The 144,179-nt window shown below is 43.3% G+C and overlaps 3 protein-coding genes across 3 annotated transcripts; 1 reads left to right on the forward strand and 2 right to left on the reverse strand.

The window, feature by feature from the left end:
* Nucleotides 1–25,547: 25,547 nt before the first annotated feature.
* Nucleotides 25,548–27,481, reverse strand: LOC136481790 (cytochrome P450 84A1-like). Its single transcript, XM_066479082.1, has 2 exons — nt 26,584–27,481; nt 25,548–26,479 (listed from the first exon to the last, which is right to left on the reverse strand). Exons 1-2 carry the CDS (start codon nt 27,469–27,471, stop codon nt 25,841–25,843), a joined length of 1,527 nt encoding a protein of 508 aa, XP_066335179.1. The 5' UTR covers nt 27,472–27,481; the 3' UTR covers nt 25,548–25,840.
* Nucleotides 27,482–63,573: 36,092 nt separating this feature from the next.
* On the reverse strand, nt 63,574–96,994 carry LOC136479698 (uncharacterized). Its single transcript, XM_066477471.1, has 13 exons — nt 96,729–96,994; nt 96,404–96,460; nt 88,283–88,285; nt 77,997–78,113; nt 70,274–70,469; nt 69,953–70,111; nt 66,480–66,811; nt 65,248–65,310; nt 64,878–64,994; nt 64,446–64,629; nt 64,115–64,273; nt 63,868–64,019; nt 63,574–63,652 (listed from the first exon to the last, which is right to left on the reverse strand). Exons 1-13 carry the CDS (start codon nt 96,992–96,994, stop codon nt 63,574–63,576), a joined length of 1,884 nt encoding a protein of 627 aa, XP_066333568.1.
* A 6,064-nt stretch (nt 96,995–103,058) lies between these two features.
* On the forward strand, nt 103,059–103,454 carry LOC136479699 (uncharacterized). The gene has a single exon (XM_066477472.1). It carries the CDS (start codon nt 103,059–103,061, stop codon nt 103,452–103,454), a length of 396 nt encoding a protein of 131 aa, XP_066333569.1.
* Nucleotides 103,455–144,179: the final 40,725 nt, after the last annotated feature.

The raw sequence follows: 144,179 nt of genomic DNA on the forward strand, positions 1-144,179 counted from the left end.
GGCAAAGCCTATGGTGGTGAGGATCACTTGCTTATGTGCTTGGGTAGCCAAAGAGCATCTCTCTACAAAGAGGGATTGGGCTATACCCCCAAGAAAGACAAGGCAACCTTAGCTCCTCACAAGACTAGTTTGTGAAGAACAATAGGTCGGTTTTGCACTAGTTGCAAGCAAGTTGGTCATAAAGAGCTTGATTGCAAGAACAAGAACAAGAATACTATTATATCCTCAATCAAGTTTTATTCTTGTTATTTGCTCACTAAGGGTGCCAATGGTGCGAAGGCTAAGTTTGTTGGTACATCCATGTTGGGTCCAAAGAAGAAGACCATTTGGGTACCAAAGAGCTTAGTGACTAACCTTCAAGGACCCAAGCAAGTTTGGGTACCTAAAAAGAATTAATCTTCTTTTGTAGGTCAATTACATAGCCGGAGGAAGGCATTGGGTTCTTGATAGTGGGTGCACTCAACACATGACCGGTGATGCAAGAATGTTCAACTCAATCAATACCAATGGCAATGATGGTTATGATAGTATCCCATTTGGTGACAATGGCAAAGGCAAGGTCAAAGGGCTTGGTAAGATTGTAATATCCAATGACTTGAACATATCCAATGTGTTGCTAGTTGAGAGCTTGAACTTCAATTTTCTATCAGTGGCTCAATTGTGTGATCTTGGATTTAAGTGCATATTTGGAGTAGATGATGTAGAGATCATAAGTGTAGATGGCTCTAATTTGATCTTCAAAGGTTTTAGATATGAGAATCTATACTTGGTTGATTTCAATGCTAGTGAGACTCAATTGTCAACTTGCTTGTTCACTAAGTCTAACATGGATTGGTTATGGCATAGAAGGAAGAATGAAACAATTGAATAGATTGATTAATCTTTGTAGCTCTTGTCAAGCCAGAAAACAAGTTGGAAACACCGATCCTAAGAAAAGCATGATGAGTACTAGCAAGGAATTTGAGTTGTTGCATATGGATTTATTTGGGCCAACAAAATACACTAGCATCGGTGGAAACAAATATGGCTTTGTGATAGTGGATGACTATACTAGATACTCATGGGCATTCTTTTCAGTGGACAAGAGTGATGTGTTTACAACTTTCAAATCATTTGTCAAGGGCATTCTCAATGAGTTTGAAACAACCATCAAGAGAGTTAGAAGTGACAATGGTAGTGAGTTCAAGAACACTAGAATTGATGAATTTGTGTGATGATTTTGGAATTAGACATCAATTCTCGGCCAAGTACAATCCATAATCAAATGGCCTTGTTGAGAGGAAGAATAGAACACTTATTGACATGGTCAAGGTCTATGCTTAATGAGTACAATGTGAGTCAATCATTTTGGGCCGAAGCAATCAACATGACTTGCTATTGTAGCAACCGACTCTATTGTCACCCCTTGAAAGAGAAGACACCATATGAGCTCTTAAATGATAGAAGGCCCAACATTGCATACTTTTGGGTCTTTGGTTGCAAATGCTATATCTTGAGGAAAAGGCACTAGGTTGGGAAAGTTTGATAAGAAATGTGATGAAGGATTTTTGCTTGGATACTCAACCACTAGCAAAGCTTATAGAGTTTGGAATTGGCAAGTGGTACTCTTGAGGAAGTTTATGATGTTGAATTTGATGAAACCAAGGGTTCCCAAAATGAGAATGATAATCTTGATGATGTTAGAGGCATTCAACTTTCAAATGTCATGAAGAACATGGATGTTGGTGAATCAAGGCCTAGGCAAGTGATGGATGAAGAAGATGATCAAGTGCAAGTGCTCTCTAACTCAAATATGCAAGATGACACTAATCAAGCAAGTACAAGTGGCTCTCATGACAATGTGCAAGATCAAGTGGCTAGTACATTATCTCAATCGAATGATCAAGCAAATGCAAGCAATCAACTTCCAATACTCCAACCAACCAACATTGCAAGAGATCATTCATTGGACACTATAATTGGAGATATTTCTAGAGGTGTACGAACAAGATCAAGATTGGTATTATTTTGTGAGCACTTCTCATTTGTGTCATCCATTGAACCAAAGAAGATAGAAGAAGCATTGAAAGATGTTGATTGGGTGAATGCTATGCATGAAGAATTGAACAACATTAGAAATCAAGTATGAGAATTAGTTGGGCCAAAGGGACACAATGTGATTGAAACCAAATGGGTCTTTAGAAACAAGCAAGATCAAGATGGGATAGTTGTAAGGAACAAAGCAGGATTGGTAGCACAAGGTTACACTCAAGTTGAAGGTCTTAACTTTGGAGAAACATATGCCTCGGTTGCTAGATTGGAAGCGATTAGAATCTTGCTAGTCTATGATTATGCCCACAACATCAAGCTCTATCAAATGGATGTCAAGAATGCATTTCTCAATGGCTACATCAATGAAGAAGTATATGTTGATCAACCATCCTAGTTTTGAAGATGACAAGAAGCCCAACCATGTGTACAACCCAACCATGTGTACAAGTTGAAGACGGCTTTGTATGGCTTGAAACAAGCACCTAGAGCATGTTATGAGAGGTTGAGGGACTTTCAACTCTCAAAGGGATTCATTATGGGCAAGGTTGACACCACTCTTTTCATAAAGAAGATTGGAAAGGACTTGTTTATGTTGCAAATCTATGTTGATGACATCATATTTGGATAAACCAATTAAGACTTTTTTGAAGAGTTTGGAAGAATGATGGCCAATGAGTTTGAGATGTCCATGAGTGAAGAGTTGAGTTACTTCCTTGGTCTTCAAATCAAGCAATTAAAGAATGGTATATTTGTGAGTCAAGAAAAGTACATCAAAGACATGCTCAAGAAGTTTGGCATGAATGAGAAACTAGCATAGGCTAAATTTGTCAAGAAAAATGATGGACAATTGAAGATTGGAAAGGACATTTGTGGTGTATGCTAGTTGCAAGGATTGATTGATGAAATAAAAAAACTAGCATACATAGGATGATAGTTAGATGTGCCTTGTATTTGTTTTCACAAGTGGTACTAGAACCTTGCTTATAATGTTGACCTTACGAGGTATCTAGTGTTTGTGTTTTGCAAGTGGTATCTAACTAGCAATGGTGCTAAGGACGATATATTGGTCCACTCCGATTGGTATCACTGCTTCAAAGATCCATCTCTTATACCTTAACATTATTTGGTTGACATTACTCTCACACAACACTAATCAATGCATATGTGCAAGCTTCTATCCAAACTCTTAGCACATATGTAGGGGGAGCTAATGCTACAAATTCGGATTCATGAAACTTGTCCAAAATCCTTTACACAAGGTAAAAATGCTTGGGCAAGCAACATGTATTCAAATGAATTTCATTTCATATCTTTATGAAAGGGTTGTCATCAATTACCAAAAAGGGGGAGATTGAAAGCTCTAGTTTGGTATTGGTAAATTGATGAAACCCTATGTGCTAACCTTAGCTCTAAGTGATCATGAGATAGGTTAGTGCACATTCCAAGTAGAGGAGCAAATAGATGAAGATCATGATGGTGGTGATGGCCATGGTGATGATCAAGTGCTCAGGCTTGGAAAAGAAGAAAGAGAAAAGCAAAAAGCTCAAGGCAAAGGTATATTTGATAGGAGCTCTTTGTTTTGGTGATCAAGAAACCTTGCGAGTATGATCACATTTATGATAGATAGATGTACTATTAAGAGGGGTGAAACTTGTCGTGAAATACGGTTATCAAAGTGCCTCTAGATATTCTAATTCATTGCATATGCATTTAGATTCTAGTGAGTGCTAACACCCTTGGAATTTGGCTTAGAATGTTGCTAACTCATGTACACAAGTGTTGGAATACTTGGAGTTGGAACACATGCACAAGGGTGAAGTGTTCGTGCTTGAAAAGAAGTGTTTCAGGGGCGTCGGACCTGGCTAGGGACATTTTGATGGCTAACCCTAGCTGGGGTGCCGTGGCAGCCTATGATCAATTCATGGGAGAGCGTCGGACCTGTCTTGGTCTGACGGCTAGGGTTCAGAATCGGTCCGATGGCACTGGATCCTCTTGATGTAGTGGCATCGGACCCTGTTGAAAGGAGGCGTTGGATAGGTCAAGAACACTATTCCTCAGTGCAGGGTTTGGCGAGACGCGTGGCAATGTCGGAACGGGGGCTGCGTCCGACGGAGGGTGTCGGACTTGGGTCCGACGGTTTTTATAGTCTCTGTACCTCTCTGGACAGCATCGGACCCTCCCTATGTGGAGTCCGACGGTGCGTCCGAGGGCCGGGTCTGACGGCTCATTCAACGCATGGCAGTGAACCGTTGGCTGCAACGATCAATTTGATTTGAACATGGTTACGTGGCAACACATGGTTGGCTATGACCGGCGTCGGACCTAGGTGTTGGACTGGTCCGACGCCCCATGTCTGCGGGTCTGACGGTCACTTAAGTGGCGTAACGATCACTAGCTTTTGGTGTGTCTATTTAAGTGAAAGGGCCATCCTTGGGCGCCCTCTCTTGGCATTTGACATACTTTTCATCCGTTAGAGCTGAGTTACTCCTCTCCATCAACTCCAACTTGATTGTTCATTATTTGGTTAGATTGGAGAGCATCCAAGTGCATTGCTTTGAGTGATTGCATCTAGAGACACTTGGTGATTGTATTTCGCTGTGGATTTTGCATTGTTACTCTTGGTGGTTGCCGCCACCTAGACAACTTGGTGTAGTGAGGATTGTCGAGCGGAGGATGGTGATTGTCTCCGTCTCTAATCATGGTGATTATGAGGGGTTCTTGACTTTTCCCCAAGAGCCAAAAGATACTCTAGTGGATTGCTCGTGGCTTGTGGATCCTCATCTTGTGTTGGTTGTGCGACACCCCATTGCGGGTTAGGCATGTGATGCCTATTAGCACGTGGACCTCCAAGTGAGTGAATCGCCATAACGGGGACTACCTTGCCGGCAAGCAAGTGAACCTCAATGAAAAATCATTATGTCATCTTGTCTCCGAGGATTTCATTGGTATTCATTGTAATTGATTGATCATCTCTTGCCATAGTGGTATAACTCACTACCTCTCTTGTGTATTTACTTTCCTAGTGTAGCTAAGCTCTTTAGTGTAATTAGTTTTGAGAGCTAGCTTGTGTCCTGTCTAGTGGCTAGTGAGGCTCTTTAGTTAGTCTTTGAGAGCTCAGTAACTTAGAGAGTAGTGACTTAGCCTCTTGTTGGAATTAGGGATCATAGTATCTAGAATTGTGGATAGGAGGCTTGTATTTTTAGTAGGCTAGCGCAACACTCGCTTCGTCGTTTAATTGTCTAACCACTTGGCTTAAGTGTTGTTGTAGATTTTTAATAGGCTATTTACCCCCTCTCTAGCCATTTGAACCTTTCACTCAGTCGCCCTCCTCTCTCTACCTCCAACACCCACCTCTCTCTCTCTCTCTCTCCCTCTGATGCCCACCTCTCTCTCCCTCTCTCGGTGGCATGCGGGGCAGCCCCCACCGTTGGCGGTGGCACGTGGGCTGGCCCCACCACGGCTGGCGTGCCTCCTCTCCCTCTTTCCTCTCTCGGTGGTGCATGGGGCAGCCCCCACCAGCGGTGGTGGTAGCAGCACATGGGGTAGACTCACCCATGGTGGCACGCCTCTCCTTCCTCCCACGTCACACGACCGACAGATCTGCTGGTGGTGCTCACGTGGCCAGTGGCGGCACAGGCACAAATGCTGCTGTGGGTGGCCTGATCTGGTGGCTGGATCCAGCGGCATGTGGCTAGATCCTGGCGGTGGGCTGCTCCCCCTCCCCGTCCACCATGTGGCGGATGTGGCGGTGGGCAGCCCAATCTAGTGGCGGGAGGTCGGTCCCGGCGGTGCGCACGGTCCGCGGCTCCCGACGGCTAGTGTAACACCTCTAGTGTTACGAGCTCGCTAAGCACTGAGATTATGGCCTGAGAAATAGATCTATAAATATAGTGAGTTAGTTAATTAAATGCGATAATGAAAATCCTAACAAGAAAATAGGAAAAGTAGTTTTAATTGTTTGGCATGAAAGGCAATTTCTATAAACAAGAATAAAATATAACGTGTATTTAGTACTTAAATAAAAATTGAAGTACAAGTTTAGTAGGAGGGAAATGCAACATTAACTTTTGGGAAATAGATGATTGTTAACTAGTGTTTTGGGAGCTCATAGATCAAATAGGAAATTAAGATAAGCCTTTTTTTTGTTAAGACGGCAACACTTGAATTTATGTTTAAAATACCATTTTGGCGAATTATATTGAGCGAATTAGTTAAATGGTGCTTATATATTTTGCTCCTACGGGTTCGTATAAGGTATGGAGTATGGCATGAAGTATTTGTTGGTTGAGGTTAGCAAGGTTTAGATCTATTAAAAATTGCGACAAAAGTGCTAATGGCTGTCAGTTACAACCTAACCCAAGAATTTCCTAAGTCCGGAATGGTGATGTCAATGTCATTTTGGCAATTAAATTCTGAAAAATGTAACTAAACACTAGTGGCATATTTTTGCTCAGTGATTTGCATCTTAATGAGTGCTTTGTGATGTTATAGGGGTTGGTTTGGTTAGTGCTTGTTTTGATCACTAGTTAAATGTCGTTAAATAGCTAGAACGTGTTGTTGGTCCGCTAGTTCTTGACCTTGGGCACTGGTTGGCAGTCCCAAGTTGGCACGTCTCTATCTTCCTCTCTAGTTTATCTTTGTCTGAGTTTGTTGCTACTACTAGTAGCCATATATACCTTCTTGAGCCTTGTCGAGATGGTTTAGTCTTAACCGAGATGGTTCGGTTTTGGTCGGAGCTTTAAAATTCATGCACATCATTGATAGCAGCCGCTTGGTCAGTGTTCATGGTCACCATGTGCACGCGCATGGCAGGTGCTAGGCTTGGCTATTGCCGGCCACGGTTTCTCCCTACGGGCTAGTGCATGTGCTGCTGCCGTGTGCCCACTAACGCCGCGACTGCGCCCCTCAGCCTCTCTGCGCCCTCATGCTATCCTAGGCCACGCCGTGCCGCTGCGCCGCGTGTAGGGCTAGGCCAATGCCTTGGTGGCTATCGTCGGATTGACTGTGGTGCTTGCTCCGCCCCTCATTCTACCTACCACACCCATCTATGCCTTGGAGCCCTACCACCGTGTCACAACGATGGCCGACCGCAGAAGCGATGGTGACGTTTCCCTACCCGCCTTGATTCAGCTAGTGGATGTTGGAGTGCCACTCAGGGTCTGGCTGCTTCAAGTCATGCACTCCATGTCAAGCCTGCCCATCGCATCGTCCTGGGTGCACGTGTTGGGCAGCTAGTGGCCGAGGCCGTCATCTTAACCCTCTTGTGTTGTTCGCCTGCTCTTTCGTGCAACCACCGCTGGCCAGAGCTCCGTGCCACCACCGGTAGGCTCTGCTAGCTCATGGCTCCTTGGCCCGATTGCCTACACTAGTACACACCCTACCTTCCCCATTCCCGGCCGAGTACCTACCTACCGTCAATTTGATGAATTGCTCAGCGCCGACCATCTTATCTCTAGAACAGAGCACTGCTTAGGGGTAAGTCCCCAACCTAGAGGTAAGGGTTCGATTGGGGGTGTTTCTAGGCTCGCCTTGACCACCTTTAGCTAGTGCTTGCATTATCTTGGCCAAGACCCTCGTCGGTGATGCGGTGACGTGATGGGACCACCACGGAGTGTCGCCACCGTGCTCGGGCTCACGTGGCCGAGTCACCTCAACCCTCCCCAGCTTCAACCGCCACCATAGTGCGGACTGCGATAACCTCCGGGTGCTTCTCCGCCACCGCTACTCCCCTGTTAGCGCATAGGCCTACCGGTCCCGTCGCACCGCCATGCGGATTCCCCGTCGACGTGGGTAGGTGAAATTAGTGCACAATTGGACGTGCTACCGATTTCTACTGCCACGTGTAGGTCCGGATGTCTCAGTCGGCTTCACAGGCATGAAGATGGGGGTCTCTATAAGCCGGCATGGCCGAGCGGTGCTGGCTAGAGTCGCGCTGACGCGCGTGGGCGCAATGGTGACCCAGTCGTTGCGAAGACAGTGTTTTCTGGGGTGTTTTGTGCAAAAGTCGAGACTGATGGAATAGTGTAGCATGGCGTAGTTGAAATCGTGAGGGTATGATCCCTCTTTTGCAAATGTGTTGGGCGTGCATGGGCTTCCCCTGCCTTGGGCCATATTGGGCCGCCGCGGCTCGCGCCCCACGCTGGGCCGGCAGGCCAGATGGGTTAAGGTCGGCCCTTTTCTTTTTCCAAGTATTTGCTAATTTAGTTTCTAAGCCAAACTTGTGAATTCAATACCAATTTGTGTAGCTAACCAAAAATTGTGAAACTTATTTTGTTAGGTTCCTAAAATCATGATCTATCTTCTAGTGTATTTTATTCATATAGTTTCATAGAATTTGCAATAGTAATCTAATTAATTTGAGATGCATAATATTGTTAAAACATAAACTTGTAGGAATTGTTGTGATGAATTGGTAGTAGTGTTGGCTCTGAAATTTTTACAGTAGATTCCTAGCATTATTATGTGCTCACTATAAATTCTGTAGACCATAGGAATTAATTTGTTAACGTAACTAAATGAGCCTTAGTATGAAAATATATTTAATCAATCAAATGTAAAAAAAATTGGGGGGTTTGCTGAGCGAGAACAATTTTCCAGAAACGAAGCCTCACTTGTCCCCCTGGATACGTAGAACTGCATTAGTCATTAGGAGCTAGCTCATTAGTTGGAGAGGCAAGATCGTACTATAGGCACTGCAATTACCGACTGGTTATTTACGTTCTTGCATTGTATCTACGAATACCATTGAAAGGTCCTAATATGGCTAGAGGGGGGTGAATAGCCTATTTAAAAATCTACAAATGAACTAGAGCAATTTGATTAGTATGACAAATAGTGAAGTGCAAACTTGCTCTAGCTCTACAAGGGTTGTAAGCCACCTATCCAACAATTCTAGTTGCAATGATAGCTAGACACACAACTTGCTATGATACTACTCACTAAGAGCTCTCAAACTTTCTACTCTAAAGAGCTCCACTAAGCAAACTTACATAGCAAAGCAAGCTCTCAAATCTAATTACACTAAAGAGCTTGCTACAACCAGTTTGCAAGAATACAAATGAGTGAGTAGGATGGTTATACCGCCATGTAGAGAAATGAACCAATCACAAGATGTATATGAAACCAATCATCGGGAGAATATCAAATGGCAAGAGACAACCGATTTTTCTCCCGAGGTTCACGTGCTTGCCAACACGCTAGTCCCCGTTGTGTCGACCAACACTTGGTGGTTCGGCGGCTAAGAGGTGTTTCACAAACCTCGTCTACATGATTGGACACCGCAAGAACCTACCCACAAGTGAGGTAACTCAATGATACGGGCAATTTACTAGAGTTACCTTTTGGCACTCCGCCGAGGAAGGTACAACTCCCCTCACAATCACCGAAGGCGGCCACGAACAATCACCAACTCGTGCCGATCCTCCACCGCTGCACCAAGCCGTCTAGGTGGTGGCAACCACCAAGAGTAACGAGCGAAATCCATAGCGCAACACGAATACCAAGTGCCTCTAGATGCAATCACTCAAGAAATGCACTTGGATTCTCTCCCAATCTCACAAAGATGATGGATCAATGATGGAGATGAGTGGGAGGGCTTTTGTTAAGCTCACAAGGTTGCTATGTCAATGAAAATATGCAAGAGAGTGAGCTTGAGCCGGCCATGGGGCTTAAATAGAAGCCCCCACAAAACAGAGCCGTTGGCTCAAATATTTGGCTGACTGCACATTGACCGGATGCTCCGGTCACAATGCACCGGACGCAGCACCAGATGCTCCGGTCGTGAATACCAGACGCATCCGGTCCGCCTACCGGACATGTCCGGTAGCTCCCAGACTAACACATGTCCAGTTCAAACCAGCCTAGCCGTTGCTGCCCATTTTGTCGACGACCAGACGCTCAAACATGAATGATCGGACGCTGAGCCGCTGCATCTGGTCGAGTCCAGTAAGCCTCCAGGGCTGATCGGACGCATTAGTTAAAAACTGACCAGACGCTGAGCCTCAGCGTCCGGTTAAGTACAGTAAGCACCCACGGATGACTAGACGTGTCCGGTCACACCAGACTGGACGCTGCCAGCGTCCGATCAACTGTTCCACACCGAACACCGTGTTTGCTGATTCACACCGGATGCATTTGGTGTGGCGACCAGACGCGTTCGGTCGCTGAGTTTGTCGTCGAATACCGGACGTGTCCGGTCATCATATCTCCTTTTCATCTCTATCTTCTTCACCCCTGCTCAAATGTGCCAACCCCCAAGTGTATCACCTTGTGCACATGTGTTAGCATATTTTCACAAACATTGTCAAGGGCGTTAGCACTCCACTAGATCCTAAATGCATATGCAATGAGTTAGAGCATCTAGTGGCACTTTGATAACCGCATTTTGATATGAGTTTCACCCCTCTTAATAGTACGGCTATCGATCCTAAATGTGATCACACTCGCTAAGTGTCTTGATCACCGAAACAAAATGGCTCCTACAATTTTACCTTTGTCTTGAGCCTTTTGTTTTTCTCTTTCTTCTTTTCCAAGTTTAAGCATTTGATCATCACCATGCCATCGCCATTGTCATGATCTTCGCCATTTCTTCATCACTTGGAGTAGTGCTACCTATCTCATAATCACTTTGATAAACTAGGTTAGCACTTAGGGTTTCATCAATTAACCAAAACCAAACTAGAGCTTTCATTCTCCCTCTTTTTGGTAATTGATGACAACCCTTTCACAAAGATATGAATTGAGATTTAATTGAATTCATGTTGTTTGCCCAAGCATATCTACCATGTGTAAAAGAGTATGGACAAGTTTCATGAACTCCAAATGGTAGTAATTGCTCCCCCTACATATGTGCTAAGAGTTTGGATTGTAGCTTGCACATATGCTTAGATAGGAAATATAGGAGTCAATTTCTACCAAATGATGTTAAGGTATAAGAGATGGACCTTTTGAAGCGTGATACCAATTGGAGTGCACCATTATACCATCCTTAGCATCATTAGTAACTAGACATACACAAAAACTAGAATACCCGTGAGATCAACATTACATGCAAGGGTCTAGTTTCCATAGAATGAACATAAGTCTAGCTACTTAGCCTATGCATGCTAGTTTTCTATTTCATCATTCAAACCTATAACTAGCATACATCACACAAGCATGGATATTAAAATTAAGAACTTGTACCATGCAAGCAAATAAATGAAATGTTCATTCAAATGCATCATACAAGTTTATGAGCTTGCTCCCCCTACTTGTGTGATCAAAATTTTAATTGATCCCTTTCCTTTATCATATCTCTCCCTATCACTCATACCTTTGTTTCTCTCCCTCTTTGTCAACAATTAGCACAAAAGGTGAGCTCAAATTATAGATAGGTTGGGGTAAAACCATGTGAAATGAGGATCATGTTTCAATGTGGTTCAATCTAGTTTACTTGCAAAAGATATTTAACTCGGTTTGATCCAAGGACAAGCTTCTTCACACCTCCAAGTAAGGGTTATCTTGTACCATGTTGAGTTAAACACTTATAGCTCATTTTCTAAATCAAACACTAGCTTTACAAGCCCACAAACATGTCATATGCTACCACTAGATCATTTCAAACATACAAGTAATAGTGGTACCATACAAGCATCAAATTCATTTGATTTTCATGAATAAGCCTAGGACATGATAGGAATGACTAGATGCACTAAACAAGTCCTTAGCAATGGATGGATGACATGTCAATCAACTTTACCTTGCTTTGCTCGAAGGAGAGGCATGTCATATAGTGGGGGTGCATCAACACATATTGGAGAAGTCAAGTATGTTCAATTCATTCCTTAGCTTGCAAAACCTCTTCTCATCAAGTGGCTTGGTGAATATGTCAGCAAGTTGATCTTCGGTGCCCACACTCTCTATGCAAATGTCCCCTTTTTGTTGGTGATCTCTTATGAAGTGATGACGGACATCTATATGCTTTGTTCTCAAGTGTTGAACCGAGTTGTTGGTGAGCTTTATGACACTTTCATTGTCACATAGCAATGTCACTTGCTTGAACTTGATTCCAAAGTCACTCAAGATAGCCTTCATCCAAAGTAATTGAGCACAACAACTACTGGCCGAAATGTACTCCACTTTGGCGGTTGAAAGTGCTACACTATTTTGCTTCTTTGATGACCAAGACACAAGTGATCTTCCCAATAGTTAACATGTGCCCGATGTGCTCTTTCTCTCAACTTTGCATCCCGCATAATCAAAATCTGAATATCCAATCAACTCAAATCTTGCTCCTTTGGGATACCATAATCCAACATGTTGTGTATGCTTCAAGTACCTCAATATTCTCTTTGTTGCTTTCAAGTGACTTTCTCTTGGCGAGGCTTGAAATCTAGCACACATGCATACACTAAACATCACATCCGGTCTTGATGCGGTCACATAGAGTAGACTTCCAATCATAGACCGATACATCTTTTGATCCACCATGTTGCCACTAGCATCACTATCTAAGCTTCCACTTGTCCCCATTGGTGTACTAATAGCTTTACTATCATCCATTTTAAACTTCTTGAGCATGTCCTTGATATACTTGCCTTGACTCACAAATGTGCCATTCATCATTTGCTTGATTTGAAGACCAAGGAAGTAACTAAGCTCTCCAATCATAGACATCTCAAACTCACTTGCCATCATCTTGCCAAACTCCTCACAAAATTCTTGATTTGTTGATCCAAAGATGATACCATGCTCTCATACCATGCTCTAGGTGCTTGCTTCAATCCATACAAAGCCTTTCTCAACTTGTAAACATGGTTGGGTTTCTTTTCATCTTCAAAACCAGGAGGTTGCTCAACATACACAAGCTCATTGATATACCTTGAGAAATGCACTTTTCACATCCATTTGGTACAACTTGATGTTGTGGGCACAAGCATAGGCTAACAAGATCCTAATTGCTTCCAATCTTGCAACCGGGGCATATGTTTCTCCAAAGTCAAGACCTTCAACTTGAGTGTAACCTTGAGCCACTAATCTTGCTTTGTTCCTTATTACTATCCCATCTTGATCTTGCTTGTTCTGAAAGACCCACTTTGTTCTAATCACATTATGATCCTTAGGCCTCTCAACTAAATCCCATACTTGGTTTCTTGTGAAGTTGTTTAGCTCTTCATGCATAGCATTGATCCAATCAACATCCCTCAAAGCTTCATCTATCTTTTTAGGTTCAATGGATGACATAAATGAGAAATGCTCACAAAATGAAGCCAATCTTGATCTTGTTTGCACACCTCTTGAAATAACACCAATGATAGTGTCCAATGGATGATCTCTTGCAACATTGGTTGGTTGAAGCACTTGCACTTGATTGCTAGCATTTGATTGATCACTTGGTTGAGATGATGAACTAGCCATTTGTTGATCTTGCACATTGCCATCACTATTGCTTGCTTGGATTTGATCATGAGAACCACTAGCTTGCACATTTGAGTTAGAGAGCACTTGGTTCTTGTCATCTTCAACATCAATCATCTCTCTAGGCCTTATATCACCAATGTCCATGTTCTTCATTGCATTGACCAATTGAGTGCCTCTTACATCATCTAGATTCTCATCTTCCTCTTGGGAACCATTTATTTCATCAAATTCCACATCATGAACCTCCTCAAGAGTACCACTAGCCAAATTCCAAACTCTATAAGCCTTGCTAGTAGTGGAGTAACCAAGCAAGAAACCTTCATCACATTTCTTTTGAAACTTGCTCAATCTAGTGCCTTTCTTCAATATGTAGCATTTACAACCAAAAACCCGAAAGTATGCTATGTTGGGCTTTCTTCCATTCAATAGCTCATAAGGTGTTTTCTCCATCATGGGGTGACAATAGAGTTGGTTGCTATAGTAGCAAGCCATGTTGATTGCTTCGGCCCAAAATGAATGACTCATATTGTACTCACTCAACATTGATCTTGCCATATCAATCAAGGTTCTATTCTTTCTTTCAACTAGCCCATTTGATTGAGGAGTATACTTGGCCGAGAATTGATGTCTAATTCCAAATTCATCACATAACTCATCAATTCTAGTGTTCTTGAACTCACTTCCATTGTCACTTCTAACTTTCTTGATTGTTGTTTCAAACTCATTGTGAATGCCTTTGACAAATGATTTGAATGTTGCAAACACATCACTCTTGTCAACAAGAAAGAACACCCATGTGTATCTAGTGAAATCATCCACAATCACAAATCCATATTTGTTTTCACCAATACTAGTGTATGTGGTAGGTCCAAAAAAGTCCATGTGCATCAACTCAAATGCCTTAGATGTGCTCATCATGCTCTTCTTAGGTTGTGTATTACCAACTTGCTTTCTGGCTTGACATGCACTACATAGCTTATCCTTCTCAAATGTGACAACTTTCAAGCCTCTAACTAAGTCATGCTTAATCAATTTGTTCAATTGTTTCATTCCAACATGACCAAGCCTTCTATGCCATAACCAACCCATGCTAGACTTAGTGATCAAACATGTTGACAATTGAGCTTCTCTAGCATTGAAATCAACTAAGTATAGATTCTCATATCTAAATCCTTTGAATATCAAGTTAGAGCCATCTACACTTATGATCTCTACATCATCCACACCAAATATGCACTTGAAACCAAGATCACACAATTGATTTACCAATAATAGGTTGAAGTTTAAGCTCTCTACTAGTAGCACATTGGAAATGCTTAAGTCATTGGATATTGCAATCTTACCAAACCCTTTGACCTTGCCTTTTCCATTGTCACCAAATGTGATACTATCAATCCCATTGCTCTTGCTTTCATTGATTGAATTGAACATTCTTGGATCACCAGTCATGTGTTGTGTGCACCCACTATCAAGCACCCAATGCCTTTCTCCGGCTTTATAATTTACCTACAAAAGAAGATCAATTCTTTTTAGGTACCCAAACTTGCTTGGGTCCTTGTAGGTTAGTTACCAAGGTCTTTGGTACCTAAATGGCCTTTTTCTTTGGGCCCACAATTGGTATACCAATGAACTTAGCCTTCACACCATTGGCACCCTTGTAAAGCATGTAACAAGAATCAAATTTGATTGAGGATACATTAGGTAGCTTGTTCTTGTTAGTCTTGCAATTTTGCTCTATATGCCCAACTTGCTTGCATCTATTGCAAAACCGACCATTGCCCTTCACAAAGCTAACTTTGGGAGTGACAAAGGCCACCTTGCCTTTCTTGGGGGTATAGCCTAATCCCTCTTTGTTGAGAGAAAACCTTTGGCTACCCAAGCACTATAGCAAGCGGGCATCTCCACCATAGGCATTGCCTAAGGCACGAGTGAGCTCATTCACCTCCTTCTTGAGGGTCTCATTTTCCACTTTTAGTGAGTTTTCACAAGTGAGACCATCACTCAAGGGTGAAGTGGAAGTGGTAGTGCTACAGGAAGTGTTAGTGGGAGCAACAAAAATAGATTCATCAATAAGATCACATGTTAGTCCCACATAACATGATATGATCACTTGCTCCTTCTTGGCTTTCTCCACTTTGACTTGCTCAATAAGAGAGGAGTGAGCCTTTTCAAGCTTAGAGTGAGCTTTGCCAAGCTTCTCATGGGCTTCCATTAGCCTCTCATGAGTAGCATTGAGCTCATCAAAGGATTGCTCAAAAAATTTTACTTTCTTGCGCAATTCTTTGCACTCCTTTCTCTTCATCTCATTGCAAGCGTGCACTTGCTCACACATGTCCAAGAGCTCCTCCTTGGTGTACTCCTCATCCTCATCATCATCATTCCTACAAGAGTCACTTTCACATTCATCATCATCACTCTCATCATATTTTACCTTGGTAGGCTTTGCCATGAGACATGTCGATGGAGTGTCAAAGATGGAGAGCTTCTTGTTGATGGCGTTGCTTGCTAGTGCTCTCTTGATAGATTTCTTGTCATCATCACTAGAGCTATCACCATTCGAGGAACGATCACTATCCCAAGTGACTACATAGCCTCCACCGTTCTTCTTCTTTTGGAAGGTCATTCTCTTCTCCTTCTTCTCCTTCTTTTCATTCTTACCCTTCTTGTGCTTCTTCTTCTCATCCTCATCATTGTCACTATTGTAGGGGCAATTTGCTACAACATGATCGGGGCTCTTGCAATTGTAGCATCTTCTCACATACTCTTTACTCTTGGTGTGATCTCTTCTCTTTCTTGCACCATAGCCCTTATTCTTCATGAATTTTCCCATCTTGCGGACAAATAAGGCCATAGCTTCATCATCAATATCACTAAGATCATCATCATCGCTTGATTCTTTCTTGGACTTGCCCTTGTTCTTGGATGATGATGAGCTAGCCTTGAATGCTATACTCTTCTTCTTCTTGTCTTCTTCTTCCTTCTTGTCATCCTTGTCATCCCCCTCCCTTTCCACATGGTATGTCTCTTGGGTCATGACATCACCTAGTACTTGGTTAGGGGTAATCTCCTTCAATCCTCCTCTTATGATGAGCAATCTCAACATTTCAAATCTTGGAGGTAGGCACATCAAGAACCGATGAGAGACATCATCATCCTTGATCTTCTCTCCCAATGCCTTCAAATCATTGACAAATACTTGCAAACGATGGAACATCTCCGGAATGCTCTCATCTTCCTTCATCTTGAAGCTTGTCAATTTATCCTTGAGGATATACAACTTGGCACTCTTCACCGCCGGTGTGCCCTCATATGTTTCCTCCAATCTCTTCCACACCTTATTTGCTCTTTCACAATCCTTGATTTGCTCAAACACCTTGGAATCAATGGCATTGTATATGGTGTTTAGAGCCATTGTATTGCATTGCTTGTTGATCTTATCTTGGTTGGTTGGATCATCGGGATCAATGATAGCATAGTCATTCTCGATCACTTCCCATACTTGATCATTGATTGAACCAAGATACATCCTCATCTTTCTCTTCCAATAATCATAGCATGTGCCATCAAAGAAAGGTGGTTTGCCCCCCACATGGTTGAACACAACTTGAGCCATAATTTGACACTGAGGTTGTTAAGCCTTTAATCAAACGGTGACCACAGCTCTGATACCACTTGAAAGGTCCTAATATGGCTAAAGGGGGACGTGAATAGCCTATTTAAAAATCTACAAATGAACTAGAGCAATTTGATTAGTATGACAAATAGCGAAATGCAAACTTGCTCTAGCTCTACAAGGGTTGCAAGCCACCTATCCAATAATTCTAGTTGCAATGATAGCTAGACACACAACTTGCTATGATACTACTCACTAAGAGCTCTCAAACTTTCTACTCTATAGAGCTCCACTAAGCAAACTTAAATAAAAGCAAGCTCTCAAATCTAATTACACTAAAGAGCTTGCTACAACTAGTTTGCAAGAATATAAATGAGTGAGTAGGATGGTTATACCGCCGTGTAGAGGAATGAACCAATCATAAGATGGATATGAAACCAATTACCAGGAGAATATCAAATGGCAAGAGACAACTGATTTTTCTCCCGAGGTTCACGTGCTTGCTAACACGCTAGTCCCCATTGTGTCGACCAACACTTGGTGGTTCGGCGGCTAAGAGGTGTTTCACAAACCTCGCCCACACGATTGGACACCGCAAGAACCTACGCACAAGTGAGGTAACTCAATGACACGAGCAATTTACTAGAGTTACCTTTTGGCACTCCACCGGGGAAGGTACAACTCCCCTCACAATCACCAAAGGCGACCATGAACAATCACCAACTCATGCCGATCCTCCACCGCTGCACCAAGCCATTTAGGTGGTGGCAACCACCAAGAGTAAAGAGCGAAATCCGCAGCGCAACACGAATACCAAGTGCCTCTAGATGCAATCACTCAAGCAATGCACTTGGATTCTCTCCCAATCTCACAAAGATGATGGATCAATGATGGAGATGAGTGGGAGGGCTTTTGCTAAGCTCACAAGGTTGTTATGTCAATGAAAATGTGCAAGAGAGTTATCTTGAGCCAGCCATGGGGCTTAAATAGAAGCCCCCACGAAATAGAGCCGTTGGCTCAAATATTTGGCTGACTGCGCATCGACCGGATGCTCCGGTCACAATGCACCGGACGCTCCGGCCGTGAATACCGGACACGTCCGGTCCTGCCTACCGGACGTGTCCGGTAGCTCCCAGACTGCCACATGTCTAGTTCAAACCAGCTTAGCCGTTGCTGCCCATTTTGTCGACGACCGGACACTCAAACATGAATGATCGGACGCTGAGCCGCTGCGTCCGGTCGAGTCCAGTAAGCCTCCTAGGCCGATCGGATGTGTCAGTTAAAAACTGACCGGACGCTGAGCCTCAGCGTCCGGTCGAGTACAGTAAGCACCCACGGACAACCGGACGCGTCCGGTCACACCGGACCGGAATGCTGCCAGCGTCCGATCAACTGTTCCACACCAAACACCATGTTTGCTGATTCACACCGGACGCGTCTGGTGTGGCGGCCGAACGCGTCCGGTCGCTGAGTTTGTCACCGAATACCGAACATGTCCGGTCATCATACCGGACACGTCCGATCACTCTGTAACCAGCGTGACTAACTCCTTTTCATCTCTATCTTCTTCACCCTTGCTCAAATGTGCCAACCCCCAAGTGTATCACCTTGTGCACATGTGTTAGCATATTTTCACAAACATTGTCGAGGGCGTTAGCACTCCACTAGATCCTAAATGCATATGCAATGAGTTAGAGCATCTAGTGGCACTTTGATAACCGCATTTCGATACGAGTTTCACCCCTCTTAATAGTATGGCTATCGATCCTAAATATGATCACACTCGCTAAGTGTCTTGATCACCGAAATAAATGGCTCCTACAATTTTACCTTTGCCTTGAGCCTTTTATTTTTCTCTTTCTTCTTTTCCAAGTTTAAGCATTTGATCATCACCATGCCATCGCCATTGTCATGATCTTCGCCATTGCTTCATCACTTGGAGTTGTGCTACCTATCTCATAATCACTTTGATAAACTAGGTTAGCACTTAGGGTTTCATCAATTAACCAAAACCAAACTAGAGCTTCAACCATGATAGGAGCAACGGTGGATAGTGGAGTCGTCTAGGAGAAGCAGAAGCAGATGGTGACTTGCTGATCGTGCCACCATGATGAAAAGCTAACTTTTGGTTATACCTTACCCAGGCAAGCCCTGGTGCATAACCCCTATTATTCTACACTTTATTTTATGCTTGTGCATTAAGTTTAAGGAGTTGAATGAAACCCACTTGCATATATATATCCTTATCCTATGAGTTTTACTAGTATGACATGATCGTGTAGATTGCTATGCTATAGGATTTCGGTAGAAGTCGAGTGATTGCATGTCACTCGCGAGAGATAGGAAAGATATTATTGTTGTTATTATATTACTATCACATGGAATATATACGAATGATAATTAGAGAACTGGGTAGAATGGTACTTTGGATCTGAACTTGGTTTGGCATTTGAGCCAGGCTTGGATTGCACTTGTTCTAGTCCATGTCGGTTAAGGACCGACTGTTGCATTGGATTCTAGTCAGGTCACAGACTTATTATCCTGAGCACATACTTGTTTATGGGAGCAGGGAAGGCTCGTTGCTCTCTTGTCGTGGGTTCCGGCTCTTTCCGGACAGACTAATTGGAGGCAGGGATGGTGGAGGTCTAAGCACCACACCAAGTCCTAGACTCAGGTGTGGGGGCTTGGAGTCCATGTTTGGACTGGAGACCTGGACCCCTTGACAGGAGAGTGATGGGTTGGTCCTGCTTGTGCCTAGGGTACAAGCAGAACGTGTGTTTTGGGGTACTCAGCTAGGATACATTGGTTCGCGAATCACCGGGTGATACAGCACGACCATTCTACAATCTGGCACCGTAGTAAGTACTGAAAGATGAAAGATGGTAAAATGGTCCTTGATTGCTCGCCACCTGCTTAAAAGTAGCATATGTGCTTACATAGAATGGTTAGTTAATGAACTAATGATGACTGCTAATAAAATTGAATATAAGGACGCACGTTTAGTAATGCTCCTGCAGATGCAATAAATCCACAAGCCAGATAGCCTTGAATACCCTTGGAGTCTTTTCTTTGCTCCTGATGGGTAAGTCTTGCAGAGTACAATTGAGTACTCAGGGTTTGTTCTACCCTATTGCAGGTGAGAAGAACATGTGGAGATGACACTTGTGTGTGGAAACCTCCTGGTGGGCTCAGCGAGGACATAGAGTTTATTTGAAACTTCCACCCAAAATATTTTACAATGGAAAAACTTATAACCTGTTATGATGTATATAACGGATCATCATGTTAATGTTTAACTTGTCATTAAATGATTTTATTTCCGCTGAAACACTGATAACATGGTTATGTTCCGCTGTTATAAACAATAAATATTATACTCTGATGTTGTATGGAAAGTGATGTAAGAAATGACTTAAGAATGTTGTAAGCTTTATTCTCTCATTTGTGATCCTTGATGGAAAAATATGGATTTTTGGATTCTCCCTTGAGGTGTGCTCGACGGAACTGCGTAATTTAGTGTCCTCCCTTGAGTACTTAGTGTCTAATGGAAGACAAGTACTCCTGTAAGGCATTAAATAAGGCGGTTCTGCCACGGCTAGATCTGGTGGCGGCGGTAGATCCCACGAGCGGTGATGGCGGCGCGTGGATGGGCTCGATGGGCCCGTGGATGGGCTCGTTTGGTTTGTCGATGGATTTTTCTTTTTTTTTTATTTGGCCTAAGTTATGAGATAATAATAGAAAAAAGGAAAAGACGAGAAAGATGACAATAGCACTTAGGTAGAGTTGAAGACCCATAGGGAGAAAGCAATTATATATAACCAAATAAATAAACAAAATAATTGCAAAAAAGATTAAAATAAAAAATCCAAATACTACAATAAGCAAACTAGCTCCTTGCCCTATTTGTGTGGGACAACTTGCTAGTTTTTATGGTATTATAAAACATATCCCTAGGGGCCAAGATCCTCACAGGTGCTGATTATCTTTGAGCACATGTAAAGATGAAAACGGATGGAAAAACTATGGCGTGGAACCATATCTTCAAGGGTGAAATAAAAAATAGTAGTCTGATGCAATAGCTACTCATTGCTTTCTCCCTATCCACTGAAATTATGAATTTTTATTGTTTTCCAACAAGAAAACTCCTATCCATAATTATCATGACTTGACTTATGACTTCACCTTGCAAGGTAGTCCTTTGTTTGTGCAGTAGTTGGTGCACTAGTACAGATATGGGTTACAGTCCCGTTTGAGAAAACGCTCACCGGTAGACAACAGGCTTTCGGTTTTTGGCTTTAGTCTCGGCCATATTTGAACGCGGGACTAAAGAGGGCATTAGTCCCGGTTGGAGCCACCAACTGGGACTAAAGTCATATGCCCAACGGCTAGCGCTGCAGGCTTGCAGTAGGCTTTTGCAGGAGGGGACCTCTAGTCCCGGTTGGTGGCTCTCAACCAGGACTAAAGGTCATCGTCTAGTCCCGGTTGAAGCTACTAGTCATGACCAAACCTTTAATGCTGGTTGGTGGCTCCAACCGGGACTATAAAATGACCTGTAATTCGGGTTTGAACCATAAACTGGGACTACAAGTCCTGGTCTATATACTTTATCCATCTTCGTCCTCTAGCCCAAGCCATTTAGAGCTTTGCTTGCTCTCTGTTCTTGCCCGTGGAAGGAGTTCATTGTTGCGGGATTGGTTAAGACTTCATTCCTACATCCATTCTTTGGTTCTAAAGGTTAGCAACTTCACCCGCTCATGTTTTATCACTAGCATGGCAAATTTCGTGGTGTAGAAATAGAGAAACTTGTGGTTTTATATTGGGAATAATGGTGATTTTTTTTCATTTATACGCCATTTGAGCTCAAAATCACTTAATAGTTTGCATATGTAGCTGAAGGAAGCTTACAGTAGTTCATCAAAAACTAGTATGCACCTTGCTAATATATGTATATAGCTCATTTCAAGGTTTAGAAATAGAGAAATTTAGAGTAGTTGACAAAAATGAAAGGGGCTAAAGGCCCCCTTTAGTCCCAGGTCAGGGAACCAGGATTGAAAGGGGTTATGATCCTGGTTGGTAATACCAACCGGGACTAAATGGAGCTCCAGACCTTATCCCGGGGCTGGCACGTTTAGTCCTGATTAGTATTGCCAACCAACACTAAAGTTACTTTTTTTTTTCTTTTTTTCTTTTCTTTTTCTTTTATGGTTTCTTTTAAATTCTAATTCTTTTTTGTTTCAATTAGCTTTTCGTATACATATTCTACAGTACTAATATACGTCTATACATATAAGTTTCAGTTCGAGCATTATTCATACATAACAAATTAGTCCCGGTTGGTGGTTTCAACCGGGACTGCTCTATTTAGTCCTAGGACGAAATCTGGCTGAGACTAAAGCCAAAAACCGAAATTCCTGTTCTCTACTAGTAGGTGGTATACAGATCAAAGTGAGTATTCCTTTTTTATTGGAAATGGCTTTCAGATGTAAATCTGCTAGCGAATAATAGAAGCGTTTTAAAGCATGGCATAGTTGTAGGACCTCAGACTTTGGATCTGAACCATATTATAACACAAGCGAGACCTGATGAAGCCTTTTCATCCTCATCCTTTTTTTCCATTTAATATCTCCCACGAGGATCACCCATTATCGTCTTCTTTAATATTTGTGCAGTGCTGCATGATACACAAAATCCCCTTTTGGTTTGTATAGTTCGAATAACAAGTAGTGGCACATTGCCACAAAGCTTTGTTATCTGTTCATATACTTTTTGAGACAAGGCCATCCCAGCTACAAGTACAGTTCAGAGGAAAGCTAGTTTATACTAATTCCGAATAATGATTTGGATCCCAATAATACATTAATTATAAAACCAAACCGACACCACACTATGAAAAGGATCAGTACCAGCAGGACACAACAAATTGTTTTCAAAACCTGACTTCAATAGGTGGGTGAGTTTTAGCTTGGTTGCATCGATATAAAGTTGGTATAAGGCCTCGTGACTTATGTTACAAGCAAGTATTGTCCACCTAAAAAAGGCAGATGCATGTATTGTCCAACTCAAAATTTCAGTCTTACTCATTTGGAGATGCATGGAGGCATGCTATGGTGATGGCAAGGTCGGTGGGTGTCCTTGGGAGGTCGGCTGACCCCCCCCCCCCCCCCCCCCCCCCCCCCCCCCACCCACACACACACACGCTATGACAGGCGGCAGGCCACCTCCCTTCCTTGTGGGGCCTCTCCTCTTGATCTTGAGTGGGTATGAAGTGGTTTGGTGGAAGTTGGAGGGTTGGCCGACCCCCCCTCTGGTAGCCCTATGACAAGTGGGCTACACCTTCTAGGTGGGGATATATAGTGCTACCTCACTCTACACCAAAGTTGAGCTAATTTGGCCAAAATATGCACATCGGCCGATGTGTCAATTATGGCCAATCAAGCCCATCTTTTGCAGGTAGCTTCTAGAAGCATTGCCCATCATGATGATGTATTCGGATGGTCAATTGGCCATACTTGGTGGTCGGCCAACGTGTCAAGTTGGCTCCCCCAAGCTTGGTTTTTCATCCACTTTGTACCTAAATTCAAATAGAGAGCATGTACATGTGGAACCAAGTTATTTGAACAAAAATCATTCATGGTTGGCTTATGCCCTTTCATAAGTGACACTTTTGTGATGTTCTTTACCATCCAAAATATTGATGAAATCATCGTTAATAAATATCAATGCCATTGTTTAGATATGTAAGTAATTGATAGTTGGAATCAAAGGAAGCAGCCAATTCCAATTCGTGTTTGGATACACAAACTATTGAAGTGTATATATATTTTGAAGAGTTTGGGCAGTATACAATGATGTACATGCATAAAAATATATTTTCAAAACTTCTACATATATTGGAATCATTATATATCACTTTGCATGCAATACATGAAAATATAGGGGAAAACGGTTGGCAGAAACTCATAAAAGATGAAAAAAAGTATTGATGAGAAAAACTTAAAAATGTTGATCACATAGATCCATTATTGAACCAATGCTTGTTGATCAATATTCCAAATCTGATACAAGTACCACAATATATCATAACACCTAATTAGCATAAAAAGTTTGTAAGTATTTGTTGACAGCCAAAAAAAAGTACCCAAAAAGTGCATCACAGATTCCACCATTATGTTCCTCTCGTCGAAATGATCAGAAAATATATTTAGATCATCTCATTTATAGTTCAAACCAAGATAAGGTTTTGGGTACTAAACCACCAGAACTTGCATGGCAAGCAAGCACTACTACACAGATCTTATCCTTACGCGGTCAAAATTGCTTCCCAAGATGGGCACCAGGTCTGCCTGCAGGCAAAAGCCTACGTCAATCAAAATCAACGCAGGCGGGCGCGACACCCCGCCAGCATTTAATCAAAATAACAGAGATGGGCACAAAACCCACGTGTGAAAACAGCCCGTTCGTTTGACTGTGATTTATCAGTAAACGATCGTAAATTTTCAATCAGAATAGTATTTTTCTCTCATATAAACCAGCCAGCAGTACTTCTTCACGAACCAGTAACGATACGAACCAGCCAACCGAACAGGCTGATAGGTTAAAAAAGCGAAAGCCCACTGAGCCCTGTTCGGGAGCCTAGCACCGAGTCTGCTGGCCACTAGCCCACGCTGCCAGCACCGATGTTGCGCAACCGAGTGCCATGGCCTCCTCGCACCGCCAGTGAGGGAGATGGACGCGCTGCCGGAACCCGTGCGCCCGCCGCGCTGTAGCCAGATCCTGCCGCCGGATCCCGCCACCTGTGAGGGAGACGAACACACTACCACCCTAGATCTGCAGCGCCACCCTAGATCCGCTGCTTGGGGGCGCGGCCACCTGCCAGGGCGGGTGCCTTCGCCCCTGGATCCGTTGGAGCCCACTCGATCCACCGGGCCGGGCACGCGTGGCAATACAAGTTAAGATGAGGCAAGAGAGGAGCTAACAAACCGTTCCTCCAGTGCATGCTAAGCATTCCTCTCTCTCTGACCAGTTTAAGTGGGAGTTTCATATGAGTTTCATTTGCATTAAATTGACTGCCATATAAGCATTTTATATGACATGGCAGTATATTTAAGAAGATAGAGAAGAAATGAGACTCTTTTGGCACGATTATCAACTCTCTGTATAAGTCATGAAATTAAATACCTATGAAAACTATTGAATAAACTTTGTATTGACAGTGAGTGTTTGATCAAATTTCATTTCGTTCTATATGACCATAGTTTTGAAAACAACGTCCCAAAACTATCCACTTGGACTTTAATGGTCCCATTCGTTGCAGCTATCACGGCCCTTGCCACTGATGTACAGTATTTGTGTGAGAGAGAACTGCATCTGAAGCTGCTGCCGCTGCCGTAAAGAATGGGTACGTACCGAACAGGCTCATAGCTCGATGGATTGGACATTCCCTAAAGAAAAACATAAAAATGGTTTAAATTCACAACAGCAATCGAGCACCTCGATGGATCTTTTTATTCATTATTATTTGCCCAACTCAACTCGGCACATGAATCGGGCGCAACAGGCACCTTGTATGTGCTTTTCATTCAAAAAAAAAAAAGAAAAAAAAGCAACTTTGCATGTGTGTCCGTCGCTCACGATAGATGAACTCGTGACACCCACACGACTGAATAGTACAAAGCAGCTGACGCTGGTACAGTGGTACACATAGGTAAATAACGCGTGGTGACCGGTGAGCATCAGTAAGAAATAAATTGCCACATCGAGCGCACGGGAGCGCGTGCTTCGTGTCCAGTAACTCGATCAGTACAACGGGCAGGTGAGCCGGGGTGTAGGCACGGCGTATAGCCGTGTGGCGCTCGGCGCCGACAGCCCAAATACATCAGCGACGTCGATGTCCGACGGCTTCATGCCGCTGGGCAGCGCCCAGTGGAAGCCGTGCGCGAGCTGCGCGACGGCGAGCTCCAGCGCGTGCAGGCCCAGCGCCATCCCGGGGCACGACCGCCGGCCGGAGCCGAAGGGCAGGAACTCGAAGCAGCTGCCGTTGAGGTCGAGCCCGAAGGCGTTGCCATCCGGCGCGGCGAACCGTGACGGGCGGAACACGTCGGGGTCGTCCTTCCACGTGCGGCGGTCGCGGCCGATGGCCCAGACGTTGACCGTCACCTGGGATCCCCGAGGCACGGAGTAGCCACCGACGACGCAGTCCTTGGCTGTCGCGTGGTAGAGCATCGGGATCGGCGGGTGCATGCGGAGCGTCTCCTTGACGACGCACGTCAGGAAGGGGAGCTCGCTGAGGTCTGACTCCGTCACGTTCCGGTCCATGCCCACCACGTCGGCGAGCTCCTGCTGCAGACGCCGTAGGTCGTCGGGGTTCCGCAGCAGCTCTTTCATCGCCCACTCGATGGACGACGCCACCGTCTCCGTCCCACCAAACATGAGATCCTGCGTGAATGCGACGTCGTACGATCCATGCATGCATACATGACACATGAGCACGTGAAGTTTATTTCGAGAAGGGTCGGAGATGGATGCATACGCGAACGTACCAGGATGATTGCCTTGATGTTGCCGCGGGTGAGGCGGAGGGAGCCATGCCGGTCATCGACGGCGTCACCAGGGATACAGGCGAGCATTTCGTCGACTATGTCGGCTTGGGCGTCCGTGGAACTCCTGCCTCTCTGTATGTGGTCGTCGATGATCTTGTCGATGAACCTGTCTAGCCCGTCGCGTGTCTCCCGGAGGCGGCGGTTCGGGTCGATCCAGGCTAGCCACGGCATGAAGTCGCCGATGTTGAACGCGCTAATGTTCTGGGAGAACTCTTTGAGGAAGCCGGTGTACTCGCCCAGGCCCTCGCACCCGCGGGTGCCAAACGCGGCGCGGTAGATGACGTTCGTGCTCAGGCTGAAGACCAGATCGCCCAGGTTGACCGCCTCGCCGCTGCGCTGCGCGAGGGCGCGCAAGAGCGCCTCGGACTCGTCGCGCACGGCGAGCCACGTCTCAGCGCGCCGCCGGCTGAAGAGCTTCGTGACGGAGAGCTTGCGCGCCTGGCGCCAGAAGGGCCCGTAGTGCGCGAACGCCATGTCGGCGTTGCCGTAGCTGAGGTACGCGATCGCGGTGGTCGCCGGCCGGTTCGCGAAGGCGACGTCCTGCGCCTGCAGCACCTCGCGCGCGTACTCCGCTGTGGACACCACGAACACGTGCCGCCGGCCGAGCCGCAGGTGCAGCAGCCCGCCGTACCGCTCTGCCAGCGCCGCCATGCCTCGGTGTGTTAGCTGACCCATCATCATCATGTTGCCGATGATTGGGAGAGGCTGGGGGCCCGGTGGCATTGGGAGCTTGCTCCGTTGCCGCAACTGCAAGAGCACGACTGCTAGTGAAGCTAGGAACACCCAGCTCAGCAGGTCATTGGGCCACTCCATGGCGATCGTGGCCATGCCAGCAATAGGTGTGTGTGACAGTGTGAGTTTTAGCTAGCTCGCTAGGTTGCATTGATATAGAGTTAGTACAAGGGGCAATGGGGCAGATCCAGAAGAGAGAACCATCGATTTGATGTCACTAGCGTTCAGAAGAATAATTTTATTTTGTTCGCAAAAAAAAGAGAATAATTTTATTTGTCTTGCTTCTCATAGAATAAACAACACTAGCTTTGGATTCCATTTAGCCCTGCTACGAGCATGTCGAGCAGGAGCCTCAAATCAGGGCCCTACTTTTATTTGAGGGCTATCTCACATTTTAGAGCCTCATATTTTATATCTGCTCTAGCAGAAGCCCTCAAACCCATCGTAATAGTCTATGACATATGGGACCAACTTGTCATCCCTTTTTCCTCGCTCTTGTCTAACGAATCGCCCGGAGCCGAAGGGAGCGTCCACGTTGGGGAGGGAGCAACCTCGCTCCGAGTAGTTCGCACGGAGAAGTCCACACCGGGAGGGAGGAGCCTCGTACGTCGCACCGGGTGTCACGGTCCTGCGCAGGAAACCCTAGCCGCTAGCGTGCAGGAAAAAATGGCGGCGAAAGCGGGGAGGGAGCGATCACGCAGGGAGACGAAGGCGCGTAGAATAAAACCTGTACATTGGGGGCTTGGCCTATAGCCCCAGAAATAGGGGTCGGAGGAAGGATTTCGGTGCCCACCTAAATTTTAGGGCTCTAGTTGGGGGTGTTTGATTCCAGGAACTAAACTTTAGTCCCTATCATATGGGATGTTTGACACTAACTTGGAGTATTAAACATAAATTAATTACAAAACTAATTGCACAGATTGAGAGACTAATTTGCGAGACGAATCTATTAAGTCTAATTAGTCTATAATTTGACAATGTGGTGCTAGAGTAAACATGTGTTAATGTATTAATTAGGCTTAATAGATTTGTCTCGCAAATTAGTCTTCATCTATGCAATTAGTTTTATAATTAGTGCATGCTTAATCCTTCTAATTAGCATCCGAACATCGATGCTGTGAGATGGACTAAACTTTAGGTTCCTAGATCCAAACACCTTGCCCGTATAATAATTCCAATAAATCTTAAGGCCTCACTCACACATGCATGGTTCTGCTAAAAAACTCACACATGCATGGTATGACGGGGAACTATAGTCCTACATTGCTACTCTAGGAGGAGTGAAGCCAACTTAAATAGTTGAGTTATCTCCGTGTACTTGAAGCTATTGTGGAGATAAAGGAAAAAAAAACACGTGCGTGTGAATGGTATGACAAATTCTTGCTTCGCCTTTGCGGGTGCGCAACTTCCTTTTGCCACTCTAGATTTTTTGCATGCGAGGAGAAAATTACGCTGTGATTACATGGATGGTTACTTACCATATGCTGCGATGTGTGCTTACATTTTGGTCGAGACGTCCTTGAGAATATATACCTATTCATCTCCTCTTCGTGCCTCTGTATTGGCCGCTTCCGTCTTACCCATCCCCTCGCTGATGTGTCATCAGTGCCGGCAGAGCAGATCTCCGAAGCCTACGCCTCCTCGTGTCCCTGCATGGGGTAGGGCATATATCAGGATTTTGGGAAGCGTCGCCGCGACAGCTCGCTGAACGTCTGCTTTGTCTACTCTTGCACTATCTCTAGTGCCGATGACTTCACTGTAAGAATGTCTCTACTTTTTCTGCTGTTCATTCTCACATTTCTTTTGTTGCTAGCATTAGTGAGTCTGAGTTAGCCTGAGATCATAGTGCTAGAGTCTTTGGTTTACGATCCACTAGAATATGTATCTGAGATAGGTTTAATTGTGTTGAATCGCACACCTATCATACTTGTTATTGCTTTTTTCCTGAGTACCAGAATTAATTTATTCATCACTAAATTGCTATTATTTCCAACATTCCTGATAGGCATTTAGTGATGGTTGGATACTATGATGCGATGAAATAGGAAAAGTTTACTGGTGTGAATTTCAAGAGATGGTAGACAAGAGCTTAGCTGTGGCTCTTGGCTATGGGCGTGTTTTAGGTCATGAGTAGTCCTCCCGCAGCACCTCTCGGATCTAAGAAAGAGGTACAGGAGTTTACTACGGCTACGACGGTTTTTGAAGGATGCGTCCTTAGGGTTTTCTCTGACCAGCTGTGTGGTGTTTAAATGAACATCAAAAGTGCTACAGAACTGTTGGAGGCGCTTGAACACAAGTTCCTTGCCTCATATGCTGGGCGTGAGCTGTATGTGATGGAGTAGTACCATAACTTCAAAATGGTTGACAATCGATCTGTCGTGGAACAAGATCATGAGTTCCTACTCATTGTAAGGGAGCTTGAACAACTTGGACATTTCTTGCATGATAAGTTTGTGGCGGGTGGCATTATTGCCAAGTTGCCTTCATCATGTAGGAATTTTGCCACAGCTCTAAAACATAGATGATAGAAAATCTCAGTTGAAGATTTGTTAGCTGGTCTTGATGTTGAAGAGAAGGCTCGGGCAAAGGATGCTCCACCAACAGCACCCAAAGGGTAGTCCAGCGCCAACATGACACAGCAAACTAGGAAGAAGAACTAGAAGGGAAAAGGAAAGGCTGCTCAGACTACTTAATTCAAGAAGAAGAAGATGAACATCTGCTTCATTTGTGGCAAGAGTGGGCACTTTGCAAAGAAATGCAAGAACCGCAAGGGCAAGAAGAATCAACCTGGGCAAAAATCTGCCAACGTGACTATTCGCAATCCGAATGGAGGCTATAGGTACAGTAATTTACCTAGCATATTTTCTACATGTCAATCTAATGATTGGTGGATAGATACAGGAGCCAATATTCATGTTTGTATTGATATCTCCATGTTTTCATCTTACCAGGTCACGAGAGGTTCAACCATCATGATGGGCAACGACTCGTACTGTTCTTAGTGTTGGTTTGATTGATCTGAATTTCACTTCGGGAAAGATCGTGTGGCTCAAGAATGTGCAACATGCCCACTCAATAGAGAAGAACCTCGTTAGTGGATCCCTCCTGTGTTGAGATAGATTCAAGTTGGTTATTGAGTCAAATAAAGTAGTCATTTAGAGGTTTGGCCAACTTATTGGCAAAGGCTATGATAGCGGAGGCTTGTTCCTCTTTTCACTTGTTGATACTATAATAAAGTGGTGAACCATGTTTGTGATTCAAATTTTTGTGGCTGATGTATGGTATTCTCGTTTGTGTCACATTAAATTTGGTTGTATGTCACGACTATCCAGTATGAGTTTAATTCCTAATTTTTATGTTATCAAAGGTTCTATATGTCAAGCATGTTTGCAAGCAACAACCTCGTATGCCACACAAGGCTGTAGATGAGAGGCACACAACATTATAAGAACTCATATACATTATGATATTTGTGAGGTGAATGGTGTGTTGACAAAAGAGGAAAATGATACTCTCTATGTTCGATGATTGATGATGCAACTAGGTACTGCTATGTGTTTCTTCTAAAAACTAAAGATGAGGGGCTAGAAAGTTTTAAGACATAAAGCTAAGGAGGAAAATCAATTAGAAAAGAAGATAAAGCGTGTTTAGTTTGATCATGGCATGGAGTATTTTTCATAAGAGTTTGATCTCTTTTTTGTTCAGAGAATGGGAAAATTAATGAACAAACACCTTCCTATTCGCCTCAATCTAATGGGGTTGCCGAAAGAAAGAACTGAACATTAATGGACTTGGTGAATGCCATGTTAGGAACATCTGGTATGGCCAAGGCATTGTGGGGGAGGCTATGTTGACAACATGTCATGTTCTGAACAAAGTTCCCAAAAAAATAGTGACATGACCCCTATGAAGGATGGAAAGGAAGGAAACCATCACTCCATTAGTTGCATACATGGTGTTGTTTGGCCATGGTTAGTGTACCAATTAATAAGAAACGCAAGCTCGGACATCGAACATTAAATAGTTGATTGTATCCTTTTAGGATATGTGCACCATAGCACGTCTTATAAGTTCTCGATGATATAATTAGACACGCTAGATATTTTAGTTGATTCGCTTCTAGAGTAATGGGATGTCATCTTCTTTGAAAATTCATTCCATATGAAAGATGCTTATCCTTTGCCTAGCTCTTTAAATGAATTTATTCCTGAACCCATGCTCACAATCGAGCCAATTGAAAACCCACTTGAAAACAAAGAGAATGAGAGTGGTGTAGCTCCTAGAAGGAGTAAGATACAAAGTATTGCAAAATCTTTTGGTAAAGACTTCATTGTGTACCTTGTGGATGATACTCCCATGACCATTGTAGAGGCATTTGCATCACCTGATGCAGAATATTGGAAGGATGCAGTCCGTAGTGAGATGGACTCCATAACCTTGGATTTTGTTTTTCTCTTTCTTCTTTTCAAACTGAGAGTTTGCTCCATTTGGATTGATCATCCTTCATCCATCTTCAAGCCTTGCTCTCCATCTTAGTGTGGACCAAACCTAGCTTAATCAAACACTTAGCAAAAGGTTAGTCCACTAGTTGTCTCAATTACCAAGACCAAACATAGGGCTTTCAATCTCCTCCATTTTAGTAATTGATGATAACCATCACAAAGATAGGAATTAATTTGAAATTCCAAGCTAGCACTTCACACATCTGTAAATTGCTAACTTGGTTGGGACATTGTGTTGCTTATCTAGCTTGAAGACCACTTGGGAAGGATTAAGTTTCACAAGATCCAACAATGTTAGCTCCCCTTACATATGTGCTAGTGTGTTTGGGTTATAGCTTGCACATATGCTAGATAGGAATTGTAGGAGAATAAACAATACTTACTGTTAATAAGGTGTATAGGATGAACCTTTGTAGCATGTATACCACTTGAATATGTGGTTTCCATTTGAAGATCACCATTTGAACTCCATCCTTAGCATCATGGTTAGCTAGACATAAAAAACACTAGAAACCCTATGAGATCAACATTATATGAAAGTTTCTAGATACCACTTCAAAAACAAACTAAGCACTAAGGCTAGGTCTAGCTAGCACTTTGTAACACGTACACATGCTAGTTTTGAATTCATCGATCAATCCTCTAACTAGAAGTCACCACACAATCTATGAAGATACCACTTGAAAAATCTATTTCTACTCAATGCAAATGCAAGGAACCATATGTATTGCACAATACAAATGCAACAATGAAGTGTTCATGAGCTTGCTCCTTCTACTTGTGTGCTTCCAAATTTTGATCCCTCTCAATTCTTCAATGCTTCCATCTTGATCAATCTTTGTGTCGACACAAAATTTTTGTCTCTATGCCGAGGACACACGCAGCAAGTCAGAGGGTCCGCTCGATGGAGCAGATCCGCCTATCTTTAGCGCAAGGGTGGTCGATCCTGCGCAATCCTCCTGAGACGTGCCAGTCAATTTGACCCTGCCATTGACAAGGAGAGAAAGCTCATCAGTAATTAAGGGCGGAACGTGCTGGTGTTGCCAGGCAGTCCCGAATGTGCGACTCTAAGAGATGATATGAGAGGAGATCGACTAAATAGTCGATTCCAGCATGTTCATAAGAATAAATCGATTAAAGCTCATAGGGCCGTATAAGAAGAATCGGTTATCATTCAGGATAAACATTATTTAAGCAAATATTAATCAATGGCAATAAGATATCAATGATGACCGGTTTATACTGAACCAATGATTACAGATAACTGAACTCCTTTTTATATAAAGAGACAATTCAATACCACTTAACTATTTAATAAAGATAAATCTAATGAACATGTTAGATCTCATCCATCGCCATGACCAGTGGGGCATGAGGCAGAATCATGCAGGCCGTAGTAACAACAATAGACTCGACGACACTAACTCATTACTAATATCAGTGGGGCATGAGGCAGAATCATGCAGGCCGTAATACAATAATAAGATCATGGGGCTAAAATATCTTTCAACTTATCTCTACTTCAATGATCTCGTAATGTGAACTGTTCGTGAAAGCGCTCAATATCGGCTAAACAGCTGATTCAGGCATAGTGCACAGTTAAGATCATGCCTTCTCAGGTTCAGGTCTACCAACTAACGATTCCTACTACACGGTGCCAATAGTGGGGTGAGAGGCAGAATCCCATAGGCCGTGATGACGGGCCATGGAATAGTTTTCATTAACTAATAGATCTACTCAAGATCGGACATGCCTTAACCGCACGCCATGCACGATTAAGATTGACGCAAAACAGCCTATAAAAACATAACTCATCGCTTAAGATGTAGATTAGATCAATTTTAAATTAGCAAACGATGAGTTAAACAAGATATAAGGCTGATCCAGATCAATCTCAATAGGGAAGAGTGATATTGTTGTAATTAGATAAACGATGAAAGCAATAAGCAATATCGGTAACTTAATGAATCTACCAAAGACTGCCATGCTAAGGTAGAGCCGATAACTTGACCTTGATCTAATTCAAGCAGTGGGGTGTGACGCAGAATCACACAGGCCATACTTGAATTAGACAAGAGTCGATAACTAACCTATACCAGAGTCGCAGTGGGGGTCGACCGGATCGATGCAGCCATACGAATAGATGTATAAACCATGACGGTACTTACAGACAAGCAGTGGAGGTCGACCGGATCGATGCAGCCATACTCACTAAAGAACTTGCCAAGATCTACTCTACTCCTACTCCTAAGGGGTGGCCGGAGCCGAAAAAAGTAATTGACTTGTATTTGATTGATTGTTGTTTTTTTACAATAGCTAGGGTTTGATATTTATACCTGGAGTCTAAACATGAATCTTACTCAAGCATGATTTGTTACAACCTTTGGCATAAAATGAAAATATTCCTAATTTAAGATAACTTGGACTCTAATCTTTCCCTTTTTATATAGTCTAGCATGTCTCGTCCCAGCGCCAATCATAGCCTCTGTTGTTATCTGCTGGCGCTATTTGAAGAAAGCCGATTCTAGTGCTGCATCCGAATCAGCTGGTTCTGATCCGCACGCAGTCGATTCCTTGCTGACATGATTCCTCTTTCCAAATTCTGGTGTAAACACATGCCCCCCAATTTTGTGATAAAAGTAATTTTATTCCAAAATTATCCTGTCTGCATCCCTGATTGGTCCACAGTCATGGGTAGAGAACCTTGATCTGAGGTCCACCATTTATCGTCGCTTGCATCCATTCATGAGCCCGTGCCTCAAAACTTTTGCAAGAGCACCACTGATTAATGGGCATTTGGATTCATCTTCCCGAACTGGCTATAAAACACTCATCTGACCCTGGCGAGAGCAACTCGACACTTCTGCCATATTTTTCTTCCATCCATTTTTCGAGTGCTCCTAACTCCGCTGGACCCTCATTGGCCTATCTCTATGCGATAAAGATCTTGAGCGGTTAGAAGAATTCTTGTGCATAGGGTGATTGTGTCGCCCATTCTAGCACCTTGTCGAGCAAGTGGATCAGCTGCTGTGGCTAGAAAAAGTATTGTGACACGCCTGTGTCTTCTCACCATGCTCGCAGAGCTGTTCTAGTGTTTGCAAGGGCTAGAATGTGTGGACACTTTTCCCTTGTTCGTTCCATCAAATGCCTATCGGGAGAACCGCAAGCTTCTTCCTAGCGGTTTCCCCAAGTCACCAAGAAACCTGTGGGTATCTGCTAGTTAGACGGCCTTTCCCTTTCTTTGGCATAATCTTATTAATGGCCAATGTGACTTGGTTTATGATGATCCTCGGCCTTGTGGGGATCCAAACTTCCTTCAATCAAAAAGAAGCCTTGGTGGGTTGATCTTTGGTCCATGTAAATTCTTTGTATCCGTCCCACGACGCTTCATAACTTGGGGAAGTGATAAGTTCGAATCTGTTACCCTTCCGTTATTCGCCCCTGAATTCCTGTTCTGTCGATCCATTTCCTGTCTCTGATTTCAATTTCATATCTCCGGTGAAACTGATTTTGCCTTCCCGGGCTATATATACGGGTCACAGCTAAAGGTCGAGCAACAATCCGCTTCGTCTCAATCTCTTTGCATCCTCAATATAGTCCCTATAAGCTTGAGATCATGGAAATCAGCAAGAGGTCTGCTAAGTGGGCTCTCGACGGATCTATTACTTCGCACCAGCGCCTTCATCATCGAGAGGGTGCAGCCCGTGATGCACCCACTACCTCAGGTCATAGGGCCGACTCCATTCTGCCTCTGGGGCCTTCCTTGTCAACAGCTTATCGCCAGCTTCCTTGCTACCCGGGCGGCGGATCGGCAATGATGACCTGCTCGCCACCATTGACAGCCACAACCAGAGTCTTGCCAAATGTTTTTCTCTCGCAGAATCAACCCTGGCCATGGCTCGATGCCGATCGCCTCCCATGGTTGATTCAGTGGATGATAAATTGGCCAAAGCCAAGACTAGAATCATGGGTGAAATATCATAACCTTTGTTTCCTTTCAACTTCACCTTCAGGATTCTGATCATCTCCCTTTTGAACTTTTTAGATTTGTCCGCTCAATTGGAGAGCCTTCAACTAGCTGTGGAGTACGCAGCAAGATTTGTCAACGCCAAAGGTGTCGTCCCAATAGTTTGCCTGTATGACATCCTGAATCGTGTCAGGGAGGTCGCTCTTCAAGGTGTCTGTCATGGTGCTGCCACGGCGTTGGCTGCCGCACATGCTCATTCTGGCCACAATCTTCGGCTTCTTCCTCACGGTTTTCTGGATGTGGTGCACCCTGGGGATCACGAGCGTTTGACTGAGGATTTCCTTAGCGCCGCCGACTCCATGGCCTTCAACACCCTGGCCAATGATATAGTAGGCAAAGTGTCTTCCGGCCCATAACTTGTAATAGGTGGTATTTAGCAAACAATTTATTCGTCTTGAGTGATTTCTCCTTTGTTTTATATTCCACATTACACGCATCACTCTGTCGGCATAATCGATACGCATTGTATCGGCTTTCACCCCTTCGGGTTTACTTTCTCGCTAGCAATGATACCCTTCCGGTATCGGCTACTAAAACTGATGACCGAGCAAATCGGTTGTTAAGTATCAATCCAAATGCTAGGGTAATATTCCTTTAAATATTTCCCATTTGATTACTCTACCGAATTTTCTTTCTCTTCTCAGTATCTACAAGTATCACCAGGCGCATAACATTTGATCCGATAAGGTCCTTCCCAGTTGGCTAACATTCCGCTGAACCTGCTGTTCCCTGACTTGATCGGTGACTTTATTTTCCAGACTAAGTCTTCTTCAGAAAATTGCTTGATCTTGACCTTTTAATCATAATACCTTGTAATCCTTAGTTTATTGGCTTCAGTGTTTTTCAAGAGCATGCAACTGAAGGCACCTCAAGTCTTTAAAGTCATCCATCACAAAATTCTGGTAGACTTCGGCTTGATAAATCATTTTGCAATGTAACACGCCTTGATCCAGTTTGAACTTCCCAAAGAAAGACTACATTGTATTTATGCACAAGTCCATAAGGCGGTCACATTAGCTCCTCTGCTCTTGGTCATCAAGGACAACCTATTCTCAGCCTTCCCTAGAGTCTTGTCTCCCTTTTACATTTTTGAAGATCCGGTCCTGAAGGTGAAACAGGCTCATAGGAGTTTGTTTGACCGCGAAACCCCTTTGGCCAAGGGGCATTCGAACAGGCGGGAGGTTTAAAGAATCACTACAGTCGACTGATCACCTCCGCTTTGGCTAAAGAGCCGATTCTTTTGCAAATAACCGATTCTAGACTCCCAATCTCAATCCCACTTAGGTCTGAAAACACGGCTTTTGTCAAGAGAGCCCTTCGATCTCCTATCCTCAGTTATATGGCGCCATATTTCGATATTTGTGGAGTGGCGTTTCGCCTTCTATTAATTGCAGTTGCCTTTTGCGTGTCTCGAGGCGTCCGCCTATTCGCTTCATGTCTTCAAATATAAACCAAGGGCTTCAGCTCCAAACACCTCTCTATCTGTAACTATTCCTTCGCTTTCTTCCGTCTGCCAAAACCTTGCAGTGGTTCCATTCCTCTTTTCTACAGATTCAATCATTCCTCATGGCCGGCGAAGGTAATCGAGGTAAGCGCGTGGTAGAGGAGATCCCGATAGAAGACATGTCGATGAACCAGCGTCTCCAATGCATAAGGTAAGATTGTCAACTCCTGTTCATGATGATGATCTGTTCTGACTTGCCTATAAGCTCATTGTGAATGAAAACCTCCACCCTTTTCCTAGGACTGACAATCCCACTAATGCTGCATCTTCCGCACCGGCTTCATCGTCGGCTTCTTCCAACTCGTATGACGGTGATGATGCCCGACGCTTCTTCCGAGAATGGAGGGTGGCCGAGGACCGCTATTCTGAGGCGATTTGGAACAACGGCCAACTGGAGATTCATCTAGGAGTCCTCCAGGCTGCTCTTAATGCGGTGGAGGAGGAGACCAATGTCGTCCGAGCATGGCTGGCTGAGTCTGACGCCGCGGTAGCAGGTAAGATGAGCCCCATGAATGTTTCCATTCTGGTTTCCATTGCCTTCGTCTTGATATTCTTCTGCTATCGCCAGCCCAAACGGTGCAATTGGAGTCTCTTCAATTGGCGGTGAACGCGACCGCGGACGCCGTTAATGCCAGGGGTTCCCTCATTGATGCTCGTCTCCAAGACATCCCGGTCCGTGTCTAGGAGATTGCCCTTCACGGCGTTCATCACGGCGCGTCGGTGGCGCTAACTATGGCATAGGCCCAAACCGGGCATGATCTCCACACCATGGAGGTTGGCTTCTCGACCAACAATGGCCCTGAGGGACATGAAGATTTGATAGAAGATTTCACCGCAGCGGCAGAGGCCATCGTGGACATCACATCTGCTCAGGATGTGGTGAACAAGGTCTTTGACTAGTTTGTATTTAGGATAAACCGATGAATGAAGACTCCTGTTCCTCTATGATTGTGCTTTAGTGTGACATCCTTGCGTATGACTATTTTTTCTTTTTGTTTTTGCTCTATAGGCGATACATATCGTATCGGCTTTTACTGTATTTGAAGATTTTTACTTTTTGAACTAGAGGCGATACCCTCCTGGAATTGGCTATTGGAGCCGAGAACGAATCGTCTATCAATTTCAGATGTCAGGATAACATCTCTTCATGCATTTTTCATTCCAAAGATCAAACGATCGATCAATCCAAGTCAAGCATCCTATTAAGCGAAATAAAACTTCTCTTAAGAAATCCATTAACTCTGAATCACACTTACACTTTAATTCAGCATTCATATACATTGGCCTAAACCCATTTCCAAGACTCAATGTTTATTTTTCCTTAACTCAATGGCCGACGCGATGCCACGATTATTGATTAAAACAAACTTTCAGAGCCAATCGCTTGAACCGGCTGTTGGCCTTCATTGTTAATCTTGATGAAGCCTCCTTCCCATGTTTTGCCAGAAAGGCATTCGAAGTCTCCTAATTCCCAAAACACTAGATCAGCTATTGCGATGCTAACAGACTCATCAGCGCGAACCACCTCGACATCATCCCCATGCCATTAGATCAAACATTGATGCATGGTTGATGGCATGCAATAGTTTGTGTGAATCCAGTCACGACCGAGGAGTAAACTGTATGAGCCTTTTCCATCGATGACAAAGAACATGGTGAGCAGAGTTTTACTCTAGATTGTCAACTCAATGTTTATTGCCCCCCAGGTCTTAGATGTATTCCCTCCAAAGTCTCTGAAAGGATCAAGATGCCCATGAGGGGGGTGAATTGGGCTAATTCTAAATTTTCTTGCAATGATCAAATCCTATGGATAACCCAATTAACCCCTTGTGCCTACAAAAGTGTTTCTAACAAATTAACGCACAAAAGACTTGCAACCTATGTTCCAAACTTACTCTAGCATGGCAATTCTATGAATGTAAAGACAAGTATTGAATTGCTCAAAGTAAATACTTAAAGTAAATGCTCAAAGTAAATGGAGAGAGAAACACGGCGATGTTTTGCCGAGGTATTGGAGAGTCGCCACTCCCCACTAGTCCTCGTTGGAGCACCCGCGCAAGGGTGTAGCTCCCCCTTGATCCGCGCAAGGATCAAGTGCTCTCTACAGGTTGATTCTTCAACACTCCATCGTGGCGAATCACCCAAAACCACTCACAACTTGAGTTGGGTCACCCATAAGCTCCGTCAGGTGATCACCAAGCTCCCAATCACCACCAAGCCATCTAGGTGATGGCAATCACCAAGAGTAACAAGCACGAACTCTCACTTGACCACGCGAAGCCTAATGAGAAGATGGATGCACACTTGTCTACTCTTGATTCACTAATGAGGTTTCACTCTTGGATTCTCAAATCACAAACACCTCACTAGGACCTTGCTCTTCTTGGCACTCACAAACATGTTTCTCAGCTGTTGGAATGAGCAAAAGTGGCTCCACACACGAGTGGAGCTTCTATTTATAAGGCAGCCTGAAAAACAAATCGTTATGAGCTTCTACGGGGTGACCGGACGCTCCGATCGAGTTGACCGGACGCTCCGATCAGTTCAACCCGCGAACCAGTGAAACTGTGTTGACCGGACGTTGGCAAGGTCCGGTCACCACTGACCGGATACGTTCGGTCGCATGAAACCCTCATTGGATGCTTACTAGACTCGACCGGACGCTGAACCCTCAGGTTCCGATCAGTACTGACTGGACGCGTCCGGTCAAAGATTCCGTTCTCTGGAACCTTACTAGAGTCGACCGGATGCTGCCTCTCAGCGTCCGGTCACTTAACCGATCCAGCGTCCGGTCACACCGAACGCTGTCTTCTTGATCAAATGAACTGACCGGACCCTGCGGCCAGCGTCCTGTCGCACCGTAGCCAGCGTCCGGTCAGTATTTGACCCTCCATTCACTTTCAACTCTCGAACATATGTGAATGAAGTTTGCTCCAAAGGATCTTAGGCATTCATAGGAGCTACCTAGAGCTAGTTTTAACAAGTGTGCACCACACCTAACTCACTAGTCTTAACTAGGTTAAGCTACCCGTTCATACCCCCCTTAATAGTACGACCAAAGGAAAAACAAAGTCCTAAACTACTCTAAGTGTCTCTCCAACTCCAATCGACACTTAGAACTAGTCATCCTTAACCTTGTCGTCAATCCTTTGAAAACCAAAATGATTTCCATCGTAGGGGCATGACAACTTTGATTGCCCGATCGATCTCCATTACCATGACCTAACTTAATTGCATCTGCAAAACACACGTTAGTCATAGTAATCTTGTATTGTCATTAATCACTGAAACCCAACTAGGGGCCTAGATGCTTTCAATCTCCCCCTTTTTGGTGATTGATGACAATACCACCTCGAGTATGTGAAAGAGTGAGGTTTTTGACAGGCTTGGTTCATATAAGCTTTTGTCAATAAGAACAAAAGTGTTAGTCAAGCTTATATGACCCAAGCCAACACAATGTACTCAAAGGATGTGAGTTAAGCATGAGTACGATTAACAAAGCTCATTTGCATCGGAGTATAAACGCGGAAGCAAAGGCAAATGAGCATGACACAAGTGATATGACATTTAAATAATGCAAAGTAGAAAGCACACATGTCATATATCACAATCACATAGATAGCACTATCACATATATATAATAGTATGCATGAAAGTAAACACATGAATGCATAAGTAATAGTGTATCACACAAATAGAACTCCAAATGTATATAATAAGCTAATATTAGATAACTAGCACATAATAAGCTAATACTAGATAACTAGCTCCCCCTAAATATATCTCCCCCTGAGACTACATACTCAAACTCCCTCTCCTCCTTTGGCGTCAAACACCAAAACCTAGGGGTCGGTCGGCGAGGCTGCAGCGGACGAGCCAGGCGCTGAAGAACGTGGGGCAAGCTGGAACTGGGCACCATCATCATCTGACCCTGAACTCTGAACTGACTGACCCTCTATGGCAGGAAGTGTCGCTGAAGCGGTCTGGGTCTGAGCTAGGGCTAGTGCTGCCTGTGAAGCTGCTAGTATGTCTGTCGTAGGATCTGACGAGGCGACAGACGAGGGGAGCCTCTGAGTAGTCACTGCAACTGGAGCTGCTGTGGATGGACCGATAGTATGCATGTGAGGCAGAGTAGGCATGCCAGTCAACTTGCTGAAGAATGCTCCAAGACTCTTGGAGACTGATGTGTCAGGCATGAATAGCGAGGAAGACTGCTCTGGTGTGAAGCCCATCTGAAGTGGAGTGAACTGCGGGGCTACCACGGGTGAGGCTAACCACTAGGACACCTGTACAAGAGGTGAAGCAAACTGAGCTGGAGGCTGTCCCTGACTCTGGAGCCCACTGGGCTATACTGCTGGAGTCATCGAAGTGGTGGCAGGCGAAGCAAGCTGGGGCGAAGACTATGGCTGTGGGGCCCCAAGAGCTGTCACTACATGCTGCATGAAACCCATAAGCTGCTGCTGCAAGAGTATCTGCTGCTACTGCTGCATGGCCTGCTGCTGCCTTTGGAACTCATCCTGTCGAGTCTAAAACTAGGCAAAAGTAGCAGCTATCTCCTATGCCTATCTATCCTGTGTCTGCTGCATCCGCTCAAGAATAGCAATGAGAGTGGGGTCTGTCTGTGGAGCAGGTGAAGCAGAACTAGAGCTACTGGCCTCTGCATCGTGTCTACGTGGAGGCATCTAAGGAATAGGCTGGTAGTCGTCGTCAGAGCTGTCACTATACTCGCTCACCTCCTGCTGTGCCTCTAGCTCCACCTCCTCAGTGGCTGTAATCCCTCTAATAATCTCATCCTGCTGAGCTGCGGACTCTGGCACATTGGGATGATGGCTAGGCTGTCTGGGTGCCTAAGGAGTGCTGTGTCTGATCCTCTGTGATAGGTTGTAAGTTGGGAACTCTATGGTGGCACTTGTATACTCGTCCATCATACCTGGAGGCTTATCAAGCACTACTCTACGGATGAGAAACGTGATCCAGTGAGCATAGGGCAGCTGCCTGTGACCCTTGAAGCCCTCAGCTATTGTATCCTCCATCTCTAAAAGAAGGAGATCCCAGATATCAAATACTGTCTATTGCATCAGGGCATTGAGAAACCAGAGCTGTAAGCGAGTCAGGCCCTCCCTGTATCCCAACCTAGGAAGCAGTGTCCTCCTAATAATGGCCTCTAGCACTCTCGCTGTAGGAGTCAAATCACTGGGGTTCCTGCTCGACCCCTCACCAAAAGGCTCCTTGAAGGAATGTCGCACTAAATCTGTAGGGGGCACCAACCCTCCATGAGGACGCCTGGGAGGCTCCTGCTGTCCATAACAAACCTCATGCATTTTGACAGACTGATCTTGTAACCTCAGTATCTCTCTAGCCCTGCCACTCGTCACTCTGTAGTCTTTGCCTTTGAAGGCAAAGTGAATAAATCTGTGATGTGGATTGATGAAGAGTGAAGCATAAAACTGACGAACCCAAGATGGTACATATATTCCCGTCCGTCCAATCAAGTTTGTCAACCCTGGCAAATATGATAAGTAAGGCCGAATGTGCTCTCCGGCTGCTACCACAAAAGACTCTATCCGACAGACTCTCTGAGATCTAAACACTACCCCACTGTTGAGATAAGCATTATAGAAATCTTCCTGCAGTGGCGTGTAGAAACCCTTAGCTGCTCTCTCATCCCTCCTCGGAGGAAACCAAACCTCAACTATACAAATCACAGCTGCTGAACCTGTCTGGCCATGGTGGCCCTCAAGTTAAGATGCACTACTAGAGGTGGACCCTGTGGTCTAGGTGGTGGACATGATCCCCTCCGCTGTGTCAGTGGCCTCGGTGAGACTGGTACACGGGTCCGACCAGAGTGGCGAAGCTAGGGTGTCAGCTCTGTCCCCTCGGCCTCCTGGGTCTGCTGTGCCTGCTCGCCCTCCGGAGTCTGCTGAACTGGCTCCTGCACTGCTGACTGACCCTCCTCAATGGCAACCCATCGTCCTGCAAGCGTGGCAGTCCCAGCTGGACTATCGTGACGACGCTCAACCTCCTCAAGCGTAGCTCTCACTGCTGGTGAAACTGGCTGATCTGCAATGACAACTCCGCTGCGGCCACCACCTCTCTCGGCACGCTCTGCAGCCTCTGCAACAGCTGCTGCTCTCGCTATCTCTACATTGGGGTACTTCCGCTTCTTAGATGTCACCTGCTTGGTTGACTTGCCCTTCGATCCTGCAGGCTGACGAGGTGGGGGCCTCCGATCATCATCACCTGGACCACCACCAACGTTCTTGGTGCGAGCCATCTGAACTGACAAGATGATGAACTGACGCTGATGAAGATCAACAAACAAACTAACACTCTCGAGGCTTGGCCTCATTCCTTACTCGCGAGCTTGGCTCCGAGTTGACTGCCAACTGCCACGAGAACCACAACGGCACTGACTCGCTGCACGATAGAATAGATGGATATACGAATAAATACAATATGTATAATAGATGCGAAACCCTAATAGAGAAAGCAATGTAGATACGAACTTGAAACGAATGGCTTTCTACCTGATGAACAGTGATCTAAGAAAAGATGAGATGTCACATGGGGGAACCTTGGAACCGGCTAGGGTTAGGTCAAAAGCCCTGAATGCAATGGGGAATCAGTGCACTACAATTCGATCTAGGTTACAATAGATCAAGATTGAAAATGTCTAGCCTTACCAGTCAAGGAGGTAGGGTAAGGGTTGAATCAAAGGCCTTGAGAACCCCTCGGTCTTGACTCTGGCATCGTAGACACGTGAGAGACGGGTGGTGAGGCTTGACAGAGGATTCCTCAGCGGCGGCGCGGTGACCAGTGAGGCTAGCACAGGAGCAGCGGCACAGAGGTTGTGGCACCATGGCGAGCTTGGGCACGGGAGATGCGAGCTCAGGATGGAGCTGTGGTGGCGTGGCGAGGCTGGAGCACGGCGGCGTTGGCGTGGGTGAGCAGTGGCGGCGACCTGGTGGCGGCAAGGGCTAGGGCTGGATGCGGCGGCGCTGGGGGCTAACTGGATTAGGTTAAGGAGAAAAGAGCCCGAAAGGCACGGTTATATGAGGGTCCCAAATGCGACAGAGAAGGAATCAGAAAAGAGACATGAAATCGCGTGAGATCCACTGACCAGACGCTCCGGTGGTAGCGACCGGACGCTACCACCCAGCGTCTGGTCGATTCTAGAGAGGTCCAATTCCTCTAGAATAGGGACCCGACATGTCCAGTGGTCCATGACCAGACGCAGGTAGGGTCCGGTCAGTACAACTTGTTCTACCTTCGATCGACCGGATGCTAGATCCCCTCTTGACTGGACGCACAGACGCAACGTCCGGTCACTCTTTCACCAATAGTTCACCTCCGGTGAACTGACTGGACACTGGATAGCAGCGTCCGGTGCAGCATCCGGAGCACTTTTTCCAGCAAATCTTCAAACTTCCTTTGCGCTGCCTGTTCCCAATCAAGTCCCAACTTGAATAAGATCCAAATAAACACCAATTGAGACTGATGTGAGTGACCTCTCTCAAACCCTCATATTTTTCAAAATATTTTGCCTTAGGCTATAATTCTTTTTAAGAAAATAGGCAACAAGAGGGCAAATGGAACAAAACGACAAAACAACATTCATGCATATGCAATACTTGTAAGTAAATCTAGTTGCTTGTCAAGTTTGATCCAAGGTTAAGCTTCTTCACACGCTTTTCGGCGGTTATCTTAACCATGTTAGACAAGCCCTATATGCATTGCCACAAATTAAGCATGTTGTATATTACAATGAATGCAAGGGACAACACAAGCTCAATTTTTAGTGAAGTTACTAAAATCAAGTACATTGAGCTCATTCCGTAATCTACAAAAAGTAGCCTCATCTAGCGGTTTAGTGAAGATATCCGCTAATTGATCTTCGGATCTATCATCTTCTAGTGATATATCATTTTTAGCCACATAATCTTTTAGAAAGTGATGATGGATATCTATATGCTTGGTGTGAGAGTGTTGAACCAGATTATTTGCAAGTTTTACCGCACTTTCATTGTCGCGCAAAAGAGGTACCTTTTCTAGAACTACACCATAGTCTAGCAAAGTTTGTTTCATGTATAAAATTTGTGCACAACATGCACCCACGGCAATGTATTCCGCTAAGGCGGTGGACAAAGCCACACTATTTTATTTCTTGGAGGACCAAGACACAAGTGATCTACCAAGCAAATGGCACCCTCCAGATGTGCTCTTTCTATCAACTTTGCATCCGGCGTAATCCAAATCGGAATAGCCAATTAATTCAAATAAAGCTCCTTTGGGATACCAAAGGCCAATGCTTTGTGTGTGCTTAAGATACCTAAGGATTCTTTTTACGGCAATTAAATGTGTTTCCTTAGGACTAGCTTGAAATCTAGCACACATACACACACTAAACATGATGTCGGGCCTAGATGCGGTTAAATATAACAAGCTACCAATCATAGAATGGTAGAGAGTTTGATCAACCAGGTTACCTCCCTCATCTAGGTCGAGATGTCCATTTGTAGGCATTGGTGTCTTGATTGGCTTACATTCATCTATCTTGAATCTCTTGAGAAGATCTTTAGTGTATTTCTCTTGAGAGATGAAGATGCCTTCTTTCATTTGCTTAACTTGAAAACCAAGAAAGAATGTAAGCTCACCAATCATGGACATCTCAAACTCCTTTGACATCAATTCACCAAATTCTTTGCATGAGTCTTCATTTGATGATCCAAAGATGATATCATCAACATATACTTGACAAATGAAGATATGCCCATCAAGCTTCTTGGTGAATAGTGTAGTGTCGACCTTCCCAATGGTGAAGCCCTTCTCAATAAGGAAGTCCCGAAGGCGCTCATACCAAGCTCCTGGGGCTTGCTTAAGCCCATATAGTGCCTTGGATAACCTATAAACATGATTAGGATATCTAGGGTCTTCAAACCCGGGAGGTTGATCAACATAGACTAGTTCATTAATAAAGCCATTTAAGAATGCACTTTTCACATCCATTTGATATAGTTTCATTTCATGATGTGATGCATATGCAAGAAGGATACGGATGGCTTCTAATCTTGCAACAGGTGCAAAGGTCTCTCCAAAATCCAAACCTTCAACTTGAGAGAACCCCTTTGCAACTAGTCTTGCCTTGTTCCTCACAACAACACCTTGATCATCTTGCTTGTTGCGAAATACCCACTTTGTTCCAATGACTCTTACACCTTTTGGTCGCTCTTCAAGAGTCCAAACTTCATTGCGAGTGAAGTTGTTCAACTCTTCATGCATGGCATTGATCCAATCCAGATCTTTAAGTGCTTCTTCTACATTGGTAGGCTCATAGCAAGAGACAAAAGAGTGATGAGCAATAAATAAAGTAAGTTTTTGAGATCGAGTCATTACACCCTTTGATGGACTCCCTATGATGAGATCTTGTGGATGATCTTGTAGAAGAGGTGTATTTCTTCTATTGACCACTTGAGGAGGAGGTTGTGGAGCATCAACATCTTGTGCTTGTACCACCATTTGCTCATGGGAGGTATGAGTATCTTCATTTTCTACTCTCCCATCTTTTTCACCATCTTGTGGCACACTTGATGAAGAAGGTTGGTTAATGACTTGTACATCATCTTTTGGTTTGATGTCTCCTACCGGAATATTCTCCATAGCCTCCCTCAATGGTTCATCACCTACATCATCAAGATTCTCATGTGCTCCTTGGGAGCCGTTAGATTCATCAAATTCCACATCATATGTTTCTTCAACCAAGCTGGTGGCATGATTAAATACTCTATATGCTTTGGACTTCAATGAGTAACCAACAAGAAAACCTATATCACAACATCTTTGAAACTTCCCTAGGTGTTGTCGCTTCTTGTAGATGTAGCACTTGCAACCAAACACCCTAAAGAATGAGACGTCCGGCTTCTTCCCATTGAGCAACTCATAAGGTGTCTTACCAAGGAACTTTTGAAGGAATAGGCGGTTGGATGCATAACATGCGGTGTTGATTGCTTCCGCCCATAGAGCTTCGAGGGTGTTGTACTCATCTAGCATTGTCCTTGCAAGAGTGATCAAAGTTCGGTTCTTCCTCTCAACTACACCATTTTGTTGAGGAGTATAAGTTGTGGAGACTTCATGTTTGATTCCAACTTCATCACAATAAGTTTCTATGTTTGTGTTGTCAAACTCTTTGCCATTGTCACTTCTTATCTTCTTGAGCTTCACTTCAAATTCATTTTGAGCTCTCTTGGCAAACTTCTTGAAGCAAGATGCAACCTCAGATTTGTCATGAAGGAAGAACACCCATGTATATCTTGAATAGTCATCCACAATCACAAGACAATAGAGATTTCCTCCCAAACTCTTGTATGTTGTTGGTCCAAATAAGTCCATGTGTAGGAGTTCTAGCACTCTTGTGGTTGACATGAAAGCTTTGGTTGGATGAGTGTTTGTAACTTGCTTGCCGGCTTGACATGCACTACAAAGCTTGTCCTTCTCAAACTTCACATCCTTCAACCCTCTCACCAAATCATTCTTCATAAGCTTCTTGAGTGAGCTCATCCCAACATGAGCAGGTCTTCTATGCCATAGCCACCCAAGTGTTGTTTTGGTGAATAGGCAAGTCTTCAAGTTTGCATCTTCGGAGGTGAAGTCAACTAGATATAAGTTGTTGTATCTAAATCCATTGAATATCACTTGATTGTCATCTACCTTGGATACAACAACCTCCTTCTCGGTGAATAAGCATTGAAAGCCAAGATCACACAATTGTCCAACGGATAGCAAGTTGAAGCTCAATGAAGCAACATAGAGCACATTGGAGATGGAATGATCATTTGATATTGCCACTTTGCCCAATCCTTTAACCTTGCCCTTTGAATTATCTCCAAATGTTATTTTCTCTTGTCCATCTACCTCTTCATCTAGTGAGGTGAACATACGAGGATCACCAGTCATATGTTGAGTGCAACCACTATCAATAACCCAATGACTTCCACCGGTCTTGTAGTTCACCTACACACAAGAGATTCAAGCTTTAGGCATCCAAACTTGTTGAGGGCCCTTTACCTTCTCAACAAGTGACTTAGCTACCCAAATCTTCTTAGGCCTACTCTTGTTGGGGGGTCCTAAGAACATGACTTTCATCTTTCCACTAGAATTTTTTCTAAGCATGTAGTGAGCATTGAAAGCAAAGGGTCTAGCATGCTTGGGCAAGGGTTGTGGTGGTGGAGTTTGACACTCATGAGCAAAGTGGCCTTCTTGTCCACACTCAAAACATCTCTTTGGCTTTGGCTTTGGCTTTGATTGTTGGTGTTGAGCTTGGGCCTTCATCTTCTCTACATTTGCCATATATCCAATGCCACTTCTATCCATCTTCATGACGGTATTCATGAGTAGCTCACTTTGGAGATGCTTGCCTCTAGCAAACTTGCTCAATCCCACCTTGAGATGCTCTTTCTCCATCTTGAGCTTCTTGTTCTCTTCCTTGAGAATATCATTGTTATTCTCTTCCTTGAGTTTCTTGTTTTCTTCTTTGAGCTTCTCATTCTCAAGGATCAACTCTTTGTCATGATCAAGAGTTTCTAGCACAATGGTGTTGTGACTTTTCATCTCTTCAAGATCTTTCATGAGCTTCTCATTGTCACTCTTGAGCTTGACATACTCATCATAGTCATTGCACTCAACCACTTGCTTGCCTTTGCTACTAGATCCATGCTCAATGCTTTCATCAATTAAATCATCACATGAAGTAGCTATATCAATCTTGACAACATGGTTAGTAGCATCATGTGGCTCATTTGGTAAAAATTCTTGAGCAATAACAAGAGTATCATGATTAATCTTAAGAGTAGTGTATTCATCTTTTAGCTTGTTGTGTCTAGTGATGAGTTCATTGTGCACCCACTCAAGTTTATCATGTTTATCTTTAAGCTCTTTCTTGGAGGATTTGAGCTCCTTGAGTTTGGATGATATAGCATCATTAGTTTCTCAAAGCTCATCATTAGCCTTTTCCAATGTATCACACTTAGCTAAGAGTGAATCATTTTTAGCATCAAGCTTTTCATTTGTAGCTCTACTCTTTCTAATGATCTTAGTGTATTTTCTTAATATTTTGACAAGATCATCATATGTAGGTGAGTCATCATCATCGCTATCACTATCATCATCACTAGCATGTTCATCATCACTACTATCATCACTCTTAGTTACCTTGCGTTCACCTTTAGCCATAAGGCATAGGTGTGTAGAGGATGTTGGCAATGATGGCGATGAAGATGTAAGATCAATAGCAATGGCGGCCACCTTTTCATCATCACTATCATCATCGGATGATCCACTTGATGAATCAATGTCCGTGAGCCAATCACCGATAATGTAGGCCTTTCCACCTTTCTTCTTCTTGTAGAAGTCCCTCCTTTTGCCATCTCTCTTCTTGTATGGCTTGTTCTTCTTCTCATCTTCATCTTCATTTCTTGAGTCATCTTTCTTGCCCTTGTTCTTGTTCTTGAACTTGTCTTTCTTGGGCTTTGTACATTGATGAGCTAGATGGCCAAGTTTGCCACAATTGTAGCAATCCATCTCAGAGATTGGCTTTCTTCTTGAGCTAGTGAAGAACTTCTTCTTCTTGCCGTCAAACTTGATGCCACTCTTGTTTAGCTTCTTTAGCATCTTGGCGGTCTTCTTCACCATGAGAGCAAGACTTTCTTCATCATCTTCATCACTTGAGCTCTCATACTCAAGTCTTGCCTTCCCTTATCTTGGCTAGCTTTGAAGGCTAAGTCTTTCTCTTTCTTCTTTGTAGAGGATGAGCCATCTTGTGGCGTGATATGCATATACATCTCATGAGCATTGATCTTTTCCAAGATTTATGGCGGTGTAGTGGCGGAAAGATCACCTTGATGTAGCACGGTCACAATGTGCCCATATTTGTCAATGGGGAGGACACTCAAGATCTTTCTCACAACGTCGGATGGTGACATTTGAGTAAGTCCAAGCCCATTGACTTCCTCTACAAGAACATTTAAACGAGAACACATTTCATTAGCACTTTCTTTGGGAAGCATCTCAAAAGAATTTATCTTTTTAATTACAAGATGATAGTGTTCCTCACGCTCACTCTTGGTTCCCTCATGGAGCGCACAAACGTCCGACCATATTGCATGGGTGTCTTTGTGGTTCCTTACACGATTGAACACATCTTTGTAAAGACCTCTAAAGATGGTGTTGCGAGCCTTTGCATTCCATTTTTCATAGTTCACTTCATCGCCTTGAAGTTGTGTGGCATTCTTAGGGGTTGGGAACCCTTGAGAGGCGGCTCTAAGAATTCCAACGTCTAGAGCTTCTAGGTATGCCTCCATGCGAATTTTCCAATATGGAAAATCATCCCCCTCGAAGATAGGAGGAGGTCCATCCCCATGAGACATCTTACTCTAAGTGGTTAAGCTTAAAAACATGAGCATGAGGCTCTGATACCAATTGAAAGGATCAAGATGCCCAAGAGGGGGGGGGGTGAATTGAGCTAATTCTAAATTTTCTTGCAATAATCAAATCCTATGGATAACCCAATTAACCCCCTGTGCCTATAAAAGTGTTTCTAACAAATTAACGCACAAAAGACTTGCAACCTATGTTCCAAACTTACTCTAGCATGGCAATTCTATGAATGTAAAGATAAGTATTGAATTGCTCAAAGTAAATACTTAAAGTAAATGCTCAAAGTAAATGGAGAGAGGAACACGGTGATGTTTTGCTGAGGTATTGGAGAGTCGCCACTCCCCACTAGTCCTTGTTGGAGCACCCACGCAAGGGTGTAGCTCCCCTTTGATCCGCGCAAGGATCAAGTGCTCTCTACGGGTTGATTCTTTGACACTCCGTCGCGGCGAATCACCCAAAACCGCTCACAACTTGAGTTGGGTCACCCACATGCTCCGTCGGGTGAACACCAAGCTCCCAATTACCACCAAGCCATCTAGGTGATGGCGATCACCAAGAGTAACAAGCACGAACTCTTACTTGACCACGCGAAGCCTAATGAGAAGATGGATGCACACTTGTCTACTCTTGATTCACTAATGAGGTTTCACTCTTGGATTCTCAAATCACAAACACCTCACTAGGACCTTGCTCTTCTTGGCACTCACAAACGTGTTTCTCAGCTGTTGGAATGAGCAAAAGTGGCTCCACACACGAGTGGAGCTTCTATTTATAAGGCAGCCTGAAAAACGAATCATTATGAGCTTCTGCGGGGTGACCGGATGCTCCGGTCGAGTTGACCGGACGCTCCGGTCAGTTCAACCCGCGAACTAGTGAAACTATGTTGACCGGACGCTGGCAGGGTCTAGTCACCACTGACCGGATGCATCCGGTCACATGAAACCCTCACTGGATGCTTACTGGACTTGACCGGACGCTGAACCCTCAGGGTCCGGTCAGTACTGACCGGACGCGTCCAGTCGAAGATTCCCTTCTCTAGAACCTTACTGGAGTCGACCGGACGCTGCCTCTCAGCGTCCGGTCACTTAACCGATCCAGCATCCGGTCACACCGAACGCTGTCTTCTTGATCAAATGAACTGACCGGACCCTGCGGCCAGCGTCCGGTCAGTATTTGACCCTCCATTCACTTTCAACTCTCAAACATATGTGAACGAAGTTTGCTCCAAAGGATCTTAGGCATTCATAGGAGCTACCTAGAGCTAGTTTTAACAAGTGTGCACCACACCTAACTCACTAGTCTTAACTAGGTCAAGCTACCCGTTCATACCCCCCTTAATAGTACGGCCAAAGGAAAAACAAAGTCCTAAACTACTCTAAGTGTCTCTCCAACTCCAATCGATACTTAGAACTAGTCATCCTTAACCTTGTCGTCAATCCTTTAAAAACCGAAACAATTTCCATCGTAGGGGCATGACAACTTTGATTGCCCGATCGATCTCCATTACCATGACCTAACTTAATTGCATCTACAAAACACACGTTAGTCATAGTAATCTTGTATTGTCATTAATCACCGAAACCCAACTAGGGGCCTAGATGCTTTCAGTCTCTAAGCATCATGTCGGTCTCAAGCAAATCTCCTGATCCCTTGCCAAGCTTACGATTCTGGACAGTTATGTCTGGTAGGCAATTTCAAACCTTCATTCCAGCAGTATCTGAAGAAAGGACAATTCCAGTGCAATTTGGCTTGCTTCCTTTCATACCTCTCTTCTTCTAGTTGATGCTGGTATTCTTGATCCTCTAACCATCGCTGATAATCTTTTTCTTTCTACCGCTGCCACTTGTTTAACAGGATCCGAGATGTGACTCGCGGCTTTGTCGCTCCATCCTTTGACGTCTCCCCCTATTCATATAAGCTCCTCTGCTGATTACGATGTTTTCTAATCTCTCTGTATTCATCAGCCGATATTTACATTTTGGGATCAACTGTTCCAGCTTCTCTCGATTTGGCCGATATTAGGATCTTAGTTTTTCCTTTGAATAGCCCAACATCAACCATATTTTGATCTCCTGGGAAAGGATTATCATCCACCTTCATCTTCTAAGGTGCATCAAACTTGAGCCTCCCTTGCTGAATAGCCCTCTATATATGCTGCCGAAAATTCTACATTCATTGGTGGAATGAGAAGTAGCATTATAGAACTTGCAGAACTTCTTATTCTTCAACTGTTCAGGGGCAACATAACATGATTGTCTGGCAATTTGATCTGGCCCTTCTCAAGTAAGAAGTCAAAGAGCTTGTCTGATTTTATGACATCAAAGTCATAGCTCTCCTCGACTCCTCTTCCCTAAGGATTTGGCACCATTACTGTCTTCTTGCCCAATTCTATTCAGCCGCAGCAACCTCCTCTTCTTCATCTTCATAGCCATCATCTGCTGAGTATGGATCATAAGCTTCGGCTACAGTGGTACTCTTCTGGAATCGGGTATCTCTGCGCATACTCTAGAATTGGCTATTGAGCGCTGCTACTCGTTGAGCCAATTGACCCAAGTTGTCAAATTCTTGTCCTAGCAGCTTTTCTTTCCACATTGACAACATTCCTTGTACAGCTAAAGCAATTAGCTGATCATCGGCCAAGTTCAATGAGAAGCACAAGTTTCTAGTCTCCCGAAATCTCTGAAGAAACTCAATGCCCGATTCATTAGTCCTCTGTCTCATGGTTGTCAAATCGGTTATCTTCTTTTCTCCAGTCCCAGTGTAAAAATATATATGAAACTTCTTTTCTAGGTCAGCCCAATTGGCAATGGAGTTGACTGGTAGTGACGAAAACCAAGTGAAGGCTAGCCCTGATAGGGATAAGGAGAAGAAACAAACTCGATGGACATCCTCAACTAACGCTTTGCCCAACTGTGTAAGATACCGACTGACATGTTCTATTGTGCTCGTACTGTCTTGATCGGTGAACTTGGCGAACTCTGGAAGACTATAATTTATAGGAAGAGCGACCAAATCATACCATTCTGGATATGGGTGTTTGTATGAAAAGGTCAGCCCCTTTGGCTTCAAACCGAACTGATTCTTCATTATCTCGGTCACCTTCAGCAGCAACTCGTTAGCTTGCAGATTTGGGTTTCTCGGTACTTGCTAACCCATCTGTGGATTGAAATCCCACGTGCCTTGATATCCTAGATTTGGCATCATGTGGAGGGTGTTATAATCCGTGCCATAGTGATAGCCTTGTGGAATCTCAATCTATTGGGTCCTTTGCTGGCTCGCTGCTTGAAGTCTCTGATTGTAGACATTAGGATCTATATCTCTGCGGATCCTTTGAATTGATGGTGCTATTTTTTTGAGCCGACGATGATATGTGGCCTGATGTGCCAAAATTGATCACTTGATTCTGACCTTACCCCCCCGGCTGTTGCACATGTTGTATTGATGGTCCAGGATTGTACTGTATCTGATTTGTAGTAGTACCTAGAGTTTGTTCAGATGAACCTTGAAGTGCCTGGATGTCACTATTACCAGCTGGTGCTGCTTCTTGATGGCTGGTACCGACTTGATTAGTCTCTTAAGTCGACGGATCTGGAATATTGTAACAAGTCGATCCAACCTGACCAACTGGAATTCCATGAATCGCCTCTTTCATGGCGTTGTGAAATGTGCCAACGAAAGCTTCATTGCGGCTTGAATGGCATCACGAACAGATTTGTCTATGGCTTCCGTAAAGAAATGCCTGTCTTCAGCTTTGACTGTATCTGTCTGCCCATGTAGTAGAACTCTTGGTAGTGAAAATTTCTGAATAATTGTGCTGTCACATGTTTTGGTGTAGGACAACAAACACTTCTTCTGAAATTCTTCTGTAGCTTTGCTGATGGTATCCTTATCTTCATCAGGTAGGTCTTCATAATGTACCATAAGGATGTTGTCGTTGTTGTGAGCTGCCATGACGATTGTGGTGTCCCACCGGGCGTGCCAGAAACATGTGTCGACACAGAATTTTTGTCTCCGTATCGAGGACACACGCAGCAAGCCAGAAGGGTCCGCTCGATGGAGCAGATCCGCCTAGCTTCAGCGCAAGGGTGGTCGATCCTGCGCAATTCTCCCGAGACGTGCCAGTCAATTTGACCCTGCAATTGACAAGGAGAGAAAGCTCATCAGTAATTAGGGGTGGAACGTGCTGGTGTTGCCAGACAGTCTCGAATGTGCGGCTCTAAGAGCCGATATGGGAGGAGATCGACTAAATAGTTGATTCCAGCATGTTCATAAGAATAAATCAATTAAAGCTCATGGGATCGTATAAGAAGAATTGGTTATCATTCAGGATAAATATTATTTAAGCAAATATTAATAAATGGCAATAAGATATCAATGATGATCGGTTTATACTGAACCAATGATTACAAATAACTGAACTCCTTTTTATATAAAGAGACAATTCAACACCACTTAACCATTTAATAAAGATAAATCTAATGAACATGTTAGATCTCATCCATCGTCATGACCAGTGAGGCATGAGGCAGAATCATGCAAGTCGTAGTAACAACAATAGACTCGACGACCCTAACTCATTACTAATATCAGTGGGGCATGAGGCAGAATCATGCAGGCTGTAATACAATAATAAGATCATAGGGCTAACATATCTTTCAACTTATCTCTACTTCAATGATCTCATAATATGAACTGTTCATGAAAGCGATCGATATCGGCTAAACAACCGATTCAGGCATAGCACACAGTTAAGGTCATGCCTTCTCAGGAACATGTCTACCAACTAACGATCCCCACTCTACGGTGCCAACAGTGGGGTGAGAGGCAGAATCCCACAGGCCGTGATGACGGGCCATGGAATGGTTTTCATTAACTAATAGATCTACTCAAGATCGGACATGCCTTAACCGCATGCCATGCACGATTAAGATTAACGCAAAACAGCTTATAAAAACATAACTCATCGCTTAAGATATAGATTAGATCAATTTTAAATTAGCAAACGATGAGTTAAACAAGATATAAGGCCGATCCAGATCAATCTCAATCGGGCAGAGTGGTATTGTTGTAATTAGATAAACGATGAAAGCAATAAGCAATATCGGTAACTTAATGAATCTACCAAAGACTGTCATGCTAAGGTAGAGCCGATAACTTGACCTTGATCTAATTCAAGCAGTGGGGTGTGAGGCAGAATCACACAGGCCATAATTGAGTTAGACAAGAGTCGATAACTAGCCTATACCAAAGTCGCAGTGGGGGTCGACCGGATCGATGCAGCCATACGAACAGAGGTATAAACCATGACGGTACTTACAGGCAAGCAGTGGAGGTCGACCAGATCGATGCAGCCGTACTCGCTGAAGAACTCGCCGAGATCTACTCTACTCCTACTCCTAATGGGTGGCCGGAGATGGAAAAAGTAATTGACTTGTATTTGATTGATTGCTGTTTTTTACAATAGCCGGGGTTTGATATTTATACCCAGAGTCTAAATATGAATCCTACTCAAGCACGATTTGTTAAAACCTTTGGCATAAAATGAAAATATTTCTAATTTAAGATAACTTGGACTCTAATCTTTCCCTTTTTGTAGAGTCCAGCATGTCTCATCACAGTGCCAATCATAGCCTCTGTCGTTATCTGCTGGCGCTATTTGAAGAAAGTCGATTATAGTGCTGCATCCGAATCAGCTGGTTCCGATCCACACGCAATCGATTCCTTGCTGACATGATTTTTGGAGCTCTTGAGCTTCTGAGATCCTCTCTCCAAATTCTGGTGAAACACTTTGGTCGGTCCAGCTTCTCTCCCCATTCTATCTTTGTGTCCAACTTTTCCTCCTTTGTCATCAATTTTCATAAAAGGTGACACCAGTTGGGAATGGCACTTGACAAACAAATCTTGTTGCTTCGGGGTGGACATCACTTGAATCTTTGGAAGACACCACATTTGATGGAGATGATCACTTAAAGTTGAGGATCACTTGAACCGTATTAGATTGTTTTCATGAGCAACTGGAATTCAAGTGATGGAGATGATCACTTAAAGTTGAGGATCTCTTTGGTTTGAACTTGTCAACTTGCATAAACATTTAACTTAGTTTGAACCTTCTTCAAGCTTCGTCACATGTCCTTAAACGGTTATCTTGTCGAAGTTGAGTTAAAAACTTGTATTGCTCATCAACTAGATCAAACACTAGGTTTTCTTGCTCATGAACAAGCCATAGTTATATCACTGCTAGCTGGTGTAATGAACCAGCATTGTTGCTCAAATTAACACTGCCGGTTGAAGTTCAGAACCGGCAGTGATCATCACTGTCAGCTGGTGTAATGAACTGACAATGTTGCTCAAATCAACACTGCCAGTTGGGGGTACGAACCAGTAGTGAAGATTGTTATCATTACCGTTTTATCTGAACCGGTAGTGATAGGAAAGCCACATCACTGCAGCTTTCCTTCTGCTGGTTCAAATTCCGGCACTGATAGGTGGTTTGAACCGAAAGTGATGTCCGAGGTAGTGTATAGCCGATGCTTTATTACCATCGCCCTAAGATGCAATTGGTTGAAAGCTTAGTGAGGTTCTTTTGTCGTAGGTTCAGCAGCTGCTAGTTCGTTAAACTCTCATGCATAGTTAATATGGCTTTGAGTAATTAGCTTAGGTCTATTTATTAGGTAACTAGTAGAATAATATCCCACGCGTTGCTGCGAGACTTTGCAATAAAAAATATATAGAATATTAGATCAAACTATAGGAGATTGTGATATAAGCAAATAAATAGTACAACATGGGTACCTTGTATGTTGATAGACTAAAAATATTAATTGCATTTAGTGAAGATGTTATAGCAATGATTATGGGGCTGATGTGGCACTTAGTGGAGTATGCTATGTGGATGTCTTGCATGTGGAGATTAAAAGATTGTGAGGATTGCTTTTATAAAAGATATAGATATAGATCTGGCTGACTATTTCCTTTTTGGCTGTTTAGTGTGGCCAATTAGTGACTTTAATAATAGAGAGAATAAAAAATAATCGGCTGTATAATGGTACATTGGGAGTTAAATTATTTATATTATTCTATACCATGTTGAGCGGACATATATGTGGAGAACAAGCATGACCGACATTTTGTCCATCGTCCTTAGAAAAAGTATAAGGCCGATGAAGGGTGATCATCGTCCTTATACTTTTTTTTTATAGAATCGCCGTTTCCATCGTTCAACCACTGCATTGCACTGCATCCAGCTAGGCCCTGCGCTGCGACTCGACGCGTTCGGACTTCGGATAAGGCCAACAACGCAACGCGACTCGGGAGTGGATCATGAATCATGGTGCTAGCTATTACTATAAAAAATTTGAGAGGCACCACCGAACGGTCGGTAACACCAAACACAATAGCAGAGCACCGGCTGCATCCAGCCAGCGACGTGCCGGCGGACGCGACCGCGACCCTTCGCCTCGCACATCGGATAAGGCCAGACCCAATAGGATTTAATGTCACTGTTTTCAATACTCGCATGTGTTATATATAGCGTAGACAAGTTTCATCCCTATAAAAACTTATTTTATCCTATGAAACTTTTATCGTATCTCTCTTCGTTAATATTATGTCACATCAACTTATTTAATGCATAAGAGAATTTCATGAAACCTCCGTTAAGACCGGCCTAAGGCAGCCGTTGTACGACTCGTAGGCTCTGGGCCCGCATGTCGAGATTGCAGGTCTGGCGTGACCGTCGAATCGGTGGGAAACTCTGGTATAGATGGCAATAGGTTATAGGAATCGGACTAAAAGAAAATTGGTACTTCATTGGCCGTTGGCCGTGCGTTGTAATGGAAGAAAAAAAATTCAAATGTTCATAGTAAATTATGACTGTAGTCTCTGATTAAAGTTAGTAAAGTGTTTGTTGCTAACATGTCAAGGATTGATCTCTCTCTCTCTCTCTTTTTAAAAATATGTCAGGAGCATTGGCATATCATATAATAATTTAAATAGACACCCGTGGTGACTGCACATTAAACACGGATGAGACTACCCGAACAGACTCGGAACACACCTATCAAGCACAACTCACGCACACCACATGCACCATTCAACACATGCTTGGTCCACTATAGGGAAAATCTCATGCGGCTGGTTCGTCCCAAATTAAAAGTGTGGATGCGCCAAGGATTTATCTGTCCACCGATGATTATGATGGAAGACTTGTCTCGATTTTCCACGTGGTAGCCCTTGTTGGGGATTATAAAGATACATTTATTTAGATTGCATGAGACCACAAAGTTGTTCAAGATTTCAGTTAATGGTTTCATTTTTTAGTTGAACCCTAAGCTGATCTAGATTTTTATAAGAATAAGTTGTGTTTCTAATCATAATTACATTAGTAATTTAGTAGTAAAAATGATTTTTGTGTTGGTTTAGTCCACCGTAGTTGTTGAGGATGGGTCAGACAAATATAAGGTTTTTAGAGTCCACGCCGCCAACCTCGCCATTTTACGTAAAATGAGGATGGAAGCATAAAAGGGTTGCTGGAAGTTTGTGGTTCACTTAGCTTGCATAATGGTCGTAAGTTGTCTGGAGTTTGGGTTGATACAAACATCATTTCCCATGGCAGGTGCTAGTACTCTTAAATCCCTAGTAGGCATTGTTTATTAGTGTGTACCACGATACAAGGCAAACTAAGACCTGAATAGGGGGGAAATTAGATTGTGTCCCCTACAATCATGTAAATACATGATCTTGGCTTCCTTTGATGGGGATTCTTAGCTCTATTATCCAAGAACACCAGGCTCTTGCCCTTATTTGTGTTCATCCCTAATTCTGAGCTTACTCTTTTTAAATCCCTTGCCGTGTTTATTAACATGACCAAGATTCATGCTAATAGCCATTTAAATTGACACGGCTAGCACCAGGTAGAATTTATGGTTTAAACAGTACTTAAATTGGCTAAATGACCATTTAGGCAAACATTTACGACAATGCTTCCTCTTGAGTCCTACCTACTTCATTTTCCAAGACAACGTTGCCGATTAACAATGGCGAGATTGATGAATTGAGTGGAGGGTATATGGTATTTCCACACATCATGTGTTAAGTTTGTCTACCTATATATATAGACTTATATCATGCTATAAGTTATTTTATATAAAGAAATTCTTTACTTTGGTTCTTTCGAAGCATCATTATTACTCAATTGTTACAAGACTTAAGTAAAAAGCTAAAAACATAACTTAGCTCATGACTAATGAGCGAGAGAAAAAAGTATACATTATTAAGCACATAGTTATAACAAAACATGGATCCTGGAAGTAAATTGTTGTCATTTGTATGTTCTACATAACAGCTGACAAGATAACCTTGACATGATTCTTTACTTTAAGCTACAAAATGTTTGTGATGAACATTGTTTTTTATGTATTTTAATGTATGCGTCATTTTCTTTATATAGCATTTGTTAATTTATGTTTTGATGTCTATATATTACTAAGGTGGCCTCCATTTGTATTTCCACCCGGAGCCATGGAAATCTATGAACTAAACATGTGCTCCCTCACATATTCACTTTTCAAGTCGCTCATTTGCTTTGGCCCAAAGGAAGATGTAGGTCCCAACAATCACCAGAACCGTCCCGATGAGGCTGCACATTCATAAGACAGATCAACGCGGTACAATCAATTGTGACGTAATGTCACAAAAAATGACTCATTGTGCTAATTAGCTCTTAGTTTATTTTAAGACTAAAAGATTTCAGTAGATAGCATTGTTAGATAAGTACTGTATTTTTTATTACTGAAACAAGAGAACACAGCAGGATAAGGGGAAAAGGTGCAAAACATAAAAAAAGAACTAACCTTCCTGTAACACCTAAAAATTTGCATCAATTTAAAATAGCTAAAATTTATTTTTAGTGTAATTTTGTGAGCATGTCAATATAGTAAAATAAATAACTTTGTGAAACTAAAATTTATCCTAAGCTTAGGAACAGGTTGCTGCATACATGCCGATGCATATTTTATTATGTTTGACTGGTTTTTGTAGCTTTTGAAAAGAGTTTCAAATTCCTTTTGAAAAGGTTGATTCAAAATTCTGGAAAATAAAAAGAAAAGGATAAAACCTCACCTCTCTCACTCTCTTGGCTTTTGGCCCAGCAAGTAGCCAAGCCCAGCTCGCCAAGCTGAGCAGGCCTACTCCTCCTCCCTCCTTCCTGGGCTGGATGGCCGAGGCCCAGCAGCGAGGCCAGCCCGCGTGCGCAGCGTTCCATCTTTTCCTTTGCTGCCGCTGATGCACGGGACCCACCGGTCAGGGTCATTCCCTACCTTGCTGTCGTCCCCGATCGGGACTCTGCCTGGCCTGGAGTCCGCCTCCTCCCCGTTTGGCGTGTCCTCCACGTCGAGCCGCCTTAAATAGAGAGCGCGTCCATGTCCACACGCTCCTCCCTCAACCCTAGTGCAGGCCGCAACACCGCCGCCAAAACCCTAATCGTCGCCGCGCCGTCGATTTCGTCGGCCTGTCGCTCCATCTTCATCATTGGCCGGTCCTCGAGCTTCGTGTTGGTCCCGCGAAGATGCCGAGCTCATCCTACTTCTTTTTCATGCTCTAAGACGCCCGACTTACGTCGCTAAACTTTGCAGATTGCCGCCATCCGCCTCCGCGAGCTGCACGCCATCCTCGGTTCGCCTTGACCCGAGACGTTGCCCTAGGTGAGTTCGCCTCGTGATTCTCTTCCGATCCGTACCGGTCCCGTGTGATTTGGTGCATTGGTTCGCCCAAACCGTGAGCTCCGGCGAGCTCGGTCGCCGCCAGCAATGGCCGCCGCCGTTTTGGTCATCTTCCCCGGCGAGCCGGTCTCCTCTCCCTCTCTTCTATCTAATCCGATCCATCCATCCTTGATCCAACGGCCATTAGATGCCGATACCCCTTCGGGTGGCAAACTTGCTAAAGAGCCCCTGCGCTTTTCAGTAACAGAACCTGCAGTCCATAACATATTCCCGAGAATACGTATTCTCTTTTTGGAAAACGCATTTTTCATTTAGTAGATTCAAAATTAAAGATCCATCTAATTACAGTTCTGCCACTACCTTTAATTGCTCATAACTTATTCGTTTTAACTCCAAATTGGACCGTTCAACTTGCGTTAGATTCGTCTTTTTGAGATCTATCTGTTCATATAATTTGTCACCATGGTTTTGAACTTTAAATTTTGAGTTTAGATTTAATCTATTTCTTTAATAGGGAAACTTGTTTTAATCATAACTTTCTCGTTGTAACTCCGTTTTTCGTGATCTTCGTGTCTGTGTGATCGTAGCAACGTGTAGAATAGTTTTATAAACTTTTCAAACTGTTTTCTTGCTGCGTATTGTTCTAATTATAGCCCTTTGTTTGCTTCGTGCATGATTGCTCGGATGATTGTATGTTGCTGCTTGGTGTTGTTGATCGAGTTCAGACGGTGAGGTTTACGTTGGTGATCAAGAGAACTTCTACGACCAGCAAGACTTTCAGGAGAACTTTGATCAATGCAAGTATAGCTAGGGACCTTCCTTGTTGTCCTATTCATGATGCTCACTAAAATACATATGCATGTGTCTTTCTTGCTACCTATGGTAGGATTACCTAGATTTTGAATACTCAATTACCTTGTTACCCTGGGAGGTTTGCATTGGGTAGTTCTATTGCTAGTGCAACAAACATGATCTTGAAACTTGATTAATGAATATGCTATAAACATAAACAAGATGACTTTTTAGCAACAGAAGGACTTGTCTTGTAACTCATTATCCGGGATTAACGTACAGTTGTGAGGGCTATATGGCTCTGGCTCTAGTTGCTTGAGAAATCCTTTTCTAGCTGGTTAGAGGTCTGCGAGTTGGGTATAGGACAGCCTCTGTCCTGTTGAGCCTAGCTATGGAAGTGGCCTTTTATATTATTGGAATGGGGGGTTCCTATATCTGATGAACCTGCGGCCCTGGCCGGTTAGACGAGCTCTTAGGTGGCTTTATATGATTTCTGGTATTTTGGACCTTGCAAACCCCTACATTTGGAAATCATGACTCACAGTGAAAGTATACACCTCTGCGCAGAGTTAACAAACTGGTATACTAGCCGTGCTCACGGATATGAGCGACCTTGGAACACTTACATTAGGGATAATGACTTTTACTTGTTAAGATGATCATTTATGTTAATTGTTTAAGATATTGATTATTCATGTTCATTGATCATGTGTTATGGGATTATTGCTACCTTGATGTTAATAAATGCTAAACTTGATGATGACTTAAATGCTAACCGCAGTAAACCAGTGTCAGCTATTTGAGCCTCATGAACCCTTAGTTATCTTGTTAAGTATGACATGTACTTATGCCTTGCTTTATCTTTTATGTTGGAAAAATCCCGGATGGGTAACAAATCAAGATTGGATTGAAGATTATCGTGATGAGTATTAGGCTTGGTGTTCACCAGTTGACATCCCGGTTGGAGTTTCCGCAAGAAAGTTATCTTAGTAGCTATTATATCTATGTTTGAGACTATGTGTTGAAAATTTATTCGCTATGTAATAAACATTGTGTTGGTACAATTCACAATTTGTCCATTTATGTGTGCGACTGTTCCTGGGGTGCACATAAGACTTTTATACATCCTCTTTTGTTCTTAAAATTGGGTTCCTAAGGTGGCCTCCATTTGTATTTCCACCCGGAGCCATGGAAATCTATGAACTAAACATGTGCTCCCTCACATATTCACTTTTCAAGTCGCTCATTTGCTTTGGCCCAAAGGAAGATGTAGGTCCCAACAATCACCAGAACCGTCCCGATGAGGCTGCACATTCACAAGACAGATCAACGCGGTACAATCAATTGTGACGTAATGTCATAAAAAATGACTCATTGTGCTAATTAGCTCTTAGTTTATTTTAAGACTAAAAGATTTCAGTAGATAGCATTGTTAGATAAGTACTGTATTTTTTTTATTACTGAAACAAGAGAACAGAGCAGGATAAGGGTAAAATGTGCAAAACATAAAAAAGAACTAACCTTCCAATAGTGATGTCATCACCGATGAAAATAGAGCCCAGCACAACAGTGAACACCACAGACAATGGGCTGAACATTGGAGGGTATGATGGGCCTTTCTTAGACACAGCCCATGAGTTAAGGCTATATTTTAGTGCCGTTGCAAGTGCCCCCTACACCCAATATATATGTTGCAATGTTATTTCCCACATACAATCGGTTGAATGGATCATCAGTGCTTATTCTAGAAAATGTATAGATAAATTACTGAGTAAACGACGGTGAGAAGGTTTATATCCCATCCTATCTTCCAGGCGTTCTTGTCCCTCCTAAATATGACTCCAGCAAGTGCTGTCTGAAACCCTCCAACCAAGCACGTAGTCATGGATGACCAATATTTGTACGGATATACCTTCATAACCTTCGACTGCAACCACGTATGAAAAAAGAATAAATACATCATGATTCGCAAAAAAACAAAAAAAGATACATTGTGCGCTTAAATGACTTCAAAATTAAACATGACAACAATGACGGGCACCAAAGCACGCCGCTACCTGAATTAGGTACCAGCAAGCAAGCATGAAGCTGCTGCCTGCCAAAAAGATTGATCCACGTAGCTGATGGCTTGCAGCGTCTTCATTGTGAGGGTGAAAAACAGGGTTCCATAGATGCAAAATCTTTCCCTTGTATAGGCTGATGATCATTGTGCCCCCGACGGACACCACAACTCCTGCAATCTTAAGCGATCCTGACGTGCTCATGATTCGCAGTGGCTCCATCCTAATGCAGGAATTGAATAAGAATAATGCGTTGTCATGAGTGTGAGCATTGCTATTAGGAATTAAAGATGTAATAACATTTTTTTGGGATGGGAGGGAGCCAATTAAGGGGGATGTGCAGTAGCTCCTAACGATAACATATAGGCACATCCCTGCATATATATGTTGCACAACTAGAGACGCATTTCATATATTGTTAAGCACTATGAACATAAGAGGTGTATTTTTATAGAAATAGAGAAGTTGTACCTGAACATGAAGGAGAGTATGAAGGTTGTCAACGGAATTAAGTTGAGGAATATAATGGCGTATGACGCCGTTGTGTCTTGAAGGCCGTAGTAGTATAGGCTCATTGGTATGGCATATCTGCTTGACATTTAAGTAACACGTACGAGTCATGTACAAATTGATGCCCATGAAGTCTTAGCTTTTATTCAGTTTCAACAACAACTTTATGAAACATGACCGTCCGATTGAATGTATGAAAAGAGTGTTGTGTAGGTATATATATGCCTAGCTCTTTTTATGTTATACAACAAATTGGATGTCCGCTGATTACTCAAAAAAATCAACATTGATCACGGGACGTATATATCCAAAACATTGCTAGCTTATTTACCCGATGAACGCATTGAGGAAGATCCATCCAGCAGCGTGCCAGTCCATCTCTTTCCACTTCCCCCTACACAAGGATGAAATCACGTGATTATTTTGCAATGGAAAACAGAAAAGATTTCTCCCAAGTTCGAAACAGGGCCTTAGATTCCACATTAGGCTTTGTTTGGATGCTCTCCCTGAATCCACGTGTGTTGTAGTGGTTTAGTGTGGAATTTAGATTAAATTTCACAGCAAACCACTTCAACACACATGGGTTGAGGTGGTTATATGGGCATCCAAACAAGAGATCTTACATACTTTAACATCCAATGCTGCTCTACATCACTACCACAGATAGATAGATCTTTCCATGACAGAAAAAGGCACCAGCGAAAGTACCTAAAATTGTGAGGGACAGTGACGAAGCCAGAAAAAAATTTAGGAGGGACTGAATAAAAGAATAGAGGTTTTTTTATTTCTCTTAACCTTAGCCCCTCCTACCTAATACATATATACATAAAATTTTAAGAAATAACTTAGAGGGGCTCCACGTGCGTAGGATCGGTAGGGGGGGCTGAAGCCCCCCTAGCCCCACCGCTAGCTCCGTCGCTGGTGAGGGATGATGTTTATAGTCACCTATAGTAGGGTTTTGGCCAGACCGCGTCGGGACATGTTTGGCTACACTCGCATTCATCTCAATCCGTATGTGTTAAAGTGGATTAGAGGGTGAAAATGAAATTAACTTACACCTCAATCCACGGAGTGAGGTGAATAAGAGTACATACTAACAAGCCCGGCCTTAGTGTGTCTGTCATCTTCCTCGCCTATTTCATCTCCCATGTTACCACCACTGCGATTGCCATATGTTGTTTTTGCCGCACGGAGATCGTCACACATTATTATTAGAGTTGCACGGAGATCGTCGTGACTTGAACTTTGACTAGCTCTAATTTATTTTAAGAATTTCTCTTGTACTTGTGCATGCAGGCGATATATAGAAAGCAACAAATCTCACTTTTTGAAGGAGCCACATTCCAAGGCTTTGTTTTCCTTTTCTTTTGAACCAAGATCAGAATCAATCTATAATGTATATAAAAAACGGAAAATGCGTCTAGTTTAATTTGTGCAGCATGATCGGAGTAGCTCTCTCTATACAGGAGTACGTCGCATCGGCAGGGGATGATGACAATGGACGACCAACTTCTGCCGGAGAGACGCGGAAGTCACGCGCGCACGCACGCACACGCACCGTACCTCTCTCGGAGGAGCGCGATGGGGAGGATGAAGGCGGCGCCGAAGAGGCTGCGGTAGGTGAGGAGCGCGAAGACGAACATGCCGCCGCCGATGGCCACCTTGGACAGCAGCACCATGCCCGTGTTGAACAGCTGCACCAGCAGCATCGCGGCCGGCGCCTTCCACGCCGCCATCTCCTCGTCGTCGTCCGCCGGCGGTGGCAGCGGCGCCGCCTTCATCACATTCACGTCAGCCGCCGCGCTAACGCCGCCTGCCTCTTCGTCCATCGATCGCTCGCTGTTGATCTTTTCTTGCTCGAAACACAATGAGGTCCGCTGACTGGCCGGCTCGATCTGCTATATTATATATGCTCTCCAACAACATATCTCCGGCCGGCGGTCCAGTCCGGCATCGTACGAGCAGTGCACGGCTCGACGAGGCCGCCGGACGAGTGTATGGAGCCGCGCGCCATTTGTAACACTCCCACTTTTTTCTCTAATCTTAATGAACAATGATAAAGCTAATATTCAATAATTAAAAAATAGTTAAAAACAAGCAGTTTAATTTTTTCCTAATCTCATACGACACTCACCAACCACCCCGATTAGTACAAAGATTATATGAGTCACATGTTCAACTATATTGACAACAAACAAATATATTACAGTATTGTACAAGCACATAATTAAAACCTCTTGGTTTGGCAAGCAGCACATACACATGCACTTCTCATACAACAATACAACCTCTTTGTGTTTGGCAAGCAGCACATACACATGCACTTCTCATACAACAATATAGTATCCACCACACAGTTTTTGCCCACAAAAACAATGGGATTTGCTAAATTTTAGACGCCTGAATTTTAGTTTTTTCTTTCAGGCAATGGTTATTGCATATATTTTATACTAAAATTACAGTTTTAGATCCTTGCAATTTCTGTAGATAAAATCTGCAATTTCTGTAGACTTTAGTAAAAGACTAAAAACATAACATAGCTCATGACTAATGAACAAGGGAAAAAACATTATACATTATAAAGCACATAGTTATACCAAAACATGGATCCTGGAAATAAATTGTTGTCATTTGTATATATTCTACACAACAGCAGACAAGATAACCTTGACAGTGATTCTTTACTTTAAGCTACAAAATGTTTGTGATGAACATTGTTTTTTTATGTATTTTAATGTATGAGCCATTTTCTTTATATAGCATATGTTAATTTATGTTTTGATGTTTATATATTACTAAGTTGGCCTCCATTTGTATTACCGCCCCGAGCCATGGAAATCTTTGAACTAAACATGTGCTCTCGGACATATTCACTTTTCAAGTCGCTCATTTGCTTTGGCCTAAAGGAAGATGTAGGTCCCAACAATCACCAGAACCGTCCCGATGAGGCTGCACATTCATAAGATAGATAGATCAATTGCTGACACAATGTCATAAAAAATGACTCATTCTGCTAATTAGCTCTTAGATCATTTTAACACTAAGAAATTTCACTACTACATAGGAGATTTGTATGAGCTGCTCAAGGGGATTTGTAGGGGCGGTTTTGCCAGCCGCCCCTACCATCCCATGGCTACAAATCATGAATTTGTAGGGGCGGTTGATGATTTATAGGGGCGGATGCTATTTTACACCCTAGGTGAATAATAATATTCTACACCAAACTGTTATGCTGAACACAATTCAGTACTGTTCAGTAGTAGCGTTTCAGTATTACTCAGTATTTTCAAGGTACTGGGTCTGTAGTACCGACTGATACTGAACGCGGTTTAGTAATACTTAGTTTTTTCTGGTCAGTTTTGGCTTGTGGTGTAGAATAATATTCTACAACGTACCAAAAATTCACAAATCCGGGTAAAAAAATAACAAATTTTTTTATTCCAAGGAGAACATGGTTCGAACCTGCAACCTCCCCCTCGCGCACACCCTCCTCTACCACTGCACCTCACACTCACTTATATCTATAGTGGATTTTGTTCCCCACATGTTATACCAAACCGAGCATAAATTAATTGTTTGAGGCCCTAAACGAACTCAAATAAAAAAGTTGTCAAATATAAAGTTTTATAACTTTTTGAGATCTACAACTTTTATTTTGGTAGTTTCTTCATCCGAGGTCGTTTACAAAATTTGAATTTCAAATTTGAGAACTTCAAACGTAGTTTTTCATGACAAGATTATCTCAAATGAAAAAGTTGTCAACTACAAAGTTTCATAACTTTTTGAGATATACAACTTTTGTTTTTGATGTTTATCCATCCGAGGTCATTTAAAAAAATCAACTTTTAAAATTTTAGAAATTCAAACGTAGTTTTCCTTGATAAAATGATTTCAAATCAAAAAGTTGTCAACTACAAAGCTGTACAACTTTTATTTTGGTTGTTTCTTCATCCGAGGTTGTTTGAAAATTTTGAAATTCAAATTTAAGCAATTCAAATGTAGTTTTTCATGACAAAATGAATTCAAATAAAAAAGTTGTCAACTACAAGGTTCTATAACTTTTCGAGATCTACAACTTTTATTTTGGTTATTTGATCATTTAGCCATCCGACATAGTGGTTGTAACATTGTTCATAAATTTTACATATCCCTCTTATGGTTTATGGAAGTACAAGAGAGATGTAAATTTTGTGAACAATGTTACTACCACTTTGTTGGATGAAAAAAATGACCAAAATAAAAGTTGTAGATCTTGATGAGTTATACAACTTTTATGTTTATGACTTTTTCAGCTGAAATCATTTACTGTTTTAAAATGACGTTTGAAGTTGTCATTTTTAAAAATTTAAAATTCAAATAGATAAAACACAATCACATGAAAAGATGGTCAAAACAATAGTTGAACACAATAATTTGATAGAGCATGATTTTAGAAAATTTTAGGAAAAAATCATCAAATTTAAGTTAGTATGAGGGAGAAAGACTAGTTATAAGTTTTAGCCAGATATTAAAAAGGGAAATCAGTGTTCTTCAATAATTTTAAAATTAAATTTCAAACAATATTTTAAGGTAGTAAATGATTTCAAATGAATTTTCGAGATCTGCAACTTTTATTTTGGTCTTTCTCCATCCGAGGTCGTTTGAAAAATTTAAATTTTAGTGCTTAACTTTTACTATTCGACATCTATTTGTAGGTGCGGCTGGATATAGAACCGTGCCTACAAATAGAGCCATTTGTAGGGGCGGCTGATAACACCAACAGCTCCTATAAAATGAATTTGTAGGAGTGACTTGTTTGGGCACTATTTGTAGGGGCGGCTCTATATAGAGCTGCCCTAGAAAAAGAGGACGTTGCTACAAATCTTTTTTTTAGTGTTTCAGTAGATAGCATTGTTATATATGTACTGCATCTTTTTTTTTTGTTGTTACTAAAACAAGAGAACAGAGCATGGATAAGGGGAAAGGTACAAAACATTAAAAGACAGAACTGACCTTCCAATGCTTTAAAATATTGAAAAAATGTGTTGATAAATTACTGAGTAAACGATGGTCAGAAGGTTTATATCCCATCCTATCTTCCAGGCATTCTTGTCCCTCCTAAATATGACACCAGCAAGTGCTGTCTGAAGCCCTCCAACCATGCACGTAGCCATGGATGACCAATATTTGTACGGAAATACCTTGAGAACCTTTGACTGCAACCACATATGAAAATAGAAAAAAAACATTATGATTAAAAAATACATTATGAGCTAATTAAAATGACTTCAAAATTAAACATGGTAGTAATCATGGGCATCAAAGCACATCGTTACCTGAATTAGGTACCAGCAAGCAAACATTAAGGTGCTGCCTGCCAACAAGATTGTTCCACGTAGCTGATGATGGCTTGCAGCATCCACATGCTCTTCATTGTGAGGGCGAAGAATAGGGCTCCATAGATGCATAATCTTTCCCCTGTATAGGCTGATGATCATTGTGCCCCCGATGGACACCACAGCTCCAACAATCTTAAGCGATCCTGACATGCTCATGATTCGCAATGCCTCCATCCTAATGTAAGAATTGAATAACGAACTGTGAGCATGCATTGCTATCAGGAATTAAAGATGTACAAAACTACAATATCTTATCTTACTATTACTAATCTGAGGCATCACGTTAATTCTGACTAGATGAGCTAGAAAAAATACTATAACTAATTAGAGGCCCCAATGCAGGCATCACCTCAATTCTCATTAAGAAATTCTCACAATAATTAGAAACATCCGACATTTGATTTGATAGAGTCTAATCATCATCACCGATAATAACCATTGAATCTATTGTAGTTTATTAAGAAAATACCCACCACTGCCATGATAAAAAAACATAAAGTAACCCCCTAATTTTGCATGTAAATTACCCACCTCAGCATTTAAAAAGATAATTCAAAATAAACCCCTATATTTGTATATAAATTACCCACGTCTGAAGCTATGAAACATAATTCAAAATAACTTCCTAAATTTGCATCTAAATTATCCACATCTTCCATCATGAAAAATAAACAAAAAAATCTCTGAAATCTACACGTAAATAGTAGTACTACTATATTACAAAAAATTAAATCAATATTCATAAACTACGATACATATGTATATTTCTAAATTACAGACTTGTGAAATAAAATAACTATAATGCTATGTTCCACCATGTATATAAAATAAACATATAAACATTTGGATAAATATTTACTTTCACAACTTATGAAACATGGAAAAAATGTTCACTTAGCAAACCACGTAGCAATAACACTTATATTAATACAACATGATAAGAAATTTCATAAGTTACTGTTTAAATAAGTTTATACATTTTCACTAAAACAATAAGTCATATCGATATTATTAATTTAATTTTATGCATTCCATAAGATATAAATAATACTACACATATAATCCCGAGATATAACAAATTCAACATGTTTAGCGTCGGAATGCAAGCTGATTTTCAACTTATGTGGGAAACAATACTAATAGGACAGAGACTCTTCTTAATAAAAAAAATAAATAAAAGAGAAATAATACTAGAATTTCTAATTAACATGTGAAAAAAATTGCAAAAACATGATTAAAAGTTAAAAGATAAACTATAGATTTACGAAGTCACAAAAAGGATTATATCAAAGAGTTTATATATCTTAAGACAAGATTTCAACTTAATACATATCATACTAAGAAAAAAAGATAAATGCTGGAGCCTGCATGTTAATCCTTATAAAACTTGATATGAAAACAAAAGATAGATCCTAAATTCTCATAAAAATCAGAAACCTCTTACCATCAACTAGATATAACCTAGTCACCATTGATAATGATAATAGTTGTTGGATCTATTCTATTTTCTAAATAATTATCCACTCCTACTATTGCATAAAACAATATAAACTAACCCATGCCTCTAATTTATACTACCCACATATGTCGTTAAGAAACATGATCTAAAGTACACCTAAATTTCCATTTAAGTACGGACGTCCTCTTATTATGATAGTTAATTTACATAACTGTCACCCCAAAATTTCTGCTTTTGGGTTGTGCATAGAAAACACAAATTAAAATAAATGTTTTGATATTTGATAAATTTTTTCAAGGTTAGTTTAAGTTAGCATCAATTAGTTATAGGAAAAATGTGAATCTTCAAACTTTTCTGAATTAATTTGACGGGATATTGCTTGATGTGATGCTTGCTTATTGTTTCTTTGTGTGTTGAGAGTGAGTAAAGTCTTCAAAATACGTTTAGTAAGTCGTTTATCTGTCTCTGGCTCGTCTCAGTCTTTTCCTATAATAATCAAATTCTTGCTTTCTCGATCCTAATCTTTTCGTTTGGAGTTTCCCAAGATCTTTTTCTTCCGCTGAAAATCACTCATTTGTGTTAAGCGTCCATCAACATATCTCTACAAACTTCTCGTGAATTTTTTTTTTTACTTTTGTGGGTTTTTTACAACCAATTATTTCGGAAATAATTAATTCTAATCCTAAACTATCTGATCTCAAAATCCTTTGGCTCTTTCTCAAATCGGTCTCCTGCTGATACTGGATTCCTCTCACCTTTTGCTTTGACGTGGTGGCACAATATGAAGATGCAAGCAACTAGTCCATATCCTTTATTCTTATAGCAGATAGACGTCAGCCTGATGCTAGCTTTTGTTCTGTTGCTACCAAAGAGGAACCGGACTATATTTCCTCCTAGACTATACACCGCACGCGCAAGGACTCCTGGACTCAATATCCATCTTTGCCGTTTACCGTGTGCATGTCTATAAATAGCAGATTCAGCCCATCGTATCCTTTTCCAAACCTATGGAAACAAACCAATCCATCACGATGCACTACCGCCGCCGTCGACTCCGCGCCACCCACGCCTCCTCCCTTGCCTTGCGCCCCAAGCTGCTCCTGGCCATAAATATCAGGTGCCCGCGGCCGTGCCTTCCCATCCCAAGCTTCGAAGCAGCCCCGCAAGCACGCTGAGCCGAGCACCGTCGAAGCCGATCCTGGAGGCCTAGATCATCGTCGGACGTGGAAATTAAATGAACCAAAGCACCTGGAGCTGCTCTGCTCTTCTCCGTCACCGGTGAGATCCTTTGCATGCTCCCCTCTCCTCAACGCTTTTACATGCTGCCATTGAAGCATTGTCAGTATCGGTAGCTTTTTATTTGCCAACAGCCCCATCGTCTACCTGTTCCTGCACTAGCACGCGGCTTCGATCTCTTGCTGGGCATGCCTTGCTACTGCGTCCAGATTTCCAAGCCATCTAGCACCCGCATGCAAGCAAAAGATAGAACCATCATCATGTATGCTTTTGCAGCATGTGCAAGCGGACTAGTGTAGTCTTGCCGAGCTAGCTTGAAGAGCAGAACGTCCATGATTAACAAGCCATCCGCACCTGTAGTCTCTTGCAATATATGGAGTATCAAATATATGGCTGATATTATACTTACCTCACCCTTGCACAGGAATCCATCTTTCTCTGTTCACTCCTAGATTTTAGAATCAGGACAATGCACATAAGCCCTTACCTGCATGTACTGATCATTGAGTCTAGGCATCCTTTCCACAGTAGATCTCTGAACTTTCAATCCTCTGCCGATTTTCTGTTTTAAGATCTGTTTAAGTCGTTTCTTTTTGCGTTAGTCTCAATTTTACGCGTGTTTGTTACGATGTTTACCATGTAACATGTTTGTGAATTTTATAAAAGTTAATATGATTAATGTTTATGCAAGTAGTTTCTAATTAAAATTAATATAGGTTCTATACATCATTCTTTTACAAATAAATGTTGATTTGATTAATACCAACTTCACTATGTTTCATTAAATAAATATAACGTGCTTAGTTTGAACCCGATTATATAAACGCGAATAGATGCTCTCACAAGTTTATTTCTTTTGCAAAGTAAATTTAAATGACTTAAATGATATGAGACATATTTGGAAATAAAATATGATTAGAAACTTGGCTCTTCAATTAAAATGTAAATTGACTAAATTAATATCCTTCACATGGTTTGTACTTAAAATAAAACAAGCATGTAGCCTTTACTCTTGTGATGCAAATCTTCCGGTAGTTGATCCTTTTCAATCGTAGCTTCGTTTCGGCGTTCTTGTAACCGTAGCAACCATTCCTCTCTTTTAGAATGTTGTTTTTTTAGATTTTGGTTACCAATGGTATATTGTTCTTAGTTGTCTTTGCATTGGTTGTTTGTATGTTCCTTTGTGAATGGTGTTTGCTACGAGTAGAAGTGAACCGTACGTAAGCGCTGGGAACCAAAAGATGAGTGCCAAAAGTTGCAGAACGGAAGATGACGTTTGAAGATTCTTTAAGCAAGTTGCTTTGGGTGAAAAGCAAATATAAGGCAAGTATAGCACAGGATCTTTCTTGTTGTCCTATACACCTTTAATCATTTAATTCATACTGCATGTGTCTACCTTGACCACCACTAAGGATTTCTTACCTTGTACCTTGATACCTTTTGGTTATTGCATTGGGTAGCTTTGCTAGTGCTCAACTAAAGACCATGATCTCGTAACTTGACTAATGGTATTTGCAATAAACACTAAAAGATGCTTTTTAGCAACATGGAACCAGGGGGCTACAGCATTGGGCTATTTTTATGGTGCTCTAGATTCCTCTCCCTAAGAACTTATCTGTAAGTGATCATCCGGGACTTATAGTACAACTATGAGGGCTATATGACTCTAGCTTTAGTTCAGTATGAGGACCTTTTCTAGCTTGTTAGTGGTTACCTTTATGGCGCAAGAGGGGCTCCGATTTGTATGATCTCGGCCTACCAAGAGGGTGCACATTGGTTTCTTTGTATTTTGTTAGTCACTCCTTGGGGGGGTTCATGCTTATTGATGGGGAAACCTTAGCGGCCCTAACTTGTTAGACGAACCTTTAAAAAGCTTCATAGTGAAGCCTGCCGACCTTCCTTAGTAGTGGGCCAAGAGGTTGGCCGCCTCGGGCGAAAGGGTAAATCATGACTCACAGTGAAAGTGTACAACCTCTGTAAAGTGTAAAACTGGTATATCAGCCATGCTCACGGTCACAAGTGGCCTTTGAACCCTTACATAATAGATAATAGACACTGATAATACTGATGATGAAGATACTCATTAATGATTACTGTTTATGCTATTCATTATTCATGTTTACCTGATCATGTGGTTATTTGGGGCTTATGTTAAACTTGTTGCTACTTAATTGCTTAAAATTATGAGTCACTAAAAGCTAATCGCAGTAAACCCGTGTCGGCCTTTTGAGTCTCATGAACCCCATGTTATATTTGCTAAGTATAACATGTGCTCACCCTTGCTATTTCCCCACACCCCTAGACTCTAGTAAAAGTTGCTCAGAAGATTGGTGAAGACAACGAAGGAGTTCTCAAGATACTATCAGAAGTGCTTGGCATATGTAGCCCAGTTAGCCATCCCTGTGAAGTTGGAGCCTGAAGAAAACATGAGTAACCATTTCGCTATACTCTGATGTAAGTGTTAATTATAAGTATGTTTCTGCTATATAACATTGTTTCTGATATCCTCTATTCTGTTGTTGTATGTGTGGACTTCCTAGGAACACATATGGCAATCCTGGTTTTGATCTTAAAACCGGATGTGACAGATGATTGTCACACCCCAAAATTTCTGATTTTGGGTTGTGCATAGAAAACACAAATTAAAATAAATGTTTTGGTATTTGATAAATGTTATAGGAAAAATGTGAATCTTAAAACTTTTCTAAATTACAGACTTGTGAAATAAAATAACTATAATGCTATGTACCATGTATATAAAATAAACATATAAACATTTGGATAAATATTTACTTTCACAACTTATGAAACATGGAAAAATGTTCACTTAGCAAACCACGTAGCAATAACACTTATATTAATACAACATGATAATAAATTTCATAAGTTATTATTTAAATAAGTTTATACATTTTCACTAAAACATTAAGTCATATCGATATTATTAATTTAATTTTATGCATTCCATAACATATAAATAATACTACACATATAATCCCGAGATATAACAAATTCAACATGTTTAGTGTCGGAATGCAAGCTGATTTTCAACTTATGTGGGAAACAATACTAATAGGACATAGACTCTTCTTAATAAAAAAATAAATAAAAGAGAAATAATACTAGAATTTCTAATTAACATGTGAAAATTTTGCAAAAACATGATTAAAAGTTAAAAGATAAACTATAGATTTACGAAGTCACAAAAAGGATTGTATCAAAGAGTTTATATATCTTAAGACAAGATTTCAAGTTAATACATATCATACTACGAAAAAGATAAATGCCTGCATGTTAATCCTTACAAAACTTGATATGAAAACAAAAGATAGATCCTAATTTCTCATAAAAATCAGAAACCTCTTACCATCAATTAGATATAACCTAATCACCATTGATAATGATAATAGTTGTTGGATCTATTCTATTTTCTAAATAATTATCCACTCCTACTATTGCATAAAACAATATAAACTAACCCATGCCTCTAATTTATACTACCCACATATGTCGTTAAGAAACATGATCTAAAGTACACCTAAATTTCCATTTAAGTACGGACGTCCTCTTATTATGATAGTTAATTTACATAACTCAATTTTCATCTCACTAAGAAAAAATAAATACCCCCTCAAATCTGCATCTAAATTATCTCATCTCCTATTAAAAAAAATTATTTAGATAACGAATAGAGCATAGATATGTTTCTACATTACCCCACCACTATCAATATTAATAGTAAGATTTAATTAAAGTAAATATATGCGTCATGCCATCATGCATGAGCAATAAAATACTTATGTTATGTTTCGTCACATAAAAAATATTTTTTTAACAACTCATATACTAATGATACTAACAAATTATTTAAAACCATATGAGTGACCATAACATATAATTTATATAGATTATTACTTTAGATATATATATTTATGTATTTTAACTAAATTGTTTGACATTACTATATTGATAGTATAACCATCACTACAAATATAATTCCTAGATAGAAAAATTTAATCATCTTGAAAAGTGTGCGAGACCACTGCAAGCTATACAAATATAAGGCTTAAGTATTAAAATTCTCTTAAGGTTAGCATGGCTACCTTGTCCAAGATCTCACTTCAAGCGCTGTAACTTTTCTTAAGCGATATGGTACATGTTTCAAATAGCTAATGCTATTGTAGTACTCAAGAACATACTCTATGACCTAATATCCTTATTTTAAAAGTGTAAAAGGGAGAGTTAATTAAAGATAAAATAAGCACAAGAGTTCCAACTTAACTTGAGGAGAGAAAAAAACTGTAGTAGTCGATAAGAATGAAATTTGAAAAAGAAAATTTAGATTCATGACTTCATAAGATACATGATGAAACAAGAGCCACCGTATGATTAATGGTAAGGTTTTAAAGTAATTCCATATAAAAAATATAGAGGTGCCATGCAAAGGAAATATATAAATATGGATAAAAACATATATTGATTAATTTCTTGAAAATAGTAATTAATAAGTCTATGATAACTAGATATAGACTACAGAGTATCTATTATGTCTATTATGGTAGAAAATAAAAAAACATATAATTCAATATAATTAATACTTTATTAGTCAGAAGTACTAACTCAATTCCAAATTATAAGACGTTTTTAGTTTTTTAAATACATAGCTTTTGCTATACATTTAGATGTACTATCTAGATACGTAATAAAAATAATATATTTAGAAAAGTCAAAATGTCTTATAATTTAGAATGAATGAATTATTAAATAGTACATAATGCTTATATCTCCTAATAAAATTCTAGCCAATGCGAGAGCACGGGTTGATGGACTAGTATAAACAGTAAAAATATTTCTTTGGGATGGGAGGGGCCCAAGGGGGATGTGCACTCCTAACGAACATAGGCACATCCCTGTATATGCTGCACAACTAGAGAAGCATTTCATTGTTATAAGCACTATCAATATAAAAAGAGGTGTACTTTTTTTATAGAGATAAAGAAGTTGTACCTGAACACGAGCGAGAGTACGAAGGTTGCCAACGGAATTAAGTTGATGAATATAGTGGCGTATGACGCCGTTGTGTCATGAAGGCCGTAGTAGAACAGGCTCATTGGTATGGCATATCTGCATGACATGTACGTAACACAAGTCATGTTAAAACTGATGCCCCTGAAGACTTCAAGCTCTCAGAACCAACAACTTTATGAACCCTGATTGTTTAGATTTGAATGTATGAAGCAAAAACGCCGCTGCGGCAACAGGAAAGGCTTTGCCCCTCACTGCCGCCGTTGCCTCCGCCTAGGCCCCTTCTCCTTCTTCCTCTCTCGTGCATCTACCGGTGGTGAGAAGGAGAGGGGTTCCGTCTCTTTTTTTTTGCAGTTTTATATCCAATTTGCTTAAGGTTTAGCTGAAATAAATCTACCATCGAATTGAGATGATTTTCGGTCGAAATCTTGTTACTTGCGAGGGCTACTTTGATGATTGTCATGATGAGATCGCCGTTGCAAACGTCGATAGCATTGGTAGGCGGCTTGTTGATGCAAAAGTGGATCTGCAAACACAAAGGGCTAATACCCGAATCGATATCCAAAGCGTGCCAGTCGATTTGACCTGCTAATCGACAAGGATGGAAATACGAACACTTTAGTCCTGACAACAGCGATACGCCCGGAAGTCACGGCCAAGAGGTGCTCACGCGGAACTCAAGAATCGCCGAAGGTCGCACTGAAACGATGCAGCTCGCCGAATCAATGAGAACTCGTAAAAAAAGAAAAAATATGTGAATTGACGAAGTCGCCGAAAAGTAAGTAGATGCGAATAAGAGTAAAAATTGGTTTTGATATTTATTGATGTTCTTTCTATTACATTGCCCCTTACTCCATATTTATACCCTGATCTAAAGAGACACAACCAAACACAACTAGGACACCAATCCCATATCTAAGGAACACGTGACCCTTACATGAATCATACCCTAACAAATATAGAAAAGGAAATCAACTCCTATCTATTTCCCTGTCCGCCTCAATTACGATGGAAACCTCACCGTCCTCTTTCCCATCGGCATACTCCCTATTTCATCGGCAGTAGTCTTCAAGTCTTCCTTCATCGGCATACTCCCTGTTTCATCGGCAGTAGTCTTCAAGCCTCCCTTCATCGGCATACTCCCTGTTTCATCGGCAGTAGTCTTCAAGCCTCCCTTCATCGGCATATTCCATGTTTCATCGGCAGTAGTCCTCAAGCCTCCCTTCATCGGCATCGACAATAATACCTCCAACCTCATCGGCAACGCCCGAGTCCAAATCAACCTTTCCATCGACCATCACCAGCTATCGGCAACCATCTTTTCAAACTGGCTTTCATCAGCTATCAAAGTATTCAATAACTTTCCCCTTGCCGATTAGTCCACTCCGATTATTTTGACACGTGCAAAAAACGGTGTCAACACATGCCCCCCAATTTCGGAGTACAAAACCATTAATGCTCCGAAATTTACTTCAGATAACGCTTGCCTTTGCCCGATTACCGTAACTCATTCTCCAAGTCAAAACTTGATTTGTTATCAAATCCAATCAAATCTAATCTTGATTCACGCACTTCAGTAAATATCGCACAATCGCCAACCACTCTTGCCTTGATTATGGTTAAGATACCAAAACAATAACCCATCGGCAAGATCTTAACATGATAATGCTGCCATTTTCAGAATTAAAATATCATGTATCGATATCCCTTCCAAGTCATGATTACTTGTTATCAACTCATCTGTACAATCCCCTGATTATCGCGCGAACAGTTACCATATCCCTCTGAACCGCCTTGACCTATATGCGCGCGACATAGAGATAAGTCCAAAATACCCTTATTCTGGGCGGCTTATAAATAGATTTCTCCGGAACCCTCATTTCCTATCTTCAGCCTCCAATCCTTGGCATTCTCTCTCTCCGGCGGCGACTCCGACGAACAACCGCGCGACCTCAACCAACAAGAACCCTTCTCCGGCGCTAACTTCAAGTTTCCGGCTCGTACCTCCACCTTCCTCAAGACAATGGCCATCAACTTCGACGTCCCCGCGGTTCGCTCCACTTCCATTACCTTTTACTTTGATCTTTTTGCAAATTCATTCAGTTGGTGATTTTTCCTTTCTTTTGTCTTCTGGATTCCATAACCTTAGGAACTGCGCAACAAATTAATTATCCCAACCGATCAGCCGCACGTCCAATGCCTTGGACCAATGGGCAACCCAGATCCAACCGATCTGATCAATGCAGAGGTTAACAGAATCCCCTTTAGAGCCCAAAATTTCTCCCTGAATTTGTGGAAAGACACATTCTGATCTTGGCCCAAAACCACCAAAGGGTGGAAAGATTGGTACTTGAGGGTTAATAGATCGATGCAAGTATACTGGACAGAACGAAGGTTAGACCAATGCATCAGGCTCTCTATTGCCGATATGCAGAAAAATGAATCAATGATAATTGCAGCTGCTTATTTCTGGTCAGACACGACCAATACTTTTATGTTTGGACATGGCCCAGCTACTCCTACTCTTGCCGATGTCCACATGCTTACTGGCTTGGACATCTCAACTGCCGATGAAGGCTCCATCTATGGTAGAAAGTCTGAATATAGGGTGAATACCCGCAACATCGGTGGTTGGACAGGATATATTCAAGAATACCAGAAAACCGGGACACTTAGCCAGAGGGAACATGCCACATTCCTGAATATGTGGTTAGAAAAATTTATCTTCTGTGGTCGATCAGTAGGACCAACCAACGCCTTCCTCCCTGCAGCTGAACTTTTGGCTAATGGCGTAAGGTTTCCTCTTGGCCGATACCTTCTGAGCTCCACTTATCATCTTCTTCATCAAGTGTCTCAGAAACTTTTGCTTGGCGAACCCATCGGCAACCTGGGAGGCCCGTGGTGGTTCATCAACATGTGGTTGAATGCCCATATGCACAAACGTTTGCAATGGGACTTTTTTGCTCAACAATTCCCACGAGAAATTGCTGAAGACTATGTGCTCGGGGATGATGAATCGGCAACACGCTCACCCCTCAATTTTGGTGAAGCCATAATTGTCCTTCCTGGAACAGAAGCCAACGAAGACCAAATCGGCAGATTCTTTCAAAGCTTCTACAATGGTCTTTCTCGTGATCATAGGGCCTGGGTGCCTTATATCGACGAAGAAAACAGATTCCCCCTTCTTTTCAACTTTGCCGATGACACTCTGAATCAAGATAATGAGCTCATGATGGCTATCATCACTCCCAGGGCAATTCCAGTAAACACATTCGGCAGCGGGAAAAACACCAACATTACATATGAATTTTACAACCCATCGGCAGTATCCCGCCAATTGGCTTTTGGGCAACTGCCAATCAAACTCTGCTTTGCCGATGTGATCAAACCCAGGGAAACAATCACCTGCGGAACAGACTGGAACAAGGTAGTACAACTCTCCCCCGATGCCGATACTACAGATGTTGATATATCCACCTGGACACCAATATCTTTCATCACCGAGTCATATAAGCAATGGTGGCGAGAGTGGAAAGAACAACTGTTCGCAACTTCTGTTCACACATATCGGCACATGATCGACCCTGAATATGCCATCCCTGACGACGCGGTAAGTTTCCTTTAACTCCCTTCTGCTTTTCCCTTCATATATCAGTAACTGACTCTCTTGTAACAGGTTAACAACCCAGCACCATCGGTGAGTAAAAGTGGGAAACCCTTCAATCTCCGGCCTGTTTCCCCAACATCGCCGATCGGCTACAACGCTCCCACCTTAGCCGCTTTGACCCACCAGAAGATTCGTACCAAGACCATCACTTCTAAGTCCAAATTGGCTACATCCAGGGCTACTCCATCGGCCGCTGCTACAACCTTGGTCAAAGCATTTAAGGTAACAACCTTGATTATTTTCACTTATGCCGATCACACACTGTATTAACCTTAATCATCAGGGGGTAAGAACTGCTACTGGATCATCATCGGCAATTCCGCCGATATCAAGCACCACTCCTTCAGAGGTAGCTTCTTGACTTTACATTTTATCTGTTAAATATCATATCTTACACTTGTTTTGCAGCAACAATTGGGTACATCGGCAAACGTACCAGATGTCCAAGCTTCACAACCAACAAGTGTCGATGCCCCCCAGCCAATCGTTGCCGATGCTCAAGCAAAGCGCAAAGCTTCAACAGATACTGAAGCACAGCCAAAACGACAAAGGTCTATGCCGATCCCTACATCTGCCCCAATGTCATCGGTCATCATACCTCAAGAGCCCACCACCGATGAAGTCACAGAGGATATCCCATCGGCAAGCTCAGCCGATCCCCCACACGACATACTCCAGGTTGCTTCCTCCAGTCAAGCACAGGAAATTGCCTTGAAACAGGTAAACCGATCAACCTAGCTGATTTCACAATACTCATACTTACCTCTAACTGATCTCCTTTTCTCTCTCTCAGGAACAAGATTCCCCGAACAGCCTATTTTCCTTTGCCATTGACATTTCTGACGACGATGGAGAGGAGACAAGTTCTTCCCTTGCACTGGGAACAATATCGGCAGAGACTAAATCCAAGTTGGAAACCCTCCTGAACTTGCTACAACAAGGTACCGCCCAACTGGTAGATGACTCGGACCCCGCAAAGGCAATTTTCAAAACAATTCGTGGCCAGGTCCCTGCCGATGTTGAAGAAATACTCTTCCCAGCAGCTCACTTAGAAAGCCGCCAACTGCAATATCAACGGGCTGCTCAGCGCATTGCCGATAGAGCAGCTCAAGCTCAACTTAAAGAAGAGATGCTACAACTGAAACAAATCGCCGATGAGAAGCACAAGAGCATCGTCAACTTGCAGACTTCGGGTGCTGCACTTAAGCAGAAAATCTTGGATCTATCAGCAAGGAAGATAGCTCTATTGGCTGAATTGAAAGAAGTCGATGCAGCCTTAACTCATGCTCAACAAGAAGAAAGCCAGCTACCCAATGCCGTCAAAGCCCTTCAGCAAGAAAGAGATATCCAAGCTCGCAAAGCTTTAGCCATGAAGAAAAAACTCAAGCCTGTGGAGGGTGCTGCCGATGACGATATCAAAGAAATGGAGGAAGCCGACCAGATTCGCCTGCGTGCGATATTAGCTATCCAATCCTTGTTGAACGTGTAATCTTATTTATTGTATCGGCACTTTATGAGACATTGACACCCTTGCATAATTCTAGCCGATAGTACGGTTATCGGCACTTATACTTTTATGCATCTGTCCAGATACTAGGGTAATATTTCTTTAAATATTTTCCATTTAACGCTCTGGGAAACACAACCCCTTCGAGGGTTTCTAAAATATATGCATTACCAGGAACAGACTGATTTATCCGATATGGACCTTCCCAATTAGGAGACCACTTTCCAAACTTTGAACTTTTAGTCCCAATCGGTAAAATCAATTTCCAGACCAGATCTCCATCGGTAAACCCTTTTACTTTCACCTTCTTGTCATACCATCTAGCTACTCTTTTCTTATTTTCTTCGATACTAACTAAAGCCCTTAACCGATGACCCGCCACATCTTCCAACTCATCCTTCATAAGAGTATTATAATCATCGGCTGTCAGCTGATTTTGAGAACGTATTCGTCTAGAGCCAACCTTAATTTCCCAAGGCAATACTGCATTGTGTCCATATACTAACTGATAAGGCGTTACTTTGGTTGCACCATGACATGACATCCGATATGACCACAAGGCTTCATTTAATACTGTATGCCACCTCCTAGGATTTTCTTCAATTTTGCGCTTAATGAGTTTGATGATCCCTTTGTTAGAAGCCTCAGCTTGACCATTAGCTTGAGCATAATATGGAGAAGAATTTAAAATTTTAATTCCCATACCTACAGCAAACTCATCAAATTCTCCTGATGTAAACATAGTGCCCTGATCGGTAGTGATAGTCTGAGGAATACCAAATCGGTAAACAATATGCTCTTTCACAAAATCAATCATATTGACTGATGTCACCTTTTTTAAAGGAATTGCCTCAACCCACTTTGTGAAATAATCGGTAGCAACCAGAATAAATTTATGTCCTTTACTCGATGGCGGATAAATCTGACCAATGAGATCAATAGCCCATCCCCGGAACGGCCATGGTTTGATTATAGGATTCATAGCCGATGCAGGCGCTCTTTGAATATTACCAAACTTCTAACACCCCTGGCATCCCTTAAAATATTTAAAACAATCTTCAAGAATAGTCGGCCAATAGTACCCATTCCTTCTGATCATCCATTTCATCTTGAAAGCCGATTGATGTGCCCCACATACTCCTTCATGAATTTCACCCATCAAGCTTTTCGATTCATCATTGCTAACACATCTGAGTAAAACTCCATCTATAGTTCGATAATATAACTCATCATCGAGGAGCACATATTTGGTATCTTGGAACCTTATACGTCTCTCAACCTTTCTATATGGATCCTTTAAATAATCGACAATCTCTTTCCTCCAGTCATCGGTATCAACTGCCGATGTTAGCACTTCCTGAATAGGCTGATACCCTGAAGCATGCTGAGCTAGTCGATTAGCTTACTCATTATGCAATCGAGAGATATGTTCAAGACGAAAATCTCTAAATCCTTTCAACAATTGCAAACATCTTTCATAATACGAAATCAAAGCTTCACTTCGGCATTCATAAATTCCAGCCAATTGATTTATAACTAGCATAGAATCACCAAAGATTTCAACAACATCGGCACGTATCTCCTTTAGCAATTCTAACCCTTTTATCAAGGCTTGGTATTCAGCTTGATTGTTTGTCGCTGTAGCAACAATCGGCAATGAAAACTCATACTTCTTTCCTTGAGGTGAAATTAACACAATGCCGATACCTGCTCCTTCACCACATGTGGACCCATCGAAGAAAAGTGTCCAGGGAGCAATCCCCAGAGAATCCACCGTATTACAATGCTGAGTGACAAAATCAGCCATCACTTGCCCTTTAACTGCCTTAGTTGATTTGTAGCGTAGTTCAAATTCTGATAACGCTAAAATCCATTTGCCGATTCTACCACTTAATATCGGCATCGACAGCATATACTTGACCACATCGTCTTTGCATATGACCGTACATTCGGCAGATAACAAATAATGCCTTAATTTGACACAAGAAAAGTATAAGCACAGACACAATTTCTCGATAGCCGAATACCTCGTCTCAGCATCCACTAATCTTCTGCTCAAATAATAAATAACACGTTCTTTCCCTTCAAATTCTTGAATAAGAGCTGAACCGATAACTGTATCATCAGCTGACAAATATAACCTGAAAGGCTTCCCATGTTGAGGTGGAACTAGCACTGGAGGATTTGATAAATATTTCTTAATTTCATCAAGGGCTAATTGTTGTTCAACTCCCCATACAAACTCCTGATCAGCTTTCAATTTAAGTAGTGGGCTGAAAGCCTTGATCTTACCCGACAAATTAGATATGAATCTTCTAATGAAATTAATCTTACCGATCAAAGATTGCAATTCAGTCTTATTGGCAGGAGCAATTACCTTGTTAATTGCATCAATAGACTTCCTACTGATTTCAATGCCCCGCTGATGCACCATAAAACCCAAGAATTGTCCTGCCGATACACCGAATGCACATTTATTAGGATTCATCTTCAATCCATGCTTCCTTGTGCACTCCAGTATTTTTCGCAGATCGGCTAAATGTGCTGTGATATCTCCAGACTTAATCACTACATCATCAATGTAGATCTCCACCAATGTGCCGATGTACTCATGAAAAATAAAGTTCATAGCCCTTTGATAAGTAGCACCGGCATTTTTCAAACCAAACGTCATGACTATCCACTCGAACAACCCCACATGCCCTGGACATCTGAAAGCAGTCTTGGGAATATCTTCCTCAGCCATGAATATTTGATTGTAACCTGCATTACTATCCATGAAGCTGATAATTTGATGTCCAGCCGCAGCATCAATCAACAAATCAGCAATTGGCATTGGATAGCCATCCATCGGTGTGGCTTTGTTGAGATTCCTGAAATCAATACAGACACGAAGTTTTCCATTTTTCTTATAAACAGGAACCACATTAGAGATCCACTCTGCGTATCGACATTGCCGAATAAACTTTGCTTCAATTAATTTAGTTATTTCGGCCTTAATGTCAGGAAGTACATTAGGGTTGCATCGGCGCGCTGGCTGCTGATGTGGCCGAAATCCAGATTTGATAGGTAACCGATGTTCAACTATCGATCGGTCTAATCCAGGCATCTCAGTATAATCCCAAGCAAAACAATCTTTATATTCTTTTAACAAATCTGTTATTCGCTGCTTACACTTGGAATCTAACTTAGCACTAATAAAAGTAGGTCTTGACCTATCACCATCACCGATATCTACTTCTACTAAATCATCTGCCGATGTGAACCCTTGACCTAATTTTCCATCATCGGCAAACCTATCCATTAAAACTCCTCTTCAGAACCGACTGCTTGGATCGGTGGAATTTCATAATCAGCAACTCTAAGGAACTCTTTTTCCCAAGCTTCTCCTGATATGCATTTAGTTCGCTCATAAGTATCTGATTCTGCCGATGCGATGATATAAGAAGAATCACCAGGGACGACCTCAATCTTATCCCCAATCCACTGTACGAGGCATTGATGCATTGTAGAAGGAACACAACAATTAGCATGAATCCAATCCCTCCCTAGAAGCAGATTATATGCACCCTTGCCGTTGATAACAAAGAACGTTCTTGGCAAGGTTTTGCTGCCGATGGTCAATTCAACGCACACTGCCCCTTTAGCCGGTGACACATTGCCTTCAAAATCTTTCAACATCATATCGGTTTTGGTCAAGTCTTGATCTCCTTTACCAAGTTTCCGATACATTACGTAAGGCATAATATTAATCGCAGCCCCTCCATCAATAAGTATCTTAGACACAGGCTGCCCATCAACTCTGCCCTTCACAAATAAAGCCTTAAGATGCTGTCTCTCGTCATCGGTAGGTTTCTCAAAAACAGCCATCATTGGATCTAGTGTTAGCTGAGCTACTTGATCAGAGAGAACAACTTCTTCCTCATTATCAGATAGTGCCAGAAACTCCATCGGCAACATGAATACCATATTAACATCTGCCGATGGACCCTTATTTTTGTGTTTTACCTGCCACTGCTGATGACCAGGCCTTTCATTGGAGGAATTTTCCTCTTGGTATAAATCCTCCTGACGCTCACGTTGCATCCTCCTTCTCTGCGTCTTTGTCAGACCCTCTGGGCACCACCGAGGAAACTTGGTTTTCCAAACCGGCTGATAACAAGTCCTAGTTGGTTCTACACGACGTATATTAGGGTCCCTGTAGAATATTTCCTCATCGGGAACTCTTGCGTTTGCCATCTCCTCAAGCTCCTCTTGATTCCTTGGAAAATATCCAGCGCGTTTACCAAGCCTCTCATGTACACTAAGTCTGCCCCCCAACCGATCATGCACTGATGTTCTGCCTCTGATCGGCTCGTTGATAGACAAACCCTGACTACCACGTTGAAACCTCCTTTCTGAACGATTGACTCCGTAATAACCATTACACTCAGGGCAATTTTCAACAGTTGGCAATTTAATACCTTCTTCCCAGCAATGGATGAAAAACGGACATCTCCAATGATCTTTATGTCGATTCCATTCTTCCTGACGTCTCATTTCTTGCTGTTGTCGATATCGGTCATTACGTTGACGCCAACCCTCCTGCTGCCTTCGATGAGTAATCACAATGCCAGGTCGAGGAGGATTTTTGGAACTACTGCTTTCTCCTAGCAAACCCTTACTCTTTGCATCATCGGTAGTTATCCGATGTTGGGGGTCCACTGACGCGTTTTTCTCAGCAGCCTCTGACGTCAATACCTTGGTCTTTCCTTTGGCATCCAACATATTTGCTGGAAAAGGGTGTTGATCAATTTTCATCGGCTTCTGGGCCTTGGAAGTACCAAACTTAATTCTCCCAGATTCAATAGCCGATTGTAACTGTTGCCTGAATACCTTGCACTCATTTGTACTGTGTGAAGTTGCATTGTGCCATTTGCAGTACAAAATCTTCTTCAACTCTTCTGCCGATGGGATCACATGATTAGGTGACAGCTTAATTTGGCCCTCTTGAAGCAGAAGATCAAATATTTTATCGGCCTTGGTGATATCAAAGGTAAACTTTTCTAGCTCTTTTTGACCAAAGGGACATGATATCGGCTTTTTATTCTTAACCCACTCAGCTAAGCCGATAACTGGTTCTTCATCAGAGTCAGAATCTCCTACTTCTTCAACAAATGATACCTTTTTACTCCAGTTCTTTTTAGGTTCAAAAACCCTAGTATCTTGATCAGAGATCCTTTGCACAAGATGACTGAGGCTTTCAAACTCCTGAGAAGCATATCTGTCTTTAAGATGTGGCAATAACCCTTGGAAAGCCAGATCGGCAAGCTGCCGATCATCCAGCACCAGGCTGTAGCACTTATTTTTTACATCTCGTAGCCTTTGTACAAAGTTCTCTACCGATTTATCATTACGCTGTCTCAATTTTACTAAATCGGTAAGCTTCTTTTCATGGATTCCAGCAAAGAAGTACTTATGGAACTGTTTTTCTAGATCAACCCAAGTAATAATAGAATTTGGTGGTAATGAAATAAACCATGTAAATGCTGATCCAGACAAAGATGATGAAAATAATCGAACTCTTAATTCATCTCTGTTAGCTGCCTCTCTACATTGAATAATGAAGCGATTGATATGTTCCATTGTTGATGTATCATCTTGCCCAGAGAATTTAGTGAAATCCGGTACCTTGTACCGATTTGGGAGAGGAATTAAATCGTATGCAGGAGGGTATGGAGTCCGATAAGAATAAGTATTGACCTTGGGCTTTATCCCAAACTGATCCTTCATAATTTCTGCTATCTTATCGGCCCAAAAAGCATCAGCCTCCTGCTGACGAACTGGTTGAATTTCTACAGGAGGTGCCCGCTGACATCCCTCCACATATCTTTGTAGCCCACGATCTCCAGCAATCAGCATATTTGCCGTTACTTGTGGCCCATTAGCCTGTTGGAAAGGATTCATCGGCTGGGCTGCTGATGCTTGATTCTGGAAACCAGCTTGCATATGACCTTGTTGAATCCCTGCAACCTGCTGATTTCGCTGAACTGTATGTTGAACAGGTAACTGTCCTGACCAATCATTATTAGAACTCATCGGTACAAAACTTACCGATGGCTGGTAATGTGCTGATATTGTTGGATAATTATAACTGGTTTGAGGCATGAACTGAACCCCAGTTTGACTCAGCAGGGGCTTTCTGCTGCATCGGCAGTAAGCTCGCCGATGGACTTGAATTGAATGTTTGAACCATAGGCATCTGGAAACCTCCTGGAGTTGGTTGCACAGAAGTAGTTGCGGCATATTGAGGCACTTGAGCCATCGGCGAAATGGCCGATGGTATAGGCGCTCTTCCTACTGCATCAAACACTTGAGGTAATCTAGGATTGAAAGCAGATGACTCTGGAGGCATGCCATATCCCCACCAATTAGTAGGAATCTGGCTATTCTGAGACACAGGGCCTGACATAGCTGATGCCGATAGATCTGTATTAAGCTGAACTCACCCTCCTGGTAGTACCTGATCTGATTGTATCGGTGTAGATTGAACATTAGGTGAGCCTGCCAATACTGGAGGGGAAGTAACTTCTGTACCCACAACGGCCGAAGGAACCGATGGAGTTTTGACAGATGCCGGCTCTGGTTGATGATAGGCAGGCCCAACGTAATGTGGCGCCGCTTGTCCTTCTTTGAGAGTTCGAACCACAGCATTATGAACAGTATTGGACAGCACATTGGAATGATTAATCAAAGCATGATTTACTGCAGAATTAACCATCTCTTGAAGTTTACCAGGATTGGAGTCAAAGGTAACCTGCCGAGGCAACGGCAAATCTTGCTTCTGGATGACTTGTCCACTCTTGTTCAAGCTAAACGATCTCAGACAAAGCTGCTTGTATTCTTCTACAGCCTTTTCCATAGCCTGCCTCTGTTCTTCCTTGAGATCTTCTTCTAATACTGCGATAATGTTTCCTGAATCGATCTCGGAATTGAACATATTGATTGATCTGTCCCACCGGGCGTGCCAAAAGATGTGTTGATGCAAAAGTGGATCTGCAAACACAAAGGGCTAATACCCGAATCGATATCCAAAGCGTGCCAGTCGATTTGACCTGCTAATCGACAAGGATGGAAATACGAACACTTTAGTCCTGACAACAGCGATACGCCCGGAAGTCACGGCCAAGAGGTGCTCACGCGGAACTCAAGAATCACCGAAGGTCGCACTGAAACGATGCAGCTCGCCGAATCAATGAGAACTCGTAAAAAAAGAAAAAATATGTGAATTGACGAAGTCACCGAAAAGTAAGTAGATGCGAATAAGAGTAAAAATTGGTTTTGATATTTATTGATGTTCTTTCTATTACATTGCCCCTTACTCCATATTTATACCCTGATCTAAAGAGACACAACCAAACACAACTAGGACACCAATCCCATATCTAAGGAACACGTGACCCTTACATGAATCATACCCTAACAAATATAGAAAAGGAAATCAACTCCTATCTATTTCCCTGTCCGCCTCAATTACGATGGAAACCTCACCGTCCTCTTTCCCATCGGCATACTCCCTATTTCATCGGCAGTAGTCTTCAAGTCTTCCTTCATCGGCATACTCCCTGTTTCATCGGCAGTAGTCTTCAAGCCTCCCTTCATCGGCATACTCCCTGTTTCATCGGCAGTAGTCTTCAAGCCTCCCTTCATCGGCATATTCCATGTTTCATCGGCAGTAGTCCTCAAGCCTCCCTTCATCGGCATCGACAATAATACCTCCAACCTCATCGGCAACGCCCGAGTCCAAATCAACCTTTCCATCGACCATCACCAGCTATCGGCAACCATCTTTTCAAACTGGCTTTCATCAGCTATCAAAGTATTCAATAACTTTCCCCTTGCCGATTAGTCCACTCCGATTATTTTGACACGTGCAAAAAACGGTGTCAACACGGCTAATTTATGACCATTAGCAGCAAGGGGAGGGATGATCCTGGGCACTCCCAACGAAGACAATTACTCCAGATTATCGATCTCATCGTCGATTGTCGTCGGGGTGGAAATCAAGATTTGGAGGTAATGAATCTGCATCCTATGCCGTACCCAACGATACAATTGCCGATGTTCTTTCATCGATTGAGAAGCATTTTGGACTTGTTCCAGAATGTTGGATCTTACGGCATGTCGAATGTTTTGGGTAATCATTGGAGTCAGCATAAGGGCAACACTCTGGCTTTGGTGTTCAACAAGGTTGTCTTCATAAAAAAAAGCCACTAGGGAAGGTGACGATGGAAGAATCTCGATAGACTCTTGTACCTTTTTTATTTCAGATTTTTTCATATGTAATTTGAGAACGTACTGTGCCGAGTTTTAATATAATTCCCCCTTCCCTTTGGAAAAAAGATTCGATCGTATGAGAAGAAAGTGTGTAGGTATGCCTCAATGATATTTTTTGTAGTGTAATAATAGTTTTTATGATCTCTTCTATGTTAGACCACAAAATAGATAACCGGCTTGATGACTCAAAAGTCAACATCGATTTCTCGGGGACGCCAAATTCCAAAACATTATTGCTTGCTTATATTTTTAAACATGTGGTGGACGGAACATGCCAATATTTGACCGTTAATGCTATGATTAGAGCGTCCTGGACGCCGGGAGTCCCTCCGAATGCTACGTGGTCTTACATTCTCCATGTATTGTATCCACCACCTATGAAAATATATTCGATACCTCCCCCTCAAGTGGCCACTTAGACTTATCCTTTCCCGTTCAATCGCGTCTCTATTTCTCCTCCATGTCTCCGTGAAACTACAGAGCACCACACCACTGCCTTCTTCCTCCACCCAAGCCGACCATGCCGCCTCCTCCCTTAGTTCGCGTAGCATCTCTCTGGCCTCTTCCCCAACCCCAGCACCGACGGAATGCCTCATCGCTGCGGGGGCACTGCCGCTGCCCCTAGCTGATGGACGCTGGGCACACATGCCAGGCCGCCTTAGGTCATCCATGGGCAAGCCAAGGGCACCCACAAGCGTGGTCGGTGGTTGTGGTTCCCATGCGCCGTCGCTCGCCGCCGGCTTCCACCTCGATGGCCAGAATTGACCAGCCCTGGCCTCCCGTCCCCTATGTTTCAAATGTATGTTTCAAGTGTTCCAAATGTTACAATGCTATGTTATAAATGTTTTATATGGATGTTGCAAAAGTAGATCAGAATATTGCAAGCGTTTGATCAAAATGTTTCATCTGTTTCTAGTCTTATGTTGCAGCAAGTGTTTTATCTGGATGTTACATATGTTTTGCACATATGTTGCAAGTGTATATTCTAAATGTTTCATTTGTTTCAGACGTATGTTGCATTCAAGTGTTTCATGTTATAAGTGTTTGATGTTGTTCGAAGAGCCACGGGGTGCGGTGACTAATGGGCGCATGGCCCGAGCACCGAGGGATGGGAGTTCGGTGAACCGAGGGCCTGCGGATGGAGTGAGCTGGGGGCCAGCAGATGGGAAGGGCGCTCATCCTCAGCCATTTATCCCAGCTCCCGGGTCCCACCCACGCAGAGAGATAGGAGGGGGTCAAGGGGAAGGAGCGGCAGCCACAGGCGCATAGCGAAAAGGGCCGCGTGCGCGTGCGGGGTGGGGCGACCGACGGGGGCAGACTGCTCGAAAGCCCGGTTGTTTCTTATGCGCACGGTAGCGGTCCGATGCTAGCACCCCGGAACGGACGTCCGAGCGCTAGCAAGTCCCATATTTATTCGGAACCTCTCAGAATAACTTAAGTAACGAACATATATTTACAAAGTTACCCCCATCAGTACTGGAAACTCGAATTGCCCTGTGGGTGACGATTTTTTCTGTGCGTTTTTTGGTACGCATAGAAAAATTACGATTATTCTATCGGTTCCAAAATATCCCGACAGAAAAATACGAAAACCCACAGAATAATTGTATGATTTTTCCGTGCGTGACAACACACACGGAAAAATCAGCACTCACAGAAAAATGCAATTTATTCTATCGGTTCTTTAAAAACGCACAGAAAAAATATATGCACGCATAGGAAAAATGTTATTATTCTGTCAGTTATTTTAAAACGCACAGAAAAAACATACACACGCACAGAAAATTCAAACGACCACTAGGATTTCATGTTTTGGCGTTCACGGTTTCCATTTCGGCGTTCGCGTGTTCTCGTGAAAAGAAAATACTTTAATTAATAAAATATAAAAAAGAAGAAGTCCTAACCCTAACCCGTCGGTCGCCGCCCCCAAACACCCTCGCACGCACGCACTCGCGGACTCGCCTGCTCGGCTCTCCTCATGCACGCACGCACACGCTGCGCCCCGCCGCTGCTACGCACGCATGCCCGCCTCGTTGCCGCAGCTACTCCGCACCCATGCCATCCGCCGTAACCAGGTCGGCAGCCTCTAGATCCACGCCTCCATAAGCTCCTCGCCGGTAGCTGCCACCAATTTGGCGCCCTTGCTCTCCCCAGTCCGCCCGCTGCCGCACACCCTCCGCCACCAATTTGGCGCCCTCCCTCTCCCCACTTCCCCGGCCGCTGGGCGCTATCCGTTGGGTGCCAGCCGCTGGCCGCCGGTGCCCCAGGGCGCATCCCTAGGCCCTCCGCTGGCTGTACAGGGTCGCGAGACCTTCCCCCCCCCCCCCAGTGCTCGTCTCGGCGCGACGACCCTCCTCTCCCTGTCGGTCTCCCCTGCCCCTGCACTTCCATCCTCCAGATCTGGCCACTAGTGCACTACACTTAGGTCAAGGTACACTTCTCTCTTCACTAATTCTATTTTTTGTATGAGATGCCAGTTTATCTGAGTGTCCACTTGTATGAATTTTTAGTTGAAGTCTGCTTCCCTCAAGATATCTACTTCAAATCTGAATCGAGTTTTCAGGTTATCTGTTTCTCCCCTAAAAATGTATGGATAAGTAAAGCATGTTTCCCTTGTCTATTTAGAGTATCTATGATTCTTATTGATATTTTTCATGACATGTACCTGTTCAGTACCTATAGGCAGCATATCAGCCATAGTGGCCTCACTAATAGCATGAAAAAAAATTTATTGAAAATTCTAATCTCATGTCCCTGATGTACTGCAGTAAAGATTTTGGGCTAAACAAGGACTAAAAGGTTCCTATTGGAGGTAGACAATGAAGAGTTGTTGAGTACCTGTGAGACTCAAGGTACACTTCTTTCTTCACTAGTTTTATTTGTTGTATGACGATGTGTTATTCTACATTTTATTTGTGTGCCCACATGTCTGAGTTTGGAATGTCTGTCCTTGCACCAAAAATAATTGAGCTTACTTTGCTGTGATATCTAATATATTAATATTTGAAACAGAACTAGTTAATATGTCAAACCGAACATGGATGTATAATGGTTGGCAACGTGGCAAAGCTCCCTCAAATGAATGGATTCATGAAAACAATGAATTCTTGAATGGTGTATTTTCAATTCCTAGTGTAGCTGAAAATGATACTATTAAGTGTCCGCGTGCACAATGTCGGAACTACTTTAGGCACATAAGATATACTATAGAGATGCATTTATGTAGGCATGGTTTTAAGGAAGGCTATGAAACTTGGACTGAGCATGGTGAGGGGCTTATTTCACATGATGGATATGATGGTGTGGGAAATAGAGAGGGCACTGATGAAATTGATCAGATGGATCAAATGTTGGTGGACCTTGCTGGGCACCATCCACCTATACTGGATGCTGAACCAACAGCATATGCCAAAGCTTTCTATAGGATGGTTGCTAGTGCAGATGAGTTGGTACATGATAGAACCACACACTCACACTTGTCTACTGTAGCTCGCTTGTTTGTTGTGAAGTCACGGTACAACATGCCTCTTTTTCTAGTAGTTGTTCAAGCAAACTGGATGTGCATACAAGCAAGGGAGATCCATGAGATTTTATAATTGTAGTATGTATGTGCTTTTTGCTGTGATTAAAGAATCGGTACAGAGAAAATCAGTGATTAAATAATTTATGCTTCTTGCTATGATTTTTCCCATTGCCTGAATGTCAATTAGCTCTATCATTCAACACCAGTCTGCAACTCTGCATAGTGTGATGCTATTTAGAATAACAGATGGGCCTTGGTATCAGCACTTAGTATTTGTTGAAAATTAAACTATGTTCAGTAGTATACGCAACACAAAGAAAATTAAATCTGTGTTCAGTACCCTTTATTCAGAATTTGTGGCACATATGCAGTAAGGAGCAATGATTTTGTAATTAGGTGAACGTTCTTAAGATTTTGTGAAACATTCTATGTGTTTGTCTATGTAGTCAAGAGTCCAATTTTTTGCTTTCTACCTTAGGAATTTAGGAAGGTTTGCAGTTTGACATCTGGAATTTAGGAAGGTTTGCAGTTTAACATCTGGAAGTTAGCTGCCAAGTTACTACCTGGAACAAAGTTGTGCTTATTACCTGATGTATGCCAAGTTGATAATATCTTACTTATTGTGCTTTATTTGCAGGTCGATAGGAGCAGCAATGAAAGAGCTAAGAGCTGCTCATTTTCAATGGTAGCAACATCGATCTGGTTGTCAGCATAGTAGTGTAGTAGTTATCAGTAGTGAAATTCATGAACTGCTGAGATGAGATGATATTGCTTTTGAATGTATTGATGACGGAACATTTGAACATCATCTACATGTAGCCTGGATGCTATGAATGAATGTGCTGAACATTTGGACTCCATCTTTATATGTTTAGATGAAATTACTGTATGGACAGTACATATTTTAATATGATGTTGCGACTGTTTCCAAATAATTATTGTATTCAATTTGCTGCATGGGTAAGTGTATATTATTCTGTCGGTGGTCTGTTAACACCTGACAGAAAAAAAAATTTATGTGTGTTCACCTAACCCGACAGAAAAATACAATTTTTTCCTGTGAGTGCACCTCTGCAACTCTGACGGGACAACACTAACAGAAAAATAATTTTCTATCGGGTTTTTCTTTTTTCTGTGAGGAATAATCCACATAAATTTTATTTTTAATATGTCCGAACACAATTTTTTTGTGCGTGTAACACCCACAGAAAAATTATTTTTGACGACAAACATACAGAACAATTGATTTTTTCTGTCATTATATTTCCGTGTGTATTTTTCTAATGGTACACTGTTAGAAAAATATTTTCCTGACGGTATGCGTATTTTTCCGTGTGTTTTCACACACACAGAAGAATGCGAGTTTCCAGTAGTGCATGAACGCATTAAGGAACCATCCAGCGGCGTGCCAGTACATCTCTTTCCACTTGCCCCTGCAGAAGGGATGAAAATAAGAATACATAGAGTTGTTTCAAACTAGGGCTTTCTTTTCTTTTCTTTTCTTTTCTTTTTCGGAAGCAATATCAAAATCTATTTATAATGCAGTATTAAAAACAGAACATGTATCTAGTTTAATTTGTCCAGGATTAAAATAAGAATACATAGAGTAGCTCGCTATGTCGCATCGGCTACATTACTAGGGATGACGGCAGTGGACGACCGACGACCTGTCGGAGAGACGCGGGAGGTAGTCATACGCACCTCTCCCGGAGGAGCGCGATGGGGAGGATGATGGCGGCGCCGAAGAGGCTGCAATAGGTGAGGAGCGCGAAGACGAACATGCCGCCGCCCATGGCCACCTTGGACAGCAGCACCATGCCCATGTTGAACATCTGCACCAGCAGCATCGCGGCTAGCGCCTTCCACGCCGCCATCTCCCCGTCATCCGCCGGTGGTGGCAACGGCGCCACCTTCATCACTTTCACGTCAGCCGCCGCGCTAACGCCGCATGCCTCTTCTTCGTCCATCGATCGCTCGCCGTTGATCTTTTCTTGTTCCACCCTCGATGAGGACCCGCTGACTGGCCGGCTCCGATCCATCACATATATATATACACTGTTCTGTAGCTGGCTATAAAATAACTTATTCTGTGGCCACTTTGAGTTACGATAATTACTATACTAATTTATGAGATTATAGTAACTCCTTACTATGTGATTTACTATAATGTTACGGTAAATATCCTCATGTGTTATAGTAACACAACTTTCATAAATAAATATGTATTCACTTTATCGTAAATTGATATATAAAATTATCGTAAATAGAGGTGGCTACAGAATAACTATATATATAAGTTATCGTAAATTATCATAAATAGTAGTTATATAACTATATATAAATTATCGTAAATTATCGTAAATAGTAGTTATATATATATAACTACTACCCTGTAGCTGGCTACAAAATAAGTTATTCTGTAGCCACTTTGAGTTACGATAATTACTATATTAAGTTACGATATTATAGTAACTCCATACTAAGTGGTTTACAATAACATTATGGTAAATATCTCCAAGTATTATAGTAACCCAACTATCATAAATATGTATTAACATTATCATAAATTAGTATATAAAATTATCGTAAATGGAGGTGGCTACAGAATAACTTATTTTATAGCTAGCTATTGAATATACTCTCCATATATATATGTAACAGTATATGTGGGGGTACGACCCCGGATACCCACGGCAGACCACATGGGTTGCGCCCCCAGGGGTGGCCCAGCCCACAAGACGAAGCCTTGCGGGGCACGATCCTGGTCGGCGCCTTCCGCAAGACATCTGGAAGATATCTTGAAGATACTACGAGATCTGTTAGGATATGTATGATCCCAAGATTTCTGTAATTAGTTATTACTTTCTGGTTATCTCTCAGATCTAACCAACTTGTAACCCTGCTCCCTGGACTATATAAGGCGGGCAAGGACTCCCTCCAAACACATGCAATATCATACGATAGCTAATACAAATCAACAAACCACAGGAGTAGGGTATTACGTCATATTGACGGCCTGAATCTGTCTAACTCATGTGTCTCTATTGCCTTCTTATTCTTGATCTCACGCTCCCTTGCCGATCAATCTACCTTCGTGGGATACCCCTCGGAGAACTGCCAATAATATTCTATCGACAGTTGGCGCGCCAGGTAGGGGACGACGTGCTGTTTCCTTGTCGAACAAGATGGCTTTTTCTGCAGGCCCTTCGTCCCTCCCGTAGCCTAGCTAGATCTTCACGGTCGGATCGATCTCATGGACCATCAACGCTGACGGAGTCAGAGAGCTCCTTGAGCCAATGCAGATCGATTCTGCTCCGATTATCCCCGCACCTATGACTGTAGATCCGATCTCGGAACTGCTTCCGAGGCCTCCTTCATCAACAACTCACCACCCGCTTCCTCGTTATCAGAGGAGGCAAATCAACAATGACGATCTGATCGAATCCATCGATCGGGTCAGTCTGAACCTCGCTGATTGTCTCTCCATCGCCGAATTGACTCTGGACACTTTGGTTCAGCACCGACCACCCTTCGATCCAAATCTATCAGAGGCTGCTCGGAAAACTCCAGGAGTTGCGGCTCTGCCCTTCGAGCTCACCAACGTCGCTACCACTTGCTAAGACGCCCTGAGGGGCAAACTCACCGACCAGGTGGAATGCGCCCACCTACTCACCGACCAGATCGCTGTCCAGCCTCCGCCAGCCGTCAACATGCTACACTTAGGCCGGTGCCCCAGAGTGCCCCTCCAGACCATCCTAGAGGAAAATCTGGGCTTCGAGTCTCAGGGCTCTACGGAGACCCTCGCCAAAACCTTCTCCAAGCAACTCCTTCTCCCACCCTTCTGGGGTGGTGCGATCTTCAATGTCAGCGTCAACAGCCCTCCTCGGAATGGCGAAACCAAGGAGGAGCGCGTTGCTCAGGAGAACCGAAATGTCAACTGTGTGTAGCGCCAAGAAAATTATGCAGCCATTGCGAGGGCCTAGGCTACTCGGAATAATCAGCTCGATTCATAGGGAAAATCGCTCCCGCTCCACCACGACCTCGACGAAGAATTTCTCCGCGCTGACGGCCACGACGTCTTCAAGACTCCAAGCGCCAATCTAGCAGTGGCTGCCAATCTAGCAGTGGCTGCCAATGAGCTCGCTCGCCTCCTGTAGACGCTCGAGCTCGCCAAGGTCACCGCCATGCTTAAAGCGGCACACTGTTAGGTTAATGAGATTCACGAGGATCAGAGACCTTCATGCTCTACGAGCATGATTCACCGATCAGCTACGCCAAGATCTAATTACCGCCCCAGCCAAAGTCGTTTCGCCGATAAGTCGCTACCTCTCCAGAGGGGAGCCAGGGGCCACCGCATCGAACACCATTGCCAACATGACCAGGAGGTCGAACAGGATGCTCGAGTGCACCTCAGCAACCTCCGGGATGCATGATGGTGTATCGAGCAATGTTGCTTCGGTCGCCATGAAGACAAAGTATGTCGCCGCAGGGAGTACGAGCAGGAGTACGACAACCTGGACTCAGCCCTCGAGCCTATCGCTAATGGCAATGCTGCAAACGATGGCGTCGACAACCCTGAGGGGCCTCTAGCTTTCACAAGGGCGCTCTGAACACTTCGGTGGCCCCGTGGTTTTAAGATCACTGGGGTCGAGCCCTACGAAGGAAGGATGAACCCGACACAGTGGCTGCAGGCTTACGCCACTGCTATCCATGCCACCAGAGGAGACACCAATGTCATGTCAAATTATCTCCCCATCTTGCTCACGCCACCCGCCATGAGCTGGTTTACTAGCCTTGCGCCGAACTCCATCGGATCCTAGGAAGAGCTGAAGAAAGTCTTCACCGACAACTATATGGCCACGTGTACTCGATCCGGTACCAAGCATGATCTCAACCGCATCAACTAGAAGTCGTCCAAGCTCCTCTGTAGCTACATTCGACGTTTCTTCGAGATGAGGAATTCTATTTCCAACATTATGGAAGCTGAGGTCATCACCGCCTTCATCCGAGGACTCCACCATCGCGAGCTTCGCTCCAAATTCAACCGCAAGCCGCCCACTAGCATTGGCGAGATGGTCACTATGGCCAACCAGTACACCGATGCAGAGGAAGCCAAGGTGCGCTGCAACGAGGATGCGGGCACTCATCGCCCATCTCGCCGCTATGATGACTGCCCCAACGACCGACGCCATAGCGACCGCCTCCATGACGACCACAGCTACCATCACGACAGCGGACATGATCGGACAGAAGGACCTAGGCCTAGCCAAAATCACCGCCGCTAGCCAGACCACATCGTCGCCGCCATCAGTCAACCTCGCGCCAAGCGCAACTATGACGAATAGTACCAAAAGATCCTCGATGGCTCGTGCCCTCTTCACAAGAACGCCAAACACAAGATGAAGAACTGCCTTGGTTTGGCTAAGGAGTTCTAGGACAAGAAGCTGGACGACAACGCCAACGATGGAGCTAGAGGTCACCGACCACCCGGGGGCAACAACAATGCCTTCTAGGACCATGAAAAGTGGTCGCCACCATCTTCGGGGGCCTCGCCTCCACTAAGAGCAGAAGAGAACGGAAGCTCACCGCACGGTGGGTGCTCTCCATCACTATGAAAGACACCACCGCCAACCCTAGCTATCGCCCATGGTTCGTGGTCCCCATCACCTTCAGTAGGGCCGACCAGTGGGTCGATATTCCCTACACAGGGTGTTTTCCCCTCGTCCTCGACGCAACCATACAGAAGGTGTTCTTCAGAAAAGTGCTTGTCGACGGTTGGAGCGCTCTAAATCTCCTCTTCGCTGGAGCCCTAAAAGAGCTAGGCCTCAGTTTGTCAGATCTCACACCCTACGACTCCTTTTGGGGTGTGGTACCTAGCAGAGCCTCCAAGCCGCTTGGAGAGATTACCCTACCAGTACAGTTCGGCATGGCAAGCAAGTACCACGTCGAACACATCAACTTCTACGTCACCGACTTTGACACCGCCTACCATGCCATACTTGGTCGGCCAGCTCTGACCAAATTCATGGCCGTGATGCACTACGCCTATCTATTGCTGAAGATGCCTTCGCCTGCTAGAGTCTTGGCCCTATGGGCCAACCTCTCCATCGCCTACGCCTATGAGACAGAGTCTCGCCCTCGCCAAATCTACCAACCTCTCCATCCAGATGGCTAGCATGGTCACCGAAGCCAAGATGGTGCCTGCCAAAGATATGGAGATTCTAGAGCTGGAGCCTCCTTGCGCCTCCGCCAAGTCAAAGGAAGTCAAGGAGGTCCGCCTCAGCCTCGACGACCCCTCCAAGACCGTGAAGATTGGGGCTCACCTTGACCCCAAATAGGAAAGTGCGCTTGTCTCCTTCCTACATGCCAACGCCGATGTGTTTGCTTGGAAACCTGTAGACATGCCGGGGGTACCACGGGAGAAGATCGAGCACTCCTTGAATTTCTCGCCGACCACCAAACCGATCAAGCAGAAACTTCGCCGATTTGTGCTAGACAAGAAGGAGGCTATTAGGATAGAAATAAAATGGCTCTTAGCTGCCGGATTCATAAAAGAAGTGTATCATCCAGATTGGTTAGCAAACCCTTTTCTTATTTGAAAAAAGAATAAAGAATGGAGAATGTGTGTTGATTACACTAATCTTAACAAACACTGCCCTAAAGACCCCTTCAGCCTGCCTCGGATAGATGAGGTTGTAGACTCCACCACTGGCTACGAACTTCTCTCCTTCCTTGACTATTACTCTAGCTATCACCAGATTTCCCTGAAGGAAGAAGATCAGATCAAGACATCGTTTGTCACGCCTTTCGGCGCTTACTACTACACAACTATGTGCTTCGGACTCAAGAACACCGGAGCAACCTATCAAAGGGCCATCCAGATGTGCCTCGACCAACAGATCGATCGCAACGTCGAAGCCTACATCAATGATGTGGTCATCAAGACCAAGGCTACCGACAATCTTATCGCCGACCTTGAGGAATCTTTCGCCAACTTGAACAAGTACCGATGGAAGTTGAACCCTTCAAAGTGCATCTTTGGAGTTCCATCCGGTATACTACTGGGCTACATTGTCAGTGCTCGAGGCATCGAACCTAACCCTGACAAGGTCTCAGCCATCACCAACATGAAACAGCCAACATGTGTCAAGGATATACAGAAGCTTATAGACTGCATGGCTACCTTAAGCTGCTTCATATCATTCCTCGGTGAAAAAGGGCTACCTTTCTTCAAGCTCCTCAAGGCCTCCGAGCACTTCTCCTGGCCGGAGGAGGCAGACACAACTTTTGAGCAGCTCAAGTTGTTCCTAACAAAGCCTCCGATCATGATGGCGCCACGACTAGATGAAACTCTGCTGATCTACATCGCCGCCACTTCTTGCGTCGTCAGCACAGCTATTGTCATTGAACTCGAGGAAGCCAGGCATGCCTACAAGGTGCAACGCCTGGTATACTTCATAAGCGAGGTACTTAATGAGCCCAAAACTTGTTATCCTCAGGTACAAAAGCTGTTATACGCAATTCTAATTACGTTGCGCAAGCTCCAACACTACTTCGACTACTACAAGATCGCCATGGTCACTGAGTTCCCTCTGGGGGACATTCTCCACAACAAGGAGGCTAATGGCCGCATCATCAAGTGGGCTATTGAGCTCAACACTTACTCCATCGAATTCAGAAGCAGGCCTACCATCAAGTCATAGACACTCGCTAATTTCATCGCTGAGTGGACCAAGATCCAAGAGCCTATCGCTGCCACTTGCCCCGAGCACTGGGTGATGTACTTCGATGGTGCCCTTAACATCAACGGTGCTGGTGTGGGCATTCTGTTCATTACGCCGAGCAAGGATAAGCTCTGATACGTTTTCTGGATACACTTTCTGGCCTCCAACAACGCCACCGAATATGAAGCATGTCTCTATGGACTCCGTATAGCCGTTGAGCTCGGCGTTAAATGCCTCATGGTGTACGGGGATTCCGCATTGGTCATCAACCAGCTCAACAAGGACTGGGCTTGCTCCAGCTGCGAAGATGGATGCATATTGCATTGAAATCAGGAAGCTTGAAGGAAAATTCTATGGCATCGAGTACCACCACGTGGTACGCGACCAAAATCAGCTCGCCGACCACTTATCCAAGTTGGGCTCTTCTCGCACCGCAATCCTACCAGGGGTCTTCATTCAGGATCTCCTAGCGCCATCCATCAAAGAAGATAAGGAAGTTCAGGAAGTTCCCCCGGCCAAGCAGCTAGTACTTACAGTACCTTCGCCGCCCGCCAATTGGAGGGAGCAATTCATCAAGTACCTCACCAGCGCCGAGGTACCCACCGACAAGACTGAAATCGAATGCCTAATTCGTCGAAGCAAGCATTATGTGTTGGTGGATGACAACTTGATGAGGAAAAGTGCTAAGGAAGGAATACTGTAGAAATGCATTACCCAAGAGGAGGGAGTAAAGCTACTTCTTGAAATTCACTCTAGTTCCTACAGCAACCATGCGTCCTCGAGAACACTGGTCGGCAAGGCTTTCTGAACTAGTTTCTATTGGCCCACAGCCATCTCTAATGTAGAAGACCTCGTCCGATGTTGTGAAGGATGCCAATTTTTTGCCAAGCAAATACACAAGCCAGCGCAAGAGCTGCAAACCATCCTAGCTTCCTAGCCCTTCGTATGCTGGGGACTAAATATGATCGGGCCTTTCAAGCCAGCGCCAGGTGGTTTTCGGTATGTATATGTTGCCATCGACAAGTTCTCCAAGTGGATTGAATATAAACCGCTCGTCTCGGCTACTACAAAGAAAGCAGTCGAGCTCTTTGAAGATATCATCCACAGATTTGGTCTCCCGAACAGCATCATCACTGACCTCAGAATTACAGTTACTAGCCATCACTTCTGGGACTTATACAAAGATCGTTGCATCTCTATCAAATATGTCTCCATTGCCCATCCTAGAGCCAACGGCCAGGTCGAACGGGCGAACGGCATGATCCTTGATGCCCTCAAAAGGCGACTATATCAGAAAGGAGAAAAGCACATGGGCAGATGGCTCAAGGAGCTACCAGCTATAGTCTAGGGACTGCGTACTCAAGCTAGTCGCAGCACCAGTGTGACTCCATACTTCTTGGTCTATGGCTCAGAAGCCATACTACCAGTGGACATTGCCTTTCGAGCACCTAGGGTGGAAAACTATGATGAAGAGCAGGCCATAGCTGTTTGGACAGAGGACGTCGACATGGTCGAGGAAGAACACCTAATCACCTACGTCCGCACAGCTAAATATCTGGAAGGCTTGTGGAGGTACTACAACCGAAATGTCAAAGGTCATTCATTTGTTGTCGGCGATCTCGTTCTCCACAGAAAACAAAAAACTAAAGGGATGCACAAGCTCTCTTCCCCTTGGGAAGGGCCTTACATCGTCAAAGAGGTTACCTGACTAGGGTCTTATCACCTAAGTGACTTATAACGAATCGATGTTCCCAACTCGTGGCACATCGAACACCTTATACGTTTCTATCCTTGAAACGCTCTAGATATGTACTCTCCACTTTTACGTTGACTAAAGTTTTGGTCTCCATAACTTGTCTCTATTTTGGTTTAACATCCACTCGTGGTAGCCGAGCTCTATGCAACTTCATAACGAACTCCAATATGAAATCGACATAACTGCACCGACCACAATCCTCCAAATCTCCAACGTTATTGTCGAACCATTTTCTCCAAAATCGCCGAACGATTTCTCCAAAACGCCGATGCATTATCACCAAAAATCACCGAATAAGTTTTCGCCACAATCGCCGAACACGTTTTCTCCAAAGCGCCGAATATGTTTCCTCCAACTCGCCAACGTATTTCGCCAGACGTTCTCTCCAAAAACACCGAACACTTTACTCCAAATCTACAAAGAGATTTCGCTGATCGGTGAGCAGCATACTTTCTTTTCTGTTCTCTTTGGAGAAGACCCAGTCTCCGATCTCTCCCTACACGTGCCACGGGCTCCACGCTCTACGTTATGGGTGGTCGGCTGTGGTCCCTTAGTCACACCTATTCCTCCTACACTTCCACGGGCTCTGCGCTCGACGTTATGGACTATGAGCTAGCCAAGGCCGAGAGTTTAGCACATAACTAATTGCTCGGATGCCGCTTATACTACCTATATCTCCAAGTTATTTCGATAACCGCTGAGCAGAACATGTCCCGCCCTGTTCTGTTTGGAGAAGACCTAGTCTCTGATCTCTCCCTACACGTGCCACGGGCTCCGCACTCTACATTATGGGTGGTCAGCTGCGGTTCCTTGGTCATGCCTGTCCCTCCTACATGTGCATGGGCTCCGTGCTCGATGTTACGGACTATGGGCTAGCTAAGGTCATAGGGGTTAGTGGCGAACTAACTGCTCGGACTCCACTTACACTCCCTATAAATACGTCATGTTCAAAACTATGAAGACCTTTTCACCGAAATACAATTTAACCGAATACACAAGCACCTTATAACATTTATCATATACATAAGTGTTTTTTGCGCTTTCGCATGTTATAACTACACCGTCCAGATGTTACAGATGATAATCTCCGAGCAGGTCACCGTGCACCGTTTTCACCTTCTGTCTCACCAAACAAGTCTATATCGCCGGCCAACTTCTTCACTACATCCTCCATCTCATCCTCTAGTTGCTGGGTCTCCGCATCGCTCAGTCCTTCGGCGAACTCGCCCCCTATCGACTGAAAGTCGATAGATGGGTAATGGGACCGAACCACCGCGAGGACATGAGTAGCGACGAACATAATGGCATCGCGGTTGAAGCTCTTGAAGTTCTCCCACGCTGCCCTACACTTCTGGATGATGGTGTCCGAACATTGCCACCTGCCGTCAGGCTGAGTAGTCGTTTCTTGGTCGACGCAGTCAAGCACTGGCTTAATTGCGGCAACTACATCATCAAAGTTCTCCCTTTGGGTCTTGGCCTCCAGCACTAGCACATCAAACTACACCTTGGCTTTATGATAGTAGCCTGCAAGTGTTGCAATGTTCCATCATACAAGGAAGCTACTTCAACAGTAATTTCGACTAGGAGGTATTCACCTTTTAGCTCCTCAGCCAGTTTGTCTGCTCGCTCTGACTCCTTCGCCTTCTCCTGGTGAAGTTGTTCGATGGCCTAGCGCAGTTGGCCGAGCTCTGCGTCTTTCTCTACAAGCGCAATAATTAACACCAAAAATATGGCTGTTCAGCAATGCAAAAGTACATTCGTTGATATACCGTACCTGCTTTTTGCTCGGATACACTTTTAAGTAGTTTGGATTTCTTCTCAAATTTCTTGGAGGCACTCTTCAGTTGCTCGGAGACAATGGCCAGTTGTTCGGACTGGCTCCGCACATGCTTGAACATAGCCGCCAGTTTTTTGGTCAAGACCCCCTTCTGGTATTCTAGGTCCCACGTGTTCGACCTTGCAAGGTCTCGTTCGTGTCGGGCCCTCTGGATATTTCTCTCTGAGAGGTTCATTGCCTCTTTGAGTTTTTCATTCTCCTCAGCAAGGGGCTCCATTTGCTTTATCATCTGGCGGCGTTGCTCGGCAATCCAAGTTATCTCCTACGCATGCACAATGACAACGTCGAAATCCAATTCCTAACGTCAAAGAGGAGCACTCCAGACGTAGTACTAACCTTGATCTGCTTCATCACCCCGGTAAGGGAGGTCTCTAGTCTCCTGAACTCCCTAGTGGTGTCCTCCTCTTCGACAATTACTATATCATCGGCGTGCTTTTGGAGGATTCAGATAGCTTGAGCTCGAGGTTCTTCACGCTCGATCTCCTCCACCTCGCCATCTTCTGCTACAGCTGGAGGCACTGCCTGGGGGCTCGGTGGTTAGATGGCGGGTCCGACCATGCCCTCTGACGCCTCGAGGGGTGCTGTCTGGTCCTTTGGTGTCGCAAGATTTTCTGCTCTAGATCCCAGCGTGATGCCAGCTACTGCAGCTTTTACTCCCGAGGACCCGGTGGTGCCCGCCGTTGCTGAGGGGGCTGTCGCTGACTCATTCACCGTTGACGATAACTGTTCGCCGCTGCCAAGTCCACTAACGGCAGCGATCGGCTCCCCCGCGTGCTGCCGAGCACCCGGGGACTCCGGGATGGGGTCCACCGACATCTCCCCCATCCTGAGGCTAGCCTTCGGCTGCTGCTCAGTCTAGACAGGCGGGGTTGGATCCATCATGCGCCATGCACTACATCAAAATAGTTCATCAGTCACCACAAAAAGTTAAGAAACTATAGCAAAGTAACTTCAATACAAGGATACTTACGGCTTGGTCTGCCGGTTCAATTTCTTGAACCGGCGGTGCCTACCCGAGCCCCCAAGCGCAACTATCAGGTCGACTCCCGTGGTCTGCGGGGGAGGTCTCAGTTCCTCCTTGGTCGACCACTTTTCTACCTACCACTCTGGGTCCCTCTCTGCTTGCTGGTCTGGGTTTGCCTCGGACTGTTGCTTGAGGACATCCGATGCCTGCCCCGCAGGGACTCCCGTTGTCTACTGTGCGGGAACTTCCCTTGACCACTACTCGGGGACTCCCCTCATATGCGGTTCAGGGACTTCTCCACCTTCCCCTGATTGATTCCCCAAGCATGTGCTTTGCGGAGGCTCCTTCGTGCTTGGTGGAGGAGCCATCAGAACATCGTCATCGTCAGACCAATTGAACACCACGGTCCTTTGCGTTCGAGTGGTCTGATCATCGTTAAGCGAGATGCTGCCTGGTTTGCGAGGAGCAGCAGCCGCCATCTTCCTCTTCTTCCAAGACAGCTTGTCCACTACTGCCCTCTTTCCCTATGTTTTCTCCGACACTGGGGGAGGACTCTCCGTCTGACCAACATCCATACCCCTAAAATCCAAAGAAACACCGATGAAACTTTCTTTAGGTTGAGCTAGTGGTCGTGCATCCACTGCTGGCGGCCAATCGCCTCTCGGCATGCCCGAGAAGTACACAGCCCTATCCTGCGAGTGCATCTTCGCATGAGTGAATCAGTATACTGCTCGGCAATGACAAAAGAAAAAAGCTTCTAAAAACACACAGTTGCGATATTTACCTGAGGAGGCAGATTTTTGCAGTTGAAGGGCTTTGTATATCCTGACATGCTGAATGAGGCAAGCGGAGTGAATAGCTCTATAGTCCGCTCTTCAACAACGTTCCTCGACAGTATCTCTGGCCTCTCCCGGGTACCGTCGGTCTCCCCTTTGAACTCGAAGCCTGGGTGTGCTCTCTCCTTACAGGGTTGAATGCGGCGCACTATGAAACTCACTAATACCAATCCGCCATTGGTCCTTACACCCTTTATTAAGCCGAGGAATTCCTTCACTTGCTCCATATCATCGCTGCTCGATGTCTCCGACCAACTCCTCTGGTTCTCCGAGATGTGGTCGGTGTCGCAGCGGATTGCTGGGTGGCTTTGTCTCATGTAGAACCACCTAGCGTTCCACCCCTTCTGTGACGTGTTCAGCGGCACAGTAAGGTACTCACCCGCCATCCCATCATGCAACTGGAGGTACACCCCGGCGACTATCACACCCAATTTTAAGGATAAAATTGAATGCACTAAACTCATGTGTGCCCAGGGATCAGTCACACACATAAGTTGACAAATTACAAAAGTATCATCACAGTGTATCTTACATCACGATTAATACCATAACATAGTCTTACACAACACAACGGAAAATAAAAGAAAGTAGCTCTCTCATGGTAGCTCCAACACAGGGACAGTCAACTGGTTCACCACAAGCCTAATAGTCCTCAAGAAACTCCTCATACTCATTAACATCTGTTACCCACCTAAGATTTTTATCCAAATATAGAAAGTAAACAAGCGTAAGTACTTCCCATACTTAACAAGATAACATGAGGTTATGAACGCTCAAAAAGGTTGACTCTGGTTTACTGTAGTTAGCACTTTTAGTAGGTCAAGATTTTATCATCAACAATTATCAAGTTATGCTTAAGCCCCAATTAAATCCACATGATCAGATATCAGAATCAATTTCATCCTATTATCATCATAGAACATCATAAATGAACAATAATAATTAACCAGTTATTCTGTGAGTTTTCTGGGCCACTCATGACCATAAGCACGGTTGTTATAACAGTTTATAACCCTCTACAGAGGTTGTGCACATTAACCGTGAGTCGTGTTTCCCCTATGCCTGGGTTAATTACTCTCATAACACTGCCAAGGTGAGCAGGCGGGGTACACTATGAAGTCATTTCATAGGTTTCTCTAACAAGTTAGGGCCGCTAGGTTTCCTCGGCAGGCAGATGTAGGAACCCCCCTTTCCTATGGCACATGTCCATCGTGGCTATACACATAGGAACAGAGGCAACCCTATACCCAACATGGCAAGCCCCTTTTGCGCCATAAAGGTAACCTCTAACAAGCTAGAAAATGTCCTATTACTGAGCTAAATTTAGAGCCATGTGACCCTCATGGTTGCACTGTCAGTCCCAGCTTTTGCCGACAGATAATTCCTTATGGAGGGCTGAGAGCATCATGAACGAAAGTCATTTGCTCCTTCGCCTAATAATTTAGTTGTTTAAAAGTCAATTTTTCCTTTTTGTTCCATAGAACCATTATTTCATTATGTAGATCTTGTATAGTTACATTGAGCGCTAGCAAACTACCCATATGCATATAACCCATAGGAGACAAGGAACAAGATAATCAATCACTAGGATGTCCTTACGGGTATCAAAATTAGACACATGTAAATGAGTAATTAATAAATGGTGAATAGGACATCAAGGTAGATCACATGCTATACTTGCCTTGGTTAACAAACTCCTGCTGGTCCTGCTGGTCGTCAAAGAACTCTTGGTCACCAACGTTCTCCTCACCGTCTAAACACGACCAACACGGCAACATACAACATTTTAGGAACATTCATGCAAAGCAAACAATCCTATAGTTAGAACAGTACACCAGCAGTATATAAAACAAGATAAAATGTTTATGAAAAGAATCTACGTCTCGCTAAGATCATGTCAACGCGAAGTTCACAAAAAATGGAGCTAAAACACGAAAGTTATGAATTAAACGGGGTTCCCTATAGCAATTTATTTAATTAAACCTAACCATGAAATTTAAATGTTGCAAACATGTTTAACAGTGGTACTAACACATAGATTCTACAATTACGAAAATAACGCAATTTGAACGGGTCGATTTGGGGGTAAAACGACGATTTTATAAGCAAAACAACGCAGTGACATTTCTGTAAATAGAATGAACTATTTCTGAGTTTAAATAAAATCAATTTCGGATTAATTAAACCGACCGAGGAATGCGGGTTCAATTAGGCAAAAAATGGGGGTCTCTTTAGCAAAATGACCCATGAAGGGGTATCAGCCTCTCTAGGCCGTTGATCAAGCAACGGACGGTTCAGATTAGATCTGGGGGGAAGAGAGAGAAAGGTGGCGGCCAGAACAGTGGCTGCCGTGGCAGGGCACCATGGCCAGCGGCAAGGAGGTCACCGACGCACGTGGATCATGGCCTACAGGCCACGGTTCGACTAACCGAGGGCACTGGGGAATAGAGGAGATGAAGGGAAACTTGCCTAGGCCGAGAAAAGGCCAGAGGACACGGCCGAGGCGGTGGTCGCCATGGCCGGCGGCATGGAGCTCACGGGCGCTCGTGAAATGGGCTCTAGAGGCCAAGAAACATGGAATTAAAGGCATGGAGAGAACGAGGAAAGCAAGGGGGTCTCACCACGGGGAAAAATGGAGATGGAGGCAGCTCAGGGACGGCGGACTACGTGGAGGGGCGGACGGCGGACCTCGGCGTTTTTCAGTGCGACGGTTGCGGCTTCCGCCGCGCTCAGCGAGTGCAAAAGGGAAACGGGGGAGGCAGCATGGAGGGGCGGCAACAGGCTCAGCGCTATTTTATAGAGGCCGGGCGTGGGGGAGGATGCTCCCATGACGCGAAGTGGGGACGCGGCAGCGGTTGTGGTTTGACTGGCACAGGGCGCGCGAGAGGTGGAGGAAGGCGCTGACGTGTGGGCCCTGGCGGTCTGCGGCTGAGGCGTTGGGCGGCGGTTGAGGAAGGCAGCACGACTGGCAGTTGCCCGAGTTGGCCGGCCCAAGAAGAAAAGAGGAAGGAGGGGAAAGGAGGGAAGACGAGCGGGCCGGTGGGAGAATGGGCCAGCAGGCCAAATTGAAAAAGGGAAGGGGAGGGAAAAGTATTTCCTTTTCTTTTTCCAAATAAATTTTCCAATTCCATTTCCAAATAATTTTTGGATCCTTTCGAATTTAAGTCAAAACCACTCAACATATTAAATATAATGCTCCAGCATGAGTGCATCAACATGTGTATATCCTTATGATTGATTTTAATTTCAAAAAAAATATTATTTTCCTATATTTGAATGCACACATAATTGCATAAATAATTCAAATTTACTATTTTAAAAGAATGCAAATTTTAGGGTATTACAATTCTACCCCCTTAAGATGAATCTCATCCTCGAGATTTGGATGATTGCTTACTCAAACAGTTGTGGATAAGACTTTCGCAAATCCTGTTCTCTTTCCCAAGTAGCCTCATCCTCTATATACCGATTCCACTGTACCTTGCACATTTTTATAACTTGGCTCCTTGTAACTCTTTCTGCCGTCTGTAAGATCTTTATCGGATACTCTTCATATGTGAGATCTTCCTTAATAGCAAGTTCTTCTAAAGGAATCTACTCTTCTGGTACTCGCAAACACTTCTTTAATTGTGAAACATCAAACACATCATGCACACCTGACAAACTCTCAGGCAGTTCCAATTGATAGGCTACTTCTCCATGTCTCTCTAGGATCTTGAAAGGTCCAATATACCTCGGTGCCAACTTTCCCTTCATATTGAATCTTTTCACACTTCTCATTGGTGACACCTTCAAGTACACATAATCTCCAACTTCGAAAGTCAACTCTCTTCTACGAGTATCAACGTAACTCTTCTGTCGGGACTGAGCCACTCTCAAGTTGTCTCTAATCATTCTCACTTGTTCTTTTGCATCTCTAAGGACATCGGGTCCAAACACTTGAGTTTCACCAGTCTGATTCCAGAACAAAGGTGTTCTACATTTACGCCCATACAACGCCTCAAAAGGTGCCATCTTGAGACTCTTCTGGTAACTGTTGTTGTATGAGAACTCATTATATGGTAAACTCTTGTCCCAACTAGTGCCATACTGCAGTGCACAAGCTCTCAACATATCTTCCAAAATCTAGTTGATCCTTTTAGTCTGTCCATCAGTTTGCGAGTGGTAAACAGAACTGAAATTCAACTTTGTCCCCAAAGATCTATGTACTTTTTGCTAGAATTGCGATGTAAACTGAGTGCCTCTATCCGACACAATTTTCTTGGGAACACCATGTAAGCACACTATTCTTTCCATGTACAACTCTGCTAGCCTTGCACCCGTATAGGTAGTCTTGACTGGTAAAAAGTGAGCAACCTTAGTGAGTCGATCCACTATTACCCATATTGAATCATAACCTCTTTGAGTGTGGGGCAAACCTATGATAAAATCCATACCAACTTCTTCCCATTTCCATTCAGGAATCTTCAATTATTGTAGCAACCCTGTAGGTCTTTGATGCTCAGCTTTCACACTTTGATAGGTGTCACACAAAGCCACATACTCTGCCACATCTCTCTTCAAACCATACCACCAATACTTCTCTTTGAGATCCAAATACATCTTGGTACTTCCAGGATGTATAGAATAAGCGAACTCATGTGCCTCTTGCAGAACTGCATCATGGATAGCCTTCACATCAGGTACACATATCCTTTTCCCGAACCAAAGAGTACCATTCTCATCCATCCTGCTGCCTTTCCAAGCACTACATTCTCCGCTATCTCCTTAAGTTTTTCATCCTCCAATTGACCCTTGCATATCTCTTGCTCTAGGGTAGGCTCTATCACCAATTCTATTGCATTAATGACAAAACTCAAGTTGAGATACTCCATTTCAACACACAACTCTGCTGGCATAAATGTCATTCGAAGTCCATTGGCATAACTCTTTCTGCTAAGTGCATCAGCTACGACATTTGCTTTTCCCAGATGATAATGCACTTCCAAATCATAGTCTTTGATCAATTCTAACCAACGACATTGTCTCAGATTTAGATCTGACTGGGTATAGATATACTTCAAACTCTTGTGATCTGTATAGATATCACTCTTTTGCCCAATTAGATAATGTCTCCAAATTTTCAAAGCATAAACCACAGCTGCCAATTCCAAGTCATGAGTAGGGTAGTTCAACTCATGTTTCCTCAATTGTCTAGATGCATATGCCACCACTCTTCCTTCTTGCATAAGCACACATCCAAGGCCCAAACGAGATGCATCACAATATATAGAGAAGTTCTTGCTTAAGTCGGGCAAAATCAATACTAGAGCTATAGTCAATCTCTTCTTTAGCTCATCAAAGTTTGCCTAGCATTTATCGGACCATACAAATTTAGCATTCTTTTCTAATAGAGCTATCATAGGCTTAGCAAGCTTGGAAAAACCTTCAATGAACCTCCTGTAGTACCCAGCCAATCCTAAAAAGCTACGAATCTCACTTACATTGGTTGGTGGTTTCCAATTCAATACATCTTGCACCTTGCCTGGATCCACTGCTATTCCACCATTGGAGACAACATGACCCAGAAAAGAGACCTCCTTCAACCAAAACTCACACTTGCTCCGCTTAGCGTACAACTTATGTTCTCTAAGCTTTTGTAAGACCAACCTTATATATTCAGCATGTTCTTCTTCAGTCTTGGAGAATATCAGTATGTCATCAATGAATACTACCACAAATTTATCAAGAAACTCCATTAACACCTTATTCATCAGATACATAAAGTATGCAGGTGCATTGGTCAATCCAAAAGACATAACGGTATACTCATACAAGCCATACTGTGTAGTGAGTGTTGTCTTGGGTATGTCTGAGTTTTGAATCTTAAGCTGATGATAACCTAAGCGGAGATCAATCTTGGAGAACACATATGCTCCTCTCAACTGATCAAATAAATCATCAATCCTTGGCAAAGGGTATTTATTCTTGATAGTAACCTCATTAAGTGAACGGTAATCCACACACATCCGTTGGCTACCATCCTTCTTATCCACAAAGATCATAGGTGCCCCCCATGGGGAAGAACTAGGGCATATGAAACCTTTTTCTTGCAACTCTTTTAGTTGTTTCTTAAGCTCTTCTAATTTATTAACCCCTATTCTATATGGACGTTTAGCTATTGGTGTAGTTCCAGGTAATAATTCAATAATGAATTCAATGTCACGGTTAGGTGGCATACCTAGCAAGTCATCGGGGAAGACATCCGGGAACTCCTCCACAACATGATCTTGTTTATTGGCATCACCATCCAGCTGGTTCACAGTGGCTGTTGGCTGAGCTTGCACTACCACTTCTATACAGATTCTATCTCCATTGGGTGATGTCACAACAACAGATTTCTCCTGACACTAAATCACTGACTGGTGTTGTTTCATCCAATCCATTCCCATAATAAGATCAATTCCCGCTGTTCTCAACACAATAGGTTTCACTTTGAAGTCTATCCCCCTTAAGGAAATGCTAGTTGAGAGACTCCAATAAGAAGCTGGCATGCTACCTCTCGGTGAATTTACTAGTATGGAGTTTTTGATGGCACATAAAGGTATGCTATGCATTCTAACAAAAGCTTGAGAAATAAAAGAATGCGAAGCACCGAAATCAAAAAGTACTGTAGCAGAGATAGAGTTGATACTGAACATACCCAACATGACCTTGGGCGTCTCCTGAGCTGCATCAGATGACACATAGTTCACTTTAGCAGTGTGAGGTGGTCGGGCGTTGAACTTTGGATTGCCATTCTAGTTCTGTGGAGCTTGCTGCTTCTGCTTCTTTGGACACTAATGAGCATAGTGACCTACTTCTCCACAGTAGTAGCATGCGTTGGGGTTATTGGGTGCACCACTCTTCATAGGAGCATTGTTGGGCATTCCCTGGCGTGATGCCGGATTACCGGTCTATTGCAGGGGATGCTGATTACCAAACTGTTGCTGGTACTGAGGGCGTTGCTGGAACTGATTACACTAAGGATACTGACCACGGTTTCCCTAGTTAGATGGTCCTTGATTCCTATGCTAAAAACCTTGCTAGGAATAGGCACGCGGGCGGGTGTTGCTTCTAGAAGCTTGCCCTTGAAGCCTCCTCTTCTTGGCTTCCATCTCTTTGCGCTTATCGTCAATCACAATAGCGCGGTTCACCAATGACTCAAAGTTAGGGTATGTGTTGGACATAAGCTGGAGTTACAGTCCATCATAAAGTCCCTTAAGGAAGTGGCGTTGCTTCTCCTTATCCTCAGCTACATCATTTGGAGCATAGCGTGATAGTTGAGCAAACTTGTCACGATACTCCACCACAGACATGGATCCTTGCTTAAGGGACCTAAATTCCTCCTACTTCAATTCTACTAGTCCATCAGAAATATGATATGACCGGAAATTATCCTTGAATTCCCGCTAGGTGACAGCAGGAGCATCGTTGGGGCGCCATACTAGAAAGAATCCCATCAATCCTGAGCTGCTCCCTAGAGTTGACCAGAAGCATACAACACCTTCTCAAGATCATTACATTGTGCTATATTAAGTTGCTTTTCCACAGCACACAACCAATCATCTACCTCCAAGGGGTCTGAGGCATGGGTGAACACCGGAGGGCGACCCTTCATGAATTCTCCACGCTTGTCTCTGACCTAAACAAGCGGTGGTCCTCTTGTAGGTTCGTTATCCAAGCGTTGCATCATGGCTTGCATCAACTGCGCTTGCATTCCCATCAATTGCTCCGTAGTCACTGGTGGTGGTGGTGGTGGATTCATGAGAGCATCACGTCCACGACCACGGCCTCTGCCTCTTCCTCCTCTTGTGGCCATCTGCTTTCCAACAAATGCGCAAAATTTTAGAGATTTCCAAATTATAGAGAGCTTATAAAAGATAAGGAACAATGCTGAGAATTTTCTGAACAAGATTCAAATAGAGAAGTTCAGTAAATCTATCATAACTCGAGTTTTAGAGACCCAACAGAGGCGTACCAAGAACGGTTAGAAAGCTTAGGAGATCAGCTACAACTTTTGTTTAGAACACTTTTACAGGTTCTGACATACACATGGTCAAAAACAAAGCTAAACCAAATCTGTTCTGAGTTCTAGTCTACGCAGAAACATCAACTTGTAGCAGCTAGATCTCACAAACCTGAACAGATATTGACTTGATTCCAGAGACATTTGAAAGATACAGAAGTCTAGATATCTCCACAAAAATGTCAGAATTTTTGGCAGCCTAGATTTCGAGATACAAGATAAAGAACATAGGCTGCTCCAGAAAATAGCACAACAGAGATAAGATAAAGCAACCCATTTGCATTAAGATCTCATCTAAACTTAAGGTTCAAATCTATGGAATTTGTGGACATGCCCACAAACTTCCAGCAATCAAACAAACTCCAAATCATCCAAGTTCACAATTAAAAACATCTAATCACTAAAGTTCACAAGACAAGACAAGACTAAACATGACTCACGAACTAACAACGTCGTAGCTTTAAATAAGACACCTAACATCTATGGGGCGGTGTCAATCATGGTGAATGACCGGGGCTTCTTCTTGTAGATAGGTGGCAGCCCAAGTTGAGCACACAGTACGTCAACTTGCTTCTGGAGGCACCTCTCGGCCCTCTGCGATGCTCGCAGCTCTCCCTTGACCTCTTCATCTACCCCCTACATGGCATGGACATGTTGCACAGTTGCTTCCAGAGTTGGATCACTTTCTGGTGGTGCCAGGACCTGTCAATTACCCTCATGATCATTGTGAGGAAGGAACCTAAAATGATCCTCCTTCATGGCCTCAAACGATGACCATGGTAGTAGATGTAAGCGTCCTACGCTGCATCTTCCATTCCATCCAATGCATGAGCCCGTCTGGCAGTGGCAAGATGGACAGTCTCCACCTCATGTGCATTCTTTATGTCATTCCAGGCAGTGACAACCAGCTCTACCTTCCAAAGAGTTGCCTCCAAAGGGTGCTGGTACTCCGCACAGTAGTAGTTGATGGAGGCGTGCAGATCAGTGTAGTAGTCATCTAGCACATGAGTAAGGAGGGTGTGGTAGTAGGCCGTCTCCGAGGCTTGCTTGAAGTAGTACTTGCACGTCCAGCCCATCTCCTCATCCACCACAGGGACAGCTGGGGATGGCACAGGCGTAGGTGAAGTAGCTGATGACTCTGCTGGTGTAGCTACAGCAGCATAGACATGTGCAACAGCTGGAGTGGGAGTAGGTGCTGGTGCAGGAGTCGGGGTAGCCATCCACTCCTCATCATCAGAGATGACCACAATCTCCTTCTCCACCTATGGAGCACGAGGTGTGAACATGGCACGGTAGCCTGCAGTGCTGGGGCGGGCGATCTTCAGGTTACGAGGCATCTATAGATTTAGAGTAAGATAGAATTAGAATCAACAATTTTATATAATAGATTAAGGTATGAAAAGCATAAATATTTTAATAAAATAACAAGAATGAGACAGTAAGCATGAAATCAGTGGAGCAAAGATGCTAAAACGACCATCTCTAACTAGGCTTGCGTCCTACAGTCAACACGGCTCTGATACAAATTTGTCACACAAAATTTTAAGAATAAAATTGAATGCACTAAGCTCATGTGTGCCCAGGGATCAGTCACACACATAAGTTGACAAATTACAAAAGTATCATCACAGTGTATCTTCCATCATGATTAATACCATAACATAGTCTTACACAACATAGCGGAAAATAAAAGAAAGTTGCTCTCTCGTGGTAGCTCCAACACGGGAACGGTCAACTGGTTGACCACAAGCCTAATAGTCCTCAGAAAACTCCTCATACTCATTAACATCTGTTACCCACCTGAGATTTTTATCCAAATATAGAAAGTAAACAAGCGTAAGTACTTCCCGTACTTAACAAGATAACATGGGGTTATGAACGCTCAAAAAGGTTGACTCTGGTTTACTGCAGTTAGCACTTTTAGTAGGTCAAGATTTTATCATCAACTATTATCAAGTTATGCTTAAGCCCCAATTAAATCCACATGATCAGATATCAGAATCAATTTCATCATATTATCATCATAGAACATCATAAATGAACAACAATAATTAACCAGTTATTCTGTGAGTTTTCCAGGCCGCTCGTGACCGTGAGCACGACTATTATAACAGTTTGTAACCCTCTGTAGAGGTTATGCACATTCACCGTGAGTCATGTTTCCCCTATGCCCGGGTTAATTACTCCCATAACACTGCCAAGGTGAGCGGGCGGGGTACACTATGAAGCCATTTCATAGGTTTCTCTAACAAGTTAGGACCGCTAGGTTTCCTTGGTAGGCAGATGTAGGAACCCCCCCCCCCTTTCCTATGGCACATGTCCATCGCGGCTATACACATAGGAACAGAGGTAGCCCTATACCCAATGTGGCAAGCCCCTTTTGCGCCATAAAGGTAACCTCTAACAAGCTAGAAAAGGTCCTATTACTAAGCTAAAGTCACAGCCATGTGACCCTCATGGTTGCACTGTCAGTCCAAGCTTTTGCCGATAGATAAGTCCTTATGGAGGGCCGAGAGCATCATGAACGAAAGTCATTTGCTCCTTCTCCCGATAATTCAGTTGTTTAAAAGACAATTTTACCTTTTCGTTCCATAGAACCATTATTTCATTATGTAGATCATGTATAGTTACATTGAGCGCTAGCAAACTACCCATATGCATATAACCCATAGGAGACAAGGAACAAGATAATCAATCACTAGGATGTCCTTACGGGTATCAAAATTAGACACATACAAATGAGTAATTAATAAATGGTGAATAGGACATCAAGGTAGATCTCATGCCATACGTGCCTTGGTTAACAAACTCCTGCTAGCCCTGCTGGTCATTAAAGAACTCTTGGTCACCAACGTTATCCTCACCGTCTGAACACGACCAACACGGCAACATACAACATTTCAGGAACATTCATGCAAAGCAAACAATCATATAGTTAGAACAGTACACTAGCAGTATATAAAACAAGATAAAATGTTTATGAAAAGAATCTACGTCTCGCTACGATCACGTCAACGCGAAGTTCACGAAAAACGGAGCTAAAATACGAAAGTTATGAATTAAACGGGGTTCCCTATAGCAATTTATTTAATTAAACCTAACCATGAAATTTAAATGTTGCAAACATGTTTAACAGTGGTACTAACATGTAGATTATGCAATTACAAAAATAACACAATTTGAACGGGTCGATTCGGAGCTAAAACGATGATTTTATAAGCAAAACAATGCAGTGGCATTTCTGTAAATAGAATGAACTATTTCTGAATTTAAATAAAATCAATTTCAGATTAATTAAACCGGCCGAGGACTATGAGTTCAATTAGGCAAAACATGGTGGCACTTTAGCAAAATGACCCGCGAAGGGGTATCAGCCTCTCTGGGCCGTTGATCAAGCAACGGACGGCTCTGATTAGATCTGGGGGAAGAGAGAGAAAGGTGGTGGCCGGAACAGTGGCTGCCGCGGCGGGGCACCGTGGCTGCCCGGCAAGGAGGTCACCGGCGCATGCGGATCATGGCCTACAGGCCATGGTTTGACTAACTGAGGGCACCGGGGAATAGAGGAGATGAAGGGGAACTCGCCTAGGCCGAGAAAAAGGACGGAGGACATGACCGAGGCGGTGGTTGCCACGGCCGGCGACGTGGAGCTCACGGGCACCCGTGAAATGGGCTCTAGAGGCCAAGAAACATGGAATTAAAGGCATGGGGAGAACGAGGGAAGCAAGGGGGTCTCACCGCGGGGAAAAATGGAGATGGAGGCGGCTCAGGGACGGCGGACCTCGGTGTTTTTCGGTGCGACGGTTGCGGCTTCCGCTGTGCTCAGCGAGTGCAAAAGGGAAGCGGGGGAGGCAGTAGGGAGGGGTGGCGATGGGCTTGGCGCCGTTTTATAGAGGTCGGGCGTGGGGGAGGACGCTCCCAGGATGCGAAGTGGGGGCATGGCGGCGGTTGCGGTTTGACTGGCGCAGGGCGCGCGGGAGGTGGAGGAAGGCGCTGACGCACGGGCCCTAGCGGTCAGCGGCTGAGGCGCGAGGCGGCGGTTGAGGAAGGCAGCGCGACTGGCAGTTGCCCGAGTGGGCCGGCCTAGGAAGAAGAGAGGAAGGAGGGGAAAGGAGGGAAGGCAAGCGGGCCGGCGGGAGAATGGGCCAACATGCCAAATTGAAAAAGGGAAGGGGAGGGAAAAGTATTTCCTTTTCTTTTTTCCAAATAAATTTTCCAATTCCATTTCCAAATGATTTTTGGATCCTTTTGAATTGAAATCAAAACCACTCAACATATTAAATACAATGCTCCAGCATGAGTGCATCAACATGTGTATATCCTTATGATTGATTTTAATTTCATAAAAAATATTATTTTCCTATATTTGAATGCACACATAATTGCATAAATAATTCAAAGTTACTATTTTAAAAGAATGCAAATTTTAGGGTGTTACACCGACCACTTTGGAACCAGGTCCGCCTCTCTTCTTCAGCCAGAACAGGTGACGAAAGAGGTTGAAGTGGGGTAGGATTCCGAGATATGCCTCACAAAAATGGATGAAGATTGAGATGTGAAGAATGGTGTTGGGATGGAGGTTGCACAGACTAACCACTCAGAGCTCCAATAGATCCCTCAGGAATGGATGAACAGGGAATCCCAACCCGCGCCAGAAATAATCCTCGAATACCACTGCTTCGTCAGTATGAGGCGTCAGAAAGGACTCACCGAGAGCCGGCCACCATCCGGCGGTGGCACGGTCAGGGAGAACGCCAGCTTCCACCATTCTGGTCAGCTCCGCCTCTCCCATTCATGATGGCACCCACTCTTCGTCACGTCGGGCGCCAGCGCTCGCCTTCTTGTGGCTTGTTTTCTTCGATTTGGCCGCTCCCTTCTTCGGCGCTATCTCTCAGATCCGATAAGGGTTTGGCGGCGGCTGCAAGTGTGAATGTGAAATTGGAAATGGGAGGACTGCGGAGGAAGACGAAATGACAAAGTTGCAAAGATGGAAACTTGGGATGCGGCGGCGCAGTTATAAAGCACTTTCCCTACCTCTTCGTAGTTAAGGGTTTTTGGGAAACTGTTCCTGCGATTTGCGCCTCTTCGAATCCTCTGCAACAGCAAGGTGGCCCGTAGCTTGGGCTTCTGCGCAACCGCAGCCCACGTCGCTCATTTATCGCCGCCATCAGGTGCTACTCGCCAAATAATCGCCGACTTCTTCGCCATTTATTGAGGCTCAGTAACCGTCACTGTACAACCATTACTCTGGTTTTTTCTCCACGATTTGATTTCTCCGATATATCTGCTTGCAGCCGCTTGCAACCCGTGGACTGGCTGCCTGCTCGGCTGGTCTTTAACTGTTTCTCTGTTTCTGACCCTGGCACCACGTGACTGCGTCACCTACTGTCAGGCTCGGGGACTAAGTGGGCACACTTCACCTTGCGGTGAATGTGCGGGATTTTTTCTCGAAGACTACATGTCTCTTGAAGAAGATTGACTCCTTCTCTCGTGGTCGGACTCTAAGTGGGCACACTTGGTCCACTGCGAGGAAATTTTCAATTCTAAACTTGAGCTCCTTACATCCTTATGGCAAGCCGTGCTTGGATCTTACTGCTTGGTTGTGGTCCTCGCTGCTCACAACTGCTCGCTACTGCTCGGCAACTCGTCATGGTGGTCGGACCGTGAGTTTGGCTGCTCGGCTTTGTTCGCACCTGCTCGGACATGCACAAGACGGCGTTGTTCAACGGGTACAAGGCACTCGGGGACTAGCCGTGGGGGGTACGACCCCGGATACCTACGGCAGACCACATGGGCTGCGTCCTAAGGGGTGGCCCAGCCCACAAGACGAAGCCTTGCAGGGCACGATCCTGGTCGGCGCCTTCCGCAAGACATCTGAAAGATATTCTGAAGATATCCTGAAGATACTACGAGATCTGTTAGGATATGTATGATCCCAATATTCATGTAATCAGTTATTACTTTCCGGTTATCTCTCAGATCTAACCGACTTGTAACCCTGTTCCTCGGACTATATAAGGCGGGCAGGGACCCCCTCCAAACACACGCAATATCATACGATAGCTAATACAAACCAACAGACCATAGGAGTAGGGTATTACGTCATACTGACGGCCTGAACCTGTCTAACTCGTGTGTCTCTGTTGCCTTCTTGTTCTTGATCTCACGCTCCCCTATCGATCAATCTATCTTCGTAGGATATCCCTCGGAGGACTGCCGACGATATTCGACGGTATACCACGAGCTTCCGCGTCCCGTCCTGTATGTAATTTGCTTAGGTTTTCTCCGCGTGTCTTCATCGCTTATAATGCAACAGTTATTGTTCTGTACTTGCTGTTCAGAAAGTCAACGGAATTGGGTTCATCACTATCTGTCTGGCTCTTCTTCTTGAGGCGACGGGATGCAGATGGGGGCGGCGCTATAGCTTATGGGCTAGCAAAGCTACTTGGCGCGGCTGCGGTGGCACACTGGCACGGCTGCTGCTGGTGACCAGCCGGCCGGCGGCCGGAATCACCGCCGCAGCTTCATGTTGAATTACTAACCCCTTGAGCTAGCTAGCCGTGCAGCGTGATGAACAATCATGGTATGATCCAAGTCTGAAATGTGGCCATGGAATGAAGCGTGCTGAGTTCGTTGACAGAGCCCGCGTTGAATAATGCGTACAACTGTTGTTAGCCATATGTTTAGGCCACTCACTTTTTTTTTGATGCAAACCCAGGCTCTATGGCCTTTCTATTAGAATCATAGGCTCGACAACATCGCGAGCAAACAAAGTCATTACAAATTCTGGGAGGGGGCTTGCCCAAACATGGCATTCACCCGGGTCCCAACTCAAAGCCAGCTTTACTAAATTATGTGCTATCACATTACAAGCTCTAGGCATAGAGATAATCTTACTGCAAACAAAATGCTCGTTCAACAACGCACGGGTGTCCCTTAGTAGCATACCGCAAGTCGCGAGATCCATGGAGGACGTTTGCAGAGCTTGCTGAAGAACTTTCGAGTCCACCTCCACTTGCACACGCGAAATACCTTGGTCTGTAGCTGCCTGCAATGCCTGATCACACGCTGCAGCTTCAGCAGTGAGCGCATCTGGGATTGATCCTATGTGACCAGTATGGTCACGAACGATGAAGCCCCAGCTACCCTGCATTGTTTCCTGAATGAAAGAGCCATCAGATTGGCCTTCCTGTAATCACGGCAAGCCCATGCATGTGACCTAGCCTAGCCAGGTCCATATGTACGCATGTTTGTTCAATGAAAATTATCTCGTGATTACCCAAATTTCCCATGCTATCCTAGTACTCCATCCATCCTGAAATATAGTGCATTCAGACATTTTAAATTTATCCTGAAATATAGTGTATTTGGGAACAAGAAAATAATGTTTACATAAATAAAATACATGATTATTTTGTATAAGGAAGTAATTCTTGTACTTGCCATATTTAAAAAAACTTGACCTGCGGGGGTTATGATGGCCCCCGGGTTTCCCTTTAAGAAGAAGATCTTCTCACACAGATCAAGAAAACCCCCGAACCCCCGCCCCCATCCTGACATAAGAGGTACCGTTACCCTGTGAGAACCGGGCCGAGACCTTCTACTGCGCTTTGGCACCTGGGGACGGGCGAGGGGATTTTTTTTAACCTCAGCCTGAAATCCGCTCCCACGGGGAGTCGAACCCAGGACCTGAGGAGTGCCGCTGGGTCACCTAACCGTTTGAGCTAGGCGCCCTTTGGCACTTGCCATATTTTGTATAAAGAGACTGAGAGTTCATCTTTTAATCATGCGGAATAGAATTAGATTTCAATAGATTATGAAGTTAAGTGAGGGGTACATGCGTTTATTGTACTCTCCCTTATTTTGTCTGAGAATGACCAAAATGCACTGTATTTCAGGACAGATGGAGTATCAATTAGCTGTCTAATCCTACAACCTAGCTTCCACTAAACTCTACCCTAGCTGCTACCGACGCCTCTCCTTCGCGGCGTCCGGCCTTCCTCTTCCCTCTCCATGGCCCCATCCGACGACGAGCGCCACGCTGAGGTAGAGGCGCAGCACGCCGTGCCGAGGAGGAGGTGCGCCTTCCTGAGGATGCGGCCCATGCCCTCGACCTAGCGCTGGCCACGACCATCCTTCATCAACAAGCCATCATCGTCCAGAATTTCATGGTCCTCGTGCCGATCGTCCTCGTGCTGACACAACATACATACTGCTCCATTTTGGTGATATTGTGCTGACTGCTTTGTCTGATTCTTTACTTCGCCGCATTATTGTTGCCCTGACTCAGGAGTTCCCCATGAAGGATCACGGCCCTTTGCATCATTTCTTGAGTGTTTTTGTTGGCTCGCCGCATTATTGTTGCCCTGACTCAGGAGTTCCCCATGAAGGATCACGGCCCTTTGCATCATTTCTTGAGTGTTTTTGTTGGCCATCGTGCTAGTGGACTTTTTATCTCCCAATGGCAGTATATGCTTGACATCCTTGCTCAGGACGGTATGTCTGATTACAAGCCTACTCTTCCTCAGCATTTACCCGGGTGTCCTATTCTAATTCTGATTGGGCTGACTGTCCTGATACTCGCCGCTCCATCTCTGGCTATGCAGTGTTTTTGGGTGCTAATCTGGTCCCTTGATCCTCTAAGTGCCAGCTCAGAGTCTCCCATTCTAGTACACAGAAGCGGAATACCATGTTGATGCCAATGCTATCGCAGAGCTGTCTTTGGTTGTGTCAGTTGCTTGCTAAGCTTCATTGTCCCATTGAGAAGGCATCGGTCATCTATTGTGATAATGTCAGTGCAGTTTACCTACTGAGCAATCCACTGGTTCAACATTAACGCACCAAATATATTGAGATTGACCTTCACTTTGTTCGCAACAAGGTGCTGCTGGTAATGTTTGTGCTCTTCATGTGCCTATCACGTCGCAATATGTTGTTGTCTTCACCAATGTTAGCCATATGTTTAGGCCAATCACTTTGCCCTTCCTGTAAATGGTGATTGACATATCTGTTAGCCATAATGGTGATTGGCCTTCCTGTAGTCACGGCAAGCTCATGTACACTAGTATAGCAGAGCTCACTACCGGTGGTTCCAAAGCTATTTCTACAGGCATCTATCAGTACCGCCAGTGGCAAAGTTTAGTGAAAATCTCGAACTTCACAGGCATCTTCTAGAGAACCGCTACTACAAATGATTTACACTGGCTGTTTTATTAAGAAAACCGCTACTATAAATGATTTCAAAAATTACAAATCTGGCTCAAAAAAATAAAAAAATTTAATTTGAGGAGGCCCCCACCAGTCAGCCCGCTCCGTCAAATTCACAAGTCCCGGTATTTTTCGCGCACTTCGTGCCTAGTAGGATTTGTACCCGCGACCTCACCCTCTCGCGATACTCCTCTAACCACTGCACCTCACACTCACCTATGTCTATAACGTATTTAGTTTCTCCTCGTATTATCCTCAATCAAGTTTAAATTGATTGTTATGAGACCATAAACGAATTCAAATCAAAAAGTTCTCAACTACAAAGTTGCATAATTTTTTGAAATCTACAACTTTTATTTTCATTGTTTCTCCATCCGAGGTCATTTGAAAAATTTAAATTTGAAATTTGAGAAATTTAAACGTAGTTTTGCTTGACAAGATGACTTTAAATGAAAAAGTTTAAGTCAACTATAAAGTTGCATAACTTTTTGAGTTCTACAACTCTCGTTTCGGTTGTTTCTCCATCCAAAGTCATTTAAAATTTTTAAATTTTAAATTTGAGAAATTCAAACGTAGTTTTCGGTAATAAAATGATTTCAAATAAAAATGTTGTCAACTACGAAGTTTTAGAAATCATCGAGATCTACAACTTTTATTTTGGTTATCTTTTCATGTGACTTGGTTTGAACAATTCAAGTTTTGAATTTCAAAAAATAAAAACTTCAAACAAGATTTTGAAATAACAAATGATTTCGGCTGCAAAAGCCATCAACAACAAAGTTGTAGAACTCATCGAGGTTTACAACTTTTATTTTGGTTATTTCTTCATCCGACAAAGTGATAGTCTATATTGTTCACAAATTCATAAATCTCTCACATAGTTTATGAAAACTATATAAGAGATATGTTACTTGTGAACAATGTTTACTACCACTTTGTTAGATGAAGAAATAATCAAAATAAAAGTTGTAGATCTTGATGAGTTCTACAACTTTTATGTTCATGACTTCTTCAGTTGAAATTATTTGATATTTCAAAATGATGTTTGAAGTTGTCATTTTTGAAACTCAAATTTTAAAATGTTCACAAGAAAATATGACCAAAATATTAGATGTAAGAACACAATAAATTGATAGAGCATAATTTTACAAAATTTTAGAAAACAAAAGCAAGTAATTTGAAGATAGTACGAGAGAGAAAGACTAGTTACAAGTTTTAGCCAGAGATTAAAAAGAGAGATCAGACTTCTTCAACCATTTAAAAATTGAATTTCAAACAACATTTTGAAACATCAAATGATTTTAAATGAAAATATTATAAATAACAAAGTTCTATAACTTTTCAAGATCTATAACTTAGGTCGTTTGGAAAATTCAAATTTTTGTATTTAGTTTTTAATATTCGGCATATATTTGTAGTGATGCTAGGGTATGAAAACCGCCACTATAAATATATTTTTACTGGTTGTTTTCTTAAGGCTACCGTCAGTAGAAATCATATATTTTTACTGACGGTAAACTTAAGAAAACAGCCAGTAAAAATGAATTTAAACTGGCGGTTCATGATCTGGACCAACACTTTTATTTCTAGTGGCGCCTGCTCTTTTCAAACCGGTAGTGAAAAAATAGGGTGGCGCCAAAAGAAAGCACCAATGTACTAGTGGTATGTTAGTGGTATGTGTCAATGCATGTGACCTGCATATCCTAGCCAGGTCCATATGTACGCACGTTTGTTCAATGAAAATTAAGCGTTAACTAAATTTCCCAAGCTATCAACTGTAGCTAGATTAATATATATGCTTGTGTGGCGATTCTAGCCTGAGAAGGAGGGGTTGCCAGCGAGCACACGCGGCGATGAGCACGGAGGCGGTGCCGTCTCGAGCAGGAGCACCGGAGGAAGAAAGATAGGATTTGGTTTACATTATTTCTCACTGTCCACGCAACCACCCACACAACGAGTATAATAGGTTCAGGATACATGGGCTTGGCCTAGACGTGTCATGCGGCCACAAGCCGGGTTACAGGCCCAACTCGTTAACACTAAAGCGGCCCAAGTAGTAGTACCCTATGGGTTATCACAGCTTGTTCGTTCTGTGAAAACTACAGGTGCAGATCGCGCTATACATGTGTCATGTGTGTGTGCATCTTGCATCGTCGTCGACGTCTTTGAATTTGCGTTGGGTGTGACAAGTCAAATATGGGGAAAGGGCAAATCGGGAGGAAATGACAAAGCTGTAAGGGCTATATTATTACTGTTTGCACCCAAATTTGATAGAAGAACGTGGGAACTCAAAAGCTTCTAAGATTGTGTCAATCAAGAAATCGATTGCATCAGGATCGATATCAGCTGATTCAGATGCGACACTGGAATCGGCTCTCTTTAAACGACGTCAGCAGATAACGATGACGAGCTACAGTTGGTGTCGGAAAACTACATATCGGACTCTACAAAAGAGGAAAGATTAGGGTCCAAGTTATCTTAAGATAGCAATATTTTTTTATATCAAAGATGGTAATGAGTCGTACTTGAGTAGAATTCATGTTTAGGCTCCGGGTATAAATATTGGACCCTGGCTATTGTAAAACACACAATCAATCAAATACAAGTTATTTACTTTTTCGGCTCCGGCCAACACTTAGGAGTAGGAGTAGAGTAGATCTCGGCGAGTTCTTCAGCGAGCAGGGCTGCATCGGTCCGGCCGACCTTCGGCTTGTCTGTAAACACCGTCATGTCTTATACTTCTGTTCGTATGGCTACATTAATTCGGCCGACCTCCACTACAACTCTGGTATAAGCTAGTTATCGACTCTTGTCTACTTCAAGTACGGCTGCATCGATCCGGTCGACCTCTACTGCTCGAATTAGATTAAGGTCAAGTTATCGGCTCTATCTAAGACTGACAACCTTTGGATAGATTCATTAAGTTACCGATCTTGCTGATGTCCTTATCGTTATTAGTTTGAAGTAACATCAACCTGCCCGGTCGAGATCGATCTAGATCGGCCTCATATCCTTTTAGTCTGTCGTTTGCTTTGTTATAACACGATATTTCTTACTTTAAATGATGGGTTATGTTTTATCGGCTGTTCTACTTCGATCTTGATCACGCATAGTACACGGTTAAGGCACGAATGATCTTGAATAGGTTTGTTGGCTAGTTAAATCTGATCTACGGTTCACTATTATGGCTGTAACGATCCGGTCGATCCCCACTGATAGCACTTTAGATTGGAGAATGCTAGTTGATAGATTTATTCTTGATCAGGCGTGACCTTAACTGTTTGCTATGCTTGCATCGGCTAAATAGCCGATCGCCTATGCTTTAAAGCCTACAGTGTGTTTACATGATTCTGTTAAGAGTGAATAGATCTGTTTACTTTAAAGGTTTAATTTGTTGTCTTTATCATGGCTATATCGACCCGGTCGAACCCTACTGTTAGAGATAGCAGGTTAGGTTTGATGAGTCCATAGATCTGTCTATGTGAAATAGTCGATTGTTACCACGTTGTAGTTCTCTTCACCTGAATCGGTTGTTTTTAGCCAATTCATTCAAGCCTTCACATATAGCATGTCCTTTGAAAAGCCTGTTGAAGTATGGAGGTCTTTACGGATTCTTAGGTTTTAGTTTGTTATTATCATCATAGCTGCCATCGATCCAATCGAACCTCACTGTTGATGGTAACAGATTAGATTCAGAGCATTTATAGATTCGTTTGTATCAGATAGTCGATTTGTTCGCATGCATATCTTTTCCCGATTAGATTCATCGGCTTAATGCTTTACACTGGCAATATTTACCTAGCTGATGATCTCATTTGCATCTACAAGAACTATAACTGTCAATATGAAATTGATCGCTACCCACGAGCTTTATAGTCCGTAACAACTGATTTCTGTGTGTATCGGCTATTCAGTCGCTTTTCACGTCTGGCTGCCCCCGAAGCGGCTCACTTGGAACTGTCTTGGCATAGACCGGCATGTTCCACCTTACATTACTGATAAACTTTCTCTCCTTGTCAATTGCAGGGTCAAATTAACTGGCACGCCTCAGGAGGAATACGCAGGATCGACTAATCCTGCGTTGAAGCCAAGCAGATCTCTAGGCTCATCCCAAGCAGATCCTTCCAGCTTACTCGTGTTCTCGGCACGATACACACATTTTAATGCCGACACACATTCTGGCATACTCGGTGGATTCATGCAAATTGTTGTGTGCCATCAACCATGCATCAATGTTTGATTCAATGGCATGGAGATGACGTTGAGCTAGTTCGCACTGATGAATCTATGAGTATCGCAATAGCCGATCTAGTATATTGGGAGCTAGAAGACCTCGAGTGTTTTTCTAGCAAGCTGAGGGAAGGAGGCTTCATTAAAATCAGTAATGAAAGCCAACAACCGATCCAAGCAATCGGCTCTGAGAATTTATTTTTATAGATAATCATAGCTTCGCGTCGGTCATTGGATTAAGGAAGATAAACATTGGTCAGGAAGATAAGCCTAGACCAACGTATGTAAGTGTTAAATCGAATCCTGAGAACAAGCCGAAGTTGATAAATTTATTAAGAGGTTGTTTTGCTTAATGAGACTCTTGGCCCGGATCGATCGATTATTTAATTTTTGGTCTGGAAAGTTCTATTGCAACCTATCAATAGCGATCGATGAAAAATATTTGAAGAGATATTATCCTAGCATTTAAGATCAATGCTCGACTGCTAATAGGTTTAGCTATAACAGCTGATATCGGAAGGCTATCACATCTAGTTCAAAAAATAAAAATCTTTGAAGATGTAAAAGCCGATACGATATGTATCGCCTCTAGAGCAAAAGTGAGAACAAAGACAATCATGACATATACAAGGACATTGCACTGAGACACGGTCATGGAAGAGTAGAAGATTTCATTCATTAGCTTGCCCTAAATACAAACTAATCAAAGACCTTGTTCACAACATCCTGAGCGGATGTGATGTCCACAATGGCCTCCGCCACGATGATGAATTCTTCGATCAGATTCTCATGCTCCTCGGGGCCATCACCCATCGGGAAGCCAGTCTCCATGGCGTGCAGCTCATACCCAGTCTGGACTTGCGCCGCGGCCAGCGCCACCGATGCACCATGATGAATGTCGTGGAGAGCGATCTCCTAGACGCGGGCCGGTATGTCGTGGAGGTGGGCGTTGAGGAGGGGGCCCCGAGCATTGATGGCATCCATGGTCGCGTTCGCCGCTAGTTGAAGGGACTCCAACTGCACCATCTGGGCTGGCGATCACAAAAATAGGAGAGTTATCAACATAAAAGACAATGGAAATCGGAATAAAGCATTCCTGGAATTCATCTTACCCACCACCATGGCGTCGGACTCGGCCAGCCACGCCCGAAGGACACAGGCCTCTTCTTCGGCAGCGTGAAGGGCAGCTTGGGAGACCCGAGATGGATCTCAAGCTAGTTGTTTTCCCGAGTCGCCTTGGAATAACGGTCTTGGGCCACCCTCCACTCTCAGAGGAAACACCAGGCATCATCACCGTTGTAGGAGTCGAAAGATTCCGATGATGAGGCCTTAGCAGAAGATGCAACATCAGAGGGCTCACTAGCCCTGGGAAGAGGATGAAGACTATCATTCAAAATGAACCTATGGACATGTTAGAACAGTTCATCATCATGAACAGAAGATGTCGATCTCACCTCATGCGTCGAAGGCGCTGGTTCATCGACATATTCTCCTACGGAATGTCTTCCGTTGCACGCTTGCCTCGGCCGTCCTCGCCGGCCATTGAATCTACAAGAAAAGGAAAAAGGATGCTACAGAGTTTTGCAAGGGCAAAAAAGTGCAAAGGAACATGAGTGGTTGCGAGTATAGATGTGTTCGAGGCTAGAACCCTCGGCTGGTATTTGAAGCCACGGAGCGAGGAGGTGGACGCCTCGGGGCGTGCAAAAGGTAACCATAATTAATAGAAGGCAAAGCGCCACTTCACTAATGCCAAAGAGAATACGGCGCTGGGTGACTAAGGATAGAAGATGGAGGGGTTCTCTTAATAAAGGCCATGGTTTCAGACTTAATTGGATTAAGGTTGGATGTCTAAAATCGGCTATTTTCAAATTGGCTCTTTAGCCAAAACAAGAACTACAATGAGACGATGAAAAGTATGGTTATCATTGATTCTACACAAGATACATGTTAATATACAGATTACAAGTCTAGAATATCCTAGATTGCTTTCAGTACTTCTAGCCAGATAGCATCAACTTCTGCAATTTGTTGCTTATCTTTTTCGGCTGATCCAGTAATGTCCTCAAGGCAGCTGTGGATGACCCTGCCTTCTCTAACCTTGGCCAGCAGTTCTTATTTCTTTTGCTTAATGACATCAGGTATTTGAGCTAGGTTGGACCTGTGGTGATCAATGACAGCTTTCACCTTCTCCAGTTCCTTCTCAAGTTCTGCACGCCTGATTTCTAGTTGGGACAACTCTGAGTCGATCCTGAGGGAGGAGTTCTTCAAATCATCAATCAACTGTGTTAGCTCTTTAGCCTCTTGCCTGTTGGAGTTCCTCTTGGCCAATAAAGTTTCACGGTCAGACAGATTCCTCTGAGCCTTTTTTCACCTTCAGGGCCTGATCTTTGAAAATAGATAAATGTGGCAAGACTCTAGAGAGAATTGGGGATGGATTACCCTTAATATCCAAGAAGACTCTCTGCATTGAATTAGTGTCTTGGACCAAATCAGCTATATTCTTCTCAAACATTGGCAATATATCTCTTAGCCGATTTCTGATCTCTTCTGACAAAGCTTCCTTAGAGAAGGTGGCTGACGAGCTAATTTCATCTTCATCTAGATATTCCTCAAGATCAAAAGAATAGCTCAAAGCTAGAAGATTGAGTGTCTATGTATAAGAGAATCTTGATTAGGAGGTTTGGATTAGTTTATAACAAAATGAATTGAAGTGGAGACAGTACCTTTTCTATGGTAGCCTCCGTCTGAAGAGGAGGAACAGTTGATGATGCACCAATGACATCTAGTTGAATCAGCTCTGAACTCTGAACATTAACATCTGCAAACATCAGGGAAGATTTTTAGTTCATGTTTGTCGTAGAGAAATTAAACTAAGCATATGACATTCTTATCATCGGTTGTGTGCTGGACTAGGGGATCGATAGTTTGAATGTCAGCAACAGCAGGATCATTTCCAATAATGAGACTATCAGACTCCTTCTCTTGCATAGGTGTTTTCTTAGGAAGTATCTAGCATGGTAAGAAGTCAATTGAAGAATAAAAGCTTAATAGAATCAAGAATTTTTGAGAAAACACTTCGGCAGCGTCAAGGATAAAATAGAAGGACTCACATCTTCTGTCATTTTGGAAGCATCTATTGTTTCAACCAAAATTGGATCTTCTCGGGGATCGACTGATGAAGGTCTAGTTGATGCCGAATCGAACGCCTAGGACAATAGCTCTGCACCCAGAACTGATTGGGATGCATGGTTGATAACTGTGAAAAAGGGGATTAGAAGTTGAACATCAGTTTGAGAAGAATATGGATTGTTTACCTGATGGTCTCGTTCTACAAAGTCTTTTCCTAGTAATGACTTTCTGGGTTGCCCCTTGGACCGCCTTGCGCTTTGAAGATTGATACGTCACGATCGTGGGGGCAGCATGAGTTTTCATCAATTTCTTCAATGAAGGTGCGGCCGATCCTATTTTTGAAACTAGGCATGGTGGCTGATAATCTATAGGATGCCCCTTCCTATCCAAGCCTAGAGGATTGAATTTAGTGTCCTAAAAGGATCGGTTAGAATAGTTAGCAAGAAAATTCATCGAATAATTTCTGAAAAAGAGATGGTAAGTTACCTCTCTATCAGAAGCAAATTCCCCATCCAGAGCTATACACAAAGGGTACCCACAGAAAAGATGGGAGTGCCATTCTTGCCACCAGGAGTTAGAGAGTGGAAGAGAAGCTGACTCTGATCCAGTCGTGCATGCAAAGGGAAGGAAGATCTGATCCCAATTGAAAGACTTTGTAGGCCTCCATTACCTCACTGATAACTTCTCTTGGCTTCAATGTGTTTTTGAAGAACAATTGAGGGGGAGTGGACCAAAACTAAACTAATGGGCTATGAAGGATAGATTGTAAAACTCATAAGTTGGAAGGTTGCCTGGAAGGAAGGAGCCTATAGCCATTTTGCCATGACCATGACGAAATTCAGTTGAAAGAACACAGGGCTTGATAAAGGAATTAAAGATTGCAGCCGCCGTCTCGTCCGAACAACCTGATTCAAATCAAAATTTGAATGGGAAGATCAGCTCATTATTCTCATCCTCATTGTATGGTAGCCAAGTTAGGTATCTACATCAACACTTTTTGAAGAGATGGCCAATATCGATATCAATTGTTATGGACGATGCAGCCTCACCATAGCTCATGCACTGACAGGTTCTTCATTCTTCGCCTCTATATTCCTCATCAAAGTTGGAGGAAGGGAAACTTAGGCTTCTGAGATCAGGCCTTACAATCTCATGCATATACAGGTTGAGCCATAGTTGTATCAACCACCAAGGGCCACTGATAGTATGCACTGGTTCATTCTTCGGTAATTAGGCAGCTACCTGGTACATCAGATGATAAGCAGCTCCTAGTAGATACTTTCTAAGAGGGATATCATTGCCTACTACTAGATGCTCTGCCATGAGTTTATGATTGTGAGTCAGACCATAAGATGACCCACAGAAGATGAATCTTTCTAACCACATGTTCAGAAAGGTCGCATATTCCTTTTCACTAATAGTTGATTCGTCTACAATGTGGTTCAGAATATAACTTGCCCATCCTGTGCAGTCTGATATCTTAGCTAATTTTTTGGAACCAGCACTCAAGTACTCATAGGGTTGCATTGATCCAGTGATTCTAAGGCCGGTCAACATGTAAACATCGGCTAGAGTGATGGTCACTGGACCGTGACAAAAAACAAAGGCGTTTAGGGCATTGGACTAGAAATAAGATGTGGAAATCAGGAGTGAAACATTCCTCTCCATCCCAGACAGCGAGAGTGTCAAACATTGATTCAAATCATAAACCTCCCAATCTCCAGCCTTTTTCTCGGATACCCTACAAAACCAGTCTCTCCATCCCTTAGGAATTTTAGGCCAGTTTCTGAAGGGGATTTTAATATTCCAAGAGAACAAATCCACTACAAACTGTTTGAAGGGGATTTGGTTGGTTTCTTGACGGATGAAATAAGATGGATCAGGGTCACCCAAGGGCCCAAGAAAATAGACATTGGAAGCAACAACTAATGGAATCAAGATTTCGTTCCTCATTTCCTAGAAATCGGATGAAATAAATTTGAGAAGAAAAGAAATACAGGGTAGCGGTCGGTACTTGGAGAATGAAAACTTGGAAGCATACATCAGGGACGTAGTCACTGGTCGCCATTGCAACCAAAATAGATTTGAATCTAACGAAGATTGCTTGAATAACGGCTTGATAGAATAGAGGATTTGCTAGGGTTTGAGGCCTTGGCGATGACGGCGTCGGCTGTTAAGATTTGCTCGTGAAAGAAGGGGAAAGCAAATAGGCCGAGTAAGATTGGAAGAGGTACTATTGGGATATTATATATGACTTGGGCCGAGAAGTCAGGAGTCATGCGCATATCTCAAAATAGAACGGTTGTGACGTGGTAAACAGATAAACATGAATTTTGGAATGAAATCATTTTTATCCTAAAATTGGGGGGCATGTATTTACACCAAAATTTGGGAGGACGCGGGAACTCGAAGGCTTCCAAGATTGCGTCAATCAAGGAATCGATTGCATAAGAATCGATATCAGCTGATTCAGATGCGACACTGGAATCAGCTCTCTTTGAATGACGTTACCAGATAACGATGACGAGCTACGGTTGGCATTGGGAAACTACATATCGGACTCTACAAAAGGGGAAAGATTAGGGTCCAAGTTATCTTAAGATAGGAATATTTTCTTTTACACCAAAGATGGTAATGAGTCATACTTGAGTAGGATTCATGTTTAGGCTCTGGGTATAAATATTGGACCCTGTCTATTGTAAAACACACAATCAATCAAATATAAGTTACTTACTTTTTCGGCTCTGGCCAACCCTTAGGAGTAGGAGTAGAGTAGATCTTGGTGAGTTCTTCAGCGAGCAGGGCTGCATCGGTCCGGCCGACCTTCGACTTGTCTGTAAGTACCGTCATGGCTTATACTTCTGTTCGTACGGCTCCATCGATCCAGTCGACCTCCACTTCAACTCTGGTATAAGCTAGTTATCGACTCTTGTCTAGTTCAAGTAAGGCTGCATCGATCTAGTCGACCTCCACTGCTCGAATTAGATTAAGGTCATGTTATCAGCTCTACCTAAGAGTGGCAACCTTTGGATAGATTCATTAAGTTACCGATCTTACTGATGTCCTTGTCGTTATTAGTTTGCAGCAACATCAACCTGCCTGGTCGAGATCAATCTAGATCAGCCACATATCCTTTTAGTTTGTTGTTTGCTTTGTTACAACACGATATTTCTTACTTTAAACAATGGGTTATGTTTTATCGGCTGTTCTACTTCAATCTTGATCGCGCATAGTACGCGGTTAAGGCATGAATGATCTTGAAGAGGTTTGCTGGCTAGTTAAATTTGATCTATGGTTCACTATTATGGCTATAATGATCCGGTCGATCCCCACTGATAGCACTTTAGATTGGAGGATGCTAGTTGGTAGATTTGTTCTTGATTAGGCGTGACCTTAACTGTTTGCTATGCTTGCATCGGCTAAATAGCCGATCGCCTATGCTGACACCTACAGTGTGTTTACATGATTCTGTTAAGCGTGAATAGATCTGTTTACTTTAAAGGTTTGATTTGTTGTCTTTATCATGACTGCATCGATCCGGTCAAACCCCACTATTAGAGATAGCAGGTTAGGTCTGATGAGTCCATAGGTTTGTCTATGTGAAATAATTGATTGTTCACACGCCATAGTTCTCTTCACCTGAATCGGCTATTTCATTCGAGCCTTCATGTATAGCATGTCCTTCGGAAAGCCTTTCGAAGTATAGATGTCTTTACGGATTCTCAGGTTTTAGTTTGTTATTATCATCATAGCTGCCATCAATTCGGTCGAACCTCACTGTTGATGGTAACAGATTAGATTCAGAGTGTTTGTAGATCTGTTCATATCAGATAGTCGATTTGTTCGCATGCTATATCTTTTCCCGATTAGATTCATCAGTTTAATGCTTTACACTGGCAATATTTTCCTAGCTGATGATCTCATTTGCATCTATGAGTAATGTACCAATCAATATAAAATTAATCGCTACCCATGAGCTTTACAGTCCGTAACAGCCGATTTCTCTGCGTATCGGCTATTCAGTCGCTTTTCACGTCTGGCTGCTCCTGAAGCAGCAAACTTGGAACTGTCTGGGCACAGACCGACATGTTCCACCTTAAATTACTGATAAACTTTCTCTCCTTGTGAATTGCAGGGTCAAATTGACTGGCACGCCTCGGGAGGAAAACGCAGGATCGACTAACCCTGCGTTGAAGCCAAGCGGATCTCTAGGCTCATCCCAAGCAGATCCTTTCGGCTTACTCATGTCCTTAGCACGATACACACATTTTCATGCCGACACGCATTCTGGCACACTCGGTGGATTCATGCAAATTGTTGTGTGCCATCAACCATGCATTAATGTTTGATTCAATGGCATGGAGATGACGTTGAGCTAGTTCGCGCTGATGAATCTATGAGTATCGCAATAGCCGATCCAGTATATTGGGAGCTAGAAGACTTCAAGTGTTTTTCTAGCAAGCTATGGGAAGGAGGCTTCATTAAGATCAGTAATAAAAGCCAACAGCCGATTCAAGCAATCGGCTCTGAGAGTTTGTTTTGATGGATAATCATAGCTTCGTGTCGGTCATTGGATTAAGGAAGATAAACATTGGTCATGAAGATAAGCCTAGACCGACATATGTAAGCGTTAAATCAAATCCTGAGAACAAGCCAGAGTTGATAAATTTATTAAGAGGTTGTTCTGCTTAATGAGACGCTGGGCCCGGATCGATCGATTATTTAATCTTTGGTCTAAAAAGTTCTGGTGCAACCTATCAATAGCGATCGACAAAACATGTTTGAAGAGATATTATCCTAGCATTTAAGATCAACGCTCGACAGCTGATAGGTTCAATTATAACAGCCGATACCGGAAGGTTATCGCCTCTAGTTCAAAAAATAAAAATCTTCGAAGATGTAAAAGCCAATACGATATGTATCGCCTCTACAGCAAAAGTGAGAACAAAGACAATCATGACATATACAAGGACATTGCATTGAGACACGGTCATGGAAGAGCAAAAGATTTCATTCATTAGCTTGCCCTAAATACAAACTAATCGAAGACCTTGTTCACCACATCCTGAGCGGATGTGATGTCCACAATAGCCTCTATCGCGACAAAGAATTCTTCGATCAGATCCTCATGCTCCTCGGGGCCGTCACCTATCGAGAAGCCAGTCTCCATGGTGTGGAGCTCATACCTGGTATGGACTTGCGCCGCGGCCAACGCCACCGATGTGCCATGACGAACACCGTGGAGAGCGATCTCTTGGACGCGGGCCAAGATGTCGTGGAGGCGGGTGTTGATGAGGGGGCCCCGAGCATTGACAACATCCACGGCCGCGTTTGCCGCTAGTTACAGTCTATAACAACCGATTTCTATGCGTATCGACTATTCAATCGCTTTTCACGTTTGGTTGCTCCCGAAGCGGCACACTTGAAACTGTCTGGACATAGACCGGCATGTTCCATCTTAAATTACTGATAAAATTTCTCTCCTTGTTAATTGCAGGGTCAAATTGACTGGCACGCCTCGAGAGGAATACGGAGGATCGACTAACCCTGCGTTGAAGCCAAGCGGATCTCCAGGCTCATCCCAAGCAGATCCCTCCGGCTTGCTCATGTGCTCGACACGATACGCCCACATTTTCGTGCCGACAGTTACGCACTTGGTCCTATAGGTCGGTATTCTGTATTAAATTTTTGTTATGCACTATGTTCGAGAAAATTACGATTGAATTGGTTTGTTTTTGAAATTCTCGATATTCCATAAGTTCGCGTTCGTTTTCATGTCCAGCTTTACTGCTTTGGCTTTCGTTTTCATATTCAAATGTAGAAGTAGAAAGCAGTTGAGGGGTTTTCTGACCATTTCCGACCGTTTTCATCGCTACATGACAAACCAATTCAGATCGTCACACGTGCTTTTGATTGCTTGATGTCTCTTTCGCGTCAGCCTTTGCTTTCCGCAACTTTGGGCTGTTTGGGAGCGCTCCATGGAGCAGATTCTCGAAGAGAATCACTCCCCGGCTGCCAAACGCAAAAAAAATGATCCAGCTTCCTCAGGGAATCAAGTGAATCACTCCTCTATTTTGTATACAAGCAAGGGAGCCAAAAAACCTGCTTCCCTAGATTCTGTCCAACTCCCTGTTATATTTTGGTGGGGAACAACTGAGAATCAATTCTCTGCTGATCCCCACCCTACTCCCTCCTAGGAATCCAGTGGAATCACTCCATCGGAGAATCAAGGAGCATAGCTAAAGAATCAGGGAGCGGAGCTCTCCCAAACGGGCCTTTTTGCAACATTCCTTTTAAGAAAGTTTCTTAAAATGGAACCTTTATAACAGGTATTTTTTAGAAGGAAAATCAAATTATAGAAGATATAAAATTTCACAAAATAGGCCCTTTGCAAGTGCAACACCATGTATGGCCACGGTAGCAGCTGGTTATCAGCCATTATGATACTGTCTTCAACAGTATTTCTTCAATGCACTCTCTAAATCTTTATTTAAAGAGTTATTCTCTAATTGTAGCAAAAATTGTTCTCTAAGCTCAATCTTTGGTGAGCGAGAAACCCGGAACAAAATATTTAGAGATCTAGCTAAAGGAGTTGCTCATGTGGATTTTTTTAACCAAAATATATGTTTTCGTCAATATGGTAAGATATTAAAAAGACTCTTGGAGTTGCTTTGGCCTTTTGTGTTGGACATACAGGCACCAACATACATGGATCACTATATTTCAAACTTTTATCATAATATATATAGAAACAGTGAATGGAACGAAGATAGATAAATGTTACAAATTATTAGTTTAAAAAAGGACTTTTCGGACTACCAAAATGGTGGAATTCTCCTAGTGTTTTAAAGTAATAATAAAACACTACCACTGGTCATAACACACGCGAACCTAACTGGGAGACATTTGGTAGGTAAAGTTTATACTAAATTTTTAATGCTAATACACTAGAAGAAGCCCACATCACTAGGAGAAATTAAATCTAAAATTTTGGTTATGTCAATTGGAAAGAACGCTTTTCTTAAGTTATGTCATGGTGCTACCCTATGTATTTGGTGGATATCTACCTATCTAGCTACATAAATTACACATAACCCCTCCCCCCTCTCCCACCCCAAAACTACAAGGAACTACCATATTCTTGAATATTTAATGGCAAAATAGTCTTTAAATATTACAGTTGCAATCTCGATTGTCTTGACCCTCGGATCTTTATAGAACCTTTGTATTCAAAGTGATCGTTACATTTAGGTATGCCTTCGACTTCGAGGATGATCTTTTCAGCAATGCCTCCTGTAACCCTTCACACCTCTTCACTTGCATGTCTCTTCAAACCAATTTCTCTTGTGAAGGAGCATGATGGCTTTGGTTTGGGGTGATGTCTCATTTATACTTCTGATCTAGTAGGATCTTCCTCAAACATCGAAAGCTGACCTTCTGATTGAGCGAAGAGGATATGACTTGCAAGTCGCAAGGTATTTCCACAACAATGTCAGCAACCATGGCATTGTTAGATATATTGTATGGGTGGGGCAGGGGTCCGGGGGTTTTCTAAGCCTGCGTGAGAAGGTCTTCTTAATGCAATGCCTGGGGGTGGTCATACCCTCGCAGGTCCAGTTTTTTTTTCAACAACGTCCCAAATGCGATTGTTTTTTATTTTTAACCCTTTTTTACTCAATATTTCAATACTAACCGCTCCAAAAATGATACTGCGGAACCGACCCTTTTGGTCATGCCAGGGCGGCTGGCGCGACAATCTCACACTGTCGCGCACATGCTGGCACGATAAGGTCAACCATAGTGGCGACAAGCTTTGACCCAAACCTACATGGCAGATGGTGGTTCCCACCCTATCACAACAGCAACTCGGGTGTGACATCTGTCGCGCCAGGCGGGGTGGTGCGACAAGGCCATATATATCACGACAACCGGCCCCTTTCTCCTCCCTTCTCCCTTATCTCTTCTCATTTCAGTTTGCTCATGAGCTGCTGCTGAAGCTGCCTTCTCTCTCTTCACTTTGTCCCATTCCTTTTGCCTATTTAATCTAGTTTGCTCTTAGCTTTTGGTTGTCAACGGATTGGTGCATGAGGTTTTTGTGTTGAGATGAAGGTTGTAGACGACTATGGTTTACACTGCTATGTGCAAGACTGGCTTTTGTTTGTTTTACTGAAAGTTTGTTTGCCTAATGATGTGATATGTTATGATTACAGTAGTTTTTGGAATGTTGTAGTGTTTAGATAGATGTATGTTTGGTACTATTGTAGGGTTTAACTGATGTTGGGTTTTGACTATTGTAACAAAGAAATGCTTTGATTCTGTTAACTGAACTTTGTTTGTTGTGATTGCATGCATGGTTTTCTTGTGTTTGTATTTTAGAGATGATTTGGAGAAGGATAAGTACCTTGTACGCTGTTGTAGGGTTCATGAAAATTGGTTAACTAGTGTGTACCAGTATTCCTCGATAACTTTGTTGGTAGGTTCAATGGCGCTTCATTCTAATAAGGAGTTCTTGCATTATCCAAAAGATCATGGTGCCTTTGGTCTTTTCATACCAGCCCTACCTACACCCTATTGTGACTGTGGCATACCAGCCATTGTGAAGCAATCAAGGCATCCAGAGTTAGCTGGTTGTGCTTTCTACACGTGTCAACTTAAGCATGCCCCGACACTTGATGCATATCTAAAGGGATGCAAGTCCTTTAGGTGGATCGATGGCCATGGAATGTTCAATCTGATGATTAGGTTGTTTCCTTATGGCCCCTAGAAGAGCTAGCCTATGCTAAGTTTGTTTGTTGGGTTCCACCCCCAGAAAACCCTCCGCAAATGACAAAGGAAGAGAAGATTGACACTAGTTTCAACCATCTATCCAATCCTCCTTGTTGCCACTATGGAGTGTGAGCGATACTGACTAATCCTAGCCAATGTGGTGTTTTTACTCCCTTCTTCTGATGTGGATTGCCATCTAGTGTAAGTTCTCATGCAATGAATCCATTTAGAAGCTTCTATGTTTTGTGCACATAAAACATTGCACTTGGAACATTTATTATGCAGGCAGGGTGACCATCTTGTGATTTCAGGAGTACCTTTCAACGGATACCCTTGAAGGCTTTGTTGAACGATTCAAAAGCATTAGTTTTCATGACACCATATACCTAAGACCTCCATCATTGAAAACCAAAGCCCACTTGTCCTTCTACGACATCTACTCCATGAGCCACCTTTTCACCCTAACATTCAGAACCTTCAGTAACTCCCCAAGTGTCTCATCAAACTTCTGCTTAGTTCAACATCCACAAAGTGAGTTAAGTTTCTACACAACCTCCTTTTTCTTTTGGTGTGTCCATATGTTGGGCAAAGTGCCTCATGAGGGATGAAAACGGATCGGATACGGATGGATATCACCAATATTACATTTGTTTTTATATTTTTGTCCGGATTCGGATTTGAATACGGATAGTGTCAACTATGTCGGATAGGATATGATTGGATATCGACATCATAAATATGCGATTTGAGTATTCAGATACGGATACGATATCGGATGTTGGATATCCAGACTCGAATACGGACAGATCTCAACCCCTCTAAACAGATTTGGTTTCGAATACGGTCGGAAAATATCCATACTGTTTTCATCCCTACTCATGCACCACCGATGCTCAAGAAGAGGGCATCCATCAACATGCTCAGTTGTAATCAGACCGCAATGATGATTTGAAATCATGCATATGTTCCTAGATGAACAGAGGACATTCTGTCTGACAAGCTTCATGAACCAACACCAGCTGTCATCATTCTCACCCTCAGCCAAAGCAAATGCTAAAGGGACAAGTTGATTGTCTAGGTCCACTCCAACAGCAATCATCAAAGACACCCCTATACTTGCCTGTTAGGAAGGTACCATCAACAAGTACTAAGGGACAACAATGCTTGATGAGGGAAAGACCAATAAACTCTTTGATGAACAAACTTTGGAACACCATCCACGTCTATGACAATGCGACCCTTGTAAGGAAACCAACTAAGCCTAGGGTTGAAGTGTTTCATGGCATCTAGAATCCTAGGAACCTAATTGTACGCCTCTTTCCAATCGCCCCATAGCAACTCAATAGCATGCTACTTTACCCACCATCCATTTGATTACTTTACTCTATAACTAGTGAACCCAAATATGGTTTCAATAATCATAGAAACTGATGTGTCTCTATCAACAATAACAATGCCAACAAAGATGACGACCAAGGTAATAGGCTATGTTTTGGGTGTGCACACCCTTGGGCTTAGAAGTTTGACTGTATGAGGTTGTCTCACATTGTAAATCTTCCACATTCCATTTCTTTGCCTGCGAGCCCATAGTACCCATACACATCCTTGCTTGCAAGCACCATGTACCTCTTGATCCTCTCCGAGTGGCTCACCTAATAAGGCTTGTGAAACCTAATGGTATAATCCATCAGAAAATACTAGAGATGCTCTAATGTATCAAATAACATTCCCTTCTTAATCTCTAACTCCTGACTCTCTCGTACTGCATGGGCCAACAATGTCAAACTGGTGTCACATATTGCCTGGTCAACCAAACTAATATCCATTAAATTTGGTACTGAGGGTACCTCCACTGGACAACCTTCAATTGCCTCAATTCTAGGTTATTGTACTCCATTCTGAATGTAATGACCCATCACCTAGGACTCAAAATGACTCTGTAACCCTTCCTTAGATGGCTCACCTTTGTCATCAGTACTAGGCCTAGACCTATACTTAGCCTCCAAACCTAGTGAAATGGCAAAGTCTTCATCTTCCTCTGTTGAGTTAACCTCTACCTTGTCATCCTTAGATCCATGGGAGATATCATCACAATCATGGGTTCCATCTCCATTCCCTTCGTCCTCCGCAGACGTTTCCACTTTGAAGTCATCATTCAAGGCACCCATCTCAAAAGACCTATCAATTTCCCCACCAATAACCATCCTGGCATGCACTTCTTGGGTAATGTTGTCTATGGGCTCCAAATCCACCTTATCATCGACATACACGAGCAATGGAGTAGACCCTGTATTGACAGCAACTTCCAAAAATGTGAGAGTACTACTCTTGACAACCTCTTTGTAGTTACTCCAATCATCAGCACATGACAAAGGCATTAGAACATAGTGTATTCTTTCCTTTCCATAGTCAAAATGACCTTTCAAACTTAATTGCCACCCAAACCTCTCCTGACAATGACAAACTAACCCATTAAAATTTGTAAGTGTACTAAAGAACTGTACTTGCTCCTTCATATTTTCAAACTCATCATTTCCTTTCACTTTGCTAGCATGAAAAGATGAACTAACTGATCCATCTACAACAATTAACCCAGAACATGAACACCAACAGTAACTAAGCTTATATCGAAATAACACATGTCCAATTATTACTACAC

The sequence above is a fragment of the Miscanthus floridulus genome, chromosome 9, assembly GCF_019320115.1.
Source record: "Miscanthus floridulus cultivar M001 chromosome 9, ASM1932011v1, whole genome shotgun sequence".
NCBI classification, from domain to species: domain Eukaryota; kingdom Viridiplantae; phylum Streptophyta; class Magnoliopsida; order Poales; family Poaceae; genus Miscanthus; species Miscanthus floridulus.

Excerpts from the sequence above, each read along its gene's own strand:
- LOC136481790 (XM_066479082.1), bottom strand. The coding sequence starts at position 27,471 with ATGGCCACGATCGCCATGGAGTGGCCCAATGACCTGCTGAGCTGGGTG. Across the intron at positions 26,480-26,583 it reads ACATCAAGGCAATCATCCTG|GATCTCATGTTTGGTGGGAC; the intron begins GTACGTTCGCGT and ends GCATTCACGCAG.
- LOC136479698 (XM_066477471.1), bottom strand. The coding sequence starts at position 96,994 with ATGGACGAAGAAGAGGCATGCGGCGTTAGCGCGGCGGCTGACGTGAAA. Across the intron at positions 70,112-70,273 it reads TACGTGGAACAATCTTGTTG|TCAAAGGTTCTCAAGGTATT; the intron begins GCAGGCAGCACC and ends ATGTGGTTGCAG. Across the intron at positions 64,020-64,114 it reads TTCTCACCGTCGTTTACTCA|GGGGCACTTGCAACGGCACT; the intron begins GTAATTTATCTA and ends TATTGGGTGTAG.
- LOC136479699 (XM_066477472.1), top strand. The coding sequence starts at position 103,059 with ATGGATGCATATTGCATTGAAATCAGGAAGCTTGAAGGAAAATTCTAT.